This window comes from Musca autumnalis, unplaced genomic scaffold, assembly GCF_047663935.1.
Source record: "Musca autumnalis isolate F117 unplaced genomic scaffold, ASM4766393v1 scaffold_5, whole genome shotgun sequence".
Classification (NCBI taxonomy): domain Eukaryota; kingdom Metazoa; phylum Arthropoda; class Insecta; order Diptera; family Muscidae; genus Musca; species Musca autumnalis.
In genome coordinates, this window is record NW_027412088.1 from 3,188,781 (window position 1) to 3,332,959 (window position 144,179).

The 144,179-nt window shown below is 35.4% G+C and overlaps 4 protein-coding genes across 6 annotated transcripts; 3 read left to right on the plus strand and 1 right to left on the minus strand.

Moving 5' to 3' along the window:
• Nucleotides 1–11,402: 11,402 nt before the first annotated feature.
• On the minus strand, nucleotides 11,403–76,062 carry Sik3 (Salt-inducible kinase 3). Of its 2 annotated transcripts, XM_073992822.1 has the most exons (11): nucleotides 75,638–76,062; nucleotides 58,749–59,318; nucleotides 21,981–22,572; nucleotides 21,531–21,897; nucleotides 21,256–21,451; nucleotides 19,986–20,265; nucleotides 19,690–19,921; nucleotides 19,427–19,620; nucleotides 18,820–19,122; nucleotides 17,415–17,570; nucleotides 11,403–15,285 (listed from the first exon to the last, which is right to left on the minus strand). In XM_073992822.1, the coding sequence occupies exons 2-11, from the start codon at nucleotides 58,899–58,901 to the stop codon at nucleotides 13,340–13,342; spliced, it is 4,419 nt and encodes a 1,472-aa protein (XP_073848923.1). In that variant the 5' UTR covers nucleotides 58,902–59,318; nucleotides 75,638–76,062; the 3' UTR covers nucleotides 11,403–13,339. The 2 variants fall into 2 exon arrangements, with proteins under 2 accessions (XP_073848923.1, XP_073848924.1); XM_073992823.1 differs by lacking the exon at nucleotides 18,820–19,122 and having other exon boundaries at nucleotides 75,638–76,052.
• On the plus strand, nucleotides 33,189–36,720 carry LOC141406791 (probable cytochrome P450 28d1). Of its 2 annotated transcripts, none has more exons than XM_073992824.1 (8): nucleotides 33,189–33,495; nucleotides 33,544–33,643; nucleotides 33,702–33,809; nucleotides 33,952–34,053; nucleotides 34,127–34,546; nucleotides 34,601–34,727; nucleotides 35,831–36,100; nucleotides 36,448–36,720. In XM_073992824.1, exons 1-8 carry the CDS (start codon nucleotides 33,314–33,316, stop codon nucleotides 36,609–36,611), a joined length of 1,473 nt encoding a protein of 490 aa, XP_073848925.1. In that variant the 5' UTR covers nucleotides 33,189–33,313; the 3' UTR covers nucleotides 36,612–36,720. The 2 variants fall into 2 exon arrangements, with proteins under 2 accessions (XP_073848925.1, XP_073848926.1); XM_073992825.1 differs by having other exon boundaries at nucleotides 33,376–33,495; nucleotides 33,624–33,643.
• Nucleotides 56,714–57,768, plus strand: LOC141406792 (uncharacterized). The gene is made up of 2 exons (XM_073992826.1): nucleotides 56,714–56,755; nucleotides 57,244–57,768. Exon 2 carries the CDS (start codon nucleotides 57,251–57,253, stop codon nucleotides 57,710–57,712), a length of 462 nt encoding a protein of 153 aa, XP_073848927.1. The 5' UTR covers nucleotides 56,714–56,755; nucleotides 57,244–57,250; the 3' UTR covers nucleotides 57,713–57,768.
• Nucleotides 76,063–84,219: 8,157 nt separating the features above from the next.
• On the plus strand, nucleotides 84,220–85,817 carry Lint-O (L(3)mbt interactor in ovarian somatic cells). Its single transcript, XM_073957455.1, has 2 exons — nucleotides 84,220–84,348; nucleotides 84,407–85,817. Exon 2 carries the CDS (start codon nucleotides 84,440–84,442, stop codon nucleotides 85,607–85,609), a length of 1,170 nt encoding a protein of 389 aa, XP_073813556.1. The 5' UTR covers nucleotides 84,220–84,348; nucleotides 84,407–84,439; the 3' UTR covers nucleotides 85,610–85,817.
• The last annotated feature ends 58,362 nt before the right edge of the window (nucleotides 85,818–144,179 follow it).

Genomic DNA, 144,179 nt, shown 5'->3' on the forward strand with positions numbered 1-144,179 from the left:
AGACTCCATTACATCCAGAAAAATGCACCGTATGGTGCGGTTTTCACGCTGGTGGCATCATCGGACCTTATTTCTTCAAAAATGAGGCCGGAGCTCGCGTTACGGACAATGGAGATCGTTACCGCACCATGATCAATGATTTTTTGTTTGAAAATATGGATGACATTGATCCGGAGGAGATGTGGTTTCAACAGGATGGCGCTACGTGCCATACGGCGAACGCAACCATCGACTTATTGAAATCAAAATTTGGCGATAAGTTGATTTCGAGAAGTGGACCTGTCAATTGGCCTCCAAGGTCGTGCGATTTGACACCTCTCGATTATTTCCTGTGGGGCTACGTGAAGTCACTGGTTTATGCTGATAAACCAGCAACAATTGATGCCTTGGATGCCAGCATTGTTCGTGTTATTCGTGACATACGGCCAGCAGTGCTCGAAAAAGTGGCCAAAAATTGGACGTCCAGAATGCACTTCGTCAAGAACAGTCGCGGTGCCCATATGCCCGAAATCATTTTCAAATGTTAATGTCACGTATTGATCTTTCGAATAAAAAAAATTTTGATTACAATTTAATTTTTTGTGTTATTTTTTACAATTTCAAGTTCTATCGGGCTTAAAAAACACCCTTTAATTAACAGAATGTTATGATATCGTAATAACAGAGCTTAATTCCATCTATTGACAAATGTTAACAATTGAGTTTTCCAATCTTATCGAATTTACATCTTTGGAGATTGTCAAAGTCATAGAACTGTAAAGACTCGAAAAGATACATAATGCAAATATGTTTATCTCATGCTTCACACATTCGCAACAGTTGCTGCAATTTTACAATTCCGTTTCGACCGTTTTTCTTATGTTTGACAGAAGGGATGCATTTTTTTAGGATTTTTGTAACAAACGTACTTTGTGAACAAAAAAGTACTATTCATAAGTCTGTCTGGTTACTTTCCCAGCAAGAATTGTCCAGCAAGAACTTTCTCAGAGAGTAAGGAGTTTTTATTCTCTTTTGCAAGAGAACTGTAAAAAGTAAACAGACACTTTCCCAGCAAGTAATCAGCTGACTTGCCAAAACAGAACAATTTGCCCGTCAATAAAGGAAGCAAAGATATTGTATTTTTTAAAAATAAAAAAGAAAATGAGCAACAAATGTATTTTTTCACTTTGCAACTTTGTTCTCCAAAAAAACAATACCATTAGGCTTGCTATTTCCACAATAAAATTGTTTTTAATTTTCACAAACATAAATCAACAACAATTTAAAAACAGCTGATTGATTGTTTTCAGGAAGAAGAAGAGCTTGCAAGTGCTTGCTAGAAGAAATTTGTCCAGCAAGAATTTGCAAGCTCTCAGTGAAAGAACTGTCAAAATGTCTCTCTCGAATCGCTCTCTTTTGCTGGTTTTTTGTGTTAACAGACGACTTCCAGCAACAATTGGTACAAATTGATACAAATTTTAGGGTAACCAGACACAGCTCATGTACCAAAACAACTTGAATTGCTTGTAATAAAATATTGTTTTTATGAAATAAAAACGGATGAATTCGGATGAAAATCAATCATGCAGGTAAAAATTCCACAAAAAATGCGTGATGCCAGAATTTCCATAATTTCATTGTACGTTTTCTACCCCTGCAGAATGTGAAAAGAAAGGTCAAAACGGAATTGTAAAATTGCAGCAACTGTTGCCTATGTGTGAACCATGAGTATGAAACAACTATATAAACATTTTATCAACAACAGGGGTATGTTAATGATAAAAACCCCATTAAAGCGCAATTCGGCTTATACAAATTGTAGGAAAGCAAAAAGTTGGACTCAGGGTTGTATTCCATTGCAGTTTCCAGTTCATTGAATATGAATTAAGCGGTTAAAAATGCCTGAAATTGTTAACTAGAGTTGTGCTTTCTAGTTCGTTAAGCTGATCGATCTTTTTAGTTCAGGTCTTTTGATTGAACTAGTTCGTTCTTTTAGTTCAGTAGTTCAGTTCGTCTTTCAGCAAGCACTTTGCAATAAAACTCTCTAAATGTTGCACATTACCTGTGTGTTTGCTGCCGTTTCAAGAGGCGGTTACTGCCTTTTCATCACCAAAGGAATATTGACATACACTAGCGGTCATCTGAATAGGTTTGAATTTTTTTCTTTTTATATGTTAAGGTATCTTCTGATGTGTTTATATTACAGATCCATACTATTTACTTTTTGAGAGTCCTATACTGTGCCAACATTCCCAAGAAAAAACTTGACGGTGTTGCCATATTTTCGGAAAATATCCCAATTATAATAAAAAATGTACAAAAAAGTGTCCAATTTTTGCGATCATCAGAATAGGTTTGAATCAAATAAAATTGAAAAATTGTACTACCCATGCAAATATTGCGCAGTTTTTTGGTTTTGTTTAGTAAAATGGAACATTCTGATAAATCTTACAACAAAGTTTACCCGCTTTATTAGGAACGTGGGTTCAATTCTCAACCTGGAAAACTTACCAAGAACTTTCAGATAAAATCAAGAAATATTCCAACAAAAACGTTTTATAAACCGGCTTTAAATGACTTTATGATTTCGTTAGATCTCTTCTGAGCTTCGAAAATTGTCTGAAAGCAAATACGAAGTGTAGCCATATTATTATGATCGATAAATTAGAAAGGTCATTGAAAATAGTTGGTATTTTATTTCAAGTTTCATTTTTTAACTATCCTAGCAGTACAAATTTAAGTATTATCATGCTCACAAATCCACTATAGTTGACCACATGTATCATAAATGTTCGAAAATTGGTCTGGAAGAATGTTTCATCGACGACAATAAAGTAGAAAATTGTAAATCAAATTTAAGTCAAAGGCGCATGATATCGCCGACTTTTATAGTGCTGTAATACCTATATAGTCAGGACAAAAAGCTTTTTTCTGTTAACAAGTCATAAAACAAACACGAATAAGTCCAAAAGAATGGACTACTGAGGTTATACAGCACTATAAAAATTGGCGATATCATGCCCCTTTGACTTAAATTTGATTTACAATTTTCTACTTTATTGTCGTCGAAGAAACATTCTTCCAGACCAATTTTCGAACATTTATGATACATGTGGTCAACTATAGTGGATTTGTGAGCATGATAATACTTAAATTTGTACTGCAAGGATAGTTAAAAAATTAAACTTGAACTAAAATACCAACTATTTTCAATGACCTTTCTAATTTATCGATCATAATAATATGGCTACACTTCGTATTTGCTTTCAGACCATTTTCGAAGCTCAGAAGAGATCTAACATAATCAAAAAAATCATTTAAAGCAAGTATATAAAACGTTTTTGTTTGAATACTTCTTGATTTTATCTGAAAGTTCTTGGTAACTTTTCCATGTTGAGAATTGAACCCACGTTCCTAATAAAGCGGGTCAACTTTGTTGTAAGATTTATCAGAATGTTCCATTTTACTAAACTAAACCAAAAAACTGCGCAATATTTGCATGGGTAGTACAATTATTCAAGTTTATTTGATTCAAACCTATTCTGATGATCGCAAAAATTGGACACTTTTTTGTACATTTTTTATTATAATTGGGATATTTTCCGAAAATATGGCAACACCGTCAAGTTTTTTCTTGGGAATGTTGGCATAGTATAGGACTCTCAAAAAGTAAATAGTATGGATCTGTAATATGAACACATCAGAAGATACCTTAACCTATAAAAAGAAAAAAATTCAAACCTATTCAGATGACCGCTAGTGTATTACTTTCTAAGAACAAATTTGCACTCTTCGATTGAGAAAAACTAGCAATATGTAATTGTCTTACCCTGCGTTTACACATGACAGGACAGTTGAGTACATGTATTAATTGTCAAAAACCCAAAACATGCCTGTGTGACGTAGGCGTCTAGACAACTGCAAAAACAGTTGTCAAATTATGAATGAAAATCGTCGATTTGTTTTTGGTTTCCGTTCACATATTTTGTTTTTGTTCATGTTCTTTTGTTTTCAACACATTTCAATTATTATCTCACTTGTTTTACAAAACTGTCAAAAATTTGTTAACCCTACTGTCTGTGAAAAAATAATGGACAGCTGACATATGTATGTATGTGTTAGTAAATCAGAGCTTGAAGACAAATTGTATGGTGCAAACGCCGGCTGAAACAGCTGACATTTCTTTCGTTCTTTTACAGAACTACTGAACTATAAAGAACGACTTCGAGTGATCTAGTTCAGTCGTTCTTTGAGGTGAGTCGTTCAATTGAACTAGTTCGTTCGCGAACTACACAACTCTATTGTTAACTACTTAACAGAATGTTGTTATCATATCGTAACAACAGAGCTTAACTCCATCTATTGACAAATGTTAACAATTGAGTTTTCCAATCTTAATGTCAGTGTGGCCATTTTAGCATTTTCGCAGCTAAATTTAGCATTATTTTTTTGTATTTAGCCGCAAAATTTCCATTTAGCATTTTTCTTAGCATTTTTCAATATTAATTTAGCATTATTCTATCCACGAAATCAGAGATATTTTAGTACTTTTTTTATAAAAAATCTGATAAATGTTGGTTGAATTGAGAAGAACTGATATGGAATAGTTAGTTTTTCTTCTTGTTACGAAAGTACCAATGTCACTATTTTAGGTGGAAAAGGTCAAAAAACCACAGGCATCCCCAAATACTAATAATTCAGTCTTCTAAAAACTTGAAACTACATGAAATCGGGCGATACCGTTATATGGGGGCTCTAGCACAACATGGGAATATGTACTAAATTTTCGATGGGGAAGTTATTACCTACTGCGAACTTTAAATACCAAATGACATCCAATTTTGCCCGAAAATGTAAAAAACAAACTAAATCCGATGATGCCCAAAAATGTGCATGTGACTGTGATTAATGTGAAGAAGTTGCTTAACTACTTTGAACCAAAATGACACCCAAAAATAATTTAAATCAATCGATACCTTTTTATGGGGCCTATTTCAAAACATTGACCTATGTCCCCAATTTTTAATGGAGACGTTTTTTGACAACCCTAAATTCTATGTTACGGCTAGTTCGGTCTGAAAATGTAGCTAAAAACATAAAAGATACCCGAAATCGGTTGGTTCCGGTATATGGGGCTATTCCAAAAAACATGAACCTATGTCCGCATTTTTTGGTAGATAGGTTTTTAACACCAAACTATAACTAAATCGGTCTGAAGATGTAGCTAAAAAAATATTCCAAAACGTGGACTCTGTGTCCACAACTTTTGGTGGAGAAGGTTTTTGGAACCATAAATACCAAATCATTGCCAGTTAAGCCTGAAAATGTAGCCAATAACAACATTATACCTGAAATCGGCCGGTACCGTTTTATAGGGTCTGTATCAAAATATGGAATGATATAGTCCATCTTCGAACTTGACCTGCCTGCAAACAAAAGACGGATTTTTCCAAAAATTCTGTGTCCTATCTCAATTTTTGTGGATGCCAGAATGATTACCACAGACGGACGGACATGCATAGATCGACTAAGAATTTTACTCTTGTTATGAATATAGGGCCGCAAATAATTATTTCAATGCGCTTCAAACGGAAAAACAAACTTAATATACCCACTATACAATGGTGGAGGGTATATTTTATTAAAAAAATAACGTTTTTAAATTTAGCATTATTTTTTAGCATTTAAATATTTATTTTAGCATTTTTTAGCATTATTTTAATGCTGATTTAGCTGCAACACTTTTTTAAATCTGGTCACACTGCTTAATGTATTCACATCTTTCAGATTGTTTATTGTACGGATCTATAAATCGGATTTATAAATAAGAAGTCTTTCGTATGTTGCAAAACTTGTCAGCCTTCAGAATTTCTTTACACAATATTTCGTATATCCTTTAATTGAAAATTGTTCCCAACACTGTTTTGCATTTAATCGTGGAAATCGAATATCAACTTTTAGTATGAAAATATGAAAACCGTACTGGCAACTCATATCGACCAAAATGGAAACCAAAGACAGAAGAAAGATTTAAATACATTAAGAAAATCTCAATTGTTAACATTTGTCAATAGATGGAGTTAAGCTCTGTTGTTACGATATCATAACAACATTCTCTTAAGCAGTAAACCATTTCAGTCATTTTTAACCGCCAGTTTCATATTCAATGAACTGGAAACTGCTATAGAATACAATCCTGAGTCCAACTTTTTGCTTTCCTACAATTTGTATAGGCCGAATTGCGCTTTAATGGGGTTTTTATCATTAACAACATACCCCTGTTGTTGGTAAAATGTTTATATACATTGTTTCATAAACATTTGTGCATTATGCATCTTTTCCAGTCTTTACAGTTCCATGTCTTTGTTTGTCTTTGACAAAGGTTTTCATAGTTCGATTACCGGTTACACTCGAAACATTCGATCAACGATTTCGATCGAATCTCGTCATGCCGCTTTTCTATAGTGTCGAAATCTTTTTCACGAGCAAAAACTCGATCAAATCGAATCACGTAATTAGGCCCAAGAATTGGTTTCTGTGACATGCCTGATAAATCTTATCGTGAATCTAGACCCCCTTCGTAACCAAATTTCTCAAACACTCGGCGGAGTTAACACCATTCTCCTGTATTTGGTGTATTAAAATAATATACATTAGATGTAACCTACGAGTAATATTAGAAGTCATTTACTTCAATTATGCACCTTATTTATGTCGTATGTCTTAAGTCATCCCAAGTTTTCTTAACGGGGATATAAATTTATCTCAATAATGTAATTTTATCATAGATTTTAGGTGAATCCATCTATTCATTCCAATTAGTAAACACCAACTGCCGTATAGCTCAATATCACTACAATATTAGCACAGGCTTATCGACTAAATTTCTTATTTTAAGGTAATCAGGTTTTATTGAAATTTTTCGGACCTTCAATCCACCAATGAACGCGAAATTGAGAACTTAATGCCTGATTTAGACTATGCTGGATTTAGCAATTATCTGGTTTTATTCGACATATATTGTATGAAAATGACAACTTAAATCCACTGGATTTGCTATATCCAGCATAGTCTAAATGTACTATAACTTTAAGGAAGTACAGTTAGTCAATTTAAATTTTGCAAAACCAAAATGATTACAAAATTTTAATTAAAACATCATTTTATTGGTATAAATATGTAAATACCTATCATTATTAATATTTTTGTTAAGAGTATAATTCTTACACATGTTTATAAAAATTCACAACTTTTCAGACTTTCGCGGTATTTTTTAAGGTTAATGGGCGACCTATTCCCGACTTTTTCCTTCGGATGTACCCATGGTTTGTCGATGGGGTTAATATCAATACTTTTGAATGGGGTACCAATGACTTCGTTACAGTTGTAAAACAACTAAGTCCTACATAAATTAGATTTATGCCTATGGTTGTTGTCTTGGTAGTACTTATATTTCAATTTGTTTGAATTGTTAGGGCCAACAGGCTCAAATTTCTTGACGCTGTTGGTTAAATCATTTTTTAAAACATCTAAATAAAACTCCTCTGTCATTGTTTCCCCCAAAATTTACTTGGTATACAACCTCATACCATAACTGACAGTTTTCCGAACTTTACGGTATGTATTAAATTTTTGTTCTGCATCTAGATATGGAAGCTGGTTGTTCGATTCACACTCTTCTCTCTTTGTAAAGAGAAATGAAGTCGAGAACACATTGAAAGTATTAATTCTGGGGCCTAATTACGTGTTTCGATTCGATCGAGTATTTGCTCGTGAAAAAGATTTCGACACGATAAAAAAGCGGCATGACGAGATTCGATCGAAATCATTGATCGAATGTTTCGAGAGTAACCGGTAGTCGAACTATAAAAACGTATGTATACTATAGGGAATATTATGAAGGTAGATGTAAAAAAGGTTTTTTTTTGGAAGCAAGAACCAAAAAAACAAAATTATGAATGAAAAATGTAAATATTTGTGGAATTTTTTGAACAATACATTGAATAATAATTTCGGTATGAAGTTGTGCTAAGAAAATAAGAAAATTATTAATTCTTGCAAAATCTTTTTGACATTGTTGTAACGGATTGCTAATACATCTACCTTAATAATCCTCTCTCAAAATAAAAGAGAGAGAGTTTGGTGGGTGTTTTGCATTAGCCTCTCTGAGAGAATATTTCCTTTGGTAAACAACGGGGGATGAAATGTTTAAAATGTACTTCACTTATAAAATAAAGGCTATTAATATTAAATATTTTTTTCTGTTTTGCAGAAATGCTTATTTTTCAACTTATTTTTTAACGACTGCAAAACTAGTTTTTGTTTAATAATTGCTTGCATTTTGATTCTAAATTTATCACAATTTCTAAAAACGACTGCAAAGGACTTTTCCCAATTTCTCTTGTTATATTGTCTAAAAAATGCTGCCAATTATTTACTAACATCGTCTTTCTTCTATAAAACGACAACAAACAACAATTTTTACATTTTAAACAAAAAGACAATAAGAAATCTTTCATTTTATTTGTTTACGATAGGCAATTTGGCCTCGATAAATTACTCGCAAATTTATGCTCAATTACTCGATAATTTTACTTGATAACGAATGTTGTCATCCCAACTTTGAGTACTCAGGTGAAACAACTCGATATCGAATCACATAATTAGGCCCCTGTTCAATAGAAATTGAGATTCACAATTGAGTGTGAATCGAACAACCAGCTTCCATATCTAGATGAAATAATCCACAAGAAAGAAAACTCAATCTTACTAGACTGGTACCAAAAGCCCACTGCGTCGGGAAGAATCGTGAACTTTCATTCGAAGCAACCCTGGCAACTAAAAATGAATACTGCGAAAAATTTCGTACATAGGGTTTTCAATATTAGCGACAGCATCTTCCATGCGAAGAATGAAAAGAAAGTAAGAGACATTTTAAAAAAGTTAGAACAATCAATAAATTATTAAAACAAACCAAAACCAATAAACCTGATAGCCATGATCGAGAACTGAAGGCATATAAAAGATCTTCATATACTCTATGGATTTTCGGAAAGATTTTACAGGTCGAACTTATACAATAAAGATAATTACCAATTGGCATTAAAAAGCTGCAACACAAACCAAACCTTTAAGACTAAAGCTAAAATAGCGAATGACGACAAGTCCAATGTCGTTTATAAAGTTGGAATGAGCTCACACAAATCCGACCAAAAGGTCAAAAACAAACTGCCAGAACAAAAAACTGCACTTACAGCACACTGCGCTTCAACTGGTCATACACCTAATTTTAAGGAAGTGCAGATTTTGACACAAGAAAGCAATTACAAAAGGAGATGTATGCTTGAAATGCTCCATATTATTCATGTACCGACGGAAAAACGGATGAATTTTAAAATGGACACAGAAAACTGCACGCAAATATATAGAAACGCCATAGAAAAACATAAAAACGGAAAAAAGCTTTAGTTAGAAGTCAGTTGTTAAGAATGAAGGTTGAAGTGGTCATCGATTGATTTGTAACAATGTAATTATTACATATTTGTTAAATTTTTTTTGTTTATATTTACATATAAGTAAATGTCGTTTGTTGTTTTCTCTATTTAAAGAAAAATCTCCCTGATGATGATTGTCGAAGACAATCGAAATATCGGAAATAAATGCAATTATAAAACAACATAAATGTTTGTTTTATTACAAGGACCTGAAGCCGAACAAAGATAAAAAAGGAAAATGAAAATATTTTTATCAAGCATCATCTCCATATATTCTCGTTTTGGAATAACATCCATATAAAATATTTCGCTACTTTTTTATCTCTAAATACTTTTCAAAAAGAGGGAAAAATGGGTACATTTTAAATTAATTTTTAATATGTTTCTAAACTTCTTTTGCAATAAATTTCTTTTTTTTAGATTCTGATATCTACCTGAAGTTGACGATTCCACTTTTGATGCGTAAAAAATATTACACTTTATACAACAAAAAAAATTGAATTGCTTATGATGCTCTTCAAATTATTAAAAATTGTTTAGCTTTAACACAGTGTAAATGTAGAAGTAAACAATATATGATCTTGAGATTTTGGTTAGAGACTTAGAATTTTGTACCATATTACCATCTAACGACAGTTGTACCAAAAACCGAATTTAATTTTTTTAATTAATCTCATTTTTTTTGCGATTTCACCCCTTGTGCATCACCTTCATCAGGGACGTACGCAGGATTTCATTTCGGGGGGCCCACCTTGACCAAAAATCATGAAATTAAAAAATGTTGTGTAGCGTTACATAAAGCAATTTTTAAGGGTTTTTACTTGATTTTATATGAAATATTGACACAAAGTATATAATTTCAATAGAGAGAGTTTACAATATTATAGATATAAGATTGAAATTTGGAACAGAGTATAATAACCAAATTCTCAAAAAAAAAAAAAAAAAAAAAAAAAAAAAAAAATTACACAATAACTAAAAAAACAAATCTTTCAAATGAATATTACACACGTAGGTTTACGTTTTGGTTTATCCCAGAATTTTTAACCGCAGTAGCTCTTATTTGGAATTTTCGATTCTATTTCAAAGATTTTCCGTATTTCTTATTCTTTAAAGTACATATCCATATACCACACATTAACTTCAGGCCCATTAAAAAAGTTTAGTGTTACTTTTGCCTTATTAAGTTATCGATTGGAAACATTTTTACCGCGAAGACTGATGCTGATAAGAAGATCTATCTAAAAAAACCTATTAATGTTATGTGTATACCATTAATTAATTGAAATAAATAACTCCAAAAAAGAATAACTCGAATCCCCGAGTTCAGATTTACCAGAAGTTAAAGAGTCCATGCAAGCCAACTAAAAAATTCAAAAAAATTACATTTATCATCTGTTCCAGTACTGCCCAGTGTACACAGAACATAATCAAGAGAAAAATACAAACAAATTTCTCACGACCTTCTCGACACTCTTTTTTGTTATACTCCAATACATTTCAAAATTATGCAAAATCAGGACACATTTTGACGATTTTTTTAAACGGATTTCTATAACACTTTTGATAAAACAATTTTATTCTAAAGTATTGAAAACTACCTCTATTTGATATATCTATAATTTTATATAATAAAAACTACGTTATCACTGTTCAAAACCACCCATATTTATGTTTTTTCACATGCTCACAAAAACTTGAAAAATTTCTCAACTTTAACACAGTGCTACTAGAAAAGTAAACAACATACGACATTGCTATTTTGAATACTGAGGTACAATTTTATACCCTTTAACCCTGTAAAGGCAGATTATGAAAAAAATATGTTTTGATTTTTCAATTAAGCGCCGTTTTTTTTTTAATTTGGCCCCTTTGTGCATAGTGTTGAATAGTTCTCTGAAATGCTGTGCTCAAATTGAAACAAAGTAATTTAAAATTGTATTTATTCTCGTTTATTTAGAGGCATTAAAAGGTAAATAAATGTGAATATAACATTTTTATAGATATTTTGTTGTTGTTATTTTTTTTTTATTTTAATCACAGCAGTCTTTATGTAATTTACGCCTTATGTTACTATTCTTATTCTTAGAGAATTTTACTAAAATGAAATCAAATGAAAGATGGAGTTTGTGGAAGAATGCGGAAAATTTTCCGAGAAAATAAAAGATTCAATAACAAATTTAAAATTAAAAAATAATAAATGTGATAATAAGGAATACTGCTTAATAGCAAGATATTACATAAACGATATTACACACAGAGAGAATGTACATACATAAACGTGCTGATTAACTTCAAGCTTCATAATAAATAAACATCTTTAACTTGTAGTTGATTGGTAGATTGGAATGTTATATTTTACGACTTAAATAAAATTGCTTTCGACCAATGGTATTGGTGGATTGGTTGTTATTATTTCAGATAGGTATACTTAATTGTGCATTGTACAATATAACAATAATTAACATTTCTTGTGAATTGAAGATTACTAACACGACTAAAGTATTAGGCCTTAGCTCACACAGAAATGATTTTGTAATTCGTCTTAATTTAGACCTTATTATAGTGGGTAATTAAACAAAAGACTACGACTATTTTACAAGATATACATACATGCGCAGCAATTGACTTTAGAATTACAGAGCGTATGGAGAATTATTAATTAAAAAAACTAACCTGTTAATCATTTACAACGATTTTTTAAGTTTCTGTATGGAAAATGTTTCTCTATTTACAAAAGAGCAGTAACAAACGGATTAAATTGTGCTTTTTGGCATGCACGATTGCGGTTCCATGGTGAGAATCTTTCAAGTTGTTTTGACGAAAAGTTTCCTTTTTTACTTTTTTCAATGTGTCGGATTTATAGAATTTAAGTTTATGTTGTTAAATATTATGTTGCATGAAAAGAGACTTTACGCTGTGGCCAAAACCAAGTATTGAAATATAACTATTTCCTTTGATATCATAGACTAATAAAAGTATAGACAAAGAAATCCTCTAACTGAGTGTGAATTGAGTCAGTTTAATATGCACTCAATGGCAATAACTATAATTTTTTAAACTATTTATTCTGGTAGAAAACAATAGCTGTGTCTTTTTAAGTGATAATTAGTAATAATTATTACTAATGTTGCAGATTTTGACAGTTGTATAAAGGAAAAGTTGCCGAACAAAAATGTTTCAGCAACATTTAGTGAGTAAAAAGACACACCTAATATGTGGGAATCTATGCCGCATCTACATCACTGCCGACTAAGAAGAGGGCATCTTTTGACAGTGTGTTAGTAAGGTTGTATGGGCGCATGCTGCAAAACAAAAACATATCAAAACATTTGCTCTCTTTTATGCGCTCTTTTGTTGCGTTCGGGTCGTGTGGGTGTGAATTGCCGAAAAACTTCGTAACTTTAACAATACCAAGGAACGACATTGATCTACATCCTCATATAAAAATATTCAACAAAATAATGCAATTTACACAAAACATTGTGCAATTGAGTGAAAACGCTGCCAGTTTCCGTAATGGCGACACCTAGACAAAACAAGCACATTACAATTTCTCTGTCTATATATTTATTAGTCTATGGTGATATTCTCAGATAGCCAGATGCATATTTTCTTAGAAAACAATGTAATAAAAACATTAATTAAATTCCCATATTCAATTCTGCCCATAAGTCCCAAATGTTTTGTAAATGTTATTCTCCAACAATCCGTAACAGTATCCTATAGCATATGATCTTTTGTGTTAGTACTAACTGTATATACTCAGTAGGGGACGACGATTTCGTCTATGGTAAATGTTGTATCCCATTTGTAAACTGAAGTACCGTCGGCAATGACACTTTTTGGTTTGTAAATGGATGTACTTAGCCAACTACTTGTTGTATATTAAGTTGATGTATTAATTGTTGGCACAATTTGCCATATTCAAATTGATCGCCAGAAATTCGCCTCAGTTTGATGCCCTTACCTGAACCCTGACTGTCACGACTTCGTCCTTCGCACACTTGTACTTCTATTTGTAAGCCTCCGGAATACTCTAGACTGAGATTGGTGGTGATATAGGAAGGAGTTAAATCCATTGAATACGCGTTGGGACCGTCTGTGGGACCTCCAGTAGCAGATCTGAATGGCGTCCAGTTTGTGGTACCCGTGGAAATTGGCAATGGATTTTCTACGGTGTGTAGGGTAAATCCTTTGGGAGGCATCGTTGAATCAATCGTTTGTTTAATCATTTCGAGAATTCGTGTTGTGTCTAAATTAGAACATTCGTAAGGTAAAGGAAGTTCGTAGCACATGTCTTCAGACATGCGACGAGAATCACACATAGAATCTGGTGTTAAGTGACCCTCAGTATGATCACCTATTTCGGAGTGTGAATCGGATTTGAATCCCGATGATGCGGAGGGCTCTTGACTTGGGGATAAATTATTTGAATCGTTACTAAGAGAATCGTCCGAAAAGCCCAGAGATTTGTCGCTGCCTCTCCTGTCGGTAGAAGTTGGAGCGGGAACATTTGGCTCCGTGTCAAGGTTCATATTCTTTATCATGATCCCGCGAGATATCGTTGGCATGTCAGTGGATGGTTCGGTTATCATTAAGTCTTGGAGTGACATTAATGACATGACATGGCGTTCAGATGAATCCGAACTGCTTTCGTTACTAAACTGGGAGGATTGGGCAACTAGTGTTATTTCGCTGCCCTGTACATCTGTCAAACAAATCTGAGGATGCGACGGTTGTTGCCCCGGGGATACTACATCGTCTCCGGATGTTAATGTTCCTGAAGATGGAGTAGGAGTTATACCACCTGTACATCCCGTGTATGGTGTTCCAGTTGTGATTGTGTGACTCATGTGCGTCGTAGCATTTTCTTCTTGTATTATGCACAAGTTTGGTGATGTGGGCGGTGTCGTTACCACCCTTATAGGTTGCGCAGGTGATAAATTTAAAGGCTTCATATCGTAATATGAAGACGGAGGTAAAAACCAGTTCTGTGCAACATATGAACCCACCGGTGTCTGTGAATCTTCGGACGCAGCTACATCCATGGACAAATCTAAAGGTTGCATTGCAGCAGAAGCTATCTCGCTTGCTGCCGAAGTACCTCTGGTTATTGAACCTCCTCCTCCGGTGGTTAAAAATGAAATTCCCTTTGTGATTTGATGTAAGGGCGATGATCCACCGCCTGTCCCTATTGAGGTGCCACCACTGCTTCCACTGGCTAAAACAGTTCCCGGCATTGCAGCGTTTGCCAAGGATGATCCGCTATAATTGCCGCTGCTTTTCAACACCATAGGTATTGTTTGTGTGTAGCAGGATCCCAAGATTGCGTTTGAATGCAGCCCTCCAGCAAAATTAACTTGGTTTCCCATAACATTTTGGTAATATTGTGATGACATATTCTGCTGCATAATTGGACCACTGGTTGTTATGCAGCGTTCACTTTCATTTGACATATTGTTCGCTTGTTGTTCCCCTAAATTTTTCGTCGTAGACATAGACAACGGCGATGTACTAAAACTGTGCACTTGCTGCAGTGTATGTGCTCCTAAACCTTCTGATGAACTATTTCCATGCGCTGTTAATCCCAGAAGTTGGGCCATATCCAACGGAACTTGCCTAGTGGCTATTATATTATTTGCCAGTTCCATTCCAATCCGTTGCTCTTTAACTAATTGGTCTAATAACGGTAGAACGGTTTTAAGAGCTTCAGCTGGTATTTCGATGTCTTGTGAGGCAAGTGACGACGGTGTTCCGGAACGACGAAAAACATTGTTGAATCCACTGTTTTTCCCATGTATGGGAGATCCTGAAAAAAAAAAAAAATAAATAAAAGCTATAAGTATCGAGAATATCTAAGACAATTTCTCAATTAAAGCGTATTGATGGTACAATCCGATCTATTGAAATGTCTGACTTACTGGAAGCTTTATGTAAGCTAAAATCAAGATCGATTGGTGTAGACAGAATTCCAATTAATTTTATTTAAAAAATGTTCATTTTGTTCCTCCATTTGTTCTTGATTTAATCAACTCAATTTTAATGTCATTTACTTTTACACAAATCTGGAAAATCGACCGTATAGTTCCTATTCTTAAGACTGGAAAAGTCAGTGGACCTGAAGATCTTCCATTTCCATACTTCCTGCTTTATCGAAAATAGCAGATCACATTCTGCAAAAACAGATGCTGGACTGCAAAAACAGATACTTCACCTATGATATTCAATATGCATTTCGACTGGGACATAACACCTCGACTTTCTGAATATTAATGCTAACAGAATAAGTATGATGTATCGCTTGACCTTGACCTAACTATGATTGTGAAATTGTATATAGAGTACAATTTTTCTACATTGACATCTTGGAAAGTTCTATTATAAATGTCTAATTGGATAGGATTGTACTGTTGACTTCTTTGAATTCGTTGCCGGTCAACACCACTAAAACGAAAGCTATGTTATTTAGACCGTCTAATAGATTAGTGGTTAATTTAGACCTTTTGTGGGATGTGAACTAGATGAGATTGTCGAACAAATAGGTGCCTTGGTTCAATATCGGATTCCAAGCTTACATTTACACAACATATTGATATTATTTATAGTAGAGTCTGGTGAACTCTGCGCAGGATCAGATCCACTAATCTGCTCTTTCCACCTCGAATTAAAATCATTTCAGCTCATTCACTATTATTGTCACAAATTGTATGTGGAATAGAGGTCGTCTCTGGTACAACAGGTGCTCCTATTCATAAACTCAATCAAATTGTGAACACAATTTTTAGATGTGCTTATAACGTCTGCGTAAGAGATCACATATCTGGTCATGTTAGAGAGTTTCTGGGTTGCTCATTACAGAACTTTTTGAAATATTGCAATTTTATTCTCTTCTACAACGTTATTAAAACGGGCAAACCTATTCCATTATGGTCTCCTTTCATATTTTCGAGATCTACTAGAAATCCCCAGATCTTTATAGCTCGTGTTGTACGGTCTGAATATTACAGATACTTTACAGTTAGAATAGCTCGCATTTTGCACAGATTACCCGATGGGCTAAGGTTATTTTCACATTCTAGCAATGAGAAAACACATTGTTGGAATGTGAAATAAAATTGCGCTCATTCCCCACAAGACCAACATAACCATTTGGCTTACCTATTTTTAGTCTATTCTGACTTTCTTTTTATTATTGGGAACAAATACGAATTTTAAGTGAAATTTTTGCAGAAATAATTATTTTATATGTATCTTTAAACATTCTCAGTAGGTGCCACCGTGGTGCAATGGTATGCACACCCACCTTACACTCAGAAGGTCTGCGGTTCGATTTACAGGCTAGACAACATCAAATTTTCAACGGTGGCAAAATACACCTCAGTGTAATGTTTGCGACATTTCCTGAGTATTTCAGCCATGTAAAACTTCTCTACAAATGGTGTCGTAAAACAGGCCGTTCGGACTCGGAGATAAAAAGTAAGTCCCATATTATTGTGCTAAATGAAATTGAGTCAGGCGAGCAGAATATGTCCCGTTGCAAGGAATTAACTTTAAACAAAAGCGTATGCAAAACGCAAGTACAGTTACTGAATAGCTCTAGGCGTTTCATGTCAAAAAAAAAAAAAAAAAAATAAATAAATAAATAATATATATATATATATATATATATATATAAAGCCTGGGTACATAAGCTACTTTGCCTGGTTGCCTTGCTTTCCTGCTTCATTTTTGACATAATAAAAATAAAAGAATAAAGGAGGCCGAGCAAATTTCGAACTGGGTTGCCCTTTTCTTTTTTATTCTTTTATCAGAAGCAAGCAAGGCAACCAGGCGAGGCAGCATATGTACGTAGGCCGTAATATATGTATATATAAAAATATATATACGATGAAAAATCATAGATGAGGATTTGAAAAATATTATCATATTATAACATACCTGGCAAACTTATCGAGTTTTCCAAAAGTGGGGGGCTAGGTGCTACCAAAAAATTACGCTGCGCAATGCCTTTTTGAAGATACTGGCATTCTTGCAAAGGACCTTGAAATTGAGTTTTTGACCCCTCCGAAGCTCGACGTACAGGACTGTAACGACCTAAAAATAGATTTGGAACATTAATGGATTTTTCTTCGAAAGACTATTGATTTCTGGATACATTGATTAGTGTGGGATAAAAAAATATTTTAAAGCAATAACAACATATACATAATTAAAAAAGTTCAAACGCCAACCGACATAATTTTGATTTTGCTAAATGGCTTCAAAACTTTGACCCAATTTACATTAGGCGAGTTTACTTGCGGCAATTGTCAGTTTGATGGAGAGAAAGAGGTGAGGTATATGGTAACCCTTTGTCTCTCAACACCCTCTCTCACCCACAAACTGACAATTGCCGCAAGTAAACTCGCCTAATGTAAATTGGGACTTTTACAACCTACAATAAATTTATAATTTGCTTTAGCTTAATACACGGTGCATCATGGAAATGATTAACCATATTCTGACAGCGCAGCATTTTGCGAGGCTCATATACATATGTACATTCAAACAAAACCATTGTGAATGTTTCCTAATAATGTATATTTTTAAATTATTTTACCATCCTTGTTTTTCTTTAATTTTTGATCTGTTCGGTATCCGAGAAAAATTATAAAAAAATGTAAACTTTTTTATAGTTTAATGCTGTTGTGACCATTAAGAACCTTTCCTATAAAGTTTATATGCTCCAGAAATCTGTTCATTGAGATCTTAGGTATATTTGTTTTGTGTAGTAAGCAGACGAACACGAACAAGTAGTTGCTGAGGTGACGGCCCCTGGCCGACAAGATGTTTCCTCAGGTTAATCCGGTACATAGAACGACCGTCGTGGGATTGTGTTTTGTGTAGTTGCTTATTTGCTTGAATTTCAATGGTTTCGCATCTATAGACAAGAACCGGAGAAAAAATGATAACAAAAATTTAGCCTTGGCGATTTTGGCCATGAAGATGAAGTTTTATTGATTTTATGTTTTCACGGTGTTTGTCCTATATTCTAAACGGTTTGCAAGATATGAGCCTCACAAAATAATTACTTTCGACATTAAGGCCCCATAAAAGCAACAATTGATCAGATTGGGAAAAACGACGAGATAAGTGTCTTCTCATTTTTGGTCTTCTATCACTTGCGTTGTCAGAATGTGGTTGGTTAATAATCTTCGAAATAAGAAAAAAAAAAAAAAAAAACAAGAACAAGAACAAGAACACATAGGTACCCCAAATTAAAGTCGATTTTGTAGTTGAATTTTGCTCGATTTGTCGTGGAACTAATATATTTATATTTAACAAAGCGAATCATAAAACTTACCAACTTCTTGAACGGGTGGCAATTTACCCGACTTGTTATAAAAACGTCTATTGTTGTAGCAAACAGTCGCTGAGCTTGCGGCTGCTACAGGATTTAGGGACAGTGTTGTTGTACTCCCTATAACTGGAGTACTTACGACTGGATAATTACAATTACTAGATGAACTGTTGTAAGAAGAACTTACAACGGAAGGCGGTGACATACTGAAACCGCCTGAATAATTACTTTGCATTTTTAAAGCTGGTGGCAAATAATTGCGATTCATGCGGGATTCGACCTCACGTATTAGCTCCGGACTTATAACTTTTATACATAAATATTGTAAGGAATGAAGCAATAGGATGGACGAGCATTTCGCCAACAACACGCATTTGTTTCATATATCAGATTGGTAGTTCATGTAGCCAAGCCAAGTCATCAAATTAATGAGAAAACATAAAATTAAAAATAAAAAATAAAAGCAAAACAAAACAAATCAACAAAATAATAATACAATAACTAATAATTAAAATAAAAAAGAGTGTAAAAAGTTAAGCTTGTTATAGGGGTTTCATGTGCCCGTGAAACGTACAGTTGCCATTTCAATGAAAACAAGGATTTTATTTACCTGGAGGTCTTTCAGTTACAGTTAATAAACCTGTACGTCTTGTACGTATACCACTGCTTACGCCTGGCGTATTTTGTATTCCAACCGGTGTCTGAAGCTTTGTATTTATACCACATTGTTCTCCGGAATGATGACTTAGCGATAAATCCTCGGTACAGCCGACTGTGTGACGTTTTCCTCGCATCTGCATATATCTAAAACGGTGAGAGTCATAGGTATCATAACCATAATTTTAACTATAGGAAGAAAAACAAAATATTTACCTTTGAATTTCTTCGGGCTTTTCATCCTGACTGATATTTGTGTTTTCCGAAGATATTCGATTATTAGCACTGGCAGTAGAAATAAGTTCATTATTAGTTGCTGTTGTGGGGTGCATATAAAATGTCTCATTCTGTTCGCTAGGCGTATCAATAGTTGATGACTGGTGGCCCATGGTAAAGCAATACGGCAAGTTTGCACCGCCATCAGATGCTCGGCGATTAAATGAGCCAGCTTTGAAAATATATTAAATTATATTTTTAAATCAGGTATTAATTATTTTGTATATGGTACTTACTTGCCCCCATTACCAATGGTGGCTTCAACAAATGCTGATCTTTTATGGTCAAATAGTGTAGAGGTTGATTCTGCAATGTAGGCAAATTGATTGGTGGATAAGGATACATCTGTTGCTGGTTTTTCGACGGTTCATATTTAAAATTTAACGCTATAACGTTCGGATCCTGAAGAGCATGCTCATGCGCAACATCACCAGGTCCAACCGTATGTCTTCTTGTGTTGCCATTACCATTGCCTTGGATTGTTGTTGTAGCAGATAGTTGATTTTGATTTGTATTCTATAACCAAATAATTAAGAAGTATTAAATACCAAGTAAAACGAAGCTTCAAGTTCGGAAGCGTTCTATAAAACTTATGTTATAATAGTTTTTTTTTTTTCAATTTCAATTTATTTTAATTCTTAATGCCCAGTTTTTCGACCTTAGGGCTGTATACTCCATTTTATGATAAAATAACAAATTTTATATAGTAGATTAAAAATATTAAGAACGGGAAACTAAACTACTCCAAAGCAAACAAAATAATGTGCATAATTAAGAGTAAAAGGACTTTTAAATTGTACACCTCCTTACAGAAACTTTTTTTTTAATTTAAAATAAATGAATTAAAACTACTCAAGGAAGGAGTCAGTGGGAGAAATATTAAACTACTCCTCCAAACAGAACTTAATATGTTTATTATAAATAGTAAGATAAATAAGTTATAAATTAATAATAAAATAATAAGTATTAAAAAACCTAATTAATAAAAAAAAACTATATCATTGGGTTTTGAGTACTCCAAAACAATATTCAAAATAAGAAAATATTTAAAAGAATTTGAACATCTTGCAGTTCTGAAACAGAGCAATAATATGATAAGGCAAAATATGTTCAAAAACATGTAAGGATATCACAATTTCTATACGAATTTTTGAATAAATGTGCAAATTCCGATTTCTATTCATAATATATTCTTTTAAATTAAAATATTTGTCAATATATTAACACTATTCTGTATTTGGAATGCTTGTATTTGTATTGAAATGCCTATAATTTAGACTCCAAGATGATAATCTGTCTGACGAAAACCTAAAAAGTGTTTTCTATCTTAAAACTTCTGAACGCTTCAACTTTTTAAATATTGGCTTCTACCTTTAGAATATACATAGTATGGTTATCTTTAAAGTTCTAAGTAACCACAATTTTAGCTGCAATAATGCGTTATTGATTTGTCGGTCCCCTTTTCCTTTTTAAGCATCAACGACATTTTTATACATATATATATACCTCGTTTGGACCTTGCATGCGTTCCAATTCAATGTCACTGCTGAACTTTTCTAATTCCACATAGATATCTGTCCATGGGTTCACTGATTCTGTTTGGGTAACGTTCGTATTTACCAGAGGACTTAAACGATCCAAAGTGTCTTGTTGTAGAGGTTCCGATCGATCTACCATTCCAGTTGTAATGCTGGTTCGAGATCTATAAAATGTAAGCAAATAAGAAATACTCAATATTACACAGTATGTTATCAATTATTGTGGACCGAAAAAAAACTTACCTTCCCCTATTTGCAAGCTGTTGTAATTTCTGATGATCTCGCCGCTTCTGCTGTAACTTATCGTATAACAAATAGTATATGGCATATATATTATCAAAACGTTTCTCGTGAACTGACTGGGCAATTTTATCTGCTGTAAGTCCGGACAACTGCAACATATGCGACACAACTACAGTGTCTAAGTTGGGTACCGCTGTAGTTTGTCCACCGGATGAAATGTCTGAAGTCATATGTGGATGAGTTTGCGAACAATCTCGTTCAACTTCAGTCATCCATTCGCATACCCAACGATGTTTCATGACCTGTTTGATGCTATAACGTTTTTCTGGTTCTACCACCAACATATTGCGTATGAGGTTTTCACAATCTACCGGCACAACAAATTGCATAAATTATGCATATGTTAATTTGTATGTACTATTTATATTCAAATGTTTAAAGAATCCTTACCCTGAGACATAAAATATGGAATGCGAAATTTTCCCGTTACAACTCGACTTTTCAACTCCAGCAGAGTTTTTCCATCGAATGGTAAAGCTCCGCACACCATTGCATACAGTACAACACCCAAACTCCAAATATCTGCTTTGGGACCGTCATATTCTAAACCTTGAAAGACTTCTGGTGCCGCATACGGTGGCGATCCACACCAAGTTGTAAGGGGGCTACCATCTTCGTAGTGATTGCTGAATCCAAAATCGGCCAACTTAATGTTCATATCCTTATCCAACAATACATTTTCAGCCTTAAGATCACGATGAACTACTCCTCTGCAGTGACAATACTGCACTGCCGAGACTAATTGTGAAAATACCCTTGCGGCTTCGGGTTCCTTCATACGACCATTGTCGACAAGATGGTCAAATATTTCACCATTGGCAGCATATTCGGTTACCAAATATATCATAGTTTCGGATTGCATTACTTCATATAAACGCGTTATATGTTGGTGTCGAAGTGTTTTCAAAATCGATATTTCTCTATAAGTTTTTGCCAGATACTCCTCATTGAGGCATGTTTTGTCGATTATTTTTATAGCGACCTGTAAATAAAGAGACACGACACATTGTAAACTCATAGAAAATATTTCTAATATAATAATTGTAATAATAATTGTTTCACAAACATTATGGAAGGGATTAGGGAGACTTCACTCCTATCCGTGAATGTAACCCTATTCATATTAGCTCAGTGATATGGGACCTACTGTTTATTGCGGATTCCGAATGGCGTGTCCAAAAAATTTGATGTTGCATAGACTGGGAATAGAACCTCGGCATTCAGAGTTCAAGGCGTGTGAGTATACCATGGGGCCACGGCACCCAAAATACATACAATAAGAAATATTTTGTCTATTACATATTTGAAGACTTCCACTGGGCATTTAACACACAATAAGTAGGATAATTAAAAAAACAACTTGAGATTGACATTTTTTATTTTGTTGCCTTCGTTGTCATGAAGCCTCCCCCGTAGAGTAGTAAGGTTATTCAACTTGCTTCCTAATAACCTTAAAGTATTTTGGTGCCTACGATATTGTTTCTATTATACTGGTTATCTTTTTTTTGCCATTTAGTGAAAAATTATCAAACAAAATATGTATGTGATGTAAAGTTAAATTTCTAAAGCCTCAGTACAATTTTTTATTACATTTCTTATTAGGATAATTAATATTAATATAAAAGTTATTATATACCCAGCAAAATAAAATTGAACTACTTCATGATGAAGTATGCATCTTTTCGAAGCAGTCCACAGAGAGTCATGATAGATACAGTATATCTTTATCTTTTGACAATATCCGATTTGTATCCATATCATCGAATTTATTGTATATGAGCATTTTATGAGTTTTTTTGCAAAATGACTTTTAAACAGCAAAAAACATGATCCGTTATGGTTATTTTTTACTTTTTATTCTAGAGAATTCGCTTTTATTGCTCAAAAATACTCGAAAACTTCTTAAGAAATGCTTCTTTATTGAGTTTCACAGAGTCATGCAAATGTGATGAAGATGCAAATTAGACAGCATCCTCTCGTAAAAAGATATATTCCTGAAGCACTTGCACTCATGATTCAACTACTTTTTTGGCCATAAACATTTTGCTGGGTATACATGTTTTCGAGTAGCTATAATATAATTACACTGCTCAACAAAATTGAAAAAGTTGAATGTTTCAGACGAAGTTGCAGTTGTTTCTAGATGAAATCGGCGAGTTATTTTCAAATCCGGTCCCGGTTTTTCTCCATCAGCTCTTGTTTTTGAGATATAGCTCCAAATCGGTTTTTACGAGTTTAATCCAGACTTTCGTTATTTTCGGATACAAACAAATATTTTTTGTGGGTTTTTCGACATTAATATATTAAGGAGATGTTGTACGCTCGATACAAATCGTTTTTGAAATAGTTATGGTGAATATATATCAAAAATATGTAGAAAATATACGACGGACCTTGTAAAAATTTCTTATTTTGAGTACTTTAAGCGGTAACTACGTCATCGGGGGAAGTCATAGGATCTTCATATGGCAATGCGGATATGCTTACGGTGTCTACTATATAGTCCAGTATTCAAATATATAATATAAAGTTCATAGCGCCCATGATTCGGCCATAACCTAAAAATCATCATGAAGACTGCCATTGAAAAGTAAATGGCTTATGTGGTAATATCACTGGTAAATTATTTCCCTTTAGCAGTCTTCATGGCGATTTTTAGGTTATGGCCGAATCATGGGGACTATGAACTTTATATTATACATTTGAATATTGGATTATATAGTAGACACCCTAAGCATATCCGGAGTACCATATGAAGATCCTATGACTTCCCCCGATGACGTAATTACCGCTTAAAGTACTCAAAATATGCAATTTTTGCAAGGTCCGTCGTATATTTTCTACATATTTTTGATATATAGTCACCATAACTATTTCAAAAACGATTTGTATCGAGCGTACAACATCTGCTTAATATATTAGTGTCGAAAAACCCACAAAAAATATTTGCTTGTATCCGAAAATAACGAAAGTCTGGGTTAAACTCGTAAAAACCGATTTTGAGCTATATCTCAAAAACAAGAGCTGATGGAGAAAAACCGGGACCGGATTTGAAAATAACTCGCCGATTTCATCTAGAAACAACTGCAACTTCGGTTGAAACAAAAGTCATGTTGACCAGTGTTATCTTTATATTGGCCTATGTATTATAATCAGCGTACGTAAAAATACTTTAAATAACATTTCCAATCGTTTCGTAATTTCTATAGAAACAATACAAAACGAAACATAACCCACGTTGGCCGAGCTCGCTGTTTAGTTTTGTTTTGTTTACATTCGTGAGTGGGAACAAAACGAAAAGCGAAAAGTACTCAACTCCACAAGAGCAGATAGAAAACGGAATAGTACTAAACACATGTGAATAAATCAAAAACGTTTGGTGGTTGATAAAATTCACTGTGGTATGCTGATTGGTGGTTGATAAAATTCACTGTCGAATGCTGATGCTAACTTCCCAGCAAACACAATGTCGGACGTCCGACGCGTCTGCTCAAAGTCGGAAGTTTTTTCCGACGCGTCTGACCTACTTCGGTCCGAACTCTGTCCGACTAGTCTGACGAACTTTTCCCGTCCTCTCTCTCCCTCTCTGAAGGGAATTTTTCTATTTTCTCTTGTGCTGCTTTGGCAAAATTAAGTATAAATAAGCAGAGAGAAAAGAAAGTGTAATTGTTGATGCAGTACGAACGAAAAATTTAGTGCTCGGGTTTTAATTTCTGTATCGGTGAATAAAGTTGGTTTATTTTTGTTATGCGTGTTGATACATAATAGTGTTTAAATTTTATTCATAGTGATCGGTTACATACATATTTCTTTATTTTTATTAAGGTAATGAAAGTAAAGATTTTCTTCGTCAAACTTCAACACTATTCCGTGCAAAGTCATATGTTTTATATTTGTATATGACCAAATTTAAGTTTCTGAATACTTTTATGTGTATCAAAATTTTTTTGCATGTGAAGACATGTATTTTTCATATATTAATAACAATTGTTTTACATGTTTCATAGATCGTGTTGACGAATTTGTTGTTCTCCACAGTTTGTTTTTCCACGAAGTTTAACACAGCATAAGATGATATTAAAACCTTTAATATGTTTATAGTAGATAAACTTTTATAGGATTTGGATATTTCATGAATTAACTGTGTATTTTCAACATCTTTTAATAATAAAAACAAATTCTGGTCGAATATTGGTAAATAAATCAGAAGTTCATACGATAGTTCATCTGACTTCGGACCAAAATCGGTCCGAAAGTCGACAAACACTTTCGAATTTCATAAGATTTTACTTCCGAATTCGGACCGATATCTGTCCGATAGTCGGTAAATAAATCAGAAATTTATACGACAATTCATCAGAGTTCGGACCGAATTCGGTCAGAAAGTCGGCTAAAACATCCGATTTTCATCCGAATTTCGGTCAGAGAACACGTCAACCACGCCATATGACTTTCGGACAGAGTTCGGATCCGAACTCGGACGTTTCATCCGACTTTCGGACCGATGATGATGTTGATGATGTTTCTTCCGATTTTGGTTTGCTGGGTTATAGGGTTGTTATGCAATCACATGTGTGTGTGCCTGAGTGTGTCATTGACAGTACGCACCGCAAACGTTTCCAAAAAATACTTTTTGTTCGGTGGTGAATGAAACAACTCGGGAAAGCCTAACCGAAGTTACATTTCAGCAATCGTACGGTTTCATCTTTTTACATTGAAAAGTTTGTGTTTTTGTTTTGGTTGTGAGAATGAAACGATTCAGAGAAGCTGAAAAGTTTGTGGCTTTGAGTGATTGGTACGGGAATCGTTTTGTTTGTTTCCGTTCATTGATTATAATATAGCTTCAAATATAAAATAAATAAAAAAACAAGTGAGCCAAGGCTGTAGTCGGGTTGGGGCAGACTATGTGATACCCTACACCACTACCTCTGTGCATAAGCTTTTTACTGGTAAAACTCAAAATATTAAAATTGGGATAGCTTAGCGCCTTTGCTCTGAATGTCTTCATTAATACAGGTCAATTTTGTTGAAACGCATTTAAGTGCATCGTCAGTACAACTCAAATAAAATAAGTAAAAAAGTATCAGTCGGCTTTGCCGACAGAGATATACCCTCAGCCTGTATATATTAAAACAATTTTTCCCAAAAATCGTATGTATTTTTAAAAATTTTGGGAATTTGAACCGACAAAGATATTCATTAGGATTAGAGATCAAAAGTTTTGCGGAGGAGATACTAAAAGGAATGGATCTACATTGACCATTATGGTGCCATAGGGGGTTTTTACACCCTTCGGGATGTTTGCTCAAGAAGTATGGACTTGCCCCTGAAAAAACGTTTACCAAGTTGCTTCAACAAAAATCAAAGTGATTCGATAGCAGGTCTTAAAGTGAACATATCCGAAATTTTGTGTGGGAGGTACCGGATTGAGTGGACAAATATAGTCCATATTTGAACCTGATCTATATCTAGTATATATATTAGGATGTGTAAAGTATGGACCAATTCCAGACTCCCTTCAAGAGTTACCGTATGAACAAATTTTCCGAATATTTTTGAACTTTTGTGGGGGAGGTACCTGAAGCAGTGGACCGATATGGCTTATCTTCAAACTTAAACTATGTTTGGACAAAATATTACTAAGGCCAAATTTTGGATCGAATCGGCAGATCCGTTCTAGAGTTATCTTGCGCTCCAACCACCTCACATGGTGTCATAGGGGTTTTTCGCAACGTTCAAGCAATTTTCTCAGGAAGTATGGACTTGCTCCTAATGAAACTTGAACCGTCGTATGGAGGGCAGTGAATACAAGTTGCTAAAACATCGAGAGATGGCCCTAAACTGAACTTTTCCGAAATTTTGTGTGGGAGGTACCCGAAGGAGAGGGCCGATTGAGTCTATATTGAAGCATTATCTTAGTCTGGAACACATTTCACGATGGGCAAAGTATGGACCAAATCGGTTACTCCATTCAAGAGTTATCGTGCGCACAAATTTTCCGAACTTTTGTGGGGGAGGTACCGGAAGGAGTGGACCGGTATAGCCCATCTTCGAACTTAAACTAAGTTTGGACAAAATATTGCGAAAGCCAAATTTTGGACCAAATTGGTTCATCCGTTCAAGAGTTATTGTGCGCACCAGCCAGCCAGACAGACGGACGGACATTGCTAAATCGACTCCAAATTGTCTGAAACACATTTCGTCCAAACATACTTGGGGTCTGAAACCATTATTTCGATGAGGCACATTTTGCCCGTATGAAAGTGTATATACCCTCGTTAGCATAAATGCTGAGGGTATAAAAATGGAAAAATGGGATGTACGCCAACCATCAATAGGCTTCTTTCTCTGTGAGACCCCCATCATTTCGTAAGAAGTCGATCAAAATTCCGACCTGTTGTGTGATTGCACAAAAAGTAGAAAAAGGGATGCTATTGCGATATTTCTGTTGTTTGACCACCTATACTTTTTATAGAAGAGAGATATTGGCTTTGAAATAAAAGGTTGGCCTTTTCTCCAAATAAGTTTTTTTCACATTCCGACCCCTGAATATTATCCGACCATCTCCAAAATCAACGGGCTTTTTCATCTGTAGGACCCCCATTAACCCCCAAAATTTCGTGACGATCCGATCAAAATTGTGACCTGTAGCATGAATACAAAAAATGGAAAAATTGGATATATTACCGACTATGCGATATCTCCTTTATTTGGCCACCTACGCCAACCTACTTTGCATCATTGTAAAGATGGGATTTTCTACTTTCATGGTCAGTTTTTGTTTTTGGAAGGTCCCCAACCAAAGCTGTGATATTCGTCATTATTATTAAAATCGAAAATGAAAAGTTGGATTCTATAAGCGGCTATTGCGATATCTTCGTTCTTTGACCACCTACGACAACCTACGTTACATCGTTGCAAAGGTCATATTTTCTTCTTCCATTAGCAGGTTTAGCTATTGATATACCCTATATAGAAGCGGAGATATTTGCTTTGAAATAAAATGTTGCCTTTTTCTCCAAATAAGAATACAGCCAATAGTAATCCCCAAAGATGAATATCATTCCACTCTTTGCGTATCTATGCTTTACAATCAATCATTAATTAGTAACAATACAGATAGTTCTCTAAAACTGTTTTCAATAAAAAAAAACTAATTTCCGTAAATTGAATTCTCTTCTTTCGAAAGTCGATTGAGCAACAGTGTTAGTGTGTAGTAATGAAGATGAATTAGAACGCGCTGTTGATAAATTCTATCATATCTTAAACAATATTCTCTCTAAATGTGTACCAAAAATTCAAATAAATTGTGGAAATAAGTAACCCTGGATCACATCGGAGTTAACAGCTCTTAAAAATTCAACAAATAATTTTTTTTAAGAAATTTAAAAAATCTGGCTCTACAATAGAGTATTCTAATTATTCCATTGCTGGATCCAAAATTACAATTGAGTCTCGTAGATGTTATCAAATGTATCTAGATAAAATTAAAAATAAGTATCTAGATAAAATTAAAAATAATTTTAAAACGGATCCAAAATCCTTTTATGATTTTGTTAATATGAAAAGAAAGTCATCAACTAAACCACGCTTTTTAAAGTTTAACAATTCTGTTTTTGTCGGTGCAAATGAAATAGCTGAATGTTTTGCTGATTTTTTTGCATCCACTTATTTTCAAAAAGAATGCCAGTTAAATACTCCATACCCTTACCAATTATCGCGATTAGATCATTGCCATATCTTCAAACCGATGGCATGGACTTAAAGCAATTAAAAGTTCTGGTCCTGATGGTGTGCCTAGCATAGTACTCAAACATTGTCATACCACCCTGGCCACGCCTTTGTCTTCGCTATTTAACTATTTTTTAAAATTAGTTTATTTCCCATCATATTGGAAAAAAATCTTATTTAGTACCCTTACATAAGTCTGGCAGTATAAGTGATAGTGGTGTAGGGTATAATAAAGTTTGATCAGAACAGTGGGTGAGGTGAAGTTTACATTTGAATTGCCACTAAAATAAATGTGGGTCTTAGGACTAAAATGTATTAACTAATCTTGGGACCAAAATGTGTTATAAACATTGTTGTCGAAATAAACATATCACATAACGATATAATCCCAACGGCAATAACGGCAATCCCACGGCAGCGGGTTCTTTCCTACCGGATTGACCCGGAACAACACAAAACCAATGTTCCGGCCAGCGGCAGCCACCTCAGTGTGTACATGTTCGTATTTGTTTCGTTTTTCTGTATTGGGAGCAGCATATCCCGGAATGCCTGCTCCGAATTCTATTGGTCCGAGCCGGGACGGAGGAAAACCCAGGACCAATATATCTGTGCTCAGTTTGTCACATCCGCATCTTCACCCACATCCAACCTTCGGTGAGATGCAATAGATGTCAGGAGTGGGTGCATCTAAGGGGTTGCTCTGGACTCGTCCACGTGAGGGACTACGACAGGGACTATGTTGCTGCATGCTGTGTGAACACAGTCCCCAGTGAGTCGTCGTCGGATTACGAGACTCCCTCGTCGTCTGATTACGAAACTCCCCCGCAGTCCCCTCGACAACAACCGCACACGCAGCCTCTAACACCAGCCGTTGTTGTCCCAATCCCCGAAAATGCAGCCTTTTTGCAATTGAATTGCAATGGACTCCGAGGTAAGATCGAGGAGATAGTAGATTTTATGAGTCGGAAGAACATCAAGGTCGCGGCGGTGCAGGAAACCAAGCTGAACAACAACCACAGCTTAGAGCGTTGTGATGGTTACAATGTTCTGAGGAAAGATCGCACCAGTAGTGGAGGTGGGGGATTGGCTTTCCTATTGCACCAGTCTGTCCAATACAGACCTATCTCGCTTGAGCCTGTCTCTAATGACCCGTACATGGAATGTATGGGGGTAGCAGTCAGGTGTGGAGCTGCCGAGATAGAGTTGCTGAATGTATACATCCCGCCGAGAAATAGATGTATCCCTGCTTATAGGCCTGACATTAGCCCGCTCTTGCAAGGTCATAATCGTCTGGTCCTGGGGGATTTTAATACGCATCATGAGATGTGGCATTCGGCCCTCGGAAACGACCAAAGAGGTACAGCGCTGGCTGAGCAGATTGATAGCTCTACGTTTTGCACGGTCAATGAGGACGCCCCTACCAGAATTAGAGGAGAGTGTCACAGTTCGCCTGACATAACCATCGTGTCACCTGGTCTGACAAATGACGTTACCTGGCAACCCGTCATTTCCCTTGGATCAGACCATCTCCCCATAATTGTCTCCATTAGCAGACCACCCGACTTCATCACCTCTGAACGCCGCACGTTCGTCAATCATAAAAAGGCTGATTGGCCGAGTTTCAGAGAGTTCACCAATCACCGCTTCAGAGAATTACCCAATCCTTCTGATGTTCGGGTAGCGGAAAGGACGTTCCGGGACATCATCACTGCTGCAGCCGCTCGCCATATCCCTGCTGGTCGAATACCCGAAGTAAGACCAAATTTCCCAGCAGAGGCGACGGGATTAGCAAATGAGCGTGATGAGCTTCGTAGTATCAACCCCAATGACCCCAGAGTCAGGGAGCTGACACTGGAAGTTAACAGGCTGGTCGGCGAGCATAAGCGGAACAAATGGTTAAATCATCTGAAGAGCTGCAACATTGGAGCCGGTATAGGTGAATTGTGGGCAACGGTTAAGTCACTCTCGAACCCTGGAAGAAGGAAAGATAGGACCTCAGTCATGTTTGGCGACGTTACGTTGACTGACCCGAAGAGATGCGCAAGTAATTTCAATCGACAGTTTGTCGAGCATCTCGAGAGTGACAGGGCGAAGAGAAGAGTATTACGTCGCATCAGATCTCTTCCTGCCGAGGATGAACCACCACAATTTACAATGGATTATGTTGCCAATGCCATCAGGAACGCTAAATCATCCACTGATGGAATCTCCATGGTAATGTTGAAGCAGCTGGATGAGCCGGGAGTCGAGTATCTCACCAAAGTCTTCAACTTGTCGCTAGCCACCCTCGTTGTTCCCGAAGTCTGGAAAATGGGCAGGGTGGTCCCACTACGGAAGCCAGGCAAGGATGCCAGCAAAAGTGAATCGTACAGACCGATTTCGCTTTTGTCGCCCGTAGCAAAGACACTTGAGGCCTTGCTCCTCCCCAGTATCAGAAATAGCTATCAAGTTGCCGATCATCAACATGGATTCCGTAAGCAACACAGCACGACAACAGCGCTGGTGGGGTGATATCTCCGGAACTGTTTAACCTCTACCTCTCCTGTATTCCACCCCCTCCACACGGCAATGAGATCGTGACGATGCGGATGATTGCACGATCCTGGCGTCGGGTACCTATCCTGATGACATCTGTGAGAGACTGAACAACTATTTAACCGATCTTACCACCTTTTTCCATTCGAGGAATATGCAGATTTCCCCCACAAAATCTACAGCCACTCTGTTCACCACATGGACAGCGCAGTTTGGACGTGAGTTGAATGTCGTGGTCGACGGTAGCAGAATTCCGACCACAAATTGCCCTAAAATTTTAGGGGTCACATTCAACACTACATTCACGTCGTGCGCACACGCCACAGCTATCTGCGACAAGTTGAAAAGTAGGAACAAGGTCCTTAAGTCCCTGGCCGGCAGCACTTGGGGTGCAGATAAAGAAACCTTGTTGGCCACGTATAACGCGATAGGTCGGTCTGTGGTAAGCTATGCGGCTCCAGTCTGGTCCCCGAGATTGTGTGATTCGAACTGGAAAAAGATTCAAACTTGCCAGAATGCCGCCCTGAGAACAGCGACAGGGTGCCTCCTCAAATCTTCAGTGGACCATCTACATGAGGAGGTAAAAATTCTTCCTGTAAAGCAACACAATGAGATGCTTTCGTTGCAGTACCTGCTTGGATGTTATCGTGTGAGCCATCCCAATCACCATCTTGTGGGTAGGCCCGGCCCATTCAGGGAGATCAGGAAGGATATCCATGCTCTAGAGGGAGAGGTCGAACGATACAGGTGAGAACCCCTAGATCAACAAGCATATCAAGCAGGATTGAATAGCATTCACACGGACGCAGTTGCCAAGGCCTTAAACAATTATAGTGTAAATAAAGTACTCGGAGTACATCCGAGACAAACCAGAGTAGTTTTGGCTCAACTACGCTCGGGATATTGCAGTCGCCTAAATTCGTATTGGGCGGAAATCGATCGCGCCGTGCAAGACATATGCCCAGTATGCGGCATGGGCCCGCACGACACACAAAACCTTTTCAACTGCCCCGCCAAACCTACCCATCTAACTCCAGTGGATCTGTGGCTACATCCCATCGAAGCAGCCACTTTTCTGGAACTGGAGATAGACCCAGAGCCAGATTGAACAGAGGAACGAACAAATAAACATAACAAAAAACACTGTTACAAAAACAACAATAACGGTATAATAGGATGCGCGTCTATGGAATTTGGGAGAACACATTTCAGTTAAAATAACAAACTTCGCCAAGAAACGACATAGACTTTAATTCATGCATTAAATCTCTGCCTCTCTCGTTTGTCAAAGAACTTGATAAGATTGTTTATTTATTAAAAGATAGATCGGTCACAGACCGACTTTCATATTGATAATGTAAGCATACATATAACTGATGGTAATGTTCTCTACACAACCGTTTGGACGTTCAAGTCTTTGTTGAACGAAGTTAGCGAAAGGTTTTGCTGTATCCGTTATGTTTTTTATTTACGCCCTGTTTTTCTATCTACTTGGTCTTTACGTGTACCTGACATGGCACCTTGATCACTGGGTTAAAAGGAGTATTCCAGGGCCAAAACCAAAAATCTTACTTGGAACATTTCCTGGCACCGTGTTGGGAAGCAAGAACTTTATTTACGACCTTGATGATATCTATAGGTAAGGTAATACCAAATGCAGAAACTTAAATTATTGTCTTCATTACAGGCAGTTTAAGGGTCAAACGCGATTCGTAGGCCCCGAATTATGTAAAGATATTTTAATTAAGAATTTCAAATGTTTTCAAGATAATGAGTCCTCAAAATGGGTAAGACTCCAGATTGATTAAAACGCGAAACAATTATAACGTAAACCTTACAAAACAGATGGATCGCCGCAGGGAACCAATATCTGGGAGTAATCCATTTGTCTTGCCGTCTACAGCATGGAAAATCAAAAGGGCTGAAATCGTACCAGGTCTAACAAATTCCAAGGTCCGTAAGAGTACAAGAAAACTCAATAAGAGTTGACAAGAATCTGGCAAAGCTTATTAGCTTGAAATCATGTCAATTCTATAATATCTACATTATATAATCTTTTTGACAAAACAATACAAAACTTGTCCCTTACTCTTAGATAAGAGGCATGTATCCGATTATTGAGACCATTGGAGACAAATTGGTAAAATACTTGAAACAAATGGGTCGTAATGGAGAATTCACCATTGACGCCAAAGAGGTATGTATGCAGATGCTGAAAACGTTTATATGTACATATATTCATAATAATATTAATTGGACGATTTTCGAAGGTGTCTTTACGTTACACAGCAGAAATTGTAGCCGATGTAGTTTGGGGCATAGAAGCTGAAAATTTCAAAGAAACCAGTTATGAACAGAAACCCACTTTTTTCGATATGTCAAAGAGAATGATTGCCCAAACATTCAAAGCTTTTAAATATTTTTTTGTCATAGGAATATTTCCCGCTGTCCGGCACTTTATTTACGTTCGATTCTTTCCCAAAGAAACAGACTGTTTCTTTTTGCGCCTAACTGAATCTGCATTACAGTCCAGAAAAAGTACGTCCAGCAGAAATGATTTTCTCCAGCACATGTTGGACTTGCAGTGCAAAAAGGGCCTTAACGATGTAGAAATATTGGCACACCAGTTAACATTCCATTTTGATGGTTTCGAAACATCCGCCACATTAATAAGTCACAGTCTTTTGTTGGTAAGTTATATTACAAAGATGCTTATTGTCGAGATAATTTCAATTGTATGTCAGTTGGCCAGAAATCGTGAAAAACAACAAAAATTGCGAAAGGAAATACAGGATCATATGGCTGCTAATAAGAATGATTTGGGCTTCAACGACTTAATGAAACTCCCCTATTTAGAGCAATGTGTAGCAGGTAAACGTGTAAATTACACTGTGCAACATTTTTAAAGTGATCTTGTGCAAACAATTCGAACTGAGGATTTTTTGAAAGTACAGACCCAAACGACAAGAAACCCTAGTTGGGTTTCGTTGTGTCAGATCCAGCTCGGATTTTATGGTCCCATCTACACATGGTTAAATATTGAGTTTTTAAAGAAATTCGGGGCTATATCTCTGAAACCAATGCGAATCTTCTTCTGATCTCTGAAGCAAATTTGTAGATAAAGGCAAGAATAAAATATTTGGAGAAATAATGAACTCAAAAAACTACATTTATTGCCTCAAATTTCAAAATATATGCAAAAATGCCACAATTTTTATACATTTCGCACCGTATCTCCAAAACCGTTAATTGTTCCTGAATATTTTCAGAAAAATATTCCCTGGAATGTAATACACAACTCTTCAGAACATGTCATTGTTGTAAAATGCCTCTATCCCGTTGTTTTCAATACATTTTTCAACGACAATTTAATAAAAATGTCAATATTGTGGTGAAATCCGAAATGCGAGAATAAACTGTTGGTGTGAACTGTGTTTGAAATACGTGCTGTAAAAGATATGATGCAAAATACCGCTGAAACAACATGAAGTAAGCATTTTAGAGTTTCAGAATGTTCTAAAGAATTGTTGAGAACTTTATTTGGAAGATTTTTGCAAAAGGTTACTGGGTTCAACTCCCAATAGTTTAGCCGATACTGACCAGAATTTCAGCAATTATGTAAAATTTTCTATATTTTATAGATTTTGATGCCCTAGATGGAGTTTTTCTAATGTAATTTTTTCAAAAGATAAGATCTACTAGTTTAGGGCTACAATATTGCTAAAGACAGCAAGGCCAAATTCCTATTCGTTTCTGAGATAAAGGCCTGATAAACGCAATAAAGTGTAGATTTAGCCCGGTTTAGATGAGGCCATAAAATCCGAAGTGGATCTGACAGGACAAAATCCTGCTAGGGTTTTTGTAGTCTAAATATGTACTTTCAAAAAGTGCATACTAGAAGTTGTTTGCATTTTCAGTGTTGCATAGTGTTATTAATTAAATTATAATATATTAATTAATTCCTTTGACTCCAGAAACCTTACGCATTTTTACACCTCTGCCATTTATGACAAAGCTCTGCACGGAAGCAATTTCCTTTCAAAATACGGATGGCGTCAATGTACATGTACGCCCTGGAGATGTATGCATTATTTCCTTGCATTCCATGCATCACGATCCAGAGTACTATCCGCAGCCGGAAGAATTTATTCCAGAAAGATTTTCCGAGGAAAACGGTGGCACTAAAAAATTTAAGGATATGGGTGTATATATGCCGTTTGGCGACGGTCCGCGCATTTGCCTGGGTATATTCTAGCTTAGTACAGATTTATAAAAACTAACACCAATCTGTTTATACCTTACGCCTGTAATTTAATGAAACGTTATTCCTAACAGGTTGACACCATTTGCCTTTTTCGAAAGTTTTCCATTTCCCGTCTGTTTCTCTAAGACGATTCCAATTTAAATTCGTTCTAATTACTACCAAACTCATATTGTTGTAGGAAATGTTTGATTGAAAATAAAAACAATTCAAATATTTTTCAAAAACAGAAGTTTGGTCGTGATTCGAACGAATTTGTATTCGAATTGTCTTAGTGATACAGGCCATTATTTTATCTACTTAACTTTTTTCAATTTCTTTTTTCAACAGGTATGACGTTCGGTTTAGCGCAGACAAAAGCTGCAATCGCAAGGATAATTATGAATTTTGAACTGGGGGTTAGTGAGCAAACGCGTAAGGACAATTACCAATCTGCTCATGGCTTCATAACTGGTTTAGACGGTGGTATATTTTTAACCCTGAAGGAACTATAATGTGGGGATACAATCGCCATTCGTAATTTTAAAACATTTGCATATGGGCGTACCAACATGGTACAACAAACATGTAATAAAATAAAAGCTATATGTTTATTCAAAGATATATTCAACTTTTTTCATTTACGAAATACAATTTGGAGACCACAATAAGAGAGTCAGTGACCTAAGCATATTTTTCATGACAAGAAATGACACCTACATACACATCGGCCATATTGTAGAAAATTAACATATCGTCGGTGTCATGCTTAAGTGTTCCATACACCATTTGCCTGATTCAAGAAAAACTCAAGTTAATGTTTTAGTCCGTACAGGCTAGATGTGATGTAGAAATCCAATACTTTAAGAGCTCAGTTCTACTTAACAAAACTCAAAGAATATATTAGGAGTTGATTTTAGTCTCAGATATCTTTTATAGTCTAGAAGTTATGGCCAATTTTTATTAATGCAAAAGGTTGTTGATTTGTTCCATAGGATCTTTTTTTCATGTTTTTGGCAATTTGTGTCACATGGAACACTTTATGTCACATTTTAACAAACAAACTTTTGCTCAATTGTGTTTCACCTCCGTTATGTGAAGTGCTGCTGTAGAACTGAAAATTCGGGAGCTTCAATAAAACAGTTGCTGTAGAAGATAAATGCTTAAGGGACCATTGTTATATGTTTCCTTTACATTTATTTAAGGAGTGGACTTCTCCACTTTCGAAAAATATAATTTTTATTAGCATATTTTTATTGTCTTATTTCATCCTTTAATTCATTCGAAAAAATCAATAATCGTTTTTGAACTATTGGTAGTGGCAATAGAATTCTATTTTAATTCATTTTCTGACATTTTTATTATCTTACATGTCTTTTATAAAGCGGGAGGCGTTAAATTTAAGCAAAAATAAATTTTAGTTTCATATAACAATACAACATTTTAAAAAATCTTGATTTAAAAACTATTCTTCTTCAGTTTTTAAACCTGGTCCTTTAAAACAATTTGTTCCATACGCCACATTGTTCGTAACTTCACAAAATTGGGCAATTTTTTGTTCCAAACGCCATCATTTTTTGTGAGGAGCAATTCGTTTTTGTCTTTTTTTGTTCCCTACGCCAAACGGTATGGATATGGAACAAAAAAGTTCAAAGTTCTTTTGTTCCATACGCCAGACTTTATGGATATGGAACAAAAAAGCAGATTTTTTGCGTTCAAAGTGGATATGGAACTTATTGAGAACTATAGGAGATAGAGGAAAACCGACTAGAAATTAAGAAAGAGCAGGGTTGAAAACTTTGAAACGTGTCTGTAACTCGAAATTTCAAAATTGGCGTATGGAACACTTAACACCGACGATATGTTGAAACTGACCCAGCAAAATGTTCGATGCCAAAGATGACATTCAATCATGGGTGCAAGTGATCTAGCATGTCATCTTTTTAGCATCTTCATCGATGAATTTTATATGAGCGTGGACCCCAAAAGATGACGTTCTTTTCTGGATCCTAAGCATGTCATTTTAACCAATGCGTCATTTTTAACAATGCTTTGACACGTCATTTTCACCCATGCTTTGACATGTCATTTTAACCAATGCTTTGGCATGTCATTTTCACCAACCCCTTGGCATGAAATTTTCATATTGTTTGGAAAATGGAAATGCTGTATTGAGATATGGTTTTCATGAAAAACAAAACTCTTTATTAATTCAAACGAATTCATGAAATAACTACAATTTAATTTATCAGTTTAGTTTTTCAAAAGTTTACAACGCAAAAGATTACTTCCTCCGTTCTCCGCAACTGATATTCTTTCATCTTACAAAAGGTTTTTTCAATTATCTTCCCATCACCAGTTCAGATTTCGACATGGACTCCAAATGCACTCCTTTAAGTATTTTTATTTCGTAAATTACTTTTATTTTATAATCTTGTTTTTTTATAACAACATTTTGGTAATTTATACTCTTTTGTTTAGTGACGGAAATATGTAGGGATCTACAACCCGGCTTGCTTTAGGGATCTCTAAGAACAAAATGTAACGAACGGGGAGGAGAGACTTTTTATGGAAAATACCATTTATGCTTAATTAATTTATTTTTAATTGTTTCTTCCCAAAAGTAGTTTCTTCGTTATTTTCAGATTCTTGTTCCTTTTCGTTTCGGACTTTTTTTCAAATTCCAAGAAGCGAGATTTGATTGATTTCATTCTATGTCAGATTTAGAACAGACAAGGGAACTTTTAAAATAGCAATGTGTGCAGTCCGATTCTATTTTTAGCTCGATGGTTGGGACTTCATATAATACCAATTGTTTAGAAGTTTTAGTTGTTTGATATGCAGGAAATGTAAGACAACATAACGACGACAGTTCTAACAACTTTGGTCTGTTCCAGAAACTGCAAGAATCTACTTATTTTTACTACGATAACAATTTTTCCTTTATGTTATCCGAAAAAATAGTAAAAATTAGTAGATTTTTGCAGTACTGGAACATACCAAAATGAAAATAAACAGGTGTGTAAATAAAAACACAAACATCATCTCTATTGGATCGATGGAATGGGTACAAATGCTGATGAAAAGATCGGATCTTTCACGACTTCCTTTTCATTGGTTCAAATCCTAATGAAAAGATCGGATCTTCCACGACTTCCTTTGAACCAATGCAAAAGATGACATGAAATCACGTCATCGCAAAGAACCCCTTCCGTCAAATTTTGCTGGGATATGTATAAAATATTTTGTCATATTTTTCAAAACAATACATGTAACTGATTTAAAAGAATAAGCAAACAAATAGAAAAAATTGTAATCAGCTGTTTGCTATGCCCTACCTTGTAATGATTGTACCATGGTACTGCCAAGATTAATGTGCCGTTTCCACGGTACGTCATTCGTTCTCTATCGTTGTTCGACCCCTAACTACGAATAAATTACTTATTTCCCCATACAAAATTCTATGAGCGAACGACGATTTTTCTAAGATGTTCAAGTAGAAATACTCTCTGAACGAAGAAAATTTCTATTTCTAAAGAAAAACCAGCAGGAATTTTTTGATTGCATTTGTTGTTTTACTTTTTCTCCAAAAAATACCATTTTAGTACTTTTTGATTTTTTTTAATTTTACATCCCTTCAACCTAACCTAATGTCAAAAAATTGGAAACAGGTTTGAAAGTGTTAGGGTTCCACTGTAAACTAACAAAAACTAGGCAATATTGTTATTATGCATACATACACATAAAGTGATTTTCTCACTCCCTCGCCTATGACGACACTCCGGAGACACGCCAAAGAAGATCGTTAGTGCATTACACAAAACAATTTCTATAGCATTATTACGATTACCTCTTATCGCGTATTCCGAAACTTCATAGTGACTCGGAGTGACTTCCAAGGCGATTGTTTACATTTATTTAATAATTCAACACATTGAACAAATATGTGAAATTTTTCTATCTGATGATTAAATGACACGGTGGTGCAGTGGTAATCATACTTGCTTTGCACTCTGAAAGTCTGGGTTCGCTTCCCATGTCAGGCAACAAAACAACATCACATTTTTAAAATGAAAATATTAATGTAGGAGGAAATTCCAAATTATAAACTCTGTAAAAGCGTATATAAAAAATAATAAAAATAAAAAATTAAAATAAAAGACATAAAAAAATAAAACAAAAAAATAAAAAATATTTTTTAAATTAATTTATTTTTCTTGGTGTTTTGGTTTGGCTTGAGGTCATGGAACATAAAAACAACAATTTGTAGTTGGTTTTAATGTATCACTTTATTTTACCGATATTTCGATCGTCCTTGACGATCATCATCAGGGATTTGACTTTAAGTAGAAAAAACAATAACATATTGTTACATAAAATGTTTAAATAACAAAAATATTAATTTAGCAATAATTACATTTTTGTTGTTTTAAGTTAATGAATTGGCGAAATTTCCACTTCCACTCATGTTCTAAGGTATTTTCCAACTGAAGTATTTTTGTGTTTCTCTATAGTGCTTCGGTAGATTTGAGCACAATTCTCCGTATCTGTCTTGTAATTAATACGATATTTTGATGGTACATTAATGATGTGGAGCATTTCCAACATATATCGCCGTCTGTAGTTATTTTCTTGCGACAGTATTTGTACATCATTTAAGTCAGGTGTGTGTCCTGTTACTGCACAGTGTGCTGCTAGTGCAGTTTTTTGTTCCATAGGTTTGCTTTTTATTCTTTTGCTTTTTTTATTTTGTTTTGGTTGTCCCGACGTAAACCTTTTCGCAAGTATTGGAAATATCACCATTACATTTGATCTTGTAAACGACGTTCGATTTTTCTTCGTTTGGAACTTTCGCCTTTGTGCGGCTGAAAAAGTTGTTGTTGGTATTGTTGCTTTTCAATGCAATTTGGTATTTTTCTCTGCTATATAGATTTGAATTAGAAAAACGTTCAGAGAAGCCTGGCACATACGTTGCTCTTTTATATATCTTCTCTGCTTTTGGTTCTGTGTAGCCAATTTTATTGGTTTTAACCTGTTTGATTAATTCACTGATAGTCTTTTTTGGGAAGTCATTCATGGCCAGAATCTTCCTTATTTTGATTTCATTGCTCGCGTGGAATTTGTTATCACTTATATTGAGTACTCTGCGTATGAAATTTGTAGCGGTATTTATTTTTATGCGTCGTGGATGTTTTGAGTTAAAGTTTTTTTCAGCCGCACAAAGGCGAAAGTTCCAAACGAAGAAAAATCGAACGTCGTTTACAAGATCAAATGTAATGGTGATATTTCCAATACTTGCGAAAAGGTTTACGTCGGGACAACCAAAACAAAATTAAAAACAAGGTTAAGTGGACATAAATCAGACAAAAGAATAAAAAGCAAACCTATGGAACAAAAAACTGCACTAGCAGCACACTGTGCAGTAACAGGACACACACCTGACTTAAATGATGTACAAATACTGTCGCAAGAAAATAACTGCAGACGGCGATATATGTTGGAAATGCTCCACATCATTAATGTACCATCAAAATATCGTATTAATTACAAGACAGATACGGAGAATTGTGCTCAAATCTACCGAAGCACTATAGAGAAACACAAAAATACTTCAGTTGGAAAATACCTTAGAACATGAGTGGAAGTGGAAATTTCGCCAATTCATTAACTTAAAACAACAAAAATGTAATTATTGCTAAATTAATATTTTTGTTATTTAAACATTTTATGTAACAATATGTTATTGTTTTTTCTACTTAAAGTCAAATCCCTGATGATGATCGTCGAGGACGATCGAAATATCGGTAAAATAAAGTGATACATTAAAACCAACTACAAATGGTTGTTTTTATGTTCCATGACCTCAAGCCAAACCAAAACACCAAGAAGAATAAGTCCAAAGGTCAACTATAATACAAAATAAATTAATTTATTTTTATTTATTTAATCCATAAAGTAACAATTAAGCCTATTCAGGCCAAAATAAAATATTATTACAAAACAAATTAATGCTTTGACATATCCTACTTCAAAAAGATATCCAATTTTTAAATACATTCTCAAAATATATTCCAATATTCGCAAAATACATTCCAATATCCTGGTTCCCCAACCAAATAATATCAGAAAAACATGTTTTTATGTTGAAAAGTCCGAATCAGTAATAACATTTAAAAAAGCAACAAAGGAAAATAAAAATGTAAAGATTATAAAAGAACTAGCAAAATGCCCGCTACTTCGTATGCGGAAAGGGAATAATATACAAATAAACTCAATGTCACTCAATTTCTCGGATGTTTGTCCAATATCGTTGCTTACCATGCGTTTACACATGACAGGGCAGTTGAGTTCATGTATTGATTGTCAAAAACCCAGAACTTGCCTGTGTGACGTAGGCGTCCAGACAACTGCAAAAACAGTTGTAAGTAAAATTATTAATGAAAATCATCGATTTCGTTTCGTTTTCCATTCACATATTTTCTTTTTGAACATATTCTTTTGTTTTCAGCACATTTGAATTATCTCACTTCTTTTTCACAAAAATGTCAAAAATTTGTTAACGCGACTGTCTGTGAAAAAATGATGGACAGCTGGAAGACAGCCGACAAATGTATGTATGTGTTAGTAAATCAGAGTTGTATTTGAAGACAAACTGTCTGGTGTAAACGCCTAGTTACTCTTATTCCTCTGGTTACCCTCAAATGTTTATACATAAAGTTTGTAAAGGATGTTACTTACACAAGGTCTTTTTTGGTCAGTGTAATTTCACGATTCAGATTCTATCAGTTCACCAAAATCCAAATTAAGTACCATTTAGTAGTTTTCGTACACATAAGAACGAATTTCCCAAACCACCTCCATATCTCAATCCTACATTTCAACAGTAATCTTAATTCCAAATTGCAGGTTTTCAGCTCTATCCGTTCAGCCTAATCCAAATTGTACCCAATTTAGTACTTTCCGTACACATCAGTCCGATTTTCCACCGCTCAATTCTAAACTTAAACAGTAATATTAAATTTCAGGATCCCAGCTCTATCCGTTCACCCAAAACGAAATTAGTACCATTTAGTACTTTTCAAACACAATAAGTGCGAATTTCCAAACCACCTCAATTCTATGCTCCAACAGTAGTCGTATTTGCAAATTTCAATATTCAATCTTAATCTTAAGTACCTTTTAAGTACGAATTTCCAAACATACCTCCATATCTCAACCGTAATCTTAATTCCAAATTTCCAGCTACATCCCTTCACCCAAATCCAAATTGTACCAAATTTAGTACCACTTAGTAATTTTAGTACACATAAGTAAGAAATTCAAAAAACTATCTCAATCCTACACTCCTTCAGTAATCGTAATTCTAAATTTCAGGATCCCAACTCTATCCGTTAAACCAAAACCAAATTAGTACCATTGAGTAATTTTCGTACACAATAAGTACGAATTTCCAAAACTTCCTCAATCCTATACTCCAATCGTATATCCTAATTTTAGAATTCCATCTCTTTCCGTTCAATCAAATCCAAATAGTACCAAATTTAGTACCTTATAAGTACGAAATTCCAAATATACCTACACATCTCAATCCAACACTTCAGCAGTAATCCAAATTTCAGGTTTCCAGCTCTATCCGTTCACCCAACACCAAATTTAGTACCATTTAGTACTTTTCGTACACAAAAGTACGAATTTCCAAAACTACCTCAATCCTATACTCCAATATTAGTCATTATTCCAAATTTGAGGATTCCGCCTCTATCAGTTTGTCCAAATCCAAATTTAGTACACTTTAGTACTTTTCGTACACATAAGTACGAATTTCCATAGCTCCCTCAATATCTCAATCCTACACTTAACCAGTAATCCTAATTCCAAATTTTAGGTTTGCAGCTCTATCCGTTTACCCAACTCCAAATTGTACCAAATTTAGTACTTTTCGTAGACATAAGTACGAATTTACAGAACTACCCCCATATCACAATCTTACACTTTAACAATAATCTTAAATCCAAAATGTTTGTTTCCAGCTCTATCCGTTCACCCAAATCCAAATTGTACTAAATTTAGTACTATTTAAAACTTTTGGTACACATGAGTACGAATTTCAAAAACCATTTCCTTTTATAAACACCACTTCCCAACCTTGATTTCCATACCGAATTCCAAGATTCTAGCTATATTCGCTAAAAATATACAATTGGTACTAAATTTAGTAACTTTTAGTAACTTATAGGTCGAATTTACGTAAAATGTGTTACTTGATGGCAACCCCGATAAACAGATGACAAACAAAAAATAAGAAAAAAATGTAATCAAATTTGTCCAAAAATAATTGTGATAATATGAAGAAACGGATGTACATATACGCTTGTGCTTCTATGTAAATAAATAAATTGCATTCCCTTCCCGTTTTCGTGTGTTTTGTGCCATTTATTACTCAAATTATTTAATTTTCATTCAAAACGATGGGTCTTTTCCATTCGTTTATTTTTGACGTATTCGTTCGTCTGATTTTGTTACGAAAACCAAAAAAATTACGAAAATAAAAAGCTTTCATTTGTTTGTCACACGAATATAAACGTCAGTCGCTATGAAAACCAAATTGTGTCTTCGTTCATGAAATCGACGAACGAATGGGCAAAAACTTTTTACAAAAACACGCTGTAAGAGTTGAGAAAGTAATCAGTATTTTTTCTTCGAAATACATTGTTTGAGTGCGAAAATATGCGTAACTCCAATGAAATCTGGTTCCTACACCTCGCAACACGAACCAAAAATTATCTTTCAAAAATTAAACAAGATATTCTGGGAATACGTATCTGCGGATTCCGGGTTGACCGGGAAAATGTAAACATTGGTCGAAAAGACTTAGGTATTCCACTTCTAACCATCTTGTGGAAAAAAAGCATGTTACCACGATCAACATAAGCCATAAACGAAATTCCCAAAAACGCTGTATCTGTTCAGAAATATGATCCCGCCTTTTAACATTATAAATAGACATCGGATTTTGGCATGTTTTTTATTTCTTATCCGATGGATTTTGGATCTAGACGCTTTGGCGGTAAATTTTTCGATATTTGGGGTCATATCAAAAATATTCAAAAAAATATGCAAGTGTTTTTTGACGAAAATCGTCAACTAACAGGCTGTTTTTGTAAAAATGCTTGCTTGTCACACGAACCGTTCGTACTAAAACGTATACGTTCAAAATTTGGTTCTTGTAAAATTGTACGAACCATTCGTTTTTATCTGAAAGCTTTCGTCTATTTCATAAAAGCTTTTATATTTCAGGGTTTCCATGATACTTATTTTGTGAATTTTGCATAGGCATCTGCACGTAAAATGTGTTACTTGATGGCAACCCCTATAAACAGATGAAAAACAAAAAATAAGAAAACAATGTAATCAAATTTGTCCAAAAATAATTGTGATAATATGAATAAACGGTTCTACATATACGCTTGTGCTTCTATGTAAATAAATAAAATTGCATTCCCTTCCCTTTTCGTGTGTTTTGTGCCATTTATTACTCAAATTATTTAATTTTCATTCAAAACGATGGGTCTTTTCCATTCGTTTATTTTTGACGCATTCGTTCGACTGATTTTGTTACGAAAACCAAAAAAATTACGAAAATAAAAAGCTTTCATTTGTGTCACACGAATACAAACGTCAACCGCTATGAAAACCAAATTGTGTCTCCGTTCATGAAATCGACGAACGAATGGGCAAAAACTTTTTACAAAAACACGCTGTAAATTTGGAAAACCTTCAAAAAGCGTTCTAAATTAAGTTTTTTGTCGTTTAACGTCTTTTCTTAGATAAAAGCGCATTTTTTTCTAGTTTTTGGAATAAGGGTACGTTTTATAGCACAAAATGGGAAAAAGTACCAGAGTAAAATTTACGATTCCAGTAGTGGAATTCTGTAACTTATTTTAGAGTTACCGACAAAAATTGGTAACCTAAAAACGCAAAATTATGAACGAAAAGTTAAAATAAAAGTTTGAAGAGAGAGACAAGAATAAAATATTTGGAGAAATAATGAACTCGAAACACTACATTTATTGCTTCAAATTTCAAAATATATGCAAAAAATTCCACAATTTTTTAAACATAGAGCACTTTTTACTTCTATATTTCATTTAAGTTTTCGGTATTAGCAATTACAATTTAAAAAAGTATTATTATATACCCAACTACCACGAGTGATTTAATCATAGAAAATAATTTTTCTTTACTATTCGTTCCGGACATTTTGATAATTCGGACACCGCCGAAACCTGTGGTGAACGGATTATCGAGATTATACTATATACATATATGGGAGCAATATCCAAATCTGAATCGATTCTTACCAAGATAAATAGGGATAGCCCTAGGGCCAAAACAAATCTTCTCCAATTTGTATGCGAATTGGTCAATAAATGTGACCAGTATTTTGTTTTCAAAAATATATGGCCAGACGGACAAGTGTGAATCTATGCATATCATCAAAAAGAACTATGGGTCCATTTCGTTTTCTTTTCCATTTTGCAAACTCATTCACTAAGACATAATACCCTTAGGGTATTATTTATTAAAAATTCCGTGCGGAATTTGTTCCCTTTCCCCAATTTCACAATTTTTTATTTCCATATTTATGGCCAAAAAGGGAATATTTTTGTCGATTCGACTAGAATACGCCATAATTAAGCGAATATAGCAGTTTTCAACGTTTTACAAATACTGATTTTAAAAGAATTTCACTTTTTAAAATTATTTTCCGTGTGGAAATCTCCGAGGGAAGTTATATGTTTTTAGTAAAATATGAAAGATTTTATGTACTATTCAATATTTTCTTAGTCTTAATGTCTAGCTAATTTGTTTTTCTGCCAGACAATTTTGGCCGAGCAGAAACTATCAACATATTTGAGTTTTTGAACTAATTTGTATAGGAAAGCAACTTATGTTGTAATAAGAAGACTGGGCTATAGAAAATTTTCTCACCTTGTGAAAACCAATTTTGTTTATATCTATGTATATTTAAGTCTTTTAGTCCAGATTTATTGCTGTGGCGGAATAATAATTAATAACATATAAATCTGCTAAGAAATCGACGTTTAACGGCAATAAACTTAATTTAGAACACTTTATGATGATTTTCCAAATTTAATTTGACGATTTTCGTCAAAAAAAATTACTTGCATATTTTGTGCATATGCAAAATATGAACAAGTAAGAAAAGCGTTAATTTCGGTCGGGCCGAACTTTTTATACCCTCCACCACAAATTTCAGCCATTTCGGTGGATTAATGTGGCCACAACCTTCAAAATACCGAAATTCGGAAGGTACCGTCGTTCTATGGGGGCTATATGATGGCGTGGACCTATACCTACAAATTTCTGGGGGAAAGTTGTATACGCCTAAAGAAGACTAAATACCAAATTTCAGCCATCTCGGTGTGATAATGAGGCTAAAACGTTCAAAATATCGAAAATCGGGAGATATTGTATTATGGGGGCTATATCAACACGTGGACCTATATAAACATTTTATGGTAGAAATGTTTCTTAGCCTCTGGAAACACAAAATACAAAGTTACAACCGATTCTTTGGTCTAATACATTCAAAATATATTAAAATGACGCGTACTTTATAAGGGGCGATATGTGGGGCTATACCAAAACGTGGACCTATATAACCCAACTTTGGTAGGAATATTTTCTGGCCTCTGAAGACACAAAATACCAAATTACAACCAATTCTGTGGTCAAATAGGTCTAATACATTGAAAATATACAAAAATGACGCGTACTTTATATGGGGCCTATACCAAAACGTGGACCTATATAACCCAACTTTGGTAGGAATGTTTTCTGGCCTCTGAGGATACAAAATACCAAATTACAACCAATTCTGTGGTCAAATGGGACTAATACATTCAAAATATATTAAAATGACGCGTACTTTATATGGGGCCTTATATGGGGGCTATACCAAACGTGGACCTATATAACCCAACTTTGGTAGGAATATTTTTTGGCCTCTGGAGACACAAAGTACCGAATTACTACCAATTCGGTGGTAAAATGGGCCAAATATCTTAAAAATTCCTTAAAACGACGACGCGTCACGCGTCATTTTGTATGGGGGCTATACGATAGCGTGGACCTACATAGCCCGCTTTCAATACCAAAAGTCCTACGTAAATATAACATATTTTCCCAAAATTTCATCAACCTACGTCAATCCGTTCGGACGCTAGAGTGATTTCCACAGACGGACGGACATGGCTATATCGATGTAGAATTGCACGCTGATCAAGAATATACTTTGTGGGGTCTACAATGATTATTTCGAGTAGTTAGAAACGTAGTGACAAACTTAATATACCCCCATCCTATGGTGGAGGGTATAAAAAAAATATGAGCCCGTCATTGCATTCAGTTTTCTTCAAAACGAATTTTGGTCGATTCAGAAATTTCGTAAATATATATGTAGGATTTTATTAAAACACATGTAATAATTTTAGTGAATTATTTAAACATTGCTTTATTTATTATAAAATCCTAACCATTGTAGCTGCCAAAAATGTATTTTACAAGAATGGACGAGACTACAAGTGGCTCGACTGCCGATTGCAAAGTGATTAAATTTGAGATTCACTCTATTTAGGTACAACTCATGAGAAGCCTCTAGTATCATATGATTAAATTAGTACTTTACAGTTGCTTAAACTAGTAGTATTAAATATATTTCACAGTGTTGCATTTCGTCTGTTAAAGTTGAAATTTTAAGATCAATCACATTATTAAAAGCTATTAATTCACAATGACAAATAAAAAATACAAAAGCTTTAAAACTACTATTGAAATATAGAGGGCGGGTTTACATTTTATATTTTACATGTAGAGTTGTATTTTAATATGTTATACCACTACGTGTAGTACGTATATTAAGTCCAATTTACATATGCACATTAAATGATTTCGTTTTACGAAATCCTAGAAACAAATGAAGTGTATTTACATCTGTTTTTTTGCGTCATTTGCTTACGCACACAATCGCACATACACACGGATACAATAACACATACACACGCACACAATAATTTTAATTCCGAAAAATAAGAATTTCACAACACTAATGTTTACTAAAAATAACTTGACTTAATTCAAAATTGAAAAAAAATTAATTTTTGCAAGTTTTTTAAACATTTATTTACACTTTTGTCGTCGTTTGAGTATTTTTGTTTTTCACAACACACACAAACAAACAAAGACATCATAAAACAGTTGCATTTTTTGGCAGTTTATGACGAAAAAGCATGGTTGCATATAATAGTATGGTGTTTTCGTGCGTTGTTTAGAATAAATGACGCAGCTATCGTCATTTAATTTTGTATGGTAAATGACGCAAAATGTTGCCTGTTTCAGAAAATAAATGACGAAACAGCTCTAAATGACGAAAAAGTTGCTAATGTAAATTGGACATTATACCCAGTTCCCATATATATATATATATATATATATATATATATATATATATATATATATATATATATATACTAGCAAAGCACCCGCTACTTCGTATGCGGAAAGATATACAAAACAAATAAAAAATATATAATATAGAACAGTGAACATGGAAAACTTTTTGTTCTAATACCTATTTTAATTGATATTTATTTCCATGTAAGTCCTATTCGTACCACATAAGTCCGATTTTCCTCACGCCTACACATCAAGAGCCAGCCATAATTGTTGAGATATTTTAATTGGGGTGCTCAATGCCAAGACGGCTTAACCCACCAACCACGATCCTCATTTCCAGCTCTATCTCTTCCCCCAAAACCATTTATGGTACTATTTAGTACTTTACATATAAATACAAACCTGCTCCTAATATTTCAAAATTCCCTTTACACAGTAACAAATTGTACTAAATCCTGTACCATATAGTACAATTCGTATATTTATGGTACATATTTAATTTTAAATCTCACGAATCCAGGTCTATTCGTTAGTCTAATACAAAATTGTACCATGCATTGAACCATCTTCGTACCCCTAAGACTACCAAATCCTAATTGTACCAAATTTAGTACTTTTTGTAAAAATAAGTACGAACTTCCAAAACAAAATCCAACAGTAAACTCAATTCCAAATTTCAAGATAGCAGCTCTAGCCGTTCGCTCAAATCCAAATTGTACCAAATTTGGTACCATTAATATTTTTCGCACCCATATCCAAAAATTTCCAAAACTACCTCAATCCTACACTTCAACAGGTATTTTAATTCCAAATGCGAGGATTGCAGCTGCATCAGATTACCGAAATCCAAATTGTACCAAATTTAGTACTTTTCGTACCCATAAGTACAAATTTTCGAAACTACCTCAGTGCTAAGTTCAAACAATAAGCTTAATTCCAAATTTCAGGATTCCAGATATATCCGATCACTCAAATCCAAATTTGGTACCATTTAGTACTATTCGTATCCAAAGTACTATTTTCCAAACCTACCTCTATCAACATTCTAACAGCACTTTTAATTCCGAATTTCACGATTCCAAATGTATCCTATCACTGAAATCTAAATTGTACCAAATTTAGTACCATTTAGTACTATTCCTCCCCATAAGTAAAAATGTCGAAAACTTTATCAATCCTACACTCCAACAGTACTCCTTATTCCAAATCTCGGGATTCCAGCTATATCCGTTCACCCAAATCCAAATTGTACCAAATTTGGTACTATTTAGTACTATTCGTACCCATGAGTACGAATTTCCACAACTACATCAACCCTACACGCCAAGAGTAACCTTCCAAATTTCAGGATTACAGCTGCATCCGATAACCGTAATAAATCCGATCACCTAAATCCGATCACCCAAATCCAAATTGTACAAGATTTGGTACCATTTAGTACTTTTCGTACCCACAATCAAAAGTTTCTAAAACTACCTCAATCCTACACTCCAACAGTAATCTTAATTCCAAATTTCAGAATTCCTGCTATACCCGTTCACCCAAATCCAAATTGTACATAATTTAGTACCTCTCAGTACTTTTTTACCCACAAGTACGAATTTAGTACTTTTCGTTTGCATAAGTACGAATTTCCAAAAGTATCCCAAGCCCACACTCCAATAGTAATCTTAATTCCAAATTTCACTATTCCAGCTCTATCCGATCACTTAAATTCATATTGTACCAAATTTGGTACCATTTAGTACTTTTCGTGCCCAAAAGTACGAATTTCCAAAATACCTCTATCCTACACTCCGACAGTAATCCTAATTCTAAATTTAAGGATTCCAGCTCCATCCGTTCCCCCAAATTGTACCTTATTTGGTACTATTTAGTACCTTTCGTATCCATATGTACGAATTTCGAAAACTACCTCTATATCTCAAACCTACACTCCAACAGTAATAGTAATTCCAAATTTCAGAATTCCAACTTTATCGGTTCGCCCAAATTCAAATTGTACCAAATTTAGTACCATTTAGTACTATTCGTACACATGAGTACACATTTTCAAAACCACCTCCTTATATTAACTCATCTTCTAAACCTTGATTTTCATTCCAAATATCAAGATTTTAGCTCTATCCGTTCACGTAATACCAAATGGTACTAAATTAGTAACTTTTAGTACACTTATAGTTCGAATTTCCAAAAACCCTTTGATACACCTTTCTAACTCTCCATCAGTGAACCTCATTCCAAATTTCAGAATTCTAGCTCTTCGCGTTTGCCTAATACAAAGGGTACCATATTTAGTACCTTTTAGTACTTTTCGTACCGTTCTAGTTCGAATTTCCAAAAATCCAGCCTTATCTGACACCTTCGGGTCAAGAGTGACCCTCACCCAAAATTTCAAGATTCTAGCTTTAGCCGTTTAGTCTGGGCGTTGATTATGAATCATTCAGTCAGTGAGTCATCATTACTGAACTCTTTTATAAGTATAGATATACTAGCAAATTGCCCGCTACTTCGTATGCGAAAAGGGTATAAAAACAAATAACAATATATAATATGAAAATGGCGAATTTTTATCAATATTTATTTTAGTACTGTTCGTCCCTTTTTAGTTCGATTTTCAAAAAGATCAGCCTTATCTCACCTTTACACATTAACACATTACACATTAACGTTGCAATACTCACTCTAACTCCAAAACATACAGATTCCAGCACAGTCCCTACACCCAAGAAATCGAGTACACTTATAGCACGTTTTTCGACGACATGTCTCAATCCTACACTAACTTGAATACAAAATAAAAACAGTAATCGTAATTCTAAATCTCAAGATTCCAGGTGTATCCGTTTATCCAACTCCAAACTGTATCATTTCGTACTCTTCGTACCCATAAGTAAGGTTTTCGAAAACTACCTCAATTCTTCACTCACCGTTCAAATCCAAATTGTACCAAATTTAGTACCATTTAGTACTTTTCGTACCCATAAGTACAAATTTTCAAAGCTATCTCAGTGCTATGTTCAAACAATAACCTTAATTCCAAATTTCAGGGTTCCAGATATATCCGATCACTCAAATCCAAATTTGGTACCATTTAGTACTATTCGTATCCAAAGTACGAATTTCTAATCCTACCTCTATCAACACTCCAACATCAATTTTAATTCCCAATATCACGATTCCAAATCTATCAATGAAATCCAAATTGTACCATATTTAGTACCATTTAGTACTTATCCTACCCATAACTAAAAATTTCCACAACTTTATCAATGCTACACTCCAACAGTACTCCTTATTTCAAATCTCAGGATTTCAGCTATATCCGTTCACCCAAATCCAAATTGTATTTATTTGGTACTATTTAGTACCTTCCGTACCCATATGTACGAATTTCGAAAACTACCTCCATATCTCAAACCTACACTCCAACAGTAATAGTAATTCCAAATTTCAGAATTCCAACTTTATCGGTTCGCCCAAATTCACATTTGACCAAATTTAGTACTATTTAGTACTATTCGTACACATGAGTACATATTTTCAAAACCACCTCCTAATATCAACTTATCTTCTAAACCTTGATTTTCATTCCAAATTTCAAGATTTTAGCTCTGTCCGTCCACGTTATACCAAATGGTACTAAATTTAGTAACTTTTAGTACTTTTCGTACACTTATAGTTCGAATTTCCAAAAACCCTTTGGTACACCTTTCTAACTCTCCATCAGTGAACCTCATTCCAAATTTCAGAATTCTAGCTCTTCGCGTTTGCCTAATACTAAGTGTACCATATTTAGTACCTTTTAGTACTTTTCGTACTGTTCTAGTTCGAATTTCCAAAATCCGAGCCTTATCTCACCTATTCGGACCATGAGTGACCCTCACCCAAAATTTCAAGATTCTAGCTCCAGCCGTTTAGCCTGGGCGTTGATTATCAGTCAGTCAGTGAGTCATCATTACTGAACTCTTTTATAAGTATATATATATATATATATACCCAGCAAAATGTTTGTAGCCAAAGAAGTAGTTAAATCATGAGTGCAAGTGATTCCGGACTACATCTTTTTTCGTGAAAGAAGTCATGATTTTTACAAGGGCATGGTGCAGTGAGGATACTGTCTAATTTGCTTCTTAAGCACACATTTTGCATTAGTTCTTTGTAGTGAATAAATCACAACAACATATGATTCAACTACTTCTTTGGCTACAAACAAAGATGTAGTTCGAAATCACTTTTATTATTTTTTGTATACAAATTACTTTTTAGGGATGCAAACATATTGCTGTTATTATAATTAACAAGAAACAAATTAAGTTCTTTGTCTTTTTAAGTTTTTTTTTTGAAAATTTTTGAAATTTCTAAAATGTGAAAAATTTATGAAATGGATTCAAATCGGACATTGTCAAAATGTGAAGAACGGACTGCATTTTTCATGACTCTGCGTGGACTGCTTCAAAAAAAGCTATTCAATCACTACTTCACAAGGAACAACTTCAAATAAATTTTGCTGGGTATATATATATATATATATACCATCTCTACAAAAGATAAAAATATAAGGGCATGGCAAGAAATCGATGGACACTGAGCTTGACTTGAAAATTCCAAGGACTATCGCGGAAATGATCCCCAAGAAGTGTCGCTGGAGTGACTTCCAAGACGACACGCGGGCGTGGTTGATTTCTTCACAACGGAGGTCGCTATCTCACACACTCAGTCTCATTCAGTCATTCAGACCAGGGATGCCAACTGTTCGCTACAGAAAAGTTGTGTTAAAAACCACCACTGACTAAGACCAAAAAGCACTACGAAAATGTATAAAAGCGGCAGAAATTATCAACTGTTACACAGAAAGAGAGAAATTTAAAAAAATCGCACATACGTGTTTTTATCCATTTCTTCAATAAAATATCTTAATTCCCATGCTATTCTGTATTTTTGAACACTATCTGGCCTCTAAATGTATGAATATTTCAATCGCTGGACAATATACCATTTTTCGTTTGCTTTAAAAGTGATGACAGTAAACAATGTTGCTACCATCGCTACATTAAACAGCCAAAATCGCTACTGTAGCGATTTAAAATAAAAAATCGCTACAGCTCCTAAAAAGTGGTTTGTGTACGTCAAAAATCACCACAAGCAGGGTTTAAAAGCCAGCATCTAAAAACATTAGCATTAGCTTTACACTTCAACTGCTACACAATATTGACACACACGGCTAAATAAGCAACCGAACGCATATTTATTTTTGTACATTTTTGCTTATTTCGTTTTTTACGCCTAATCTTTTTTGCGTAAGGCATAATCGACAACCACGCTACATATTTAGCAGTCGGCTGACCATTCGTAAGAACGACAAAATGCCTCCATTATATGGTAGAACCTAAAGAATACTAATTATTATTGTTTAAAAATAAAAATATATATATTGAACGGCTTCACCAAAAAATCACATGTCCTTTGAACGAAAAAGTTGAATTAACTATATCGTGATTTTTAATGCATTACACTGGTAACCCTGATCTCAAAAAACAATTGTTTGCTGAATACATGAGCTGTGTTCCTTTACTTACCTGAGGTTACAATTTTTACCATTTGTTACCATTTTTAACTTGCAAAGCGTTCCTTAACCCCGAAAAGTGGCTAAACTGGAAGCAATTTTTAAGAGAGTGAGAGGGGAGAGAGTGCGAAAATGGCTTTCTCTTCTACCACAGGTTACCAGCAAAATTTCTGCAGGTAAAAAATGGCAGAACTGATTTTTCGACTTTTGTTTGACGATTATTTCACAATGAAAAAGAAAATGGACGAAAAACAGAAGAAAAAGTCGAACGCTGACAAAACTAAATTAAAAACTGTGAAATAAAAGACGAAAATTGATTTTTTTATGTTTCTTTTTGACTTGCTGCCAGATCTACAATTTTTCCGTTCCTTTTCTGGTAAAAATGTTCACGAGAGAGCAATTTTGACACTTTTCTCTTTTACCACTCTTACCATTAAAAAAGTAAAGGAACAAAGCTATGGCTAAGCCGTTGAAACTGTGTTGCTTATTCTCTTTTCTGATATGTGTTGATCATGTGTGCGGCAAAATATGAGTATGCGTGCCCGATGCTATTTTTTTAAAGCGACAATATCAAATAGCATCAGCATCGCTAGCAATATTTTTGTGAAATTTGTTGCTACATATTGCCGTTGTTCATTGTTGCTAAACATATTTCAAAGAAATTTTAGCAGGCAAAGCTGCAAATATTCGGTGATTTTGCTAATATGGCGTTAGCATTTTAAACCCTGACCACAAGTAGCGGAAAACCACCAACTTGGCATCTCTGATTCAGATAAAACAGTCATTGTTTTAAACTAAGTTTACATTTACGAAATCCATTTGACGTATACGCAAAGGAATTGACATTTGAAATCTAGTTGTAACACGCACATCATCTTTGTAACGTATTATTAGTTTCCAGAAATAAACAGAATAAATCATGCTTAAGTTTGTTAATTTATCAATAAATCTTTTATTTATAACATAAATCACAACTAAATCTTTTATTCGAAACGTAAGACTAAAACATGAAGGAAGCAAGCACAAAGAAAAAAGTTCTTTAACTTCTTTCTTTCAAAAAATACACTGAATTTTTCTTACTTTTTTATCTCTATTTTGGGCGCACAACTGGGCTGCAATAATAGCTTATTTTTTGTGATTGTACCCGCGATTACGAAAAGTACAACTCTAGCATTTAACCATCATAGGATCAGAGCAATCCACTCCCAAACAGAAAATTTGAAAGAAACTTTTTTTGTTTAAAATAATGGTACAATTACCAAGGTAGTGGTATCGTAAAATTTTGAATATGTTATGTCAAAACTTTCTTTATTTTGTTGGGGGAAATTACAACAAAAATTATTTTTTTATAAAGGGATTTGACACTTCATATTCGAACAGCTGGTGTGATATCACTACCTTGGTAATTGTGCCATGGTTAACATTTTACAACAATGTCACAATTTCCCCATATGTATTTACACAGGCATTATGAAGGGTATTTGTTGTTTATGTGACATAAACAAGTTTAAGGTAGATAGCAACCTGTAAACAATTTTACTATTCCAAATAATTTCCTTTAGTCAATAGCAACACGTCCAACATTCGTGACCTTACATTATTGTCCCTGTTCTAGTGAGTACTTTTATCAACTTTTTGAACTTGCTAAAAAGCACATCATTTTTTTATTTTAATCCATATTATAAATTGAATCTACGAAAGGTTTGTTCAAAGTGAGCGGAAAACCCTTTCTATTTCTTTCCATTTTGAATTTGAAAAATAGTGCAAAATTTGATGAGTGCTGTTGCTATTTAATGATTATTTTATTGAAGAAGCTGATGCATCTTGCTCTTTACTTCCTGTCTAACAGGGTTCTTGCAACTCCTTGGACCTACGGGTAAAACCAATCACACGGCAAATTGTTTGATGTCAAAAATGACTCTAATCAGAGATGCATGTGATTGGAAATGACATATTTGACAGTGAATAGCCCATTCTTATTACCCTAGTCCAGGATTCCACTCCTGCATTCACTTCTCTAAAGAATAGTTTTCAGCGATATAACCCAATTAATTAAATTAAAAAAAAAAAACTTTTAATAATTTTCCTTCCATGAATTTCAGAATAAATATGACAAAGATGAAATCTCACACGGCATTGTTATGTGAAATAACCCGACTAAGAGCACAACAAAAATACCTTGAAGCAAATCAAATAAAAATCTCGCCCAACAACTTTTGCAATGACAGTGGGTCACATGTATCTTCGACAGGATCAAATGAACCCAATGAACTTGTTAATACTATCAACGAAATAAACAATCTCAAAGGGCAACATGAGACTGAAACTGATAAATTTCGCCTAAAGACACGAAATATTGCAACGGATATATGCCGAGAAGTAAAACAATTGCGAGAAGATACCAAACCCGAGAAATGTTTGGAGAACTTGTCCATAGATGCAATACGGGCTAGGATAATCAGCATTAATACACGAATTGATGCACTAAGAACAAAAAATACTAACGAAATAAAGGCGTTACAGAATCAATATCCATATTTGGAGAAGGAGGCACAAATAAGTTTTTACTAAATTTTCGTGTAATAAATGATGCATACAAAAAAAAAATGAAAAAATAAATATCATAAAAGTACAATTTTTTAGATGTAATTCGAAACATTCCAGTTGTAATTCGTAAAGTTTCATTTGTAATTCGAAACATTTCATTTGTAATTCGAAACATTTCATTTTTAATTCGAAACATTTCATTTGTAATTCGAATTACTTCACTTGTAATTCGAATTATTCCATTTGAAAGTCGAATCTTTCCGTTTGTAATTCGAATCATTCCGTTTGTAATTCGAATTACATATTCCATTTGTAATTCGAATTATTTTATTTGAAATTCGAAAGTTTTTGTATTGATTTTATATCTACACCATTTTCACATGTAATTCGAAGAATTTCATTTGTAATTTGATTATTTCATTTGAAATTCGCAACATTTCACTTCTAATTTGAGAATTCGAATTGAATTTCGAATTATTTCATTTGTAATTTGAGAATCCCATTAGAAATTCGAATTATTTCATATGTAATTATGTAAGTCTTATGTCAGACTATGAAAATGTTCATGAAAATGTTTTGAGCTTATGGGTAAGACGAGAGAAAGGGAGCTCCTTCACCTCCGCTCTCTCCTAAAAGCTAAAATATTTTCATGTATTATTTTCAGTGTCTGGCACAAGAGTAAAGTAAATTTTTCTTTTCACATAGTGATGTAGCGTGTATAAACACCTAACAAAAATTGACAGTTATAACTGCTGAAGAAAAATATTTATTTGATTGAAAACACAAATGAATCATATATTTTTCAAAAAAGTAGAAGTTTGGTAATATTTCGAACGAAATTGCATTCGAATCGTCTTAGTAAAATAGGCCATTAGAGAACTGATGAGGTCTGTGGCGAAAACCGAAACTATAGCCTGCCTATATCTCTGTCTTTTTCGAAAACAAATCAATTTAACTACCTCCCAGTTTAAAAACAATCTTGTGGTTTTTAAAAATGTAAAAAAACAATAAAAAAGGTTAAGCTGCATTGCCTAACAATAAAAAAGATAAATTTACATACCTTTGTCTTGGTAACAATGTTGGATGCCAACTTAACAACAGCAAAGTTTCCTTTTCCAATAGTCCTTTCCAAATCGTAGCATCCCACCCTGAGTAGTTTATCCACAGATATTTTACTGGTCGAGGGCATCTTATAAGTTTGTGTAGATGACATTTTGAATCTTTGTAAGTGTTCTTCTGAAAATGTGTGTACTTGTGATGCTCTTGTGCGAATTCTTTAGTAAACGCGAGAATCGTCGCCTTGGCGTCACATTACCAATACGAGTTGCCAACTACAGCTCATTACTGTTATGGCATGAATTTATCTGATTTTCATTTCGCTAAATGATCTTAGCGAAGTTTTTTTATATCGTTTTATGTGGCTGCAGTAACGAATATTTTGCAAAAAGCTCAATAAACACACTATTATGAACAGAGTTGTTGTTCATGGACGAAATATGTTCCGGTCTATTCTTAGTTGCCTCAAATATATAACTTTTCTTTGCAATGCTTGATTCAGATTTAATGAGATAACTGGCGGCCACATCATTTTCGTATATTCTCTGACTGCGTCATCAGTATTCAGAAACACCTGAAATAAATAAAAAATATTAATTTTTTTACATTATCGGTAGCTGTCATATATTAGTGCGGTAGCTTTCATATATTAGTGGTAAATAAAGACATACTTTTTATGTGTTTCATGAAAATATATGTTGACAAATAATTTTCCCTCTGGGATTATACAATATTGAAAAGACGGCAATATCAGATTCATTATGAACATGATTGAAAACAATTTTCTTTATTTATTTGTTTAACATTATACACCTTTTTCAGATGTAATTCGAATTATCTTACTTTTAATTCGAGAATTTTATTTGTAATTCGTAACATTTCATTTGTAATTCGAATTATTTCACTTGTAATTCGAATTTTTCCATTAGTAAATCGAATTATTCTATCTGTAATTCGAATTATTCCATTTGTTATTCGAATTATTCCATTTGAAATTCGAATTATTCCATTTGTAATTCGAATTATTCTATTTGTAATTCGAATTATTTTATTTGAAATTCGAATTATTCCATTTGTAATTCGAATCATTTTATTTGTAATTTCAACTAAAATAATTCGAATTTCTAATGGAATAATTTGAATTACAAATGGAATATTTCGAATTTCAAATGGAATAATTCGAATTACAAATAGAATAATTTGAATAACAAATGGAATAATTCAAATTACAAATGGAATAATTCGAATTATAAATAGAATGATTCGAATTACATCTGAAAAAGTTGTAGTAACAAAGCATATATTGCCATTCAGTTACACAAAACAACAGAAGGTGTACTACTCTGAGATCAAAAAACTTAATAGTATAATAAATAATAAAAAAATATCAGTGTAAAATCGAGAGGGGATATGTTACATTATTTTACTTATACTACTCACAAATTTTTTTAAAGTAAATGGAATTATTTAAACAGACAAATTTCATAACATTAGTGTAATAAAAACATTTTAAGTTTAAAAGTTAAATCCCAGTTCTGCAATGTAAAGAAAGAAAACAAAAATATAAAAACAATTAAATTAGAATTAACTTGAATGTAAGAAACGAACTTCCTCTTAAAAGTGCAGCAAGAAAAACTATACGTTTTAAGCGCAGGCGGTAGGGCATTAAACAACCGAGCATTTCTTACAAAAAATGCTTTCTCCAATATCGATGTGATTCTTGGAATTACAAGTTGTACGTTCCTAACTGATCTACCAAATGAGAACAGATTCATAACAGACTACGGCACTTGCAATTTAAACATTTTATAAAAGCAACAAAGTTTACGAACATTTATAAAATTATTAAAACTACAACCAAAATAAAATAAAAATTAAAACAAAAATTAATTAAAACGAAATAAAATAAAAATAATAGCGGGATTCACTCATGTAAAAAATGTCCTAAATTCACTGGACACGTAATTAGCACATCTTAAAAGAATCACTAATATTGTGAATAGTTTCAATATTTTCGACCATATTCAGTTTTAAATCCCTTTCGTCTGGGAATAAGATCCAGTCTGCTAGTTATACTCTCCACCAGCCTCCGAAATTTCAGTGTCAGAAGGGAATTATATGGGGTACACCTTGGGCCCCAAGGACTAATGGAAATTTCAGTTTTTTAGTGTTTTTTTATCGATTTTTTCACATGTAAACAAATTCATTGAGGCAAGTAGTTAATATAGTGTGCATCTGTAAAGTCCGTTTGACCCAAAAATTTTCATTAAAAAACTAAAATATTATGTTTTGAGTTATTGATTTTATAAAAACTTATCCATCTGGACTGAATTTTACCGATATGTCGTGATGTATGCCACGATAAACCTATGTTGATCTCTATGGGACCTACGCAATTTTCAATAATTTTCTAAACATGAGGCAAATGAAGGATAGTCTAGTGATACCACAAGATAATATGTTTCCTGGAGCTTAAAACAATTTAATTTTAAATCAATAATCCAGAAAACATTTATCTTGAATAGTATATGCCTACTTTTATGGATTTTAACCAATTTCAGCAAACCTCAAAATCCTTTGTTAGAAAAGGGTTATACCTTTAAAGATACTACTAACAAAGGAAGCGATCCCTTCTATTTATACTAACTTACTTAGTTGGCCCATTACAGAACATTTGTTCCATAGACCGAACTAAGAAAAGATCAACATTCCTCTCTGTTTTTCGCTTGACATTTTGGAACACCGCGACTTTTCATTTCTTCATCCACTTGTATGCTCCATCGAAGCTTAGGCCTGCCGATTCTGCGTGCACCACCATGTGGCATGTATTCATACGCCTTTTTAGCGGGTTCATCATCGCTCATTCTCATGATATGGCCTAGCCAACGCAATCGTTGCATCTCGATACGTTTAACTATATTCATGTCTTTGTATAGCTTATATAGCTCGTGGTTCATACGACGTCGATATTCACCGTCAACGCAAATCGGCCCGTAGATCTTTCGAAGAATTTTCCTCTCAAACACACCAAGCACTGCCTTATCTGCTTGCGCAAGTACCCATGCTTCGGAGCCATACATTAGCACGGGTAGTATCAGCGTTTTGTATAATGTTATTTTTGTTTGACGGGATGTGGCTTTGTTTTTAAATTGCTTACTTAGACCATAGTAGCATCTGTTGGCCAATACAATTCTTCTTCTTATTTCACAACTGATGTTGTTTGTTGTGTTTATGGCAGTGCCGAGTTAGACGAAGTCTTTAAATACCTCAAAATTGTAGGTACCAACTTCCACGGTTGGTCCGAGCTCTATGGACGCTTTGCGCGTCGACACCATCAATTTGGTCTTTTCGCCGTTAACCGCCAGACCCACTTTCGCAGATTCTCCTTCTTAAAGGTATCAGTTACTTCCTTTACTGATCGTCCCATGATGTCTATGTCATCAGCATAGGCAAGTAACATGTGGCTATTGGTGTAAATTGTGCCATTTCTTTTGACATTTGCATCTCGTATTACCTTTTCCAGAAAAATGTTGAATAGGTCACATGAAAGGCTGTCTCTCTTTTGGTACAAAATTCTTCGGAGAGGTTCTTTCCAATTTTAACTGAGGACCTAGTATCAGTTAAAGTCATCTTACAAAGCCGGACGAGCTTTGCGGGGATACCAAATTCGGACATGGCATGGAATACCTTTGATCGGAGGGGACTGTCGAATGCTGCTTTATAATCGACAAAAAGGTGATATGTGTCGATCTGCATCTCTTGGGTCTTCTCTAGAATTTGCCGCAGGGTAAATATCTGGTCAATGGTGGACTTGCCAGGTCTAAAGCCACATTGGTATGGTCCAATTATTTCGTTGACCATTGGCTTTAGTCGTTCGCACAATATCCCTGACACTATCTTATAGGCAATAGGGAGAAGACTTATGCCCCTATAGATTGAGCATACAGTCTTATCTCCTTTCTTGTGGACGGGACATAGGATGCTCAGGTCCCAATCGTCGGGTACGCGCTGCTCCTGCCAGATGGTGCTAACTAGCTGATGCATACACCTTATCAGCGCGTCGCCTCCGGTTTTAAACAGCTCGGCTGGTAAACTATCGGCTGTTGCAGCTTTAATTTAATTTAATTTTAATTTTAATTTTTATTTGACAAACACAGTAACCTAGCCCATAGGGCCATGAGCGGTTCCAAAAACAGCTATACAATAACTACTCTCAGATACTGAACAATTTGCTATGAGGTTCTATTAAACCCATTTTAATTTTTAAATTTGTTTCAAGGATGCTTTTTCTCCTCATTGGAGTCTGTCTACTACCTTAAAATACGACTATGTACTTCGTACATAAAATGAAAGGTAATGACAGAATCTAATGAGTGACGTTTGAGAAAAGCCCGCCTCTCAGTATCTACGCTAGAGTTATTAAAACTAACACCAACGATAGGATCACGTCCTACTCGTCAAACCCTTTGTACAAAGGTAATACCGTTCCACGAACGTTAAATCAATAAAAATACAGTCCACTGCGATTAGAAAAAATACTTTCACATCGTGTTTTATTTTTCTCTAATTTTCTTTCCATATTGCTACGCAAACATTGGTCCAATCGAGCCGGATTTTACGATCGGTCTCTTTGCCTTTACAAGGAAAACCCAAAAAACCAACAAAAAGCAACGACTACGTCGCAGCAACAACAACAAAGGATCTACGATCAACCACATCAATTTATTTTCCAATAAATTGCGATTTTTACCATCACAACAAAGGTATGTACACATTTCATTACTTGAAAAAGTGACATACCAAAATTTACAAGTGTTGTGCATAATTAAAAGTAAAAAACAAAACCGTTTGTCGTTTTACAATAAATATTTAATGTCCGTCCGCCACCTACGATATTGCCGTCGGTAAAATTCATTTAAAAAATACCAACAAGAATAAGTGTCCACTATTTCCTCACATAAAAACAAAAACAATCACAGTGATTTTTTATGTTTATTAATTTCCACATTTATTGGTGTTTTCGCACATTTTTTTTATATTTAATATAAATCCATATTGTTATTGTGGTGTTTTCCTTTTATTCTCTTCTTCGTGTTCGCCAAAAACACAAAAATCATCACAACAATAACAATTCTAATATAAAAGAATAAATGTCATTCACTGTCATTACTGCTGATTGTTTCCACCTTTAATTAATACGTGTGGCAGATTTGGCACTTATATACCATTTACACTACGATCGATTGTATTAGGGGTATTCCCGTGTACTAAAAATTAAAATTATTTTCGTAAAGATATTTTAGTGCTGTTTTCTCGTATTTTTTGAGTTGATTCCTTCGGATATTAACTAAAAATAAATTTTATTCGTGTTTTTGACACCGTGCCCCCTACCGTCGGTATTAGTGAAGTGGTTTTGCGAATTTTCAATTTTTTTAATATTTTTGGAAATTTGTTTTCGGCAAGTGCTATCTTCGATACATTGCCATAGTTTACGTGTATTATACGATACACTCTAAATATTTTGCGAAATTTAGAATACACTGAGAGAAAATTGGACTTAGTTTTAAATTTTTCTTAAAATTTAAAGAATTTTTTGTGGTTTAATCACGTTAAACCTCAAATATATTGCCGTATCCACGATACATTATGGAAATAGTCTACGACTACTAATAAACTCAGTGTATTTTTCCAATAAAATAATTTTATTTTGAAGCATCACGTGTTTTAAAACTATTTTTTTTAATACTTTAGTGAAAATTTACTACCTTTGTTGGATTTTCGCCTACAATTTTTGACTTCACGTGTCATTTCCAAAGTAATAAAATAATTTTTGTGCAATTTTGTTGAATTTGTACAACTACGTGCATTATTTAGGAAATTTATTTAGTCTTCGACTACATTTAATTTCTCAATACGACATTTCGTGTCACAAATTGTCTTTGTTTTTGACTTTAATCCTGAATTTTATTCAAAATGCCCCTCACTCCTTTAGATTTATTCAACAGAGCTGCTGATGCTTTAGTCAAATTTGATGCATACTTCAGTTCCCAACGGGACGATGAGCTCGATGTTTATATCTTAGAATTGCTAGGAGCTGAGGCGAGAACATTATGGGAAAAAGTTAAACTACAATCTGATATATGCCTCAATTATCTATATGAAGATAAAAATTCCAATAAGGACAACCTTGTAGCTGTCGACATCAAATTCGATGTCGCATACAAGTGTTTTATGAATGTTTTATCGTCCATTAATAGAAAGTTAGGTGTACTCCGGACCTCGTCTCAGTCGCCTACTTTCACTTCTCCAAAATCTCATATAGATAAACCTACAGTACCACGTACTGAAGATACAGCGACCATTTCTGATGTTTCACATCGATTGACACCGTCAAATAACTCATCCCTCACATCCTGTGGAGATGTTAATGCTGGTCACAGACTTTATTTACCCCCCTGTGACATCGAAGTGTTTAATGGCGATTTTCTCTCCTGGCCTACGTTCAGGGATTTATTTTCTGCCCTCTATATTAACAACAGCGGCATAAGTGATATAGAACGCTTATGTCATTTAAAGAAAAAGACCAGTGGTGATGCCCATGAAATAGTGGCTAAGTTTTCGCTTACCCACACAAATTTTAGTCTGGCGTGGAATGCTTTGCAACAAACTTACGACAATCCACGTATTTTGGTGAACCACCAACTAAAACGCCTCTTTGACCTACCAGTTTTAGAAGAGGAAACTTGTTTAGGGTTGAAGTCTTTGCAAAGAGGCATAAACGGGTGTATTTCGTCCATGTCTAATTATGACGTGCCGACAGAAGACTGGGATCCAATTCTAGTTTTCCTTTGTCTTCAGAGATTACCTAAACACTGCGTTGTGCTATGGGAACAATGCATTAAAAACAAATCTGCATTGTCCTCGTGGGCAGATTTGGATCAATTTCTCACGGAAAGAATCCAAACTCTTACCTGCTTACGTGATATTAGGGGCATAGACTACGTCGAACCTCTAAATCACAACAAAAGACTTTCCCATTCCACGAATGGTGAAAGCACTAAAACATTTGTGGCCACGCCACAAAGCACACCCCGTTCTTCATGGTATTCTCGTGCACCGTCGCCTAAATCGTGTGCTCTTTGTTCACGACAAAGGCACCATCTTAGGGTTTGCCAAAAATTCCTTAGACTTTCAGTTCCTGAAAGGATAAGTGCAGTTAAGAAACATTACTGTTGTCTTAACTGTTTGTCTCACGGACATAAAGCTTCAAAATGTAATAGTGTACATAATTGTACTATATGCAACAAAAGGCATCACACCCTGTTACATAGGGAGGTCTCACCGCATCGTACGTCTCCGACGTCGCCTGATTCCAGGAGTTTAGTTGCTTTAAATTCCCCTTCTACCTCTACAGGTCATCCATCTGGGTCTAATTCTAGACAAGTATTCCATGCCACTCAGAATAGGGAAATATTGTTAGGCACGGCTATGGTACATATTGTGCACCAAGGTACTACGTACCCAGCCAGAGCTTTAATTGATCCTGCTTCTGAATCATCTTTCATTTCTGAAAATATGCAGAGTAGAATAGGTATTGCCACAAATGCAGTTAGAGCCTCAATTTTGGGTGTGAGTAGGTCAGTTTCTGTCATTTCTGACAAAGAATGTTCCATTCACATTGTGTCTCCTTTGGACGCTACGCATTCAATGGACACAACTGCTCTTGTCGTCCCGACCATTGCAGATAATCTGCCCTCCTGTTCCATCCCATCTGACACTCTACCACAATTGCCAAATCTACGTTTGGCGGACCCCGATCCATTCTCTTCCCATTCTGTTGACCTTCTTCTTGGTGCAGATCTTTATCCGAAGATTCTGGCACAGGGCTCTCATACTAAGATATTAGGTTCGTTGATAGCGCAAAGTACAGTCTTCGGCTGGATCCTTACAGGTCCAATGCCATCCACCCATACTGGGCCTTCTATTTAGGGATTCTCCTTGAAATAGTTAGGATAGAAGACTGGGGACATTGAGTCTTTGGGCTCCAATTTATCCATACGGACGCTATTGACAGTCATGCACTTAACCTTCGGTGGTGTATGTGTTGACGGGTTAGTAAGCCATGCTAGGTTAGTTTTTCCACGGAAAACAGAGATTACATCGCCTACACTTCTCCACCACTTGCTACGCAAGTATTGGTTCTACGACCATCTACTTAAACTTTGGCCCTACGGCCGTCTATCTTATTGGTTTTAATGGGCACATCCCAAAATGTTCATTAGGCATTTGATTGAAATTTTGATTAATAAAAAGTCCTAAAATATTCCGTCACTGGATATTTCATTCAAGCTCCTCCGGGGCAAAAATATTTATCTATGTTCGAAAGAGGGTATCAATACTGATACTGAAAACGAAATTTAATCCCGACGGCACCCAATCATCCATATTCCCACTCCCACGGAGTTAATTAATAATAGACCATGTTTCGAGGCGTCTACGCGACCTCACTACTTTTTCGTGTTATTGAAAAAAAGTATAGCTTTGATGACCGTGTTAGAGCCGCGAAGCATCGGGCTATATATAAGTAAAACGACCAACGGTTAAGAGGTCCTTCTGACCTAAAAGTTTGTTTTATTGTTTAATTCTCGCTTCCTCTCCATTTTTCTTATGAATTGGAAAATTTCGAATGATGGTTGCGACGATGGTGTGAGGATGACGTCCCCATGCACGACAAGGAACAACAAGCTGATGAAGCCTACGGCAAAAAGGACAGCTGGTACTGTACCTCCTTCGGAGAATACAGTCCTATTTTTATACAAATTAATTTCGCCCTCGGCGACTCCTCGGAGTTCCTCCAGGAGAAACTTGTGGACTCGCCTCGTAAATCTGTAAGAGGTGGTCTTCAATCACCTTTTACAATCTTTACATGATGATCAAGGTCTCCACGAGGCATTGCACGATCGTGCCCCACGGGCACACGAATGTAAAGTACTTAAATAACTAACATTTAATTTTGCAACATAGCTGGATATTGCAAGGCCGGCGGAATGAACAATTTGCTATGAGGTTCTATTAAACCCATTTTAATTTTTAAATTTGTTTCAAGGATGCTTTTTCTCCTCATTGGAGTCTGTCTACTACCTTAAAATACGACTATGTACTTCGTACATAAAATGAAAGGTAATGACAGAATCTAATGAGTGACGTTTGAGAAAAGCCCGCCTCTCAGTATCTACGCTAGAGTTATTAAAACTAACACCAACGATAGGATCACGTCCTACTCGTCAAACCCTTTGTACAAAGGTAATACCGTTCCACGAACGTTAAATCAATAAAAATACAGTCCACTGCGATTAGAAAAAATACTTTCACATCGTGTTTTATTTTTCTCTAATTTTCTTTCCATATTGCTACGCAAACAGATACTTATATCTAACAATATTTCTTAGCATATCATGAATATAATTAAACATAAATAAAAGCAAAAGCATGTAAATTAAGAAATGAAAATATATAACAAAATAATCATTAATAGAATCAGCTATGCAACAATATATCATTACAAACTAAGGCAACATTTGTGAACGCTGTATTTGATTACGATTAAAATGAGCACATAATTTATTCTTGTAACATTTTAAGGAGGAATTAAATGTCTTGAGACATGGTGGCAGATTGTTATAAACACGCGAAATTCTAACATAAAACTATTTTTCCAAAAAAGGAGTCAACTGCGGAACAATTATCTGTTTGTTCCTCTCAGAACGAGAAAACGTGAACAGACTCAACACACATAAAGGGGTCTTCAACTTAAAAACCTTATAGAAGAATAACATAGACCGCAAACTCAAAAAATTTTCAAACGTGCAGCCAAGAAACTCTTTCACATAAGGAGATATATGATCACGACGTTTAACACAGAACACATATCGCATAACACTATGGAACAAAAGTTTAATCTTACGCAAAGCACAACCCGGACTACCCCCAAAAATCTCAACACAATACAAAAAGTGAGGCATAATCAGTGCATGGACCAACTGAATTCTAATGCTCTTAGGCAGAGCTAAGTCCAAACAGTACAACTTCCTTAGAATAAAGTTCACCTTGGACACCAAAGAATTCACATGCACATCAAACACCAAACCACTATCAAGAAACAAACCAAGACATTTCATAGAGCTTACAACATTTATAGGAGTACTATAGATGGAAACACTTATTGAATCCTCTTGCATGTTTCCGAAAAACATAACTTTAGTTTTCTGAGTATTGATGGAGAGTCCATTGCAAGACAACCAAGTAACCAGCATATTCACAGTAAAATCAATCGACGACTGCAGAACATCCAAAAACACAAATTCTCCTTTAAACAAAATTTGCACATCATCAGCAAAAGCAAACGACATACAATTCCTACTATTAATACAACTCAACAAATCATTGACATACATCACAAACAACAGCGGGCCAAGAACAGACCCCTGAGGAACACCACTACTCACTGGAAGCATACGAGAAACATTATTTTTACAACAGACGTACTGACGTCTATTGAACAAATAAGAAAAAATTAACTTGCAAGCCGAGGACGAAAAGTTATACAAACTATGCAGTTTGCTAACCAATTTGGCATGATTTAGTTTGTCAAAGGCCTTTTCCAAATCCAGTGACAGTAAAACACAACACCCTCCAGCACTAACTGTATTCCTTATATTGTCAGTCAAACCAACAAGAAGTGATGTCGTGCTACGATTACTCCTAAATCCATATTGACTCTCATGTAACAACGAATTCTGATTAATGAAGCCAAGCATTTGATCTTTCATAATATATTCAACCATTTTTGAAAGAATTGGCATTATTGATATAGGCCTGTATTCACCAGTATCGCCACTTTTGTGAATAGGCACTATCTTGGCTATTTTCCACACCTCTGGAAAAACAGACACTGTTAACATTGTATTGACAACATGTAACAAAAATTGACCAACAACGGGAAACACAAGCTTAAGAAACTTAAGCTGAAAGCCATCATAACCTACAGCTTTCGACATTATTTTATTAAAAGCTAGTTCCAATTCAGCACAATCAATGCAACGAAACGAAAAACCACCATAAGCATCCACATGAATACAAGAAACATCAAAGATATCCATAGACTGGTTAGAAACAAAATCCGCATTCAATCTCTCAACATCCACACCCTCAACTTCACTCTCCGAATCACTCAAACCATTCTTACTTAATATGGACCACACTTCCTTTGTGGTTTTATTTACAAATATATCCTTATGTGCAACAAATTTCAGCCTCCTTATGATTTTCTTAGCTCGATTTCTACAACGACAAAATATATTCCAATTTTCGATATTTTTATCACGAAGGTATTGGCTATATGCAACATCCCTAAGTGAAAGGTGATATCGGATATCTGGAGATTTAAACCAGTCGAAATTATTAATTTTACAATATTTTCTTCTAATAGGGACAACACTTTGCAAACATTGAAGACCATAATTTAGAATATTGACCTGAGAATCAACATCCGTCAGTGCATATATTTCATCAAAGCTGCACAAACCAAAGGCCTCAGAAAGAGCTGCAGGGTCAACAGAACTATAGTCTGCATACTCATAAAATTTACGAGAACAATACCTAGGTACATTAAAAGAAACAAATAAAAACGAGTGGTCAGAAATTCCAGGACACGAAAATTGATTCGAGCATGCTAACAAACTCGAACACGAAACAAAAAAACAATCCAACAAAGAGGTGGAAGCATGCGCAACATCAACACGCGTTGGCATTGAATTGTGCACAACAGACAAATTCAAACGATTACAAACTTCTCTTACTATTAAACTCCGGGACAGGTCAAACATGTTATTATTAAAGTCTCCCATAATAATAACATTAAAGTACTTGACCACCAAGTCAGATATTTCATACTCCATGGCCACAATATCACCATGTGGTAAATAAACTACACCAATAAGAAACACAATATCATTTACAATTACCTCACAAAAAATGTATTCGACAACACCATAAGAACTCCCCCTACAAATAAGTTTATGTCTCATGTCATGCGCAAGGTATAAAACAACCCCACCTCCTCTACACTCAGGACGATCACTCCTGTAAAAATATAACTCGGTATTTGTATTGCTTCATTAGAAACTGTTGGCTTTAACCAAGATTCTGTCACACCAAAAATGCTTAAATTATTCCCCTCTAAAATGTTATTATTCTTCAGCCGGTTGATTGCTGTTTTTACCTCATCTTGGCCAGGAGGTATACATTCTATACCATCTTCTGGGATTGGATCTGTGGTATCATCGTCTTCGATACTAAAGGATACCGGCAGATTGGAGAAATGTTCCTTCCATATCCTGAGCACGCTATCTGTATCTGTTACCAGATTATCCTGCTGGTCTCTACAGGAGGATGTGCCTGTACCAAAGCCATCTGTTTGATGTTTCACTCTTTGGTAGAATTTACGGACTTCATTCTGGCTCCTGTACATCTCGATTTTTTCACACTCCCGCTTTTCCATTTCTCTCTTTTTCTTGCGGAATAGACGTTTCTCTTCTCTCCTTTTCTCCCGATATCTCTCTCTCGCTACGTGTTGCTACTGATTGTAAAGTAGCTCTATATGCCGCATTTTTCTCTTCGGTAGCAGCACGACACTCCTGGTCATACCATGAATTCCTTTGTGGAGGTCTCTGGAATCCAAGTATGGATTTTGCGGCTGTTTGCATGGAGTGGACAATATTTTGCCATTGTGTTGTTATGTTATCGGGACAAGGAGTGCTCGCGTTAAGCAATTGGGATAGTTGAGTGGAATATGCTGTGGCTATTTGTTGTGTTTGCAGCCTATCGATGTCCAACTTCCGCGTTGTGTCTGTTCGTGCTTTATTTGCAAAGTTTAGACGGGTACGTACCTTTGCTGCAACAAGGTAGTGGTCCGAATCAATGTTTGCGCCTCGGAACGATCGTACATCCAACACGCTGGATAAATGTCTTCCATCTATTACAACATGATCAATTTGATTACTTGTTCTTTGATCTGGAGACAGCCAGGTGCCCTTATGAATATCGAGATGATTAAATCTGGTACTGCTAACTACCATGTTTTTTGCAGCTGCAAAGTCTATCAGCCTCATACCATTGTCAGATGTTTCAAAGTGGAGACTGAATTTCCTGACTGTTGAGCCAAAGATATTTTCCTTTCCAATTTTGGCATTAAAATCGCCTAGAATGATTTCAATGTCATGGGCAGGGCAACGGTCATATGTTTCTTCTAAGCGCTCGTAAAATATATCTTTGGTCTGTTCGTCCTTTTCATCAGTGGGAGCATGAGCGCAAATAAAGCTGATGTTGAAGAATTTAGCCTTTATTCGAATTACAGCAAGTCTTTCATTCAGTGGGGTGAAGCTGGATACCAGATGTTTTAGTATCCGACTAACTACGAATCCGCAACCAAACTCATGCTTTACGTCATGGCAGCTATAATACAGTGCGTCACCTTTCGGTGTTGTTGTGACGCCTTTCCCAATCCATCGTATTTCCTGTATGGCAGTAATATCGGCCTTGTACTTTTCAAGTACGTCTGCCAATGCGAAGACTGCACCTTCTCTATAAAGGGTGCGAACATTTCAGGTGCAGATTCGCAGATCATGGTCCTTAAAACGTTTGCGGGGTTCGTCAACTTTAGAGGGGTTTGTTTTTCCTTTCTTTCGTTTTTTCATAGAAGGCTGGTTTTTCTAGGGGAGGGTTACTAACCCGACGCCCAAACCCAAGTTTTTAACCTTCTTATGGGTGAACGCGCGGCACATGTTAGCTCACTACCTTTAACGGATGTTAAAGGCAGTTCCCCAGGTGACACCACGGGGAGGTCAGTGTCCACTTGAGATGAAAGAGGGACCAAGATAAATCCTGGGCTTTGCCATGTTAAAACCGGTCAGGACCGTTGCTTGGTATCTTTCATCCCCTACGTCACCACCCTTCTATTTATACTTATACATAAATCATGTTACATATATTAATCGACCTGTAGTTTACAGCCCTTAGGTGGTAAGATTGGGCATTCTTGTTAAATAAATAAAATAAATAAAAATAAGTTGACCATTTTGGTTTTTTTATATTACAATGGAGGAAATAAATCAAAATTTTTTTCCACTTTTGCGTTCCCTTATTAAAAGCAAATTTTATATGGTACGGGTCTAAAAGATGCGAAAAGTTTTGTTTAAAATACGTGGAGTGGGGGTGGTTCTGAACTTCCAGTAACACTTAAGGAGAAGTTCCCTTAACTGCGAAAAAATACGTGGAGAATTTTGTTTTAAATTAAACTTTGTAAACGTTTGTAAATGTTCTGATACATTTATTTACTATTTTTGATCTCCAGTTTACAGCAAGAAATAGTTATTATATCTTGTAGCTTTTGTCTTGCCAACCTTTTCCACTGCCTTACTAGACTGGTTTTAGTTAGTGACAGTGGATTGAGCTATTATTAATGGAATTTAATGTATTCATAGCATAGTTTAATATTTATTTCTTGAATTGTATATTATTTGGGGTACTGTATCCAGATAATATATAGGTAAAGTAATAAGGTAAAGTAAATACTACAACAAATACAACTCAACAACAACCACATAGAAATTTGTTTTTGTTTGTAATGTTAGTGTCACCGTAAATTCATTCATTCTATAAACGGAGTTTTAGTATGCTGATCGTCGTTCGGATTTGGAGGAGGTTCCATGTCATTGATATGAAGAAGTCTTTATAGGAAATAGTTTTTTTCTGAATGATATATCTTTCCTCATTGATACATCAAACATAGAAACAAATATACATAGGTATACACATATAAAATATCGAATAGAATTTGAGACAAACATTACAGCCCAGTTCAGTCAGCTGGGTATTGATGTTACCTTATAACGTTCTGCCATGTCCTATGGCCTTATTTATATTTCTTTGTAAAATAAATGAAATGAAACGTGACCAAGAAGGTAGAATGAATAATAAGATAATAACAAATCTCTAGAAATATGTCGGCACCTGATACGTTTCATGTTAAGATATGTGGCTTTCAAAAGGAAGATAACATAATGTGGGTTAACATCCTCGCCAAATCGTTGAAAAGTATCCCATCGCTTCTCTATAATATATTACAAATCTTCAGTATCTTCTGAAGCAATTAGAGGCTTTTATTATGAGTAAAACGTTTAGATCTCATTCTCAATATAGGAACAAGAATAGTTTAGTAAAAAGTCTCCGATTATTTTGAAATTGTTTCCAGAGGTAGATATTGTTACGCTGATTATGGGGATATATAATTTTTTTTGGGACGTATCCGGTTTTCCATTATTTGACCCGAAACTCCGGGTACAAAACCCGGCTCTACTGAAACCCAAAACCCGGTGTTTGAACCCGGGTTTTTCCATAAAGCCCACAATGGGCCCATTATGGTTGCCCGCTTAGTGTATGCCATATTACAGCTCCTATTTTGACCTTTCCAAAATGGTGCTATGTGTTGCAATACCTTCTCTGGATCCAGAGATATGACCCTTAGAACCTTAACAACCCGGTTTTGTTGGGCTCATTTCTTTACATTAAGATTTTCTACTATGGATATTTGCAAATCTCGGGAATAGGAACAAAATTTTCTTTTAAATTATACATTTTTCTCTAAATAGCTGGCCTTCGGCCGGGGTTTAAGACTTTCTCCTATGGACGGGTGCAAATTTCGGGAACGGGAATAAAATTTTCTTTTAACTTATAATTTTTTCTCTAAATTGCCGGCATTCGGCCGGACATTACGACTTTCTCCTATGTTCAGTTGCAAATCTTGGGAACGGGAAAAAGGCGTAAGATGAATGTAGTGGCTGGACCTGAATCAGATCTTGGAATGCTGAATACGCCAATATATATCATGTTTGGGAAGTCCGTATTTCCCGAAATATAGGCTTCGGAAGTTCCAAAAACCCATACGATTTTTGATAAAAAATAATTTTGAGAAAGCCTTAAAACCAAACTCCTCATGTTATACAAAATGTTTGTTTGATTGAAAAAAAAAATCAAATGTTTTTCAAAAAACAGTGTTTCGAACGAATTTGTATTCGAACCGTCTTAGTGAAACAGGCCATAACTTGTGAAAACTTTCTGAGAAAAAAACTTGCTCTTAACAAAATTTTCTTTTAAATTATAAACTTTTCTCTAAATATCCACTCAGAAAAACCGGGTTGTTAAGATTCTAAGGGCCATATCTCTGGATCCAGAGAAGGTATTACAACACATAGCACCATTTTGGAAAGGTGAAGGTGGGAGCTATAATCTGGCAAATTAATAATTGGCACATTTTCGACTTTTTGAGGGTTTTATGGAAAATCGGTTTTTGGGTTTTAGTAGAGCCGGGTCTAACGTGGGTTTTGTACCCGGAGTTTCGGGTCAAATAATGGAAAACCGGCTCGTCCCCCAAGCAAATTTAGATATCCCCATGATCATCGTAACAATATCAAAAAAAAATATGAGATTTTTTACTAAAATAGAGTTAAGCCACAAAATATAGGAAAATGGAAAATGTGTATACCCAAATTATAATGTTATTTTATATTATACGCTTTATTATTGTTATTTTTGAACAATAATAAAAACGGACACTTCCGAAATTATTTCTTAATCGCCGCGTCGAATTGGAGAAGGGTCAAAAATCGCAGGATGGTTAAAAGCTGGCTAGCAAAGCTAGTTGTAAATTCATTTTCATTATCAATGAACTGAGCTCATAACATGAATGGACAAACAGTAACAACAACAATGTTTCACACCAATAAGAAATGCCCTTCCTCGAAAGAAATTTTACACACTAATTGTACAACAACCAACCTTCAACTCGATGTCTCATGCCGTGGGTGGTGGCTATGTAGTTTAATTTTTGAACTTTTCGAGCGTGTCCCATTATCGCGAATCGTATCAATGTTAGATAAATTCCTTTATTTACAAATTTAGTTAATTTGCAATCGATTTTTTCCACACACTTTTGCTTTCTTGCACTCTATCTTCGTTGCTTTTTGTTTTATTGTTCCGTCACTTTCACACGCATTTTCTCGGTGAACGAACGATTTTTCAAAATTCCATCGAATGTACCAAGTAATTTTTAGTTAACGAAACAGAATCAGTTGGAATAAATTATTTTTTCGAGTTTTTTAATCATCTAATTAATAACTTTTTTACTCTCTACTGTCAACGAAGGAACGCAATGATAGAGATATGACTATCGATTTTTTATTATTTGTTAATCGATTTTTGTCGATATTTTTCGATAAACAATCCAACTGGTTCTTCTGATTAGAGCTGACAAAAAATCGGTGGCACTATCGATAGTATCGATTATTTTTTTATAGTTTTTTTTATCGTTATTATCGGATTAAAAACACCTAACTTTAAGCGGGGTACACACGATCAGTTTTGACTGTCAAAATATTTTAGCTTTGTTCCAGAACAAAAAGTTTTTACAATTTTTACGACTTTTACACATTTTACCCGAAAACCCGTTCCCGTACACAAAAAAGTTGTGTTAGAAATAGTAACATGGATGCCGGCGTCTGATTGGCTGGCACACCGACTTTGACATTTGTTCCAGTTTTTTTGACGTATTTTCCATTTTTCCGTTCCCGAACTATTTCAAAAAATTTGTGTGTGAGAACAAATTTTTTGCAGTTCTCTCTTTTACGAGTTTTACCATTAAAAAGTACGGGAACGAAGCTTAAATAAAGCAATTGTTTTTATCTCCTTTATAGATCTGTGAAGTACTTGTGCGAAATGTCAAACATAGACATTTCCGCCATTCTTATTTCCAAATTAATGGTTATGACAATTTAACGATAATATCGATAACAATCGATTCTTTAAAGTGAAATATCGAAAATATCTAAAGTGGGGTACACACGATCAGTTTTGACTGTCAGTTTTGCTCAAATAATCGGTTGCTTGCCAGTGTGGCCGTTCACTTTTGTCAGTCATCAGGCAACCACAAAATATTTTGTGGTTGCTGGACGATTGGACAGTTATCGATAATTCCGAAAAATCGACAGTCAAAACTGATCGTGTGTACCCCGCTTAATATTGGGAATATCGATGGTACTATCGATAATATCGATTATTTTTAAAAATTCAGTATCGGAAATTTTTATTATCGGAATAAAAACCCCTAAAGCTGGGTACACATTGTCAGTTTTGAATGACAGCTTTGTTGTTGCTTGCTCGTGTGGCCGTTCAGTTTTGTCATTCATCATGCAACCACAAAATGTTTTGTGGTTGCTGGACGGTTTGACAGTTATCGATAATTGCGAAATATCGACATTCAAAACTGACAATGTGTACTGCACTTAACCTGAGATCCATTGAAATAAATAGAAATTTCGCTGCTTTTCGGTTATGTGTGTGCGAGAAAGTAAATCCGTAGTCACACGTACACATTTTTCGGTAAAATAAAATCATTTTTTTTAATTTTTTTATAAAATAAAAGCAGTTGTTCATTCTCCTTTACATATCTGTGAATTACTTTTGCATAATTTCAAGAAATCATTGACATTTCCGCCATTTTCATCTCCTAACCCAGCAAAAAAGTTTGGAAGTAGTGCAATGCGCAGTCCGACGCAGTCCACACGGAGTTATGAAAATGCACTGCGCTTGATACATTTTGGAAGCAATCGCTTCAAGATCACTAGCCAAGCAAGCCAATTCTTTGATCCCTACAGTCGCAGTCTTTTTTTCTGAACACAAGAAAGAGTGTTAAAATTCTAAGAATTTGTTATAAAAAAAATAAAGAAATACAAACTAAATTTATGAATATTGCTGTAATTCACGAGACGCAAATTATTTTTGAAGTGGAGTTGGAGTTTTTTGGATATCTGAACTGAAGTAGGAGAAAAAATGAAAAACCATTTGGATGATGAAGCAATATCAATTTCGATGTCATAAAAAGCAGAGTAGAGGAAGTAAACTTATGCTAAGTTTACATTTACGAAATCCACTCGATTTCAACTGTCAATTGCATAGCTCAAAAGTCAAATAAAATCTCATCTGGATTTCATTTGACGTTTATCCTATGGATTTGACAGTTGAAATCGAGTGGATTTCGTAAATGTAAACCAAGCATTAGTTACGATCAAATTTAATGGGGAGTTTTTATAATTTGTGCTAATGTAATAAAGTTAATATTCTTGTTTTACACGAATAAGCAATGTATTTTTTTATTTTGGGATATTTTCAATGGCTTGCATTTTATAACATTTTTAGACTGCATTTAAATTCAATCCAAAACACTATATCAAAGGCTGTGATTTGGATCGAAAATGGAGTGCATCCTAGCTGTGTGCCGTGGAAGCAAAATGGAGTGCATCCTAGCTGCGCGCTATCTTGTAAAATTCATAGGTGAATTCATAAGAAAAGATGTACTCCAGCGGCAATTGTTCTAGTGATTTAACTGCATCCACGGATGCAAACTTTTTGCTGGGAATTAATGGCAATGACAACTTAACGATAATATCGATATCAATCGATATTTTAAAACATATCGAAAATATCTAATGTTGGGTATATCGATGGTTTGCTAGCTCTGCTCTATTGTGTATTCCCAACATTGGATATTTTCGATATAATATTTTAAAATATCGATTGCTATCGATATTATCGTTAAGTTGTCAACACCATTAATTTGGAGATGAAAACGGCGGAAATGTCAATTATTTTCTTGAAATTTTGCACAAGTAGTTCACAGAAATGTAAAGGGGAATGAACAAGTGCTTTTATTTTATAAAAAATAAAAAAACTACATTTTACTTTTACGAAAAGCAGCGAAATTTCTATTTATTTCAATGAATTTCATCTAAGGGATTTTTATTCCGATAATATCGATAGGCAAAACTATCTATCGATATTGAATTTTTAAATAATAATCGATATTATCGATAGTGCCATCGATTTTTTGCCAGCTCTACTAACTGGATTAGAGCTGACAAAAAATCGGTGAAAACACCTAACCCATGGTAGAACAAGAAAAGGTAGCAGCAATACCCAGCTGACTGAACTGGGCTGTAGTGTTAGTGTCAAAATTCATACGTCATTTTATATATTTATTTCTATGTTCAATGTATATTAGGGATATATATTTTTTTCAGAACAAAATTTTTGATAAAAAAAAACAATTTCCAATAAATACTCCTTCATATCATTGACACGTAACCTCGTCCAGGTCCTAACGACATGCCGCACACTAAAACACCGCTTATAGAGGGGGTACAATATTTTGTTAATATGTGTGGTATTTTGTTAAACCTGAAAAGAATAAAGCCCTAATAAACATGTGCTTTTTTGTTTTCAATAGCAAACGATTGATACAGCTTCTGTTTTTTCGATGAATTGCCAGCGACCCCAAACATTTTTGCAAGAATTCTACTTTCTGCGAGAAATTATGCATTTAGTGGAATGATATGGAAACATTCAAATTGAAAATCTAACGAGTTTTCATTCATGTTTTTCAAAATATTCAATCAAATGTGAAAAATTATGATTTTTTTAAATTCCAATAATTTATAGATATTTTCCTATTTTGTTTACATTAACGTTGACACTAAGGTTTACAAACAAAAACAAATTTCTATGTGGTTGTTGTTGAGTTGTATTTGTTGTAGTATTAACTTTACCTGGTTTGTTCTACCATGCACCTAACCCTTAAGCGGGGTACACACGATCAGTTTTGACTGTCGATTTTTCGGAAATATCGATAAACGTCAAACTGTCCAGCAACCACAAAATATTTTGTGGTTGCCTGATGACTGACAAAAATAAACGGCCACACTGGCAAGCAATCGATTATTTGAGCAAAACTGACAGTCAAAATTGATCGTGTGTACCCCACTTTATCGGATTAAAAACACCTAACCTTAAGCGGGGTACACACGATCAATTTTGACTGTCAAAGTATTTTAGCTTTTTTCCAGAACTAAATAGTTCTCTCTTTAAAACCTTTTTACTCGTCAAATTTGAGGTTGTGATACTATTTTTACATTTACGAAATCCACTCGATTTCATCTGTCCTTCCCTTTGTGTATACGTCAAATGAAAACTCATCTGAAATCGATTGGATTTCATTTGACGTTTGAGCAATGGAATTGACAGTTGAAATCGAGTGGATTTCGCAAATGTAAACATAGTATAAAAATAGTAACATGGATGTCGGCATCTGTAGTGGGATTCTGTAATAGAGCTGGCAAAAAATCGATGGCACTATCGATAATATCGATTATTATTTAAAAATTCAATATCGATAGATAGTTTTGCCTATCGATATTATCGGAATAAAAACCACTAACCTGAAATCCACTGAAATAAATAGAAATTTCGCTGCTTTTCAAGAAAATCATTGACATTTCCGCCATTTTCATCTCCAAATTAATGGCGATGACAACTTAACGATAATATCGATAGCAATCGATATTTTAAAACATTATATCGAAAATATCTAATGTTGGGAATATCGATGGTTTGCCAGCTCTATTCTGTAACGCATTTTCACTGTTATCGATAATTGTCGGTAAAATTAAAATGCTTATAATTTCGATAATTAACGAAAATTTTCATTATGTTAACGATGAATAAAAAGTAGTCGCTAGCCTCTATCGACACAAGCAGTGATGCCAACTATTCTTTATGTTTTAAGTCATAATTTTGCTATTTAATTTTATCGATTTTTGTCGGTAACAGCAAAAATGAGTTACAGAATCCCACTACTGATTGGCTGGTACACCGACTTTGACATTTGTTCCAGCTTTTTTGGCGTTTTTTCCATTTTTGCGTTCCCGAACGTTTTTAAAAAAACTTTTGTGTGAGAACAATTTTTCTCTTTTACGAGTTTTACTATTAAAAAGTACGGGAACAAGCTTTTGTAGTTGCTGGATTGTTTGACAATTATCGATAATTCTGAAAAATGGACAGTCAAAACTGATCGTGTGTAACTCGCTTAAAGCGGGGTACACACGATCAGTTTTGACTGTCGATTTTTCGGTTTCATGTGTTCTGCAATTTTGCTTTGTTGCAATATTCGTATGAAACAAACAGACAATTTTATTTTACATTTGGTCTGTTCCAGTACTGCAAAAATCTACTTTTTTACTATTTTTCCCGATAAAATAAAGGAAAAAATGTTCTCGTAGTAAAAACTAGTAGCTTCTTGCAGGTTCTGGAACAGAGCAATTTTCTTTTACTTTCTACCATGATCCAAAGCACTACATCTTATGCCTTGATTTGGATCGAAAATGGAGTGCAAACTAGCTGCGCGCTCTCTTGTTAAATTCAATTGTACTGTACACTTGTATTGATTAAACAGCATCCGCGGACGCAAACATTTTGCTGGGCAAGTACACATTTTTCGGAAAAGTAAATTGTATTTTTTATTGTTTTTTATCTCCTTTATATATCTGTGAAGTACTTGTGCGAAATGTCAAGCATAGACATTTCCGCTATTCTTATTTCCAAACATGGCCCATTTATAAAGGTCTTCTCTCAAGCGAATTCAAACAAAAACACAGATTTGAAATGTCAAAATTCATAAACAAAGGCCTCCGCCGTGAAGGAATGTGTTTGTGGCGAATTTCTTTACTGTCAATTAAAGAGCAGCACAGATTAGAGCTGGCAAACCATCGATATTCCCAACATTAAGTACAGTACACATTGTCAGTTTTGAATGACGATTTTTTGCAATTATCGATAACTGTCCAACCGTCCAGCAACCACAAAATATTTTGTGGTTACATGATGAATGACAAAAATGAACGGCCACACTAGCAAGCAACAACAAAGCTGTCATTCAAAACTGACAATGTGTACCCAGCTTTAGATATTTTCGATATAATGTTTTAAAATATCGATTGCTATCGATATTATCGTTAAGATGTCACCGCCATTAATTTGCCATTAAAATGGCGGTAATGTCAATGATTTTCTTGAAATTATGCAAAAGTAGTTCACAGAAATCTAAAAGAGAATAAACAACTGATTTTATTTTATAAAAAATGTACACAAATACATTTTATTTTTCCGCAAAATGTGTACGTGTGACTACGGACTTACTTTCTTACACACACACAACCGAAAAGCAGCGAAATTTCTATTTATTTCAATGGATTTCAGGTTAGGGGTTTTTATTCCGATAATATCGATAGGCAAAGCTATCTATCGATATTGAATTTTTAAATAACAATCGATATTATCGATAGTGCCATCGATTTTGCCAGCTGTATGCTGGACGGTTGAACAGTTATCGATAATTGCAAAAAATCGTCATTCAAAACTGACTATAGCTTCGTTCCAGTACTTTTTTTAATGATAAAAGTGTCAAAAGAGCAATCTGTTGAAAATGAGTCCAACACACATATTTTTCTAAAATGTACGGGAACGGAAAAATGGCAGAAACGTCAAAAAAAAAACTGGAACTGGAACAAATGTCAAAGTCGGCGTGTCAGCCAATCGGAAGCGGGCAAACATGTTACACATTTTTGCTCGCCCAAATTTGTCGTGTAAAAAGTTTCTAAAGAGAGAGCCATTCAGCGCCATTTTTGTTCAAAGAGAAGTGAACATTTTGCAACTTAAAAAAAAATGCCATTACATTCAATCACATTTGAGCTTATTTCCTCCGTTTTCAATTTAATTCAAGCGTATCTGATTTTGCTTCATCATCCAAAAGGTTTTTTATGCTGCCTTCCCATCACTAAACGATAATCTGACTATCGATAGGTTGCCAGCTCTATCTAGGATGTAGTGAAATCATAACTCCACATTGCACTAGAGGTGGCAAAAAATCGATGGCACTATCGATAATATCGATTGTTATTTAAAAATTCAATATCGATAGATAGTTTTGCCTATCGATATTATCGGAATAAAAACCCCTAACCTGAAATCCATTGAAATAAAAAGAAATTTCGCTACTTTGCGGTTATGTGTGCGTAAGAAAGTAAGTCCGTAGTCACACGTACAAATTTTTCGGTAAAATAAAATGTATTTTTTACATTTTTTATAAAATAAAAGCATTTGTTTATTCTCCTTTACATTTCTGTGAACTACTTTTGCATAATTTCAAGAAAAGCATTGAAATTTCCGCCATTTTTATCTCCAAATTAATGGCGACGACAACTTAACGATAATATCGATAGCAATCGATATTTTAAAACATTATATCGAAAATATCTAATGTTGGGAATATCGATGGTTTGTCAGCTCTACATTGCACCACATCTAAAGTGGGGTTCAGACGATCAGTTTTGACTGACAGCTTTGCTCAAATAATCGGTTGCTTGCCAGTGTGGTCGTTCATTTTTGTCAGTCATCAGGCAACCACAAAATTTTTTGTGGATGTTGAACAGTCAGCTGTTGGTTGTTTGTTTGACCGTGTGAACGAAACAACGTCAGTCAAGGAATAAATTAGCAGAGTAAATATCAAATAAAAGTTAAAAAAGTCGTGTGTTTTTATTAATTTGATTGATTATTATTGCAAATAAGAGATAAAAATAGCAGACAAAAATCTTTTCCTTCATTTTAATATCGGCCAAGCAAAAAATTGCAAACTAAACGACAAACATGGACAACGAAAATGAATTTTTAAAGGAATTTTTATGTTGCTACGAAATGCAAAGATGCCTCTGGGACATAACCAGTCCAGAATATATGATGCGCGACATTAAAACAAAAGCATATGGAGAACTACTAAATGTTATGAAGAAATACAAGAAGGATTGTTCTATTGACGACGTCAAGAAGAAAATAAACGTAATCCGCTCATCGTACAGAAGGGAATTGGAAAAAAGTAAAGCAATCTGAATCTTCTAGAGCTGGAGTGGACAGCGTTTGGCTCAGAATCTCGAATTTCTTTTAAAATATTCACATGTGTATATTGTTTTCGGGAGGCTATCCATTTTTTTACCCATTTCCTTCTTCTTGTCACTTTATTTTCTTCCTCTAAAAGTGAAATGATCAAAAATGCACATCCAATCTTTTTGTCATCCATATTTATTAATAAAAGTTGTTATTTATATGATTTTATAGCTATAGCTCTGTTCCTTTACGTGCAAGAATCTTCAAGTTTTGCCACTTTTTACTCGAAAAGCGTTCCTTTACTTTTGACACAATGCAATTCATATGGGAGCAGTTTACAACTTTTACTACTTTTGCCGGTTTTACCATTTTCAAAAGTAAAGGAACAGACCATATGTGAACACAGTAATTTTTCATCTTGACTGTTGGTTTGTCATCCAACTTGAATGACTGTTTGGCCGCTACGAACAGCACAACAAAACTGAAGCAATCGATAATTGACCAAAAGCTGTCAGTCAAAACTGATCGTCTGAACCCCACTTAAATGTTTTTTCTGGGTTGCTTTCGATTTTGTTCATAACCAATTTTATCTAATCGATTTATCGAAAGTCGAGTTACACATCCCTATTCTAATCGGTACCCGCTTTTTTTGTCAACAGTGTCGTAAAATTTTTTCAAAGCCTTAATTTGTGAAGAATTTTAATTTTGGTTTTCTTTTTTCTAGGGTAAATTTTTTAAGAATATTTTTGTACTAGAACTTATATAAGAATGTGTCTTTTACAGGTAGGATTCACTTAAAAATTACAAACAACCAAAATGGAACAACAACATAACGAACAACAGCAGCAAGTTCGAACAACAGGTCGAATAAAAAAACCCAAAGCGGTATTCGATCCATCGGACAATTATTTACCCAGAGCACAACGTTTGTCAATTGCCACCCCGCCCGCCGCTGGCGGGGGCGGTAACCAAATGCAGGATCGTCGTAGTACTAATAGTCGAATGTCTACAGCATCTTCGTCCGATAGTACTACTGCATCCGTTTCCATGTCCAAGGAAGTTTGTGTAGGCTGTGGCAAGCGTGAATCAAAGCGACCGGCATTTGCATCAAAAAATCCTCTAATTTCATGTTTGGAATGTGAGAACAAAATCCATAAACAATGCCTTAGTGTTGATTATGAAGATTTTGAAGCTGCACGACAAAATTATAAGTGTGAAAAGTGTTCACCTTGTTCTGTTTGTAACAAGCAGGGTAATGATGAGAACACGGAAGGCGATTCCATATTGATTTGTTCCACGTGTACGAAACATTATCACAATATGTGTTTACAGCCTAGAGTCCTAAAGGCTGGAGATGATCAACCGCGTGATTGGCATTGCCACAAATGTAGTAAATCTGATCAAGTAAAAGATGAGACTGAGGATTTACCAGTTAAAAAAATTCGTGAAATTATTGGAGGTGGTCAGGTGCACCCTGTTTCTACCAATAACAAAGTTATCCCCACGCCATCTGTTGAATCCAATATAAAACGCCCACATTGTGATGAGCAAGACAAGAAGGAGGAGGGCAATTCTGCTGATTGTGATGGCCCCACAGAGGAGAAACGCTCTAAAACTGTCAACTCCATATCTAAAGAAATCGATTGTAATGCTGAATCCAATTCTATGCCATCACAACCATTATCTCAACAAAATAGTCGTGTTAGTCCAAATAATATATCTTGTGAAGATATTCCGGATGTTCAGATGGTCAAAAACTGGTCCGTAGATCAAGTTTATGAACATTTTTTTAAACATTTTCCCAAGGAAGCTTATATCTTTAAAGATGAAGAGATCGATGGACGTTCTCTTTTGTTGCTCAAGCGGAGCGATGTTGTTAAGAAGTTGCCCCTCAAATTAGGACCATCTCTTCGTCTATATAGTGCTATTTTGAAAATTCAGGCACAATCGAATGACAACACCTTGGGTTGGAGCTGTACTCTTTGATCATATTGTTTGTAGCGTCCTTTTTTTCGTAGGTTTTAACTCACAACGAGTAGACTTTATTCATTTCATACACTTATTAAATGTATTTTATCTTTTATGTATTTTCATTTATATTATTATTTTCAAACAAAAATCTATTATCAATATATTAAATTTGAATTTAAAATAAATACATGTACAACAACAGGTTGTGTACGAACATTATAAAGACTGCCTATATTTGTTGCTCTATTTTAACCTTGAATATAGAATTAATGCCTCGATTGTGACCCAGATGCATTGCCATTTACCATGTCCCGGAAAGCTAACAACATCGTTTGCCGAACGGAACGATTTTTCGTTAGTTTGGCCAGTAAAAATGGCAAACAAATACAAGAAACGTAATTTTCATGCAGCTTTATTGTATTTTGTTGTGATGATGAAGTTAAAGCACTGGTCAACAACACCAAAATCGCAAACAAACATTGTATTTGATTAATTATATTAAAAATTGGGAAAAGTGCTAGTGATGTTTAAAAATTTCTTCTCTTTATCGGAGCGCACACATATATATATATATATATATATATATGGAAAAGTCAATTATTTTTAATATTCCATTGGACAAAATTTAAATTTTTTTTAAGCTACATGAAAAATTTTTGGTACATTGATTCAGAAAAAATTCCCATTCTCAAATCTGTTCAAGATACTAATTTTGATTTTTGCGCGCACAACTTATGGCGGTTTTAATTCTGATTATAAGAAAAAATCTTATAAAAACGTTATTCATTATATTGAGAAACTGTGTTAATTTATGGCTTCCTACGTCTTATATGTTTACTGTGGTCCCATAACTTTAGTGAAAAAGTTGTACATTTTCTCGGAAATTAAGAAAGAATTCAAAAAAAAAAAAAAAAATTGCTGGCTTGGAACTTGTTTTAATAAAATTTAAGCTGTTTATGCATCGGAAAAATATTTTAATAATATGTACGTAATCTAAACATCGCGAAGATTCAAATGAAACCAAAAATATACAAATCTGTTTAGCGGTTTGAAAATTATAGCAAAAACAAAAATACTATATATATAGGGAATTTATAAAATTTTTGTAAGAGAAAATATTTTTTCAAATTTACTTTGTAAGTTAGTTGAAGAAAATGTAGGAAAATTAGGTCGGAGTTATTCTTCTATTTCAGTTAAATATCACGCAAAAAATTAAAATTTTTATTCTAATCACTTCTTGAGTACACGCTAACATCTAGCGGAAGATATGGGTAACGTTCAAATAAATTTTGGGTTCCTTTGAATGGGGTTTAATCTTCAAATAAAACTGTATCGGGTAATGTTCATTTTGAAATGCGTGTAAATCGCGAAATCCTCAAAATCATTTGATGTGCATGCGGTTTATCAATACGGCAAAATATTCTCTTTTAATTTTCTACACATTTGCCGAGATTTACTTTGGCGGCTAAGATGTAGTAAAAACGGTATAACGCTTATAATTTGCACAAAGTGCATATGCTTTTTATGCGCATGCGATTTCACTATCATCCATGTAAAAATACATCGATATAAACTTATAGCGATAAAATCCATCAAGAAAAGTGGATGTAGCATCACACACTATTTTTGGGACCGCTTTTTCGCAAAAACGCGAGTGATGTGTCGGTTTCTTCATTGACAAGGAAACGATCCACAGAAAACGCGATTAAATCCGCGATATTTTCAAAAACATTGCAGTTGCTGTTTTCGCCGTTCTAGGATGGATTTTCACGATCTATGATTTATTTGATCCTGACCGTCAACAAACTAAAATATCTTGGGGTCCCAGCACAATCAAAAGGATGTTGTAAATACTGTACCCAAAAATAGGGGTTTTCGAAAAAATATCGCACTAAATTTTGGCCTTTGGCGTGGATTACTGTGATGCTGTGTGAGCTACATAGTCAACAATATACATATCAAATTATGCGTTGTCGCGATTATGGTTATTATTAATGGTTCTTAGAAAAAGCCAAATGCGCGTCCCTGTTAAATAAAAAATACATAAAATCTGGCTTCAAATAATCAGCATCCATAAAAGGCGGATGCGTTGAAAATTTTGAAAAGTGATACATTAGAAGTGTAATCTTCATTTTGTATTTTTCTACTCTTACTTTGGCAGATATCCATACTTTAAACGGTTTGAACGGCAATCGACCTACAATTTGTCGCCGAGTCTTAAGACACCACTTGTAGAGAAGTTTTACATGGCTGAAAAACTCAGGAAATGTCGCCAACATTACTGAGTGGTATTTTGCCACCGTTGAAATTTTGTTGCTTGGTCTGAAAATCGAAAGTGCAAGGCGGGTGTGCATACCATTGCACCACAGTGGCACCCAAATGTACACATTTTCCGTTAATTTCAAGTTCGCCGCAAGCTATGTTTCGATTGCAACCAATTAAAAAAATTATTTTTCAAATGTTTGTTATTGGCGATTTTTATGTTAGGTTAGGTTTAGGATGCGCAGCTGCCGTGCTGGCAGCCACTCCACTCGGAGACCTAGAGGTCCATTGTGATCATCCTGACTATTGAAGTGTGTGTGTTGTGTGTGTGATGATGTTGCTGTTGTGATGTGATGGGGTGTATGACGGCAATGGATGAGGTGATTGTTGTTGTTGTAGCAGCATAAAAACCGCTGGCCGAAACACTATGGTTTCGGGTCAATCCGGTACGAAAGAACCCGCTGCCGTGGGGTTGTGTGAGGTGATTGTAGTTGCTGACTATTGAAGTGTGTGTATTGTGTGTGATGATGTTGGTGTTGTGATGTTATTGGGGTGTATGTCGGCTATGGATGATGTGGTTATATTTGCTGCTATATGGGTTGTCTGCAGATGATGATAATGATTTGTGCATATGGTGCTGATGGTGTACAAGGAACATGGGTTGTGATGTATGTTCTGACTGGTGCTGTGTGCCTGCACATGGTCATGCAAGACTGTTGATGGTGATGAAGTGTGCTATGTGGGAGGAGATGGTGTATTGAGTTGGAAAGACGGGAAATGGAGAGTGATAATACAAGAGAGAGAAATAAGAAAAATGTGTGAATGTGGAGGAGAATAACAGATTTAGGAGAACATTTTTATCTTATTTTGGCACAAAAATATTAGAAATATTGGTGATGTTATACAAACAATAATTTTTGGAAAAAAATTGTTCTTTTAATTTTTGTCATTATTTTTGCAAACTATATTTTTTTATTTTTGTATAATGTTATCTTAGTCATGGATTAATCAGCAAGATATTTTGTATTTATTTGTAATGCGCACTTTGGTCTTAAAGACTTTTTGCATTACTATGTATGAATAATAAATAAATAAATAAAAAAATTTAACTTTTATTTTCTTTGAAATTGTGAGATGTGACTGCTAAAAAACAGTTGCCATAAAATGCTTAATACGGCAACTGAAATCGTCGACGTCAGTTGCCGATTGCCATCTGTAATGCAATTTTGGCAAATGCCAACGCAACTGAACGATAGTTCCCTTCCATAATCTAGGCATAAGTTTTTGAAAATATTTCAAGGGAATTAATCTAAAATTTTACGCTTGGGTAGGGGATGGATGAATGATACCAAGCAACGGTCTTGACCGGCTTTAACATGGCAAAGCCCAGGATTTATCTTGGTCCCTCTTTCATCTCAAGTGGACACTGACCTCCCCGTGGTGTCACCTGGGGAACTGCCTTTAACACCCGTTAAAGGGAGTGAGCTAACATGTGCCGCGCGTTCTCCCATAAGAACGTTAAAAACTTGGGTTTAGGCGTCGGGTTAGTAACCCTCCCCTAGAAAAAACAGCATGAAAAACGAAAGAAAAGAAAAACAACCCCCTCTAAAGTTGACGAACCCCGCAAACGTTTTAAGGACCATGATCTGCGAATCTGCACCTGGAATGTTCGCACTCTTTATAGAGAAGGTGCAGTCTTCGCATTGGCAGACGTACTTGAAAAGTACAAGGCCGATATTACTGCCATAGAGGAAATACGATGGGTTGGGAAAGGCGTCACAACAACACCGAAAGGTGACGCACTGTATTATAGCTGCCATGACGTAAAGCATGAGTTTGGTTGCGGATTCGTAGTTAGTCGGATACTAAAACATCTGGTATCCAGCTTCATCCAACTGAATGAAAGACTTGCTGTAATTCGAATAAAGGCTAAATTCTTCAACATCAGCTTTATTTGCGCTCATGCTCCCACTGATGAAAAGGACGAACAGACCAAAGATATATTTTACGAGCGCTTAGAAGAAACATATGACCGTTGCCCTGTCCATGACATTAAAATCATTCTAGGCGATTTTAATGCCAAAATTGGAAGGGAAAATATCTTTGGCCCAACAGTCAGGAAATTCAGTCTCCACAGTGAAACATCTGACAATGGTATGAGGCTGATAGACTTTGCAGCTGCAAAAAACATGGTAGTTAGCAGTACCAGATTTAATCATCTCGATATTCATAAGGGCACCTGGCTGTCTCCAGATCAAAGAACAAGTAATCAAATTGATCATATTTTAATAGATGGAAGACATTTATCCAGCGTGTTGGATGTACGATCGTTCCGAGGCGCAAACATTGATTCGGACCACTACCTTGTTGCAGCAAAGGTACGTACCCGTCTAAACTTTGCAAATAAAGCACGAACAGACACAACGTGGAAGTTGGACATCGATAGGCTGCAAACACAACAGATAGCCACAGCATATTCCACTCAACTAGCCCAATTGCTTAACGCGAGCACTCCTTGTCCCGATAACATAACAACACAATGGCAAAATATTGTCCACTCCATGCAAACAGCCGCAAAATCCATACTTGGATTCCAGAGACCTCCACAAAGGAATTCATGGTATGACCAGGAGTGTCGTGCTGCTACCGAAGAGAAAAATGCGGCATATAGAGCTACTTTACAATCAGTAGCAACGCGTAGCGCACGAGAGAGATATCGGGAGAAAAGGAGAGAAGAGCAACGTCTTTTCCGCAAGAAAAAGAGAGAAATGGAAAAGCGGGAGTGTGAAAAAATCGATATGTACAGCAGCCAGAATGAAGTCCGAAAATTCTACCAAAGAGTGAAACATCAAACAGATGGTTTTGGTACAGGCACATCCTCCTGTAGAGACCAGCAAGATAATCTGGTAACAGATACAGATAGCGTGCTCAGGATATGGAAGGAACATTTCTCCAATCTGCCGGTATCCAATAGTATCGAAGACGATGATACCACAGATCCAATCCCAGAAGATGGTATAGAATGTATACCTCCTGGCCAAGATCAGGTAAAAACAGCAATCAACCGAAGCTGAAGAATAATAAAGCTGCAGGAGCCGATAGTTTACCAGCCGAGCTGTTTAAAACCGGAGGCGACGCGCTGATAAGGTGTATGCATCAGCTAGTTAGCACCATCTGGCAGGAACAACGCGTACCCGACGATTGAAACCTGAGCATCCTATGTCCCGTCCACAAGAAAGGAGATAAGACTGTATGCTCCAACTATAGGGGCATATGTCTTCTCCCTATTGCCTATAAGATAGTGTCAGGGATATTGTGCGAACGACTAAAGCCAATGGTCAACGAAATAATTGGATCATACCATAGACCTGGCAAGTCCTCCATTGACCAGATATTTACCCTGCGGCAAATCCTAGAGAAGACCCAAGAGATGCAGATCGACACATTTCACCTTTTTGTCGATTATAAAGCAGCATTCGACAGTCCCCTCCGATCAAAGGTATTCCTCGCAATGTCTGAATTTGGTATCCCCGCAAAGCTCATCCGGCTTTGTAAGATGATTCTAACTGATACTAGGTCCTCAGTTAAAATTGGAAAGAACCTCTCCGAAGAATTTTGTACCAAAAGAGGTTTCAGACAAGGAGACAGCCTTTCGTGTGACCTATTCAACATTTTGCTGGAAAAGGTAATACGAGATGCAAATGTCAAAAGAAATGGCACAATTTACACCAATAGCCACATGTTACTTGCCTATGCTGATGACATAGACATCATGGGACGATCAGTAGAGGAAGTAACTGATACCTTTAGGAAGGTCGAAGCAGAATCGACGAAAGTGGGTCTGGCGGTAAACGGCGAAAAGACCAAATTGATGGTGTCGACGCGCAAAGCGTCCATAGAGCTCGGACCAACTGTGGAAGTTGGTACTTAAAATTTTGAGGTAGTTAAAGATTTCTACCTCGTCTACCTCGACACTGCCATAAACACAACAAACAACATCAGTTGTGAAATAAGAAGGAGAATTGTATTGGCCAACAAATGCTACAATGGTTTAAGTAAGCAATTTAAAAACATAGCCACATCTCGTCAAACAAAAATAACACTATATAAAACGCTGATACTACCCGTGCTAATGTATGGCTCCGAAGCATGGGTACTTGCGCAAGCAGATAAGGTAGTGCTTGGTGTGTTTGAGAGGAAAATTCTTCGAAAGATCTACGGGCCGATTTGCGTTGACGGTGAATATCGACGTCGTATGAACCACGAGCTATATAAACTATACAAAGACATGAATATAGTTAAACGTATCGAGATGCAACGATTGCGTTGGCTAGGCCATATCATGAGAATGAGCGATGATGAACTCGCTTAAAAGGCGTATGAATACGTGCCACTTGGCGGTGCACGCAGAATCGGCAGGCCTAAGCTTCGATGGAGCATACAAGTGGATGAAGAAATGAAAAGGCGCGGTATTCCAAAAAGTCAAGCGAAAACAAGTGAGCAAAGGCTATAGTCGGGATGGGGCCGACCATGTGATACCCTACACCACTACCCCTGCGCATAAGCTTTTCACTGCTAAACATTTCTTTTAGGGAATATAATCCGACTACCACCAAAAATAATATGCCTCTTTCTCTCTGGGACCCCCATAAGCAACCAAAATTTCGTGACCATCCGATCAAAATTACGACCTGTAGCTTGATTGCAAAAAATGGAAGAATTCGATGCATTATCGACTATTGTGGTATCTCCCTTATTTGACCACCTTCGCCAACCTGCTTTACAGGCTTTGCCGTTGGAATACCACTACTAGAAGCCGATATATAAATTTCGTCACCATCCGATCAAAATTCCAACTTGTAGCGTGATTACAAAAAATGGAAAAATTGGGTTTATTACTGAATTTTGCAATATCTCGGTTTGCTCACTTACGCCAACATACTTCGCATCAATATAAACGAGATCTTTTCTTCTTCCATTGACGGGTATTCCTTTTGGAATACTCCAACCAGAAGCGGAGATATTCACATATGAAAAAAACGTTGACTTTCCTCCACATAAGCTTTTCGCTTATTCCGACTCCTGAATATTATCCGACCATCACCAAACTAAATAGGATTCTTCCTCTGTGGGACCCGCATCCACTCCCAAAAAATTCGTGACGATCCGATCAAAATTGCGACCTGTAGCGTGACTAAAAGCAAATCAGAAAATAGGATGTATTACCGACTATTGCGATATCTCTGTTGTTTGAGCAGCTACGACAACCTACTTTACATCGTTGTAAAGGTGATATTTTCTACTTTCCTTGCTAGGTTTTGCTTTAGACATACCTCTAAAAGAAACAGAGATATTGGCTTTCAAATAAAAATAAGGCAAATAAGTGTTTGCCCATTCCGACCCCTGAATATTATACGACCATCATCAAAATCAATAGGATTCTTTCTCTTTGGGACTCCCATTAACCCCCAAAATTTCGTGACGATCCGATCAAAATTGCGACCTGTAGCGTGATTACAAAAAAATCGGAAAATGGGGTACATTATCGATTATTGCCATATCTCTGCTATTTGACCACCTACGACAACCTGCTTTACATCGTTGTAAAGGTGATATTTTCTACTTTCCTTGCCAGGTTTTGTTTTTGTTATACCTCTTAAAGAAACAGAGATATTGGCTTTGAAATAAAACGTAGACCTTTTCTCTAAATAAGTTTTTGCCCATTCCGACCCCTGAATATTATCCGACCATCATTAATATCAGTAGGCTTCTTCCTCTGTGGGACTTCCATTAACCCCCAAAATTTCGTGACGATCCGATCAAAATTGCAACCTGCAGCGTTATTACAAAAAAAATCGGAAAATGGAATGCATTATCGACTATTGCCATATCTCTGCTATTTGACCACCAACGACAACCTACTTTACATCGTTGTAAAGGTGATATTTTCTACTTTCCTTGCTTTTGCTTTAGATATACCTCTAAAAGAACAGAGATATTGGCTTTGTACTAAAACGTTGACCTTTCTCCAAATAAGTGTTTGCCCGTTCCGACCCCTGAATATTATCCGACCATCATCAAAATCAATAGGCTTCTTTCTCTTTGGGACCCCCATTAACCCCCAAAATTTCGTGACGATCCGATCAAAATTGCGATCTGTAGCGTGATTACAAAAAAAACCGGAAAATGGGATGTATTATCGACTATTGCCATATCTCTGCTATTTGACCACCTACGACAACCTACTTTACTTCGTTGTAAAGGTGATATTTTGTAGTTTCCTTGCCTAATTATGCTTTTGATATACCTCTTAAAGAAACAGAGATATTGGCTTTGAAATAACATGTTGACTTTTCTCCAAATAAGTGTTTGCCCATTCCGACCCCTAAATATTATCCGACCATCACCAAAATCAATAGGCTTCTTCATCTGTGAGACCCCCCATTAACCCTCAAATTTTCGTGACGATCCGCTCAAAATTGCGACCTGTAGCGTGATTTCCAAAAAAATAGAAAAATGGGATGTATTACCGACTATTGCGATATCTCCGTCATTTGGTTACCTACTCCGACCTAGTTTGCATCATTGTTAAGACGGAATCTTCTACTTTCATAGTCAGGCTTTGCTTTTGGAAAGTTTACAACTAAAGCTGTGATATTCGTCAATATAATTGAAATCGCAAAAATGAAAATTGGTGTTTTATTTGCTACTATTGTGATATCTTCGTTGTTTGATCACCTACGAGCACCTACTTTACATCATTAGAAAGGTGATATTTTCTACTTTAATTGTCAGGTTTTGCTTTTGGTATACCCCATATAGAAGCTGAGATATTCGCTTTGGAAAAAAACGTTGTCTTTTTATCCACCTAAGTTTTTTGCCCTTTCCGACCCCTAAATATTATCCGACCATTACCAAAATCAATAGGCTTCTTCCCCTCCGGGACCCCCATCAACATGCAAAATTTCGTGACGATCCGATCAAAATTGCGACCTGTAGCGTGATTACAAGGTTTAGATGGACAGACGGACGGACGGACGGACTGACGGACGGACACACATAGCCAGATCGACTCAGCTCGTCGAGACATTCATTTTGGTATATATAAGTATGGGTCTACGACCACTATTTCGATGCGTTACAAACTTTTTGGCCAAAACCAACTTATAATACCCTCCCCACATAGTGGTGTAGGGTATAAAAACGAAATTCTACGCTTATTATGAATGAGGTTAATGCCCGCCAAAAATGTAAAAATAAAGGTTATTACTTCTACAAAAACTATTTCTTTACATAAATGTAAATTGAATACATAAATGTCAAAGGAATGAAAAGAACTGACACGAAAGAAAGTGGAGTGACTTATGAAGAAATGTATTATTTTTCGAGAAATGTTTGCCCTTAATAATCTATTATTTCTCTACTATCCGATAAGTCATTTGATCATTTCTGAATATGTTTTTTCCAATTTGCCCATTTGCTTCAGTAGAGTTAATGTCAGTGTTATAAGCTAATATACTAGTGTTGTCATATATTGACACCCGTTCTTTATGAACTCTCTATTAAATTATGGTGATTTTTTTTTCAGAATTGCACGTATAATATTGAATTACATTTGACTTTTTGCTTTGTAAATATTAATGTACTTACCCAGCTAACAAAACTGTCAGAATTAAGAAAGCCGAAAGAAAAGTCCGACTTCGAATCGAAAGTTATGTGGAGTGGTTGACTTGTTCTCTGATCGGAGAGAAGTATCCGTAACTAACATTCTTCTGTTGCATTTCTTCTATTCGTCTCATTTTTTGTGAATAAACTCTGTAGAAAGATCTGTTTGACATGTACAGAAAAATGCCTGAGGAAAAATAAATGGTTTAAAAGGAACTAAAACATGTTTTTAAATAGCCTTGAGCCTATTTAAAAACTAGTTTTAAATTTCGTTGTTCACCATATATTATCCGATTGATTACTTTAACATGGAGATGATGATGATAAGTTTTCAACATCTCAAACTCAAACTATTCTTAACTGGGATAGTTTTATATTTTGAATGACGAGGAGCTTATTATCATTGACTTTTTATATTGATCATATGTTGTTGATAATCTGTTATGAATTGTTTGGGAACGGAAGAGGCTGCAGAATACTGCAGACTTTGGACAGACGTGTTGGATATTACAGATTTGGTTAGTTGGGTATGTAAAATTCATTCAAATATCGAATTTCAACTGTGCCGCAGCCATAATATGATGCACCCGTAATGATAATACATATTTGCATATGTATATGCCAAACCGTTGGGTAATAAGGTAAGGTACACACATTGCACCTAAGTCTAAATCTTTATATATAATTTAAGGTAGCATTTAGAAACCTATGGGTGCCATTGTGGTGCAATGGTATGCACACCCGCCTTGCACGCTAAAGGTCGTGGGTTCGATTCCCCGGCCAGTCAACATCAAACACTTTTCAACGGTGGCAAAATACCCCTCAGTAATGTTGGCGACATTTTCTGAGTATTTCAGCCTTGTACAACTTCTCTACAAGTGGTGTCTTAGACACGCCGTTCGGTTAAGTTTTTTTGTACTTTATTGTTCTTTGCTGTTGTTTTTAGTTATGTGCGGCATACACTTTCCGCCATTATGTATGCAAGTGGTATTTTTAGCTTACAACCTCCGACAACATCATTAACCAATGACAAAACCATTTTTCACTTCTGGTAAATTTGACAAGGAAAACGTGTTGTGTTAATCTATTGCTGCCGTCCTGTCATATTGTGGCTGATGTTAGTTTGTTAATATCGTAAAGATAACAAGTCGCCAATTGTCCGTATGGCACCATTTCTTTTAAAATATCGACTTGGTGTTTTGGTTCATCTCAACTCCTTTTGTTGGTCACATTTCCTTGGTAAAATACATTTGAAACGGCTGACGTGGCATGGTTCAGATGTAAAGTTTTTGCCTTGCAGATAGAAGGTCTGTGGTTCAATCTACATTTTCTGAGCTTTTCGCCCATGAAAAAGTTCGGCTTCCGAACTCGTCAATAAAAAGGAGGTTGGATGCACTTATTGATATTAGAGAAGTATATGTTCGTAAGAATATATATAAAAAGTGCTGAACAGAATTTTCTGAAATGTTCATAGTATATTACTGTTTCTTCGGAATGAAGTATAGGCTGTATTAATTTTTAAACTTCCGAGGAGATACGCCGAATAAAAATGTATTTTTATACCCTCCACCATAATATGGCTGGTATAATTAACATTGTCTAACAATAAAACCATGTACGTATGTCTGTCCGTTTGGTATTTGGTCTACTTTGGGTCTACAAAACTTTCCGCCAGAAATTTGTAAGTATAAGTACACGTTTTGATATATTTTTTGACATAGAATGGTTCATACAAATTTTCGGTATTTTTAAGGTTTTATCCGCATTATCCTACTGAAATGGGTAAAATTCTGTGTATAGTCTTCGTTGGGAATATACAGCAGTCCTGTAAATCATTGTCGTTATAAAACCACGTTTTTATATAGCCCCCATATATAGTAACTGTCGATTTTCAAGATTTTAGCCATATTATCTTACAGAAATAGGTAAAATTCGGTATATGGTCTTCGTTGGGGATAAACAACATCCTGTATAGAATTGTGGATATATGTCCACGCTTCGATAGATAACTTACCTGCCGATTTTTTGAAGGTTTTAGCCATATTATTCGACCGAAATGACTGAAATTTAGTATTTACTATTCGACATTGTTATTAGACATGGGTATAGGTGCTCGTTTTAATATACATATGTAACCACCATAGCACAGTGGTCGCTGCTATTGGCCAAAATTAAAAGAATGAAAGTAACATTTTTGGTACCAAATGTGTTCATATCTACTCCTAACATGTTAAATTTCTCTAAAATAATTTTTTATGCATTACTTCTTACTGTACTCTTTGAGAATAGCATCAAAAAAGAGAAATTTGAACAGGTTGGATTTCGAGGTGAATTTGTAGTGTCGTCCTCTCATGATTTCAGCACCAAAATATTAGCATTATTAATAATCCGATATATTTAACTCAATATGGAAGTACCTAAGAAATTATACAAAACTATGTACTCCACTGTAGAATTGTGGGTACTAGCCTGTTAAACAGATCCAAACATAATTTGAGTGTTTTACTTTACATTAAACAATCGATCACTCACAGAGCTACATGCACTCTCAATTGTTTTTTTTTTCTCTTCTGATGTTTCATTGCTTAATCATTATCATTTATTAGCTTTGTCACATTTTTTACCTTCCTTCCTTCCTGGATCTGGCATACTCACGATTAGTAGATCAGTTGTTTCTTAAATTCTTGAAGTGTAAGCATGCAAAAATAAACCTCCCATAAAACTCGCGTTTCAGTGAAACGAAGTATTTGTCTAAATTATAAATTTCCTTTTCATAAAGTATTTGATATATTCAAAAATTTAAATCCTTAATATTATTAAAATAAAAAAAAAAACGGTGATTCAAATAAAACCAAAAGTTTTTTGCAATAATGTTCGTGTAAAGTTTGAAAGTCATTGGAATTTTTCGCGTCATGCATTTAGTGAACGTACCGTCATCACTGCCGATACCTCAAAACTTGGTTTTTATTGGAGAATTTATCGATTTGAACAAAACCTACAGCATCATAGGTCTGCTTGTCATTTCACAGGTAATTCAACTTCCTTCTTTCTTAAAACTTCAAGTGAAACACATCAAAATTGGTAATTTCCTAACGAAAATCGTACAGTAAAATAATTACACAAGTTAGCTATCAGAAAAAAATCAGTGTCTATCATTGTGATCCATAAAAAAATTACTAAATATTTAACTAAAGACTCAACTACATTTTGAAAAGCTAAAACGCTTATCATTTCTTTCGAGAGGTAATTGAAATTATAAAACAAAATAAAAACTCGAGTTTGTGAAATAAGTGTCCTATTTCTTCCCAGACTCATCCTCCTTGCGGTATTCCTATTCCTCAATCACGTGGAAGTGGCATTTCGTATATTTAACCCAGGTCGTCGCTACCCACAGGGCAGCTGCGGCTTGGGAAAATTATTTTCCAACCAACATACTTGTGGAATATACACGTGTCGTAACCTAAAAAACATTGACACCACTACCAAATAATACTCCAGATGACCTATAATGATGTGTGAAGTATTCTAAACCAGGCTATTTCCATGATATTTATATGACCAACTATTTCCCGAATGATGCAGTATCATAAGATGAAGGTTTTTGTGTATTTCCAACACCAAAAGTATACTCCACGAGAAGCATAATATACGTTTTACGAAACCACACAGGAATTCTTCCTTTGATCGGAAACGTCAATCACTAAGCCCAATTATCAATTTCTACTGACTTAGCAATCGCCATTTTCACGCAATGATTACTGGATAAATGCATGAAAACAGCAAGCTACATAACCTTTTCAGTACAGTCTCAACGAGAAGTTGGTTTTACATTCGCTGCGATTTTTTTTATGCATTCCCTTGAATTGCTAAACTTGGATGGCATAAACAGAAATTGACGAAACCTCGTAATTAAACAATCGAATCCCCGTCACGTAATTAAAATTTTTAAGATATGCCCAATTTTGATTTAAGTTTTTTTTATAAATTTATGAATAATTCTTCCTTTAGATATATTTAAATAAGGCTATAAGAATTAATTAAAGTTCAAAGCTTATCAATGCAAAAAGGAAACAAATAATCATCACACCAATCACATTACCCTTTTCAACTAGAAAAATAGCAGCAGCAACAACAACATTACACAGCATGGAGGCCTTCATAATGTTCGTGATATTTGTTGGTGAGTCTGTACAAAACATAAATGAAATAAGTAAGTAAATATGTAAAACAATTTGTTTCTTATCCAATCATTTGCATTGATTTGTTTTATTTACCTTGCAAACCTGTTTGCAGTGGGAGAGAAAGAGCAACGAGGTAGTAATAACGTAAAGCATAATTAGCAACAATTCGATGATAATGATCATTACTGCATTTGTCGTGTCTAGTTGATCTCTTTTGATTGCCTAAATTTTGTTACCGATCTTTACATCCTTTGTTTTGCTACAGTGAAAGTACCTTTCTTTCTCCAACTGCAATGGTTCAATGAACTCTTCTTTCTCTAACATATGTTAATACAGAACAATTATCATAGAATGTTTCATAAAAAAAATAGATTTTTTGCTATCATAATTTCATTGCATCAATAATGATAACTATTTTTATGTCATGAATTAAGAATTTTCATAATAATCTCGATATATTTAATGCCATATTTATCATAAGAGATACTAAATTAGGTATTTTATTTTTTTTTTCCTTTCAAAATCCAAAAAAATGAATTTTTCCTTTATCTATAATAAATTGTTTATTGTAAACGAAATGCTTTGCTAATTGCAAACGTATGTTTTCATTTGAGGAGATGAGATATTAAGAAGGGAGGAGCTTTATTTAGTTTAGGGGTTCTTTTAAAATATGTAGTGCTGGAAAGAACATAGGAAGGCGTGGGTTATGATGCACCACTCCCACAACATCAGGGAGAAAAATGTTGACACCTCCTTCTAGGAAAATGTTTCTTCCGTTTTTTTTATTAATATAATACACATAAAAATGTCAGTTTCTTAAATAAAAAAGGGAGTCTGCAACAATATTAATTTTGGTAATGTAAAAGCGATTTATAGAGAAGAGGACCCGAACTCCCCCACCGACTAGTGCTAGTGAAAGATGGCTCCCGCAGTCCTATCTCTCTATAAATTCGAAGATGCACTCAAAAATCAAACTCAGCATCACGAAATAATTCGTGGACATTACAGAATTTGGCGCCCAACGTGGGGCCGAAAGTATCTTTTGGCTCTATTAAAATCTTTTGTTGCAAACGTAAATTTCATTTTATATGGCTGTTGGAATTTGATGGACATTTGAACTTGTTCCTTTGAATAGTTATTATAATTTTCCTGGACCCTTGGCAATCTGAGTATATTCGGGTTTGCCAACCGTTTAATTTTGATAACCCTTTTAATGGACTCAAGGGCAAATCTCCAGAGAATTTATCAGCTTATAGCTTTTTGTAGAATTATTATTTGAACTATATGTAACTGCGGAATCAACACCTGTTTAAAAGGCAGGATTTCAAAGATTTGCGAAATTTTGAGCATTTCCTTGACCGCTAATTTACAGGGAGGATGGAAAAAACATATTAGTTGGTGTGTTTATTATAGTTGGGATTATAATTTTATATTTGCTCCATAAACCAGTTTTGTGTACCTATATTTTCCTAGATTTCTCAATTATAATTCAGCTCTTACTTATTTATCTCATCTCGATAATGAAAACATAATTTATATGACCTGATTTCTCGCTATACCTTTTTTATTTGGACATTCAAGTGTCTTTATTTATAAATTATTTGTGCGTTTTCGAAACATTATTTATTGTGCTTTGGAAACGTATTTCATATCACTGCGAATCTAAATTCTGGATTGTCATCTAAACTAATAATAAGTATATATGCAAAATGTCTCTGGAACGTACTCCACCAAATTCATCTGCACCTTCGATAGCAAATGCGATTGAAGATGCGGAAAATATTTGCAACCTTTGCGAACTGGTGATGGTCGAGAGGCAGGATTGTATGATCATTAGTGAATGTTTACATTGTTTTCATCGATCCTGTATCGAAGAGCATTTGTCTACCTCGACAAATTGTCCTATTTGTAAGAGATACTGTCAACTCAGTGAGTTGAAGTCTCTAGATAATTTGGCAACTGGTGTGGCAACTGGTGTGAAGACAAGCAAACCCACGATTAAAGGGGTAGGAAGAGGGGCATTGGCGAAGAGATACCTCACTCGCAGTGTAAGTCAAAACCCAATACAAGATGTCTCTTTTAGTCTCAATGCTAGTGTACCCAATCCGGGAACTCCCATTTCTAAACAGGAAAGCGCAAACTCGAATCGATTGAATTCTCCACCACCATCAAATCCCATTGCCATCATTGATTACAATAAAATCAATTGTATGATAGAAACGACTGTTTCTCGTCTTCTGCAAAAGGTTAATCTGCAACAAAATACTATCAGTTCCAATACCTTGCAAAAACCGTCAGGGAATGGTAATCCAGTTCCAAAACCAAACGTAAATATAAACCACAATTCTCGTCCTCCCATGTTTGAAGGAAATCCTAACCTCCCAAACTTGTCGCCTAGTAGGTCTAGTACCTCACATGCTTTTCAAATATCCGTAGATAAAGCTACATCCATAATACAGTCTTGGGGACTACGATTTGATGGCTCCCCTAATGGTATTAATATAGACGAATTTTTATACCGTATCAGGTCGTTAACACATGATCATTTTAATGGGGATTTCAAGGTAATTTTGAGGAATTTGAATACGTTGTTAGTTGGAAAAGCGAAGGACTGGTACTGGCGCTACCATAAGCAGACTTCCAGCTTGAATTGGGAAGATTTCTGTCAAGCTATTGGAGCCCAGTACCGAGATTTCAAAACATCCTACGATATTAGGGAAGAAATTCGCAACCGGAAGCAGCGTCTTAATGAATCATTTGACGCCTTTTTTGAAGCCATTTCGGCTTTAATGGATAGGCTGTCTAGTCCCATGACAGATGAGGAACTTATCGAAATTGTGGTTAGAAACCTAAGACCAGAAGTTAGACAAGACCTGCTTTACATAAAAATTAATTCAATTTCCCATTTGAGGCAGTTAGTTCAAACTAGAGAACATTTTCTCTGTGACGAATATGTCAGGAAAAACCTAACCGCTCGTGGCGTAGTTCCTAATAATGTGCCAAGAAAATATGTTGCTGACATTAATGGCGATGAAGTCTTTGAAACCCATGAAGAGGGAGCACTGAATGTAGACGCCTTCTACAAGCCAGCAAATCCCTCAAAGTGCTGGAATTGCGACGATGTTGGCCACCACTGGCAAGATTGCCTACGTGACAGACATATCTTCTGTTACGGGTGTGGGGCCAAAAACGTGTACAAACCTAATTGCACGGAATGTAAAAACCGAAAATCAAATATTTCAAAAAACCCGTCCAAAATGGGTCCACAAATGGATTAGCCCAATGTGTGGATCCAAAAGTATCAGTAGAATCAAAAGATTCAAATACAATTGTACCCAAATGTGTCGTTGAAGTTGTGCCAGACAATATTACCATATTGAAAAGGCCAACTAATGAAATTAGACGGTACCATGAAAACCACTCCAATGTACTGTATCCAATACTCCCATACCATGTTCGGTATTCACGTTATATACAACGACGGAATGAAATTTTCCAATTACCACCTAATTGCCAAGTGGAACCAAAACCACCAAAGAGATCAACACTCCGTTTGAAAGAATTCTATCGAAGAAAAAAACTATGTAAGAAATTCTTAGTATCAGCTATTGTATCCAACCCCAAGGATATGAGATACTATGCAAAAGTTTCGTTTCTTGATTTTGATGAATACGGGCTTTTGGATACAGGTGCAAGTATAAGTTGTGTGGGGTCAGACCTAGCAAACCTTGATTTTTCAAAATATCCTTCCTTTTCCAGATGTAAGTCATACATAAAGACTGCAGATGGGAAAATCCAACCGGTATTAGGATGGATAGATGTTACTATCTGTTTCAAAGATAAATTTAATCTACTAAAACTTTTCGTAATACCATCCATATCACAGAGACTGATTCTCGGAATCGATTTCTGCAAAGTGTTTGGATTAATTCCTGATATTGTTGGTTCAGTTGACCTGGTGGCAGCGGACAATACTTCAAAAACTTTTTCAGAATTTAACCCATATAAAGGAAATGATCAAATACAGGCAAAAATTGAGTTAGAAAATCAGGATTTATATCCTTTAAATAATATCCAAAGGAAACAATTGAACTCGGTCATCAACTTGTTTCCCAATTTTGAGACCCAGGGCTTAGGTAGAACCTCTTTAATTCAACACACTATAGATGTTGGAGATGCTACTCCAATAAAACAGAGGTTCTATCCTGTGTCCCCTGCGGTCGAAAAACTAATGTTTGGCGAGATCGATAGGATGCTCAAATTAGGAGTTATAGAGCCCTCAAACTCGCCCTGGAGCTCTCCTATGCGATTGGTCATTAAACCCAATAAGGTCCGACTTTGTTTGGACGCTAGGAGGTTAAATTCGGTTACCAAAAAGGATGCTTATCCTTTACCAAACATTGAGGGGATATTCGCGCGATTGCCGAAAGCAAATCTCATTTCTAAATTAGATTTGAAAGACGCTTTCTGGCAAATCAGCCTACATGAAAAGTCCAAACATCTAACGGCATTTACAGTGCCTGGAAGGCCATTATACCAATTTGTGGTAATGCCTTTCGGGCTCTGTAATGCCCCACAAACGATGTGTAGGCTGATGGACGAGATCATCCCGCCAGATTTGCGCCACTGCGTTTTTGGTTATTTAGATGATCTTGTCCTCGTGTCCGAAGATTTCCCCTCACATATCGACGTTTTGGTAAGGATAGCTTCTCAATTCCGAAAAGCTAACCTTACTTTAAACGTATCAAAAAGTAAGTTTTGTGTAACCAGAGTTAATTATTTGGGTTACGTAATCGGGAATGGTGGCATAACCACAGACCCTGAAAAGGTGATTGCCATAACCAACTGGCCAGTTCCGAAGAACCTGCGGCAAGTCCGAGGATTCTTGGGACTTACGGGCTGGTACAGGCGTTTTGTCAAAAATTTTTCAGCGGAGACCTTCCCCATTACGGAGGTTCTTAAGTGCAAGAAGAAATTTCAATGGCCTAAAGAAGCCCAGACTGCCTTTGAAAGACTTAAGAACATATTGACTTCAGCCCCTATCCTCTCGAACCCAGATTTTACTAAAAAGTTTTACGTCCACTGCGACGCAAGCGACTTCGGCATAGGAGCAGTCCTTGTGCAGTTGGACGAAAGTGGTCAGGAGAAGCCCATAGCATTTATGAGCAAAAAGCTTACAACGGCCCAGCGCAATTACAGCGTTACTGAACGCGAATGCCTGGCTGCCGTTGAAGCTATCAAAAAGTTCAGATGCTATCTCGAACTCCAAGAGTTCGAGGTGGTTACTGACCACTCGAGCCTCCTATGGCTAATGCGACAACCGGATTTAAGTGGACGACTGGCCCGCTGGGTCTTCAAACTCCAGTCCTATAAGTTTAGCATTAGTCATAGGAAGGGTAAGGATCATGTGGTGCCTGATGCACTGTCCAGGATCCCTTGCGAGGAAGTTTCCAGTCTCGATATTGTTCTACCTGATATCGACTTAAAATCTCCTCACTTTCAAGACGAAGAATATTTAGAATTACAAGAGAAGGTTAAGCAGAACGAATCGAATTACCCTGACGTTAGAGTTATTGACAATTATGTCTACTATAGAACGGAGCACTACTCCGGTCTAGACGAACAAGAGCAGTATGCATGGAAGCTCTGGGTTCCCTATCGTCTAAGATTGGATGTCATGTCAAGAGCTCACGACTCCTCTGTTACGGTCCATGGTGGAATGGCCAAAACTATAGACTTAATCAAGAGAAACTTTTATTGGCCTGGAATGGTTCGTGATATAAGGGACTATGTTAAAAATTGTGAGGTTTGTAAAACCACAAAATCACCAAATATGGTAATGAAACCCCCAATGGTGAATCACATAGTTTCTATCCGGCCATTCCAGCGCCTTTATATAGACCTCTTAGGACCGTACCCAAGAAGTAAGTCGGGGTATATTGGTATTCTAATAGTTTTAGACCACCTTAGTAAATTCGTATGGTTATGCCCCCTTCGTAAGTTTACATCAACAGCGGTAAAAGACTTCCTGTTGACAAATATTTTTCATATGTTTGGTGTTCCGGAGACGATTGTTTCAGATAATGGTAGCCAGTTTAAGGCTAATGACCTGAATGCCTTCTTTACTAGTCACGGTATTAACCACATATACACTGCACTCTACTCTCCGCAGGCGAACGCCTCGGAACGAGTCAACCGATCCATCATCGCAGGTATCCGAACGTTCCTTAAAAATGATCATAAAGATTGGGACCAACACTTGAGTTACATTAGTTGCGCATTACGCAATTCCCTGCACCAGTCGATCAAATGTTCCCCATATCACGCCTTATTTGGGTTCGATATGGTAACTCATGGGTCGACTTATGATTTGTTGAGAAAATTAAACCTACTCAATGAAGCAACCACATCCTTATGTAGAGACGATCAGTTACAATTCCTCAGAACTAATCTTCAAAAACGAATAAAAGAAGCATTTAAAATCAATCAGCAGCAATATAATTTGCGAACTAGACATCAACCATTTAACATAGGACAAGAGGTTTTTAGGAGGAACTTTTCCCAAAGTAACATGGAAAAGAACTATAATGCGAAACTTGCACCGTTGTTCATAAAGGCAAGAGTTCGTGAAAAACTAGGTAGCCACTATTATCTGCTCGAAGACATGGATGGCAAAGTTGTAGGCACCTTCCATGCCAAAGACATTAAAGATTAGACGCCTTTTTCCTGGTTATTTTCGTCGGGAATCCTAGCAAATAACCCGGTTTTGTAGTGTCGTCCTCTCATGATTTCAGCACCAAAATATTAGCATTATTAATAATCCGATATATTTAACTCAATATGGAAGTACCTAAGAAATTATACAAAACTATGTACTCCACTGTAGAATTGTGGGTACTAGCCTGTTAAACAGATCCAAACATAATTTGAGTGTTTTACTTTACATTAAACAATCGATCACTCACAGAGCTACATGCACTCTCAATTGTTTTTTTTTTCTCTTCTGATGTTTCATTGCTTAATCATTATCATTTATTAGCTTTGTCACATTTTTTACCTTCCTTCCTTCCTGGATCTGGCATACTCACGATTAGTAGATCAGTTGTTTCTTAAATTCTTGAAGTGTAAGCATGCAAAAATAAACCTCCCATAAAACTCGCGTTTCAGTGAAACGAAGTATTTGTCTAAATTATAAATTTCCTTTTCATAAAGTATTTGATATATTCAAAAATTTAAATCCTTAATATTATTAAAATAAAAAAAAAAACGGTGATTCAAATAAAACCAAAAGTTTTTTGCAATAATGTTCGTGTAAAGTTTGAAAGTCATTGGAATTTTTCGCGTCATGCATTTAGTGAACGTACCGTCATCACTGCCGATACCTCAAAACTTGGTTTTTATTGGAGAATTTATCGATTTGAACAAAACCTACAGCATCATAGGTCTGCTTGTCATTTCACAGGTAATTCAACTTCCTTCTTTCTTAAAACTTCAAGTGAAACACATCAAAATTGGTAATTTCCTAACGAAAATCGTACAGTAAAATAATTACACAAGTTAGCTATCAGAAAAAAATCAGTGTCTATCATTGTGATCCATAAAAAAATTACTAAATATTTAACTAAAGACTCAACTACATTTTGAAAAGCTAAAACGCTTATCATTTCTTTCGAGAGGTAATTGAAATTATAAAACAAAATAAAAACTCGAGTTTGTGAAATAAGTGTCCTATTTCTTCCCAGACTCATCCTCCTTGCGGTATTCCTATTCCTCAATCACGTGGAAGTGGCATTTCGTATATTTAACCCAGGTCGTCGCTACCCACAGGGCAGCTGCGGCTTGGGAAAATTATTTTCCAACCAACATACTTGTGGAATATACACGTGTCGTAACCTAAAAAACATTGACACCACTACCAAATAATACTCCAGATGACCTATAATGATGTGTGAAGTATTCTAAACCAGGCTATTTCCATGATATTTATATGACCAACTATTTCCCGAATGATGCAGTATCATAAGATGAAGGTTTTTGTGTATTTCCAACACCAAAAGTATACTCCACGAGAAGCATAATATACGTTTTACGAAACCACACAGGAATTCTTCCTTTGATCGGAAACGTCAATCACTAAGCCCAATTATCAATTTCTACTGACTTAGCAATCGCCATTTTCACGCAATGATTACTGGATAAATGCATGAAAACAGCAAGCTACATAACCTTTTCAGTACAGTCTCAACGAGAAGTTGGTTTTACATTCGCTGCGATTTTTTTTATGCATTCCCTTGAATTGCTAAACTTGGATGGCATAAACAGAAATTGACGAAACCTCGTAATTAAACAATCGAATCCCCGTCACGTAATTAAAATTTTTAAGATATGCCCAATTTTGATTTAAGTTTTTTTTATAAATTTATGAATAATTCTTCCTTTAGATATATTTAAATAAGGCTATAAGAATTAATTAAAGTTCAAAGCTTATCAATGCAAAAAGGAAACAAATAATCATCACACCAATCACATTACCCTTTTCAACTAGAAAAATAGCAGCAGCAACAACAACATTACACAGCATGGAGGCCTTCATAATGTTCGTGATATTTGTTGGTGAGTCTGTACAAAACATAAATGAAATAAGTAAGTAAATATGTAAAACAATTTGTTTCTTATCCAATCATTTGCATTGATTTGTTTTATTTACCTTGCAAACCTGTTTGCAGTGGGAGAGAAAGAGCAACGAGGTAGTAATAACGTAAAGCATAATTAGCAACAATTCGATGATAATGATCATTACTGCATTTGTCGTGTCTAGTTGATCTCTTTTGATTGCCTAAATTTTGTTACCGATCTTTACATCCTTTGTTTTGCTACAGTGAAAGTACCTTTCTTTCTCCAACTGCAATGGTTCAATGAACTCTTCTTTCTCTAACATATGTTAATACAGAACAATTATCATAGAATGTTTCATAAAAAAAATAGATTTTTTGCTATCATAATTTCATTGCATCAATAATGATAACTATTTTTATGTCATGAATTAAGAATTTTCATAATAATCTCGATATATTTAATGCCATATTTATCATAAGAGATACTAAATTAGGTATTTTATTTTTTTTTTCCTTTCAAAATCCAAAAAAATGAATTTTTCCTTTATCTATAATAAATTGTTTATTGTAAACGAAATGCTTTGCTAATTGCAAACGTATGTTTTCATTTGAGGAGATGAGATATTAAGAAGGGAGGAGCTTTATTTAGTTTAGGGGTTCTTTTAAAATATGTAGTGCTGGAAAGAACATAGGAAGGCGTGGGTTATGATGCACCACTCCCACAACATCAGGGAGAAAAATGTTGACACCTCCTTCTAGGAAAATGTTTCTTCCGTTTTTTTTATTAATATAATACACATAAAAATGTCAGTTTCTTAAATAAAAAAGGGAGTCTGCAACAATATTAATTTTGGTAATGTAAAAGCGATTTATAGAGAAGAGGACCCGAACTCCCCCACCGACTAGTGCTAGTGAAAGATGGCTCCCGCAGTCCTATCTCTCTATAAATTCGAAGATGCACTCAAAAATCAAACTCAGCATCACGAAATAATTCGTGGACATTACAAATTCAATGCAAAAGTTAGGTGAAAGTAAAATATTAAGTCCCAATTTACATTAGGCGAGTTTACTTGCGGCAATTGTCAGTTTGTAGGTGAGAGAGGGTGCTGAGAGGCAAAGGGTTACCATATGCCTCACCTCTCTCTCCTACAAAATGACAATTGCCGCAAGTAAACTCGCCCAATGTAAATTGGGACTAATATCAAACTAAATGAACTCTATATAGACCAAACTTAATTCAAATATTGAAAAAAAAAATACATTGACTTAATTTTGATGCAGTTTTGCGTGTTTTAATTTTTGGGATTAATTATTGAATACGTGTTTTGACTGAAAGACTTTTGTAATGTCATTTCTTCAGTATAATTAAATTTCATGTAAAGTTTTAGTTATGTTCCCCCTATTTCCCCCCCAACGAATTTTTTTAGAAGATAAGTAGTAGTCTATGTATTCTATTTTCAAAATATCAGCTGCAACTTTCCGCAACTTTGGAACTTGTTCCTAAAATACTAAGGCTACCTTTCAGGGTGTTTTTGTAATTTTTTCAAATGTGCAGGTGATACATTTCAGCTTTTTAAGTATATAAAAGAGATACTGTGCGGTTCAGTTATATGAAGAATACGTCAAAATGTGCTTTTCAATGTAAAATTTTGGAAAATTCAGCCATTCTGATTCGAATATTGGGCTGTACCGATTTATGGGGAAATCATAAAAGGGTCGACCTACATTAATCGACAATTTTCTGGGGGTAACCTACCTTCAGGAAAGATTTAGTGGCATTTCGGCCATTTCGAATAAATAATTTATATAAAACTATTTTGTTTTTCAAAATAGTCAGGCTTAATCCCATAGCCGTTGTTTTAATATTTTATTAAAACAACTTTAATTTATTAGTGGGAAAAAATGGGCGATGTTTACCAAGGGGTAAGGCAGGGAATACTATAGTTTCAGATCTCGCCACAGATCTTCATCAGTTCCCTTATTTCTTGTTTTTCAACAAGAAACTTTTTATACCCAAGTGTCAATTGCTAGCTCAAATAGATACGTGCGCAAAGAAACACTCTGATCGAGAATTTCTTTGGCACTACCTAAACTCTAGCAACTTCACTTACAAACAAAACCAAATCTTTCCCACTTTTCCCACTAATAAATTAAAGTTGTTTTAATAAAATATTAAAACAACGACTATGGAATTAAGCCTGACTATTTTGAAAAACAAAATAGAAGTCGTCATCCAAAACAAAAAAACGCCAACCCTCCTAATTGTGAGACCGGGCACCGTCAAAATGTTGTTTATTGCTGTAGTATGCAATACCAACAAATTAGTTATGTGTTTTTTCGTCGAGAATCGACGAACGCATAGCTGTGGGAAAGATTTGGTTTTGTTTGTAAGTGAAGTTGCTAGAGTTTAGGTAGTGCCAAAGAAATTCTCGATCAGAGTGTTTCATTGCGCACGTATCTATTTGAGCTAGCAATTGACACTTGGGTATAAAAAGTTTCTTGTTGAAAAACAAGAAATAAGGGAACTGATGAAGATCTGTGGCGAGATCTGAAACTATAGTATTCCCTGCCTTACCCCTTGGTAAACATCGCCAATTTTTCCCACTAATAAATTAAAGTTGTTTTAATAAAATATCAAAACAACGACTATGGGATTAAGCCTGACTATTTTGAAAAATAAAATAGAAGTCGTCATCCCAAACAAAAAAACGCCAACCCTCCTAATTTATATAAAACCTTCAAAATTCCGAAAATTGGGCGGTACCATTATATGGGGACACTATGAAAACGTGGACCCAATTCAAACAATTTTTGCAAGAAGGTTTTCTAACACTAGGGAATAGCGATAGCCAAATTTCAGCCAATTTCATTGAAAGATGTGGTCAAGACCACAAAATGCCAGAAATCAGGAGGGACCGTTCTATGGATCTATGTTGAATTTTTTTGTTCCATTTTATTTGTGTTGCTAAACTAGCCCTTACTGAAAATTTTGTATTGATATTTGCACAGGAACTATTTGTGGCCGCTCTTCCCATACAAGTTCAACCACAGTGTATAATAGGGGTATTGCGGGTTCTCAGATTGAAAGGTAATACAATACTGCTCGATGTGAAGTCTTTTAAAGGATTAGTCTACTGTAGTGACTGTAACTTAGTATTTCCGATTATCAATGCATGGAAATGCTCCACAAAGAAACTTATCAATATACATAGGTTTATATTTTGGTATATTTCCAAAATGGAGGTACTTCCAGATTCTACGTATTTTGAAGGTTGTACAAGCATCGTCCAAATGGGTTGACTATAACATTGTAATTTATTTCATATTCCTAATGGGTGGAAAAATCGATATCTCATTTGTGTTTAACCTTGTTTAAAATAATGTGATATTACTAAGTTACCATAACCCAATTCTCCTAGGAATAAGCGTAGCAGCAGAGCTTAGTACTTCCATTTTACTTCAATACAACTGATGGTGGAGGGCATAAAAACTTCGGCCCAATAGAACGAAAACAGGAACGGTTTAAAATTTTGTTGAAGTAAATTCAAATCACCTCCAATCACTTATATCATATCATAAGCACCATTCTACTCTTCAGCTCGCAATACGGATGCCCGGTAAAAACTACCAGAACCAAATAATAAACCCATTAATTGCCGTAATTACTTTCAAACAAATAAAAAAGTATCAGTCGGCTTTGCCGACAAAGATATACCCTCAACCTGTGTGGATTGAAATACTTTTTTTCCAAAAAAAAACGTATGTATTTAGGGGGTTTCAAAATTTTGGACATATGAAAGTATGGAAATGACTAAAGTTCAAAAGCATGGGGGGATATCGATACATAGATACCTTTGGTAACAATGTCCAAAGGATCTTCGAACATACCCTTAACTATACAAAAATGATGAACATTTGTGTGGGTGGGATTGGACAGATAGGGCCCAAATTTGAACATGAGATCCAAAGTTTGGAACTAATCGGTTGCTACGTCCATGAAAAATCGCGCGTACCATTTTAGCGAATATTTTCGACCTTTGGTGGGGGTGGTACCGGAAGGAGTGGACCTATAAGCACCACCTTCGAATTTCATATAATATTCGAAGAAATATTACAATATCCAAAGTGTGGACGAGGCAGCGAATGCAAGTTGTTTCAACAAAGATAAAAGTGATTCAAGAGCAGGTCTTAAAGAGAATTTTTCCAAAATTGTGTGTGTGGGTGGTATCCGAAGGAGTGGACAAATATAGTCCATATTCGAACATCTGGTAGATATATTAGGATGTGTAAAGTACGGACCAAATCGGTCACTCCCATCAAGAGTTATCGTGCGAACAATTTTTCCGAACATGTTTGAATTTTGTGGGGGAGGTACCTGAAGGAATGGACCGATATGGCTTCTCTTCGAACTTAAACTAAGTTTGCACAAAATATTACGAAGACCACATTTTGGATAGAATCGGCAGATCCGTTCGAGAGTTATCTTGCGCTCCAACCAGTACACACGGTGTCATAGGTGTTTTTTTGTAACTTTCAGGCTATTTTCTCAGGATGTATGGACTTTCGCCTGATGAAACTTATACCGTCGTATGGGGGGCAGTGAATACAAGTTGCTACAACAAAAATCAAAGCGATTCGAGAGCAGGTCCTAAACTGAACTTTTCCGAAATTTTGTATGGGAGGTACCCGAAGGAGTGGACCGATTGAGTCCATATTGGAACCTCATCTAAGTCTGGAAGAAATTTCACGATGTGCAAAGTATGGATCAAATCGGTTACTTCCTTCAAGAGTTATCGTGCGCACAAATTTTCCGAACATTTCCGAACTTTTGTGGGGGAGGTACCGGAAGGAGTGTACCGATATAATCGGTTGATCCGTTCGAGAATTATCGTGCGCTCCAGCCAGACAGACAGATTGGCGGACATGGCTAAATCAACTCCAAATTGTCTGAAACACATTTCGTCCAAACATATATGGGGTCTAAAACCATTATTTCGATGAGACACATTTTGCCCGTATGAAAGTGTTTAAACCCTCGTTAGCACAAATGCTGAGGGTATAATCATTATACTGCCCCATTATTTTAATAAGGGCATGTCACTTGAAATAAATAGTTATTCTATCACCACTAAAATTCAATAAATAAACTTAAAAACTTATTTTCTATTTCTAGAATGGTTAGAGTGATTTTATGTTGAATTTCACCACATTCCATATTTTAATACGATTTCTTAACAATTCATCAAAAAATAGGCCCGAACATTTTCATTTGGAATTTATTCAAGAAAAACTTCGTTTGAAATTGTCTTTCACCATCCCCCGTTGAATGCAATTGAACAATGGGAGCTCTTGAAGGAACAGCTGGTGAAGAGGATGGTGACGAATTTGGGAAGATGAAAATCAAATAGAGTTCTCAAGATTCAATGGGGGAGAGTATTACCACGAGTTCGCTTTTTTATTCCTAAATTAAACTGTAACGAAATGAGGCAATACACAATGGAGCTTCAGAAGCAGTTGTATTGCTTGTATGGTTCTTTTGTTGCGTCGAATATTTGCTCTCGTCAGGAGCAATAAACTCTTGGAGTTTTCTTCGTCATTCGTTTTCTTGAAAAATTAAGCCTACGGCAATGCAAACATTGATTTTCAAGTATAAAGGAAAACACTTCAATTCCAGGTATGTTGCTTTATGAAAATAACAGTGGTTTGATAGGCTAACTATGCGGTTGGATATGTTTAAAATCCTTCACAATGGTGCGACAGGCATAGTTTGTGATTTTCCTTTTACATACATAAATGGCGCCTGTAAATCTGGCAAAATATTTAAATAATATTCTCAAATATTGGACCATTTATTTTGCAGCTTTTCAAATTGGTAAAAAAACACGAATTGCACTAAATAAAACTATATTTATTACCCACTAATTAACTTACCGAAAAGCATTGTTAATTACCGAAATGATAAGCATTTTAATTTTACCGATATTTGTCGGTAACTCAAAAAATGAGTTAGAAAATCTCACAACAGGTACGAATTGAAAAGTTCAACAATTTTTGACTTTGACGCCTGATATCTGGCTTCGTTGAGGACAGTCCTATTGAAAACAGTAAAATGTAACTAACTTTTCGCTTTGAAGCGAATAGGAAAAATAAGAAAATAATAAAATACAACCAATACATTACAACAGCATTTGAAACCATAAAAAAGAAAAATATTTTATCGTAGTCCTATTAGAGATTTTTAGAGGATTGAATTCCTCGCAAATCAAAGTTGAACTCACAATGCAATGATTGATTTACAAAAGATTGTTGCCAAACATTTTCCACTCACACATTTTAACTAAATATGTACATTTACACATAATGGAAGTATGTATGTCTCTCACATCCATCGTCTAGTGCCGACTTCAAAGCACTGCTGCTCAAATCTCAGTTGTCATTAGGATGATAGGCTCGTCACTGTGCGAACCTGTCATTTGGTGGATTTTTCATTTCTTTGCTCTCCACATACAAATGCAAACACACACACACACATACATGTCTAGGAGGCTGGTATCCAATGTGTTTTTATTTGTGTGAGAATAAATTCCTTGCAATTTTTTGTCTATTATTTCGAATTCTTGTGACAGTTGTCATTGCATCTTTTGCTCTGTTCAAGTAATTGTTGGTGTTGTTTTGTTTGTTGTCGAGGCCGTCTTCAGTTTTTCGGCTAGAAGACGGTCATGGTTGCAGTGCGAACATACAGAGTCAGAACGACGTTTGCTTAATGTCAGGCCAACAATCACTGGAATAAAAACACAAAATTGAATGAGTGACTGAATGAACGACTGTAGAAATGCAGAAGAAGAGGAACAAGAAATCTCATGTCTGTCTACCAATAATAGAATCGACCAAATATTATGTATGTAAAAAATGCAATAATGCTAAACACACAACTATTACTTTAATATCATCCCTACACCCATGAGAGTAGTTCAGTAACCAAGAAAACAACAACTATACCAACAAAAACAGACACTCACTGAGACGAGCAACATCAGCAGAAACGTCCGTGGAAGACAATGAAAGCTTCACGACAGGCTCTTCTGTTGTAGCTGTGTGGTTGGATGTCTGTGTGAGTATGTATGAATGTTCATTTTTGATGTCGTCGGCTCTCGGATGGGCAGTATGCGGATGTTAGTTATATGCAGTATACTATATAATAATTGTTCAAAATCGGATTTAAAATATTTCAAAGGTTTTGAGAACATCAATTTTGAAAATCAGGAAAAAGAGGGATTTCACGGAACATGATGTTTTGGAGCAAACGTCACCTAAATAACCTACGTAGGTATGTAGATATTATTGAGTAATGGTGTGAGTCTTTGACGTTTCTCTATGAAACCATTAAAAACCATTAAAAAAACCCTTACCAAAAAGTTAAGGTAAGGTCACATTAGGCAAATATTTGCTCCAGCGACCGGCAGTGTGCGTTAACTGAGAGCAAAGCAAATGCGCATAAATTTTAATGCTCACTTGCTCTCAGAAAGCGCGCCATGCCGGTGGCTGGATCAAATATTTGCCTAATGTGACCTTACCTTTAGTAACAATTCGCATAAGATATCAGAATGATATTTTATGGGCGCCTGTAAAGAACATATGACATAGAAAGGAATAGAAAAGAGAATAGCACGATATGAGACTGATAGTCTTCTCTACGGCAAGAAACATAGCACTTACCATTACCAGATATATGCACCTCGATATACATGAGGTCAAGTTACTGTTACCTGATTAACTCTCAAGAACCCAAATTGGCAATGTTGTGTTTGATGAAAGGCACTTATCGAGTGTGAATACCTTTAAATCGTCTTTCATTCTATAGAACACCTCTTACGGCGTCTTTCATTCTATAGAAACCAAATTACGACATCTTCCATTCTATAGAAGACATCATAATGCGACTTCCACTCTATAGAAGGTACCTTAAGACGTCCTCTATACTTTAGAAGAAATCTTAAGATGTCTTCTATTCTATAGAAGACCCCTTAAGACGTCCTCTATTCTTTAGAAGAAATCTTCAGATGTCTTCTATTCTATAGAATTCCTCTTAAGACGGCCTCTATTCTTTAGAAGAAATCTTATGATGCCCACTATTCCATAGAAGACTTCTTAAGACGTCATCTATTTTATAAAAGACCTCTTAAGACGTCCTCTATTCTACAGAAGACCTCAAACACGTCTTCTGTCCTATTGAAGATCTCTTAAGACTTCCTCTATTCTATGGAACTCTTCGTAGGACATCCTCTGTTCCATAGAATACCTCTTAAGACGTCCACTTTTCTATAGAAACCATTTTAAGGCATCATCCATTCTATAGAAAATGTCTTAAGACGTCCTCTATTTTATAGAAGACAGCTTAAGATGTCCTCTATTCTTTAGAAGAAATCTTAAGATGTCCACTATTCCATAGAAGACCTCTTAAGACGTCATCTATTCTATAAAAGACCTCTTAAGACGTCCTCTATTCTACAGAAGACCTCAAACACGTCTTCTGTCCTATTGAAGATCTCTTAAGACTTCCTCTATTCTATGGAATTCTTCGTAGGACATCCTCTGTTCCATAGAAGACCTCTTAAGACGTCCACTTTTCTATAGAAACCATTTTAAGGCATCGTCCATTCTATAGAAAATCACTTAAGACGTCCTCTATTCTATAGAAGACAGCTTAAGACGTCCTCTATACTTTAGAAGAAATCTTAAGATGTCTACTATTCCATAGGAGACCTCTTAAGATGTCCTCTATTCTTTAGAAGAAATCTTAAGATGTCCACTATTCTATAGAAGACCTCTTAAGACGACCTCTTAAGACGTCCTTTATTCTACAGAAGACCTCAAAGACGTCTTCTGTTCTATTGAAGATCTCTTAAGACTTCCTCTATTCTATAGAATTCTTCGTAGGACGTCCTCTGTTCTATAGAAGACCTATTAAGAAGTCCACTTTTCTATAGAAACCACTTTAAGGCATAATCCATTCTATAGAAAATCTCTTAAAACATCCTCTTTCTATAGAAGACACCTTAAGACGTCATCTATTCTTCAGAAGAAATCTTAAGATGTCCACTATTTTATAGAAGACATCTTAAGACGTCCTCTATTCTATAGAAGACCTCTTAAGACGTCCTCTATTCTATAGAAGACCTCTTAAGACGTCCTCTATTCTATAGAAGACCTCTTAAGACTTCCTCTATTCTATATAAGACCTCTTAAGACGTCCTCTATTCTATAAAAGACCTGTTAAGACGTCCTCTTTTATAAAGAATACCTCTTAAGACGTCCTCTATTCTATAGAAAGTCTATCAAGGCGTCCTCTATTATATATAAGACCTCTTAAGGCATCCTCTATTCAATAATAGACCTATTAAAACGTTCTCTATTCTATAGAAAACCTCTTAAGATATCCTCTATTCTATAGAAGATCCCTTAAGTCGTTCTCTATTCTATAGAAGACGTCATAAGACGTCCTCTATACCTCTTAAGGTTCTTCTATTCTATAGAAGAAGCTTTAATGTGTCTTCTATTCTATAGAAGACCTCTTAAGGTGTCTTCTATTCTATAGAATATCTCATAAATTATTATCTATTCTAAGATATTCAAAGGTGTCTTCTCTTTTTAGAAGAAGATAAGCTAATTCTTCTTTTAAGAAGCCGAGCAGAGCACAGATGCAATCACAATAGACAACAAGAACATTCTCGACAACACCCAAGTTATAAATGAAAGCAAGACTCACTCCATGAAAGAAAGAAAAGAAAACAATGTATTTTCCACAGAAAGAAGAGAGACATGGAAAAGTGGGAGAATGAACAAAATCAAAATGAAAATTAGTCAGAATGAAGTTTTTGTGGCTAGTATCCAGTCTATTTGGAATACATCTTTTACTAACCTCTATAGAATTACTAACTTCCATGGCATAGCATTCTGTGTGAAGGCCTAAGCCTATGAAATAACTGGGTCATAATATATGGCTTTAAGCCTGACAAATCCAACAATACATAAGGCAATTTCTGGAGAAGACCCAAGAAAAGAAGATGGACACGATTTATTAGACCCACCATATGTATTCTTTTCAAGACCATACGTTCACATTAAGGCATAGTACCAATATAATTTGGTACAATACCTCCAAAAATTTTTTAGCAATAGTACCGTTGCTATGCATGTATGAAACATAATATATAAATATTTGCCTATTCTAAGACATTTATATGCAAAGTTATGTAATTCTAACCTTATGAATCGAATTCGTGTTTACCGTGCACCAAAGCTGAATTCCATATCCGACATTATGATATATAATATGACAATTGGTATACTTAGAAATGCCTCAGTTAAAATTGTTTCAAATCGGCCGATATGAAACATTATTAAGCACATATGTATATAAAGTTCATCAGATTTCACCAAGACCCTGATATGCATCCGATTTCTACAGCCATTGTCGTGGAAATTTTCTTGCAACCTTACCAAACTTTGCTATCCAACTCTGCCTAGTAGTGTCTGACAGCTGAAATTTGTTGTTGTTGATGTTTGGCATTAAAACGAGCATTTACTTGTTTTTAGAAAGAACTTAAAAAAGAAGCAAAAACGACAACATTGAAACGCAAAATGAATACCGACTCGTATTGCTCTGTTCCACAAGATGATGTCTGCTGACTTTTGTGATATGGGGCTGTTGGTTGTTTGGCTGTTAGATGCCTGTCTGCACTTGCGATGGCTGGCTGGTAAGCATAATGTAAGTAGTTGTACGGATGTATGTTGGCTTGTTTGTGAGCAAGTGAATACGAATCCAATAATAGCAGCTGTAGTTATTCTGGCTGGCTGGTTGGTTAATGGAACAACGGACTGTTCATATCCCCTTCCACATACTGTATTATCCTGTTGCTGAAGGCAGTGTTGTGAAAAAACCCCAACATGTAGAAATATTTGTGAAAATTTTCGTTTGGAATTTCAATTTAAACGCAATTATATTATTTGTGAACACGAAAAGCCAAACATACATCACATCAGCAAATATTATTCTGAGTGTCGAAATAGTCCCAGTATGCATGTGTGTGTGTGTGTTTCTCTCTGTTGTTGTGCGTTTTACATATTTTGTGGTAAAATTGAGGAAAACGTCGAAAAACAAAGCGATCCTTCTTGACTTTATCTGTTTGTTATTTTTACAGTTAGAATTACAAGGTTGGTGGAAAGGGCCTGCCTGACGTTTTCTCATATCTCTTTATTCTATTCTTATTAGAATTTGCTTATTGTGGTTTGAGAATTGCACCCCAATTTTAACATGACTATGAAGATTATCCTATGTATTTATATGTGTATATAACCGCAGACTTTTATAAATTTTAGTCAAAATTCGATGGACAAGAAATTGTCAAACCACAGCAAAAAATCTAATCAAATTTGAAATAAATTCCGCTTTAAAAAAGGCTTTCGCAAGGTGAAAATGAAATCATAGGGAAGATTATCTAGTTTCCAGTAATGCAGCAAAGTAAAGATGGGTATATATTTCCAGTTTTGAATGCCATCATTGATCAAATATCGCTTGCTTGACAGTTTGTTCATGTTTGGCAGTCAGTCACCTATATTTTGTTTTTTTAGACAATCGGAAATCTATAAAAACTGTCATTCAAAATTGACCGATTGAAAGCTTAAAGAGAAAATTAGTGGGAAGTTAAGAAAGCTGGACCCAATTTTGTCTCGACAACTTTTCAATGAAGTTTTTCAACTAACGAAATTCGAAGATGAGGCAAGATCATTAAAATTCCTGCGTTCAAAATATATGCTCTGTTCCAGAACCTGCAAGAAGATACTAATTTTTACTACGATAAAATTTTTTCCTTTATGTTATCGAAAAAAATAGTAGATTCTTGCAGTACTGGAGCAGACCAATTGTTATGTTGTTTTATTTCATCCAATTTTGGGATACGTGAAAAATCGTCATTTTAGACCACAAAATCGTCAAATCGTAATTTTTTAAATTTTGGGCCAAAAATCATCAAAGTGACGATCGGGTAAAATTTTTGGGTTTGGACCATTTCACACCTTACGATCATAACCAATATCTAATGGAGTCACTTCTGGTCTGAACCCGACCTCTCCACAAAATTTGGTGACGATCGGTCCATAATGGAGGCCTGGAGTTGTATTACTATTATTAATGGACGGACGGACACACATACATAGCTAGATCACTTTATCTCGTCAATATATGAAAAATGGCAAGGGGAGGGGGTCTACGACGAATAATTCGCGATATTACACGAATATTGGACAAAACAAATGTATAATGCCCTTTCCACATTGTTGTGTAATGTATAAATATTTTATTTTAAAGAAATGCGTAAATTGTAGGAAAAGGTCGTAAGGACCTGCAAAAATACCAAACTGTACAAGGAAAAGGTCGTAAGACCAAAAACATCCAATTATCTCCCAAACGTAATGGAATTTGATCAATCAAAATGCTGGTATTGAAGCGGAATAAATAAGCAAAGAATACTATCTTTACCACCATAATATAATCCTTAATACAGAAAGCGCTGGAATGCTTTTTGTTCCTCCTGAAAAATGTATGAAAAGGGACTTACGACCTTTTCCGACGAGGCAGACGATATGTAAAAAATTCTTCAGGGAAACATATTTTCTTGCAGAAGAGGATATAAGGTAATGAAAGATTAAAGTAAAACTCATGGTTTCAAAGATATCGTGTCAAAAAAGTCAGTTGTCAAATTTAGGTTTATAAAACTAATATTCTCGCTAAATCTATATGTTATGGAATTGTTTTATATCCAGTCATCTGGTTGTGGGAAAGTACATTTTCGGGTTGATGATCAGCATACTGTTACGGAGTAATGACTCAATCTTAGCTACTGACGGCAAAAGTTAAATCGTTCTCTATGTCTATTCGTTCTTACTTCCACCTTTGTCTGGTTCCAAGAACAATGTGAAAGATTAAGAATAAAATAACCAGGTTGTCAATAGTTGCTTCTATTCATACAAAATTCTACTAGAGCCGAAATTTTTGACGCAACATACAGTCATAATTTCAATATGTGCTCTGATACAGGTATTCTTTGCTCTTGCCTGACATCAGTCTCTCATTGAACGGTACTCTCTACTCATTCACACAATTGTAGAAAGTTGGTGTCTCAAAAGTTGTTTCGCTGCCTGGCATTGATTTTGCCTAAAAATATTTACAATCTGTTGTTATGTCAAGTTTTGTTGTACAATTGTGTGTATGAATTATAAATTATCGCGTCATGTATACGCTATATGGGTTTACATGATAGGTTTAAATACGTGCGACAGTAGTTAATTAAGTCGCTTTTCGGAGACCCAAGTTCCATTGAGTTAATCCTGCAAGTAGAAGAGAAAAGATAAAATGGAAAAATTGCATTAAAAAAGTTAGGTGGCGAGTAGTTAAGAAAGAGAAGATAGAACTTCAAAAAGGCAGTCGATCAACTAACGAATTCAGTTTTGAGCTTGAAGGCGCTCAGAGCACTTTCGCAATAACCATCTAACTAGGCGTTTATAGTATTGGCAAGACAATAACAAAGTTACAAACCATGTTCACTAATACATTCACACTTTTCTCTATACATATTTAAAAATGTATTTGTGAAAAAGGTTTGTATTTTTGCTATTGTGTTGCCAATACTGGCATTTGTAAACGCAGGGTTAGGCTTATTGAGAAAAGGACATAGTGGGTGTTCCATGTCTCTTACTCATCTTCACACAGCCTGCAGTAATCAACATTGATTTCATATTCCCAAAAAGTTGTAGATCTTACAATGTCCCGTACAATAAGGAAGAAGTTTCACGATTCAATATAACCAGACAGATAAAACTAGTGATCGTGCAACCTGGTTCGTTCTGCCATTCGCGAGCATTTAGATATGTGTGGACGTTCGCCTTGCATTCAGAAGGGAAGGTAATCCCTGACCAGTAAGATACGGCGTTCGGACTGGTAGATAATAAGTAGGTCCCATATCATTGAGCCAATATGAATCGGCGTGCACTCATTGATAAGAGAGAGGACCTCCGGGGATGTTGTGGAAACATATGTATGTATGGGCAGTGTGCCGCTACTAAACCCACTACCCAGATCTCTACACATGTTAACAGACTTGGATTTGAGCAGGGCTTCGGAGTCGACCCATTTTTCCTTTGACTCCGACTCCTGGCCATTTTTTTCACGACTCCGACTCCGAATTACTACCAAATCCGTCTTATATTGTTGGCTTTATCTATCAGGAGTTCTCAATCATGTGGCTAAAATATTATGTAAAGTTTTCAAACACCTAACTTCAGTAAAGATCCAAGAATTAGGCCGATAGTGTTTTCTTCTTTCAATGAAAGCCTTTAACAACTTAGCAAGAACAGTGGCACCATGTCACATCCAATGTGCAACTTATCTCTTAAAATCGATGTCAAATGAATAATACTCAAGTTTTCTAACCAAAAGTCATCCTGTGGAATGTTCAATAGTAACAAAATTGAGGTTTCGTTATATTGGTTTACTTTGACTGTAAACTCTGAGAAATGTCTCCTTTATTAGTTTTCGTTATATATCTTCCCATATATATGCATATGTTGGTAATATATTTGGATTGAAGTGCAGTCCTTATCGATCAAACTTAGAAATTTAATATATTTTAAGTATTCATATAGGAAGCCGACCTTACTTACTTAACTAACTAAAATGGGGGTCTAGGACGACTATTTCGCAGTGTAACATGGATTTTGGTAAAACATATTTGTAGTACACTTTCCACATTATAGTGAAGTTGTAAATAAGTGGGATTTAAAACTAGTGTTTCAAAGTGTATATAAGTTTTGCCATAAATGTGGCTGTATGTTAAGAAATCGATTCAGCTTGAACATTTACGCAGAAGGTGGATCAATTGGACCAAGAAAGAATTATAATAAAGCCTTTGCTTACACGTTTTCTCATAATTTTCTTATAAAATTAATAAACGATTCCCAAAATTTATTAATGTTCATCTATCTATCATATAAAAATAAAATAAAAATTCTTTTGATAAACTTAGAAAAAATTAACTTTGCCCGGCGTCGGAGTCGAGCATTTTTTCACGACTCCGACTCCGAAACCCTGGATTTGACTGCAAAAAAAGTACCGTCTGACTGTCGACAAACGCCATTACCGGCCGCTCATAACCACATAGGTACAAATCATCGTAAAAAAGAAGGGCTCAATGCCCTCTCCAGTATGGATAACCAATCTTTGTGAATGTGGCCACTCCTAGTAGGAATCAAGATCTTAGCCTTTCTGAAGTTGAATATTAGTAAGAGGTAATGACTAATCTCCTGAGGGGACAGGCATCCTCTTTTGTGGAGTGTAGAAGCGTGTCCCAAAACGCCATTAGCCCCACGCATTCATCTGCCTAAGCTTAAAAGCCCTTCTGGCTGCGTTATTTTCAAACGTTTGATATGTAGCAATACGCCTGCGAAGTACATTTGACATACAGTTTTGACTTCTTATGTTTGATATATAGCATATGCCATCATACAAGACATCCATGTTCGAAGACGGGACAGAACAGTGACTTATAAGTCCAATGTATAACCTTAGGTCACGAACCATAAATTTTACAGATTAAGTTCTTGCAGGGTGACGTAGGGGATGAATGATACCAAGCAACGGTCTTGACCGGCTTTAACATGGCAAAGCCCAGGATTTATCTTGGTCCCTCTTTCATCTCAAGTGGGCACTGACCTCCCCGTGGTGACACCTGGGGAGCTGCCTTTAACATCCGTTAAAGGTAGTGAGCTAACATGTGCCGCGCGTTCACCCATAAGAACGTTAAAAACTTGGGTTGGGCGTTGGGCTATTAACTCACCCCGTCAAAACACCGCTTACTATGAAAAAACAAAGAAAAAGAAGAAAAACAAACCCCTCTAAAGTTGACGAACCCGCAAACGTTTTAAGGACCATGATCTGCGAATCTGCACCTGGAATGTCAGGACTCTCTACAGAGCAGGTGCAATTTGCGCACTGGCGGATATAATATCTATATAGCTATAATTTATAGCTGCCATGAAGCGAAACATGAGCTAGGTGTTGGATTTATGGTAAATAGGAGGCTTAAAAATCTCGTCTCCAGCTTCACTCCTGTTGATGAGAGAATTGCCACAGTCCGAATAAAAGCACAGTTTTTTTAACATCAGTCTCATCTGCGCCCATGCCCCGACCGAATAGAAAGATGAGCAGACCAAGGATATATTCTACGAGCGCCTAGAGAGTGCATATGACCGCTGCCCTGGCCATGACATTAAGATTGTTGTTGGAGATTTTAATGCTTAAATTGGGAGAGAAAATATCTTTGGTTCCACGATCGGAAAGTTCAGCCTTCATGAGGTAACATCCGACAACGGAATGCGGCTGATCGATTTTGCAGCGGCAAAAAACATTGTAGTGAGCAGTACCAGATTCCAACACCTCGACATAAACAAGTCCACGTGGATATCCCCAGATGGGAAAACAAGAAACCAGATTGATCATGTTGTGATAGACGGAAGACACTACTCCAGTGTGTTAGATGTCCGATCGATTCGAGGAGCGAACATCGATTCGGACCATTTCCTTGTAGCAGCAAAGGTACGCACTCGCCTTAATGTTGCGGCAAAAGTGCGATCTAACACAGGACGGAAGCTGGAAGACGGAAATGCTTGTCCCGATAATGTGGAAGCGCGGTGGCAAAGAATAGCCCACTCACTTCAAACTGCCGCAAAATCTGTGCTTGGGTACTGAGGATCTGGAAAGAGCATTTCATGAAGCTCTTAGTATCGAATATGGGCGGCGATGAAGATACACCAGAACCAATCGCAAACGTCGACGTTGAATGTCTTCCACCTAGCCAAAGCGAGGTCATGACAGCAATTAATCGGCTGAAAAACAGTAAAGCAGCAGGAGCTGCAGGGCTGCCCGCCGAACTGTTCAAGACCGGTGGCGAAATGCTGATAAGGAGTATGCATCAGTTAATTACCGAAATTCGGCAGGAAGAGAACATACCCAACGATTGGAACCTCTGCACAAGAAAGGAGACAAGACAAGGGGTGTACAAACTACAGAGGCATAAGTCTGCTCCCAATCGCATACAAAGTGCTGTCGAGTGTGCTTTGTGAACGTTTAAAACCCATGGGCAATAACATAATCGGGTCATACCAATGCGGTTTTAGACCTGGTAAATTGACAATTGACCAAATCTTCACACTGCACCAAATACTGGAGAAGACAGATCGAAAGACAGATCGACACATACCACCTGTTCGTCGAATATAAGGCCGCCTTCGACAGCCCAATTAGATCAAATGTGTTTCAAGCCATGTCTGAGTTTGGTATCCCTGCAAAAAGGTCATACGAGAATCGAATGTATATACCGATAGAGATAAAAATAGCACTATATACAATAAGAATATAATGTTACTGGCCTATGCAGACGATATTGATATAAAGGTCGATCAACTCGATCCGTAACAGCCACCTTTGCGAAAATTGAAAAAGTGTCTGCCAAAGTTGGTCTGGGAGTCAACGGCGATAAGACAAAGTTTATGGTATCAACACGCAAGACGTCCAGTAGACTGGGACCAACTGTTGATGTTCAGAACTACAATTTTGAGGTAGTAAATGACTTTATTTACCTCGGCACCGCCATAAATAAAACGAACAACATCAGTTTTGAAATCAAAAGAAGAATAATATTGGCCAACAGATGCTACTTTGGTCTAAGTAAACAGTTTAAAAGTAAAACCACGTCTCGTCAAACAAAACTTACGCTTTACCAGACACTGATACTACCCGTACTTATGTATGGATCTGAAGCCTGGGTACTTGCGAAAGCAGATGAGGCAGAACTTGGTGTGTTTGAGAGAAAAATTCTTCGAAAGATTTATGGACCAATATGCGTTGACGGTGAATATCGACGTCGTATGAACCACGAGCTATACCAGCCGACCGACATCGATATAGTAAAACGTATCAAACTACAACGATTGCGTTGGCTTGGTCATGTCAGCAGGATGGATAAAGATGCCCCCGCCAAAAAGGCATTTGAATACGAGCCACTCGACGGCATACGCCCCAAGGGAAGGCCAAAACTCCGATGGAAGGACCAAGTTGAAGAAGATATCACAAAAAATGGCATCAAAAATTGGAGAAGTAAAGTAAAAGATCGGTGCGTTTGGAAATCTATTCTTAGTTCGGCTTATGGAACAAGACGTTCTGTTTAATATTAAAGCCATCTAAGTAAGTAAGTAAGTTCTTGCAGGAGTAGAGTGCGGCTAAACGATCCTCATTATTGCTCTTCCATTGCAATTGGTGGTCAAGGATTAAACCAAGATATTAATGTTACGTAAAACGGGTTCAATTGACTTGCCTTGAGCATCATCATGCTGTACTTTTCTAATCTGAGTTCAACAAGAGTATTTTAGAGTCTTTAGTAGAAAGGAAGAAAGGCTAATTGATCTTTTGGTACACAGTGACTGGGTATACACGCCTTGCCACCTCCCTATATTGATGAGTTATCCTATACGTTTTACATGTTGCTTTAAGTCGAAAATAAAACACCTTGTTTAAGACAAAACTTAACATGACTGCCAGATTTCACAGGGAATATTTTAAAGCAAGGAAAGCGTATCTAGAATGTTTGAAAGCCATGCCAAGTGATGGCATGTGGTGTTGTTAAGTTTTAATTACATCAGCCAAGGACTTTGGCAACAATGAATCACCGTACTTTGATTGTTTAGTCGTTGCAATAGCAGAAGTTGTTGTCGACTATGGTAAATTGTCAGATTTGTGCCTCTGCATTTCGATGCCACAAAAACGATTTAATTGCAATTCGCGACCATCATCATCATTCTCTTCTCTCATGCTTACCTGATTTTGTATAATTTGTTAATGAAGAATTGTCGGTTATCAGAGTGTGGGTATTTGGCATTTTTAATCCCTCAAAGACGCTTTATTTACCTGGAAACATGCCTCAGTGTTATCCTTTTAAGTCCTCTTCGAAAAAGAGTGAAAGAGAAGTATTGTTGATGAGCGATACATGGCCAGTAGTAGTCGCAGGAGCAGCAGACAATGTTACTGACTAATGTACGCTTGCTTTGCCACCAGACAATAGTGAATGGCATTAAGCCTATTCAGTTGTAGTAAATCGTGGCAATAGTTGAAGTTGTTGTTCTTGTTGCTGCTTTTAATTAACTAAATGGTTTACCTCAAAAACAAAAAAAAATGAAGACAACACCAACATCCAACAAGTCGAAATAAGAAAACTCATCCACACAGGCGCTGCTGTTTAGCTTAAGTCGTTTTTAATTCTTTTCGTTGTCTTTTTTAATTGCAAAATTACTGAAAACAGTCGAATGGATGATGGCAATGGGAGTATCGTTTGAAAACGATTCATTTAATGGGAATATGACTCCATGCTTTTCAAATAGAAAATAACAGATAAAGACTAAAACTATAGTTGCATATGCACATACACACGTATATATGACTCATTTAGTCAAAACTAAGTTGAAAATTTTCTTTTTTCTTGTGTCAAATTTTCAGGTTGATATCTCTAAAACTCAACGACTTACAGCTTATTTACTAGGAGTTTGGCTTTAAAACCCTGCTAATCGTGACTGATCTTGCACAAAAATTAAAAGTGATATCTGGCTAGCTCTTTGGGAAAGATGGTAGTAGTTGTTTTATGTTTTTTGTAATAATCTTTTTGAGTTGGGAAGTCAAATCTCAAATGACAACTTAAAACGGCCTTTTTGGAATTGAATTTTATGAGATGTGACACTGCTTGAGTAAATGAAAGATATGTATTTTAAATCAGAGAAATGATAAGAACCGTTAGTAAAATGATAGCAATAGAGGGAGAGGTTTTAAAAAATACTGAGTTCTGAAATAATTCGCACATTTTCCGCTGTCCATGTTTTCAGCTGGAAACCGATAAGATAACCATTTTTTTCACAAAAATAAAAACAAAAATACTTTCTTTTGCAATCTGTGCTTATTTTGCGGTTAATTTGAGGACAGCAACCGAAGTTAAATTTGGCTATTTATTGATCCACTTACCAAAGTTGTCTAGACCTCTACACAAGTCGCTCAACATTTCACAATTTTAATTGGTCTTTTTAACGACCATTCTTTGGAGAATCATCCATTAATTGACGTTACAGGAGAATAGTTCGACCATCGCCCTATCCTACAAATGTAGTCACTTTACACGCTTTAGCATCGATTTTATATTTCCTGCTGCTTTTGTAGTTGGTGTCGTAGATGACAGTATCCTCATAAGCTGTGTTACTGTTGTTGCTTCATTTCTGTCATGGGTGTTCACAGCAAAACCTCAATTGTGGCCACTGTGGTGGTGTGGTATCAATTGGTTGGCGTTCACGTTATTCTAACGATATTTTGCTATTTACGGAAATTTTTGCCAAACTTAGGAGGAGTGACAGATGATTGCTCAGATGTTAGTGTATGTGTGTGAACATTGGACACACATAAAGGACATCATTCACGTGTAGTTTCGTAAAAGTTAAGCAGGTGCTTGACTCCAGTTGCCGGTAAATGATGTCGATGGCGACAATAGCAACAAACATTGCGATGGTGTCTAAAACGACAAGGACGACGACAACAATGAGACACCGTTACGCCGTGCATCGAGCAAGAGGCAACATGGTGACCATTATTGTTGAATTATTAAGTTGGAGTTGAAAGTTTAAGTGCGCCATGGTGATTTGTGTAAATGGTGCTAATACCACTTGTGCAACTACCTTTCCGCCACTGGACATGTATAGTCTACTTAAAAAGGCCAACATTCCATAGTTTGTCGTGTCCTGACTTTGCCTAAGAACTTGAATTGATAATTTTTACGGACATTGTTGCAAATGCTAGCATAAGATAATCTTGGTATTTAATCGTCAGGGCCATTGACTTAATATCCGATTAAGGTAGATGGGTAGATGGAATTAAAGCGATCTTCTAGGAATGACAAATTGTAAAAATAATAAAATAAACAAAACCACAATGCTAAAAAACTTGTCAATAAAAAGATTCAGGGATTCTGATGTACCAATTCAGTTTTTTTGGAGTCCATGGAAGACGAAAATACCTTTGCTGAAATTAAAAATAAAATAATTTTAGCATGAGCCAGGCTGCCATAGTTGGTATGTTCCAGTACTGCAGGAATCTACTAATTTTTACTATTTCTTTCGATAACATAAAGGAAAAAATGTTATCGTAGTAAAAAGTAGTAGCTTCTTGCACGTTCTGGAACAGAGCAAGTCTTTGTAATATGGCATTGAAAAATGGGGTTACCAGCCAAGTCGTACTATAGGAAAATTTTGGAATTAAATAACTCACATTTAATAAATGAATAATTCGAATATACAATTTTCGTATGATTTACGTATAAATGCTAGTTTCCAAGCTAAGCCTTCGTTCACCCAATTTTTGTTCTGGTGACTTTTTTAAAATTTATAACATTTCGTAGAAAATATAATAATATTTAAATATTAGGTATGTATGTATGGACATAAAACAGATTACACATTTACTAAAGTGCATCCATCCATCAATCAAAAGAAAATCTTCAAATTTTACATTTCTGTGCAATATTAATGTGACACTGAATTCGTGTTAAGAATTCCTTAGTTTGTCAAACAGAAACGCGAGAAACAGAAGGGATGAAGATGAGAGAAATAATAACATAATTTTGTCTGTTATTCCTTCCTTTCTACACTATGTGTGTATGACAGACGGACCGATAAACATATGCAGATGAATACAAACATTTTTGATGAGACATCTTCATTTTAATGGCAATGTTGCACAGTGTTGCTGGTAATGGTTATGTAGCATCAACATCTGCACTGGGCCTGACGGTAGTAGTGGTGGTAGTGGGTGTGAAGTGAGTCAAAAGATGACGATTCCTAAAATTGTTGTTCAAATGCCAAACATACGGCGTCACACATTTAAGTGAAATGATGTAGATTAAGATATTCAAAGAAGCAGCAGCAGTTTCTTCTTTCTTTCTTTTTGAGAAGAACAGACGACATGAAACTACTTTCAGCAAAACTACGAATACTACATCAACGGGCCATGTCAAAAGTTTGACGACATTAAATGCGAACCTTAGCTAACGCCAGCGAACTTGTTCAGATTTCTTCATGAAGAACAACAACAGAGCGCCAAACAAAATGTTGCATGTGTCGCATTGCAAAAGTGTGTGCAAGCACAGTGGGGTTTTTATTATTTTTCAATGTTTCATTTTGTTATTTAAGCTTGGTAGGCCACTTTAAAAAATGTCATATCGAGATGTACCAAGATTACTTAATGCTAAGTTTGGTACAATTTGGTATTGGACGAACGGATAGAGCTGGAATTGTGAGATTTGGAATTGACATTACTGTTATTATTTGGTATTAATGACAGTGTAGAGATATGTGGTTGCCGAAATACGTACCATAAAATTACAAAATGACACTCAATTTGTACCAAATATGCTATTTTTGCAAATTTTTGGAGTAAGAAATAAATGTGGCTCGGAAAATATAACAGATATTGATTTTTTGTTAGATAGGTAGGTTGGTTGCCACTGTGGTGCAATGGTATGCACACCCGCCTTGCACGTTTTTTTCCTGGTCAAAATTCTGTAACTTTTGAACGGATAGAGATATTTTCATATTTTTTTTAATTCTTTTTTTGTTAGAATGACAACACAGTCAGCTTTCCGGTGAATTATAAGCGGTCATTTTAGGTCTGGTAGTTGTAGAGGAATTCAAGGTCAAAGTTTAACTTTTGTATTTTTTTACTATTTTTCATCAAAATATGAGTGTTTTTATGTTTATTATATCTTCCTATCCCAGCAAAAAAAGTACTCCCAAAATCATTATTTTTACAAGGGCATGTCGCACTCAGTTAGAAGTTGAAAAGTAAGTTGAAAAAAATTCTATTTTTAGAACAGTTGATGTAGAGATTTTTTTTTTAATTTCATAACACTTCTTATTTTTATTTTACTTTATTTTATTTCGCTCGCTGTGCGAGTTGAACACACGAACCCTCTGATTTCTAGCCAAAGACACTACATACTATGCCACGCACACGAACATTAAGGGTTGCTTAAGAACTTAAATGTGCAGTGCACCACTGTTATTATACCCTCCACCATAGTATGGAGGGTATATTAAGTTTGTTTTTCCGTTTGTAACGCATTGAAATACTCATTTGCGACCCTATAAAGTATATATATTCTTGATCAGGGTAAAATTCTAAGTCGATCTGAGTACGTCCGTCCGTCCGTCCGTCTGTGGTAATCACTCTAGCATCCACAAAAATGGAGATAGGACGCTGAAATTTTGGGAAAATGCGTCATTTGTTTGCAGGCAGGTCAAGTTCGATGATGGGCTATATCGGTCCACGTTTTGGTATAGCCCCCATATAACGGTACCCCCCGATTTACGAAATTTTGACGTTTTTAGCTACATTTTCAGACCGATTTGCCTATAATTTGACATTTAGGGTTCTTAAGTATCAATAAACATATATAACAAAACTTGTGGACATAGGTCCACGTTTTGGTATAGCCCCCATATAACGGTACCTCCCGATTTGCGGTATTTTGACGTTTTTAGCTACATTTTTAGACCGATTTATCTATAATTTAACATTTAGGGTTCTTAAGTATCAATAAACTTATATAACAAAAGTTGTGGACATAGGTCCACGTTTTGGTATAGCCCCCATATAACGGTACCCCCAGATATACGGTATTTTGACGTTTTTAGCTATATTATCAGACCGATGTAGCTATAATTTGACATTCAGGGTTCTTAAGTGTTAATAAACTTATATATTAGAACTTGTGGACATAGGTCCACGTTTTGGTATAGCCCCCATATAACGATACCCCCCGATTTACGGTATTTTGACGGTTTTAGCTACATTTTCAGACCGATTTAGCTATAATTTGACATTTATGGTTCCTAAGTTTCCATAAACTTATATAACAAAAGTTGTGGACATAGGTCCACGTTTTGGTATAGCCCCCATATAACGGTACCCCCCGATTTACGGTATTTTGACGGTTTTAGCTACATTTTCAGATCGATTTGGCTATAATTTGACATTTAGGGTTCTTAAGTGTTAATAAACGTACATAATAAAAGTTGTGGACATAGGTCCACGTTTTGGTATAGCCCCCATATAACGGTACCCCCCGATTTACGGTATTTTGACGTTTTTAGCTACATTTTCAGACCGATGTAGCTATAATTTGACATTTAGGGTTCTTAAGTGTAACTAAACTTATATAACAAAAGTTGTGGACCTAGGACCACGTTTTGGTATAGCCCCCATATAACGGTACCCCCGATTTACGGCATTTTGACGTTTCTATCTACATTTTCAGACCGATTTAGCTATCAATTGACATTTAGGGTTCTTAAATGTCAATAAACTTATATAACTAGTGGACATAGGTCCATGTTTTGGAATAGCCCCCATATAACGTTACCGCCCGATTTCAGGTATTTTGAGAATTTTATCAACAAGTTTTAACCGAATTATCTGTAATTTGAACATTTTACATTTGAAATTCTTAGTGGTCACCACACCTCTCCATCAAAAGTTGTCAAGAAAGCCCCCATATAACGGTACCTCCCGATTTTCAGTAATTTGATGATTTCAGCTACAATATTAAACCGAACTAGCAGTAATTTGACATTTGAAGTTCTTAGTGGTCACAACACCTCTCCATCAAAAATTGTCAACATAGGTCCATGTTCGGATATAGCTCCCATGTAACGGTACCTCCCAATTTTCAGTAATTTGGCAATTTTAGCTACATTTTTTAACAGAACTAACTGTAATTTGACATTTGATTTGCATCAACAATTCTCAACATAGCCCCAATATAACGATTCTTCCCGATTTTCGGTACTTTGAGGATTTTACTTAAAATCTTTAACCGAACGTAGGTCCATGTTTTTGTATAGCCCCAAAATAAACCTCCCGATTTTCCGTACCATAGGTTTATTTTTTGGGCGAACTTTCTGTAATTTGAAATTTAAAAGTCAACAAAAATTCTGCTACAAAAATTGTTCATTTAAGTTCATATTTTCGTATAGCCCAGATACCTCCGAACTAGCTGTTAATGACATTTGAAGTTCCCACGTTATGTACCGATTTTCGATATTTTGAGGATTCTAGCTACATTTTTTAACCGAATTAGGAGTTATTTGACATTAAAGCCTCCCATCAAAAACTGTCAACATAGGCCCATGTTTTATTATAACCCCTATATAACAGTACCTCCCAATTTCTAGCCCACCAAAAATTGTCAACAGTTAGATATAGGCACCATAAAAAGGGCTTCCCGAACGAAGCATTTTATGTACGTTATCTGACATTTTAACGTACTCACTTAAAGTTGGGGACAGGAATGAATATTTTATGGTGGAGGGTATGAAAAGTTCGGCCCGGCCGAACTTAATGCTTTTTTACTTGTTTTTTAATTAAAAAAGTGAGCGTTGAACAGACAACCCTAAGATTTATAGTCGGACACACACTCACTGTGCCACCGTCCTCATTACTTAGTGAGGAGTAAAGTAAGTAGGTTTGCCTTGTATTTTTTTTTAAGAAGTATCCCATTACTTTTCAGATTACTTGTAATGGGAAAAGAAGCTTGTTTACATTACTTTGTAATGGGTTACGTAATGACTAAAGGATCCGAATTTTTGCTGGGTATATATTAAAGATGATCAAACACCAATAAATAAATAAAAAAAAAAATACCAAATAAATTATAAAATTTAATTTTTTTAAGTTTTTTCAAAAATTAAAGAAAATGTTCCTTGGGCTTTCATAATACTTATAAAACTCATAAAAAAAACTCATATACTCCAACAAATGTTAATTTGTGTAAAAAGCTGTAATTCATATGGGAAATGCTATGGAAAACACACATTTTTACCCATGTAATTTCAATAAATTTAAAAAAGTGTTAAAAGGACGGAACAGGACGGGTACAAGAATATATATGGGCTGAAACAGGAGACTCTCGGGCATCTTTTTGTGAAAACAGAACATTGTTTCTTGTTGTTCCGCAAAAGTTCTAGTCCATTAAATTTGGAATTTCATAAAATTTAGTACCTGAGGAAAAATAAAATAGCTCGTGTAGTGTAAACGCTACGGTAATTTGTTTAAACCATTATTAAAGGCCACAATCCTACCTACCTAACAAAAAACAATGAACACAATGTCTGTTATAGTTTCCAAGAAATAACTGTTTCTTTATCCAGAAGTTTGCAAAAATTACGTATTTCTCAATCATAGGAAAAATGTTCGTTTTTAGGGGCCCGCACCTTGCAATATTTTGACGTAATTTTTTGGTTTCCTTAGTTTCAATATGTTTACTATTGAATCCCATATAGAAGTTACATATCTGTGACGAAACAAAATTTTGATTTTTGGCCAGGAAAATCGTTTCTTGAACCATTGTGTGCCGTTCTGACTAGGCGAAAAACAGTAGGTGCCATATATTGAGCTAATATGAATCGGGGTGCACTCATTGCACTCATAGGTGTTACAGGTAAGCAACTATACAAACCAGAAGTTTAAATTCAAGAATAATATCCCAAATAATTGTTTTGTACCTCCATTTACAAAGAAAAGGCGACATAGATAGGCAACAGTCTCTCTGTATTTAACTGTACCGCCACTGACTGGACTTCCTTCCTATGTGATACGCAATTTATAATCTTTTAAACATGCGAAGTCAAACATCAGATGTTTTGCTGAGTAGACAGTTCGGCTGAACCATCACACACTGATTGAAGTTCCACGACCTAGACACATCTGCATGGAGAATGGCGATAGCGAACTCATTACATACCGTATCAGCAGCAGGTCTCTAAAGCCATAAATCAACATTCTTCAGAAATTTCAGTTCTATCCTGGCACATCAAATATCCGGTAACGGTAGCATTATTTTCGATACCCTAAACAAGTGATCCTCATGCCATCAGTGCCCTCACAATACCCCGTATCTAACCCCTATACATAATACTTCCAGTTGTCAATATCCATTCCTATTCATACATATACATATTTTCTTAACCAATTTCCAAAAAAGAACTTCCGTATACAACAGGCAAACTGTGACAACAATAATTATTTTCATTTTATATATATTTTTTTGCGAAAGTAATTTTTGCTTCAACAACCCATTGTGTTTGACATTAGTTTAGTTCAAGACACAACAAAACCGACACCAATACATCTGAAATTGTAGTTTTGTCCTGAGTAAAGAAAGGGCAAACGGGGGCAAATTTAAATTGAGAATGTTTTTAGTCATATTTTTTGGGATAACATAAAACATCATTTGTTGCAAGTGTGAACAAAGACAGACTTTTTTTTCCAAATTCATGTTGTATTTGTAAACTCAACAGAATTGGAGGCTGTTCATTAAAATGTTCAAATGAAACTAAATTGGATTCTTTATTGGAGATAACAAATTACTGACGCTTAGGATACTGACGCAAGGATACTATGATCTTGATGAAATGTGGAACTTGTAACCAAATGTAACCTATCAGCATACTTATCAAATATGTATATGTATGTATGTTGTTGAAAGCCGTTCAGTTTCTGATATTTGTACATACAAAATATATTTTCTCCCGATTTAAGGGCTATAAAGAACCAAACCTGTTCTGGATGTCCAATTTTGATAAAATTTGAAATGTGCAACATAATATGGATTGGAAAAAAAGCTTACCAAATTGCTCTGTTTCAGAATCAGACTAAAAAACATTTGCATTTTAGTCCGTATTTTTCTTGTTTTCTTCGCTTTTTACTGGACTGTCCAATTTTAATTCTTGCCTATAGTTGTGATTCTAGAAATAACCAACAAATCAATCCAATCAACCCCTCCGACCTTCTTCAACAAATTTCAATGAATAAAATCTACATTTTTTCTTTTCTTCAAACTTCGACATCGAATCAGTCTTTGTCATGGAAATGTGAATGGCCAAAATAAATTGCAGAGCACAATTGGTGAATATGAATGAAAGAGGCTACTTCTTCTACTCAAGACTTCGAATAGGAATTAGTTATTTGTTAATTGAAATAAAAAAAAAACGATGAACTAAAGGAAATACAAAAAGAAAAAACAAATACAAAAGAAATAATAGTAAACTGAATAGGGAGGAAACCAAGAAAACAAATATGTCTCAAGATCGGGCCATGCTGGCGTTAATGCAATCGAGTTGAATACCCTGCCCGGATGCAATCCATATTGAATGGTGTAAATTCAATGAACACAAATCTTATTGTACAAAATAAAAGAATATTGCACTTTAAATCCGAACGGCGTTCGTACAGTCATTGTTCTGCGAACATTTCATATGCAGCCAATTAATTGCATATGCCTTTAGTTGTTGGTGTTGTTTTTATTTGTTCCCTAAAAAACAAAAGAAATTATGAGGCAAGTAAAAAAGGGAGCACTATACATTCACAAAACGTGGGCCAATATAGCCCATTTCCTGCCTCCAACAAAAAATAAGCATCTGTGCATTATTTTAGAGTCCTAAGCTGAGAATTCTTAACTTAAGCCACATTTTCATTTTAATAAAAGTGAAGTTTCTATACCCTACACCACTCTGTGATAAGGTTTATTATGTATTTGTGAGATAGACTCATGGTTACTTTTGACTATCTACATAACATCAGATTCTGAGTTGATTTATGCATGCACGTAAATATGTGACGGAATTTGCTCTAGAAAAAAGTTTGCAAAATTATTTGGTTCAGATTTGGATATATCTTCGCCCTATTTCATGTATTTAATGTACCAAACCTGTAAAGTCTGTCCAATTTTAGTGAAATGTGGAATGTGTGAGGGAAATGGAACTAAAGTAATAACCTTATTATCAACATTCAATTTTTGAAAGTTCCTAAAATATTCGCGCCTTACTTATTTAAAAACAAGTACGAATGGCAGAATATCTTAAATGATAATAAATACAAATTTTAAAAGAGTCATCATGTGACGACTTTGTTTTTCTTTCCAAGACATGGACCAATACTTGTAATTTTCCGAATTGAACTTTCGTATCCTTTGGCAACACACAATATTAAATTACAGCAATCTTGGTTCGAAGATTTGACAAAAAACCCGGAAATACGTAAAACTAAATATCAAATTTCAGCCATTTCGGTGTGATAATGGAAATACCGAAAATCGGGAGGTACCGCTCCGTGAGCTATATGAAGACGTGGACCTATTTCAGTGGGAAAAGGTCGGTGTTATAATGAGCCTAAAACCTTCAAAATACCGAAAATAGGGTATGGGGGCTACATCAAAACGTGGACCGATATATCCCATTTTCAATATCGAACATTCTAGGAGTAATAGAATTTTCTATAACAAATTACAAAGCTCTATCTTAATAACAAGTAAGAAAGTATCAGTCGGCTTTGCCGACAGAGATATAATACCCCTATCCTGTGTAGATTGAAATACTTTTTTCCCAAAACAAAAAAAAAAAAAACGTATGTATTTAGGGGGGTTTTCAAAATTTTGGGCCTATGAACCGACAAAAGTATGGATAGGTCTAAAGCTCAAACATTTGCGGGGATATCGATGGATAGAGTTTTTTTATCACATTACCCTACGAAAAACATAATATAGCTGTAAATAGGGCCACTAGGAAAACCTTTGGTAAAAATGTCCAAAGGATCCTCGAACAGACCCTTAACCACACAAAAATGTTGAACATTTGTGTGGGTGGTACCACAAGGATTGGATAGATAGGGCCCAAATTTGAAAATAAACTAAGTTTCGACAATATTTAGAGATCCAAAGTTTGGACCAAATCGGTTGCTACGTCTATGAGAAAACGCGCGTAGCATTTTAGCCCATATTTTCGAAATTTTGTGGGGATGTTCAGGAAGGAGTGTAGCTACAAGCACCACCTTCGAATTTCATCTAATATTCGAAGAAATATTACAATATCCAAAGTGTGCACGAACACAGTATTCGGTTCGAGATCTCCAGCCACTACATATGGTGCCATAGGGGTTTTTTACAACTTTCGTGCTGTTTTCTGAAGAAGTATGGACTTGCCCCTGAAAAAAACTTTTACTGTCGTAATTGAGGCAGCAAATGCAAGTTGCTTCAACAAAATTCAAAGTGTTTCGAGAGCAGGTCTTAAAGTGAATTTATCCAAAACTTTGTGTGGTAGGTACCAGAAGGTGTGGACAAATATAGTCCATATTCGAACCTGATCCATACCTGGTAGATATATTAGGATGTGCAAAGTATGGACCAAATCTGTCACTCCCATCAAGAGCTATCGTGCCCGCAAATTTTCCGAACATTTTCGAACTTTTGTGGGCGTGGTACTTCAAGTAGTGGACCAATAAAACCTATCTTTGAACTTCAACTAAGTTTGGACAAAATATTACGAAAGCCAAATTTTTGACAGACTCGTTTAATGCGTTCGACAGGTAGACAGGAGGACGGATATGGCTAAATCAACTCCAAATTGTCTGAAACACATTTCGTCCAAACATACTTGGGGTCTAAAACCATTATTTCTATGAGGCACATTTTGCCCGTATGAAAGTGTACGAGTATATACCCTCGTTAGCATAAATGCTGAGGGTATAAAAAGTGCGAGCTGTATCTTGATTTCAACAGACGGACAGGCGGACACGGTTATATCGACTTAGAATTTTATGCTGATTAAGAATATATATCCTTTTTTGGGTTTCCGACGAATATTTCGATGTCTTACAAACGGAATGACAAATTTAATTATACCCTCCATATTATGGTGGATGGTATAATAATAGACTACTTACCTTAGTAGCATTATGGTGTGGTGGTGTAGGGTATCATATATTCGATTTCTACTCTGATTGATACATTATGTTGCTGCACATTTAAGGTAATTATTTGCTTTTTCGTTCTTCTGCACTCGAAATCCAGAGTAAGCAACTGAATTGAATAAGTCAAGAAGATGAGCATAGTCTTTGGATTCCTGAATTTCAAATGCATTACATGACGAAGATGTTTTCATTTTGTGAACATAGAAACTTCCTACCTATATAAATGGTTTTAGTTTAACGAATCTGCGGTTGTGTGTCTGCATAGAGGAGATGAAGTTCTAGGTTTCTTCTGTATTTAAGATGTTAAATGTATTGCTACATTGCAATGTCATTATTATTTACTGTTTCTATTTTCTCATTCTGCTACTGAAGTTGCACTGGGGCTAGGCACAGCAGGTTTTTGCCAAATCACTGAAGACGATTTAGATGTTTCCAAGAAGTTTAGTCATAGTGTTTCCTTCTTCCCGAGGAATTAAAGCAAAGTGATGGGAATTGAAGATTTGTAGTGAATGACAACAACTCTAAGTCACCTCAGATTATTTTGAGACTCTTCCCCCATATCTGTGCTGGCTGGCATGCAGGTGTTGCTCTTTCATTGATAATCCTGTCATTTCAATTGCCCATGAAATGGCCAAATCATGTTTCTCTAATCAAATATCAGTGACTTGTAAGGTGTGTTATTGGTCCACTTTTTCGCATTATTTTGTTTGTTATATGTACATATGTATATGTGTATGAATTTACAGTCGTGGCAAACAAATTGGGGACATAAAGTTTGCTTTATATATGGGGATTTCTGAGTGAAATCGGACACTTTTGCAAAAAGTTGTTTTTGATTTCCTTTATTTTTTGCTGTATTGATGCTGCTCCTTAGCAAAATATTTCAGTATATCTTCAGATTTTTTTGACTAAAGGTTCCATGGATATCATGCCCTGAAAAAGTCGAACTCTGTAAAATCTATATGCAAAGAAAAAATCATATCTTATTTAATATTGGTCCAAATAGAAAAAACTTTTTTGTGTTTTTTGTTTCTTTATCAGTTATCTAATAAAAAATAGAAAAAATTGCACCGTGGGCTTGGTTGTAATTTTTGGCGATTTAATATTAAAAATCAATTTTTATCAATGATTGTACTCTTCGATTTTCTTGAAATTGTTTTGTATTAAACTACGATTAATTACAAAAATTGTATGTCCTATTTGATAGTGGGATTCGAATAATTACCATTTTTTTCTTATTTTGTTTTTTTTTTTTTTTTAATTTTTTCATTTTTCCTTTATACGAATGTGAAACATTTGTTATTTTACCAGAAAATTAAAAAAAAATATGTTAGCATTTGTTTTGTTGTTTTATTTAAGAATTTATCTTAAAAATCATAAAAACTGCTTAATTTTTAGATTTTAAAAATGGATTAGGAATTATTATACCAGCCGGACAATAAACTAAATAAATTGATGATCACATAACTTCAGCTCGGGAATTACAAGAATTGGCATCCGAGCCGAATAATCTTATAAAGATTTAAGGGAAATGTAGTTATAAAAAAATATATAAGTTTCTTGTTTAGCAAGGGGGAATAAAAAAATGTTCAGTGTCGCCAATGAAGTGCGCGTTTTTTAATAATTGATGTTCGTACTTATTGTTTTTTTCTAGGTCAATTTTCACAATAAATGATGAAAATAGTTGTGAGTAAGATCGAGATGGGCTGTGTACCTTATCATTTTATAAAAAGGAAAGAGTTCTTTAGAAGTTTTTGACAAAATTGATACCTATATTTCCTTGGTATGTAATGCAAATAGAGATTTCATTTCTTTGTTGACTTATAGTGAAATTTAGCGGATAACATTTTTGTCTTTGACGCCGTTCTTCTAAAAAAGTGTTTTTAAAATTAGGATATTTCTGTAGTTTAGGTAAGATATTGAGTTTTGGTGTATTCCATGGCCTATAGTAAAAAATCTAGGGCCTATAGTAAAAATTGATTGCGAACAAATTTGTAGAATATTTTGATCTGATACTATATCATTTTATACGAGAAGCGACCAAAAAGGCCCCTTAATGACCGTCTGAGGATTAAAAAATATGAAAAAAGAAACCAGCGACCCGAAAAACATAAGGACCCAAGAATACACGGAGGAAAAAAGGCCTCTCTAACATATGTCCCAAACATATTGTGAGGCAAACATATAATTGATTGATAATATATGTATGTACAAACAAACAACAAACAAGTGCACCAGTGGACTTACTGAGAGCAAGAGAGCGTAAATTTCAATGTAGAACACATTGAAATGTATGCTCACTTGCTCTCAGTAAGAGCTCACTGGTGGTGGTTTATTGAAATGCATGGAAATACAAAAAACAAAAGCAACCACAGGATCGATCTTTTTCATTCCGTTCACCAAAAAGATCCGGGTCGTTCACTTCGTTCGTTGGCTCTTTTTCATTCAATAAAACATTTTATTTTAGTCCATCATTTTCTTTTGAATATCGTTCATGGTTCCTCTTCTTACATTGATTGTTTTGTGTGTGTCAGTTTGTGATGCTTGCGTTAACGCAGATTGTGTGAGTTTGTTTATGTGCAAAGAATGGTGGTTGTTTTCTGAACGTGGTGGTGGTGATTTTGAATATGAACCAGGGATGGAAAATTCAGTACAATAGTACTTTTTTCAGTACCATTTCAGTACCGAAGTACCCCCGCGGTCAATTCAGTACCATTTCACATACTCTAGTCCCACTGGTTGAAAAATTTTATTTGAAACATTAAATGCAAAATTCACACTTTGCTTCCATGATTAAAATTGTTAAATATGCAAAATGTGTGTACCTTCATATTGGGAATATACCAAAATGTGAACCTTTTCTTCGTGGAGTTCTTCCATCCATTGAGAAACCGAAATACCAAGTTACAGTCACTAAAGTAGACTAGTCACATAAAAGACTTTACATGGAGCGGTATTGTAGTACCTTCCAATCTGAAGGTGTGGGCTACATTCGTTCTGGCAAGCTATCGAGAGTCCGACTATCGCTTTGATTACTGGCGGAAAACAAAGTTGACATCGCTCACCAAGGCATGTTTTTGGGCAATCTGTTACGAATTATTTAAAAAAATAATAATTTTATTAGTGTTCAATATAAACGATTTACGACAGCGAACAAAACGAAAGTCGGACTATCGATGATTTGTCAGCACTAGGATAACACGCATCTATACCCGATTGTCTATAGGAATGTTTTATACTCATATCGAATACAAAATACCTCATTTCAGTTATTTCAATGGGATAATACGAGTTTTGTAACCTCAACGAAGACTAAATACCAAATTTCAACCATTTATGTATGTAATGTGGGTGTAACCTTCAAAATATAGAAAAACGTCTCACACAAATATATTTTGATGTATTACAAAGCAAAGTTAATTAGGGAGGTATAAAAATGTATACGATTTTCAAATATTCTTCAGATTTCATTATATATGTAAGCCTTTGCTGTTTTTTTTACTGAGTAATGTTTTTATTTTTTCTCAAAAAATAATGAAAAAAGTATCTTTTCAATAAAAAAAGTACCATTTTAGTACTTTTTGGAATTTTTAATTTTCCATCCCTGATATGAACGAAAGAATCAAAAAGAACCAGAGAAGCTACAAAACGAGATGAACGATATGATCTACTGAACGACATGAGCTACAGAACGATATGACCTATTGAACGATATCAGCTAACTGAATGATTGATTGTGTTGTGTATGATAATTTGTGATGCTTGCGGTAACGCAGCTTGTGTAAGTAGATTTTGTGCGCAAAACTAATTATGGTGGTTCTGTTGCTAAGTTTGTAAGCAGCAATGTCTTGGCCATTAGGGATCTAAATGAACGACATAAATGAATGTGCTGGATACGGATCCATTCATTCTATTCACGGAATCGTTCCTTGGAACCGGTTCGTTCATGAACGACACAACTCTACAACAGGCACATAGGTACATAAAAACACCCAAAGAAATACATAACTTAAATAATTTATAAAAAGTCACACTTTTAAAAAGAAAAAAATATATAGAAACATCGTTGAACGCTTCTCCTTAGTTGTGAAATAAAACACATTTTCCTCAAAGTTGAAATCATCAGTGGGAAATCGGCATCTGGAATCAAATGATTATATAATGTAATAAATCTATATCTATCTATATTTCAAATATGTATGTATGTACATATGCGAAAAATTTACTGATGTAATTACCAATATTAAATGCGATTTCTTCCTTGCCCAATAAAATATTTCCCTTCACCTTTTTGATTCAATTATAAAATTTCCAATTATAAAATGTAATGGGCATTTAAATTACCAAAAAACCATTTCTTTAAGAAACCACAAAACACTGATTTATTCCCTCACTTTACCGTCTTTACTCAAGGATTGTATTTAGAAAACTAAAAAAAACAACATAATTCATGCAATTTTTTCTTTTCCTCTTCGCTTGCTACGTTGGTTAATAACAACAAAGCACGAAACACACGTTTTTGGCCGCATACACACCACCAAAGCAAAAACAAACTTTTTTACCCTTCCGTCCTCGTCTTCAATTACACCATACACACAGCTCTTTATTATAAAACAGCATTCCGCAGCAGCGAGAGTTCTGTTGTTACTCTCTTTGACAAAAATACTTTATCCACCCATAAAAAATATGTTGGTACCCAAACAAATAAAACTGAGATATGTTACAAAAGTTAGCAAACATAAATTTGTTTGGACACAAACAAATTATGATTGGAAACAAATATTTATTTGGATCCAAACATATTTCTAACATATATTTTTCTGCGTGTATGTATAGAGTTTTGGCCAGGTTTTTCGTAAAATTTTCCATTGTGCACTGGTGTAATAAAAATAATTTTACACACAAAATTTTATTTTAGCAACTAA

What these genes read in the sequence shown, in the direction of transcription:
- Sik3 (XM_073992822.1), bottom strand. Translation starts at nt 58,901, where the DNA reads ATGTCATCTACACAAACTTATAAGATGCCCTCGACCAGTAAAATATCT. An exon ending in TCCATATTTTATGTCTCAGG is followed by an intron (nt 21,898 to 21,980) that starts GTAAGGATTCTT and finishes TTGTGCCGGTAG; the next exon opens with ATTGTGAAAACCTCATACGC. An exon ending in AAACTCGATAAGTTTGCCAG is followed by an intron (nt 15,286 to 17,414) that starts GTATGTTATAAT and finishes TTTTTTTTTCAG; the next exon opens with GATCTCCCATACATGGGAAA.
- Lint-O (XM_073957455.1), top strand. Translation starts at nt 84,440, where the DNA reads ATGGAACAACAACATAACGAACAACAGCAGCAAGTTCGAACAACAGGT.
- LOC141406792 (XM_073992826.1), top strand. Translation starts at nt 57,251, where the DNA reads ATGACAAAGATGAAATCTCACACGGCATTGTTATGTGAAATAACCCGA.
- LOC141406791 (XM_073992824.1), top strand. Translation starts at nt 33,314, where the DNA reads ATGTTTTTTATTTACGCCCTGTTTTTCTATCTACTTGGTCTTTACGTG. An exon ending in TAAGTCACAGTCTTTTGTTG is followed by an intron (nt 34,547 to 34,600) that starts GTAAGTTATATT and finishes ATTGTATGTCAG; the next exon opens with TTGGCCAGAAATCGTGAAAA. An exon ending in TTTAGAGCAATGTGTAGCAG is followed by an intron (nt 34,728 to 35,830) that starts GTAAACGTGTAA and finishes CTTTGACTCCAG; the next exon opens with AAACCTTACGCATTTTTACA.